Source organism: Megascapheus bottae, chromosome 18, assembly GCF_031878675.1.
Source record: "Megascapheus bottae isolate mThoBot1 chromosome 18, mThoBot2.hap1, whole genome shotgun sequence".
NCBI classification, from domain to species: Eukaryota; Metazoa; Chordata; class Mammalia; order Rodentia; family Geomyidae; genus Megascapheus; species Megascapheus bottae.
Genome location: NC_143526.1, coordinates 42,789,498 through 42,933,676, shown reverse-complemented (window position 1 = coordinate 42,933,676; position 144,179 = coordinate 42,789,498).

Below are 144,179 nucleotides of genomic sequence, written 5' to 3'. Positions count from 1 at the left end.
CCTCTCGGTATCTATTCTGCCCAGAATCTCATTTTACACAGTTAGATTAGAACATGGTGCGGACATCTGTTGCCACATTGCTTATGTCTGCTTTCATGCTGACAGTGGTGTTTCGTAGCAGAGACCATCTGGATCACAAGTTTGTGAGTATTTACACAGGTTGTGAAGCATTTCCCCAAGCTTTGTCCGAGCTCATCTCTTAGCTGGGGCCATCTGAGAATCCTTTCTTCTGAAATGTCCTTGCTCCTGGCTCCTTCTTTCTTGTTCTTCAGACATAGGTTTCATAGTTCAGTTTTCTTATATTAGGTATTACCTACCTCAACATGTTTGTCACAGTCTTATAGTATGTCACAATTTCCTATTTTTATATTTATGGCCTTTTTCCTTTTCTAGAATCATGTAGAGGTTAATCATATTTCCAGTCTCAGAAACATACTTAGGAGGTAAGCAGCTTGCCAAATGCACATTCGATCCAGGTAGACCGGCACAGTAAAAGTGCTCAGTGAAGAGCTGGGATGGAAGGCTTGACTCATAGTAGTCTGTCCTGGGTATATAATTGAGTGGATGGAGGAACAAAATTAAGGGGGGAAAAAGTGTCCAAAGATAAAACATAGCACCTGTTTTTTCTCTCACTATGCATTTTATCTCTACACAATGTGGCAGAAATATTTTCAGCCCCAAGTGACTCTTCTGGTTCAATTGTTGCTGTCCAACTTCAGAGCTTCTTCTGAAGTCCTTTCCGTTTTGGGATTCACATTGATGAAAACAGAAATAGGAAAAAGGAGATATAAGCCTTAACATTTGAAGATTCAATGAAGAACTCAAAATAATTTTACATGTTGACTGCGTTCTGTTTTTAATCCAAGGCAGGAAACGATTCTGTTTCTTGGCTAGCTTGTTCATTTGGCAATTGAACTTGATTCTTCTTCAAAATACCGTTAGCCCTTCCCGTCTCCAGATAAAAGTATTATAAGCTACATCGGATGTGTTCGATGGTCCCATCTCATAAGCATATCACCTTTCATGATGGTAATGAAGCAGACAGGCTAGTGAGACTCAATTCCAAGACCTCCCCAAAAGAACATTTCAAAAAACAACCAAAATGACAGTTTACCTCCTGCCAGCCTTGTGAGATACAGGATAATGAAACCTGTAGCTACTAGGGAGCCACCTTGTGGAGAGAGCTGTTCTCTGCAGGAGGCCAAAAGATGGAGAAGCCAAACCAAGGGAAGAGAGGCCCACCTTTCACCTCCTCGGGAGCCAGCCATTTACGAAGCACAGGCCACATTGTACCTTTGGGTCCTTCAGACTCATTAGTCATTAGGCTTTTTGCATACCCAGTGTGTATGAGTCCTCACCCGACATGTCTGAGTTTCACCCAGCGGCATGAACAATACTTAGTCATATGGTCTCTGCTGTCATGTAAGAACTTCTTTTCTAAATGATGCAACACCTCCCTGGGGCTTGTGGCTCTGCTCTCCTCCCACTCTCCTACTCCATCCTCACTCTCCTACACCATCCTGATGCTATAACATCTGGCCATTTGTAGAAAACTTCTGTCAGTAGAAGACTGGAGGTAACAATAGATGTTTACTCTTTCTAAGGATCGGATACCAGTCAACAGTAACCATTTCGTGCAAATCATTCAAAAGAATTGAGTCACTAGGAAAGAAAAAGAAAGACTCCTATCACTTTGTCACCAATCTCTTACAAAAACAGATGGCTCTGGCCCCATTAGGTTTAATCTGAGATAAAAAGTAGCCTGGGAAGTTTACCTTTCTAACTTTAAAAAAGACCCAGTGGGGAGGAACCAAATCATACTGTGATTATTGAGCATTTTAGGTACTGCAAACCACAGGCTTGCTGGGATTCGAATGTTCTGCACTGGAAACTTATCAGCACTTAACTAGTAGAGTTAGACATTGGCATTCAATTAAATTTAGGCTTCCTGGTCATGATATGAAAAGCAGAGACTCCCATGGGCCTTATTCTGTAGTTTCAATATTATATATGTACTTTTTCATGTTTCCTATGTTATTAAGCTTCACAATTTTCTGAAAGAAGCAGTAATAATCCCATTACGTAGGTTTGAAAATTGAGATGCATACATCACATATAGCTAGAAACTGGATTTTTCTTCTACGCATTGCAAATGGGGGGAAAGTACTATTAGCCACACACTCTGGGCAGAAGAGTAGTTCTCCATAGGTGTCTTCCTTCTCATTATGGGAATTGGTTAATATTATGCCTCTGTCTTTAGATTGAATTGGCTTGATGGCTTTAAAAGAGTGAGCCTATTGTGGAGTATCTGGGTATGTCCAATTTATGAGTCCCAATCAACAAAACTTACATGTGGAGACAGATTCCAAGCAGAAGAATTTTCATACCTTGTCAGGAGTTCACAAACATGGATGGCCTAGCATGGAGCTTCCAGACTTCCACGTGCCCCTAGATGACAATTGGGAAGAAACCGGGGACCTTTGTGCTCTAACCCCCCCTTCAAACACCAGATCCTGTAGACGTCCCTACAACTTCAAATCAGGATCAGCCTATGGCAAACCCCACCCAATATTACATTGCAGACCCTTGGCCCTGTGACATTACAGAATTGTGTGCTGTTTCAAGCCTAAGTTATTTGTGGTGAACTTGTTGGGGTCAGCAACCAGACAGTGGTGAACTAACTCATAGAGAGCTCTAACACACACACACATACACACACACACACACACACACACACACACACACACACACGCACCACTCTTCAGGTTTAGTGTCTAATAACTATGATGTCAGCACAGATGGCTTCTGGCTCATTCCAACTATGTGAAGACTTCCAGTAGGTTTTTCAATATCTGAAACTCTCCTGGCATTAAGATGTCATTAGCAGAAGGCTTGTGGGGTCCTGGATACTAAGATGAAATGCCTAATCAGTAGCCCAGCCTTCTGCTGCCTGGCTACTTCACAAAAACAAGTTGTTACAAGGCAAACACCTTCAACTTCTCATTAAAGGTTCCTGGTTACTGGTCATCCACCTTGAAATGCAAATGATGCTATTTTCTCACCAACCAACCAGAGATGAAAAGATCATAAAATACAGTTTGAAGAATTTAGATGAGTAGGCAACTTTATCTTTCTCTTTTCCAAAAAAAAAAAAAACAAACTCATTCTTCCAATAGGATTTGTTTATTTCCTTTCTCTATTCTGTCTCTATTCTGTCCAAGTCTGCTTCAGGCTCCAAAGAATCAGATGCAAAGATTGATAGATGAGAACTGAAAAGAGGAATTTTGGAAAGTCTAGAGAGAGAGTAATTTGATAATCAGGAGAAAAAGCAAACACGACTGAGTCACGGAAGGCGAGTCTGAGAGCCAAGGATACTTGCAAACTAGGTTCTCCTTGCCTTTCTTCACCCAGGTGCATTTCTTTCAAACGATGCTACGAGCAACACTTTCCTCTCAAGCAGATGGGTAATTATGTGGGAAAAAAATGGCAAGCAACAGCCATGTGTGGGAAAGAAAAGCTAAGCTGCTGGTGTGCTGTCTGTTCTGATCCAATATTTTGCCACCCTGATTAAATAAATTCCCCCACACTGTACTTTTCAGTGCAAGCAAACCTCTGGCAATGGTGACTGGGGAGCAATGGCGGCAGTCCCCGCCCCCCAACCCATCCCTGTCCACGTCCCTGCTGGGGAAATGTCTGCCCTGTTTAACAAACAACAAAGACTTCAGAGATGGACTCCTGTGGCTGGTGGAATTAAGTCTCCCTCCTCTTTAATTAACAAAGTACCATGGGGGCTGAAAGGGATACTGAGTCACAGTAACTGAGCCAGCAACCACCATGAAATCATAGTCCAGAACGCCTACCACAGAGCTTTCTTTCCCCATTGCTCTTACCTGGATTTCCTCCGTTTGGGTCCTGGACAAACATTTACCATGGCAACCATTATCTCCGGCAATTTGTATTCTTTGCTCATTTCTGTTCCACTTTGCAAAGCATTAGTTTTGGCAGGTTCAGCCTATTTATTTATTTATTTTTACCCATCAGTTCTCTTCTCATACATGTAGCCAGGCTTACTATTGATAGGATTTTTTTTAATGACATGGTTTTTGGCTTTTGTTAACTATGAATTAAAATCCACCTGCTCACATCTCTGCTTTTATCACCACAGTTTCCTCTGAAATGATTGAAGAAGATGAGCTGTCTTGAGGTCCCATCGGGCAATGCTTTGTACTGGAGAGCTGGTGAACAGGGGGCCAGCCTAATCTAGACACTTTTAAGGATAAAATTGAATGTAAAAAGGTTGCCTAACTAGATTCTAGTAGCCTCTTCTCTAATCAAAGCACCAGCCTTGTGGATCGTTGCTCTTTCTAGCCCAGTACCTGTCTATGGCTTTCATATATAAAAGCGTAACGTGCTGAGATTTGTCCCTTTAAAGCCCTTTAATATCAACTTTCCTGTGCTTTCATGAAAAATAATTATGCATCCGTCTACTCCTTTACATTACCAAAAGTTACTGTGAATTTTTTGGTGCTACGATTAAAGCGGATGGAAATGAATACCTAGCCCTTTTCCTGCTGGAAGAACTCTGGTTCTGCATGGCATTTCTCCACCGACATAGCTCCATGAAGTCAGGACTATCTGCCACCAAAGGCTATGGCACAGACACACAGTGGGGGGGATGGGGTCTCATGCTCCTGAATAGCAAACACCACTACCACATGCTCATTGCAATCGCTGAGCTTTCCCTGGTTTTACATGGGAGGAAAAATGATATCGAGGGGGAAAATAATGCCTCAGAGGCTAAGTGCTAGAATTGCTATGTGAATCTAAGTACCAGGGCACTGTTGTTGGAGTTTTCATTGCAGCTTGTTTCAGAATCATCTGATGGGCTTGTTAAACCTCAGCTGGCTGGCATGTCTATCTCCCCAACACACACATCTGGGTGTCTGGTCCATGAGGTCTGAGGCAGAGCCTGAAAATCAGCATTTTTAGTGATTGCCCAGGAGATACCAACATCCTGACAAGGTATGGTATGTTTAGAACTATATCCCCCTTCCTTTGCTTGGAAATCGCAAATTCAGTTTCACTGTAGCAAGAGTCATAGGTTTCCTTTTCTGAATATGAGGTTCAAATATATTGAATGAAAGAGTATAACAGAGAAAGTATAGCCCCTCTCAAATAAACATCATCACCAATGTAACCCGGCCTGGTCCCAGTGAGGAGAAAAGAGGGGCCATTGAGAGAATGGGATAGCAATTCTCAGATTTATCTCTGGCCCAGTCCTGTTCTTACAAGTGTCCTTCCTTCTTCCTGTTTGCCAGAGGACTTAGAACTTGGTCCACTGAGGACGTTGTTTGCTAACATTTTAAGGATTTAGCGCAATAGCTCCCTTTTACTGTACTCTCTCTCTCTCTCTCTCTCTCTCACACACACACACACACACACACACTCTTTTGAGGGTCACTCAAGGTTCATTAGCTTAATTGGCAGGTGTTACTGGATTGTCACCTCTGAAACGTTCATTATGTTCTCCTCCACACTTTACCTTTTGGAGGGCTCAGATCTTTCTACTCTTTGAAAAATTTATCAAAAAAGGCCCACAGCAGCGAGAGAAGGAATACCTTCCATTCCACGCGGCAGCTTCCATGCGCAGTGGAGAAGGGGATGCCCCTGACCTAGCCAGCAAGGGCGGGTTCATTTCCCGCTGGCCGCACCTGGACGCAGGGCTGGAAACTTCCTTATTGTCCTGGAATGCCAGACATGCCAGGCGGCTGCCCTCCGGTGCTGGGAGATAAAGCATCTCTGCCCCGAGTTGGGTTCAGTAGATCAGTGATTGTATAAACATTTTCCATCTCCCAGATAATCCCTAGCCTGGAATCTTGACTAGAAACGTGGTATTGGATGGGGTTTTGGTGTGTACGAACAGCCACTAACATTCTCAAGTTAGCAACTGTTTCATCTGTGAATCTGGTACATTCGAAGCAAAAGAAGAGCCCAGGAAATGTGCTTCCTGTTGTTTATTCTCCGGGTAGAAAGCTATTATCTTTTGCTAGTCTCCTTTATTCAGTCCATTTTTCAGGCTTTTTCTAATTTTTAATGTATTATATTTAAGAGTGGCCATTGTGCTTAGCAAGAAGAATAGGAAAAGGTGTGTTATGTGTTATTCCATCTTCCAGAGAGCAAAATTCCAAGGTAGGCTTTTAATATAACTATGATATAATACTTCATAATGATATTTATTTTACAGACGAAACAAGTTGAAGATGAATGCTAAAAAGTACTAGATAATATCTGGTAGAGAATGTAAGTTGGAAAAGGAAACTGTACTTAGATCCTTTACTTTGACTTATTTTTCAACACACACACACACACACACACACACACACACTGAAAATATGCTCTAATTAATTAGAGACATTTAAGTCATTCATACACACCATAATTCTAAGGTACAAAAATAAGGTTCTCATGCCTTGGGTTCTGATTTAAAAGTGCACACTTATCGGGAAAGAAAGAACATAAACAATGGTTGAAGAAAGTCTATAAACTATCCACAGCTATTGCAAAATAGTCTATATACTTGTGAAAAGATCTTTGTTTTTTTCTTCCTGTCCTTATACAATTCAGCAATGTGTTGATGGTAATTAATTGCATGCTGAGGTTTTGACCCACAAGAGTTGAAGATGCAATGACTCCCCCAGACAAATAAGTGGTTGCTGGAGTCTATCCAAAGTTATATTTACTCATTGACTTCTTTCTCTAGGTAATTCATATCTTACTACATTTTCACCTTGTACCTTCAGTATGAGTTGTGCTCACATAATAAGCAGGGAAGTTGCAGATAAGGAGTTGGAAGCTGTGTCGCTTCACACTCAGTGTTTCCTGAAGGCAGAAAATGTACCACTGGAACGGTGATGAGGACTCACCCTTGGGGCTGAGGGAGAAAGCACAACCTGGGACCAATTTGATCACACCCACTTCTCCATATGCTGTGTGCCAGAACACCAATACATCCAGAAATAAGTGCGTTTTCTATTATCAGTAACAGTAGGAAACTACTTAAATCGTACGTGTTCGCCCTGATAATTCAAGTTCAAATACAATTCACGTACAACTTACGTAAATATTAGTGAACTGCCAAAAAGTGCTAATTGTAATATGTTCTTATTATTGTATCAGCTCTTCCTCCTTCTTGGCTATTATGTTAATGTAGGCTAAAATTCAATAATGAGGTTCCAGGCAAGTTTCTAAGTCACTCTAATCATTGCAAGATGACCAAAGCCCAAAACAAATAATGGCTGTTCTTTAATTAGCTAATATATTTCCCTAATGATCATCGTTGGCTAAATTGAACTCAATGAAGTGATCCCCATAAAATATTAAAATTATTGGATTTAAAACACATCTTTAATAAGTCCTAGGACAGGATATTTTCTGATACAGAACATGTTAAAATTGGACTGCAGCAGTTACCTCTTCCACCTTTGAATAGCAGACTTATTATTCTTGTCATACAAGAAAATGCATAAATTTAATTAGTATAATTTGATAAATATGTGCACATAGTTAAAAATTCAGCCAGGCATGATGGTATATGCCTGTAATCCCAGTTACTTGAGTTAGTGACCAGATTAGGCAAATGATAGTGAGACTTAATCTATATTTATAACTAAATTTAATTTTCTAACTATATCTAATCTATCTTTACCTATCTGTCTTTCTGTATATAATAAGGATTTTCCTTGAGTTTGCAAGAAGATAAACAAGCCTCTAGATGAGAACTCAGCCTGGTAGATACTTTGATTGTAGCTGGTCATATCCTGAGTAACAAACACATCTCAAATGTACCCCACTGGGCTTGACCCAAAGATATTATGAGATAGTAAACATGGATAGTTTTAGGACACACAGTTGTATACAAATAATTATCATGCCATCTGACCTTGTCCATTTTGTGTTGTTGATTTTTTTTAAAGTATACTGAGTCTGGACAATTTCTAAAGAACAGTTATGGAATGTTGGAAGTCTGGATCAAATCATGAGCAGATTTTATTGTCTGGTTGAGGCTGTCATGTGCTTCCAAGATGGCATGGTATTGCTGCTTCTGCTCGAGAGGAGAATCCTTCTGCACTCTCATGGAAGAAGTCAGAGCCCCAGTTCTGTGAACAGTCTCCTTTGCATGTTGATCTCATTTATCCTCTTGGCCTGGTCACTTCTTAAAAGTCTCACCTGCTAATACCATCCCATTGTCGTATGCTGAACTTTGAAGCAGACGCACTGAAGTCATCACGCATTCCACTGGAGTTTAACATAAGTTAAGTCAATAGTCTCTGTTCATAAGTCTGTATGGTGCAGTAACCTCGGGACTAGCATGGAATGTGGCCCTCGGCTAGATCTCCAGCCAGAGTTGACCTCTGTTCTGACTGGTGGTTCTGCCATGGCTGGAGCTGGTTATTACCCCTTCAATGTTTTCAATCCAGATGTGTCTGGTTAATTTCTCTAGCTGGTGACTAAGGCTTACCTCTTTAGAACACTATCTAAAATGCTTGATGTTATTCTAATTGGTTATTCAAGTTATGAAAAGACTATCTAAAGTAAAATTTAACAAGAACTGAAAGGCAGAATAAATATTGGATTTTGAATCTGATACAATTTTTATCTGTCACTAACTATGCGAGGAGAAGTTAAGTAATCTAAATCTTAGTTCACAAATGCATAAAATTGGGGTGGGTACTTGCTTCAAGATTGCTCTAAGGACTAAAAAGGAATATAATTGTGGACAATACAAGATTGATTGATAGCTCGATTGTCGATAAAAATCAAATTGTTAGTTTTATTGACTTACTCCTTTCTTTTTTAGATGAAACAAATGAGATTTTTTAAAGTCAGTTCTTAGTAGGGAAAAATAAGTTTGTTGTTTGAAATATATCTACTGTTGTATTGATTTGTATTCACAAAGTTCATTAAATTCCAAAGAAAAAAACATTATCCTGAGCAAAAGAGAGAAAATCATTAGAGGTTTGGGAAATCTATCCTTTGCAAAGAGAGGCAAGAGCAATCATCAAATCAGCAGGATTCAGTTCACAGCAACTTCTATGGGGCTAAAGGCTGGAGCTCAAGGACAGAAATACGCTTAAAATGTTCTTAGACAAGCTTTGATCAAGGAGGCAGAAAAGGTATATGGAAATGGTTTTTAGATAATTGATACAAATTAAGCTAAGCTTTCAGTCAATACTGTAATTACCAGGGTAATGAACAGTGAAGGAAACAATATCATTTGGCATCCATGAATCCAAGTTAAGTTTCATAGTACAGCTCACAGCTACATCTCATCAGAGGCCAGGGAAAATGCAGATACAACACTTTTCTGGGTCAGCCCTATGTGTCTTAACTTGATACGCTGGAGATGCTAATTCTTTTTCATCTGTTTCATCCATTTCCATCATCACTGTGATGTATGTAAGAAAGAAAGGCCCTGCTGATTTTCTACTGGCCCTTTCATTATATTTACAATTATTAAATGAAAACAAAGGGATTTAGTTGCATTATCCTTATAATAATGATCCACTTAATAGGAAAAAAAACATAAAAACAAGCATTTTTCATTCTGCAATCTTTTCATTCACACTTTTTCTATGCAGCTTTCAGTTTCCCTTTAGGGAGGGATTTTTTTTTTCTTCTTAGTCTGTATTCTTTTTATGCGTTGGGGAAGATAGAACATTTTCTGTATTAAATACTTCTCCCGGTTCATGTCTACCACAATATGCATGAGAGGAAAAGAAATTTCAGGGAGGGGCTTTCTGTTGGTTGATGTTTTACTGGAAGCACATGAAAATTTCCTTGGCAGGTAGTTTTGCAGGATTTCAGGTTTAGTTTGATGGCAGGAGGTATGCCCACATGCACTATCTTTCATTTCTCATACTTTATCTTACACAGGTGATAAAGCCAGTTGACACTTTCTCAATATTCTGCTAGAAGTCTCATTAGAAGAGCCAACGGTTGATTCAATGTTATTTTTAAGCTCTCAAGTTATTACCAAATATTGGAGGAGGGAGTTTATTTATATCATGGAAATCCACTGATGCTAAGAAGATGTCTGATTGGTCTTATTTCTTGCCAGAATATGGATTGTTTTTTGTGTCTAAATCACCATTACATCACTGCATAAAAGCCACTATTACCAGTCACCCTAGGCTGGGAGAAGAAGGCTCAGGGAAAGAAAAGTTTGGACCTCCTTAGATGTTTACAGTCATTGGGTCCTAGTTTTTCTAGCTAGAGTTTTAGATACAGAACTTCTATCACTGCTTTTGCATACCAGCAGAAGCAGTTCTTTTAAAGATCCAAAGTAAATTCACTAAGGCAAAATTATTAGCTTCTGAAACTTAAAAGTCAAAGACATCGCTGGACCAATGCCTATAATCCTAGCTACTCAGAGGCTGAGCTCTGAGGACTGCATTTCAAAGCCAGCTTGGGTAGGAAAGCCCTTAAGATTCTTATGTCCAATTATCCAACAAAAGGCCAGAAGAAGAGTTGTGGCTCAAGTGGTAGAATGCTAGCTTTAAGCAGAAAAAGCTTGGGGGCAGCACCCAGGCCTCATTCTTTTTTGTTGTTTGTTGTTCATTGTTGGGTTTGAACTCTGAGCCTGGGCGCTGTCCCTAAGCTCTTCAGCTCGAGGCTATCGCTCTACCACTTGAGCCACTGCACCACTTCCAGTTTCCTGGAGGTTAGTTGGAGATAAGAGTCTCACCATCCTTGGTGCCTGGAGTAGTTTTGAACTTCGATGGTCAAATCTCAGCTTCCTGAGTAGCTAGGATTACAAGCGTGAGCCACAAGTGCCCAGTTCAAGCCCCATTCTTGGAACAAAAATAAACAGGGCTGGGAGTTTGGCCTAGTGGTAGTGCTTGCTTAACATGCATGAAGACTCAGGTTCAATTCCTCGGTACCACATACATAGAAAAAAGCCATGAGTGATGCTGTGACTCAAGCAGTAGAGCTCTAGCCTTAAGAAAGGACAGTGCTCAGGCCCTGAGTTCAAGCCCAGGACTGGCAAACAAGCAAACAAACCAACAAAAACCCTCAAAGGTATCACCTTTCAAATGCAATGATTGACTAACATGACAAAAGAATTTTGAAAATTGAGGAACTCTTCAAATCAACCAATTCCATAAGGTACCTAGATTATATCATACTTGCAATTTCTTCTATACTTCTGGCTTAGCAATAAACAATTAGGAAAAGTAATTAAAATAATTTCTGGAGGTAACAAACACACTATGTATATGATCTAAAACACAATGTAAATGCTGTTTCAGTAAGTAGAAAAATATAAAACTTGGCTAGAATTAACAAATGATCATCCAGTTGCAGCCTGATAAGACTCTTGTATATCATTTCACCAAACTATCAGATTTTACTGCAGATTAGACTTGAGCATTTTAACTGACTCACAAACTCCAAAATCTAAAGAGCCACAAAACATAACTTAAGAAATGGAACGATCACTGCCTATCATAAAATAATATTAAGCCAGATATTCTGATGATTTTCACAGTATTTTTTCCTTTTATCTTTCTCAGTCATGTGCTTGAACTCAGGGCCTGGGCATTGTCCCTGAGCTTCCTTTTTTCTTTTTGCCAGTCCTGGGTTTGAGCTCAGGGCCTGAGCACTGTCCTTGGACTTTCTCAAGGCTAGAGCTCTACCACTTGAGCCTCAGCACCACTTCCGGCTTTTTTCTATATGTGGTACCGAGGAATCGAACCGGGTCTTCATGCATGCTAGGCAAGCACTTTAACCACTAGGCCAAACTCCCTGCCCCTAAGCCAGATATTCTGATAGGGAATAGACAAGTGATGAACTCATTAGAGGAGCCTCTAGAAAGTCTCTCCTATCAGCCTCAACTTCCTGAGCCTCAACTCCCGTGGGAGAGAGAAGACATGGTGAGGCTACCAGTGACCCTGAACAGAAGTCCTGTGGCTTCTAGTCAAGTCTGTGAAGGGTTCACAATCATCCAAACCTGACTCTGATACTGACGGACCGAACAACAAGGACAAATGAAAAGAAGCAAAAGAAAACTTTTCAATCACCATTAAGAGAATAGCAAAGAAAGCATCTGCAATGTTCTTTCTATGCATATATGATTGGCAAAAGTAGCAGTGACTGAGAATGGTCAAAGTTGTGGAAATGTTCATTTGGATATATATGAGTTGCAGTCAACAGGAAAGTCTTTTTTGGAAAGCATTGGGGGCCATCTCTAACACAATTTCTATGCAAGTGCTTTCCTTATCACTATTACTTCTTGAAGTCTCTTCTACAGAGAGTGCAAAAATATATAATAGGGACAGCAGCGGTAGCATAGACATTTAAAAACTAATCAACAGCTTGAACACCAAGCATAGGTTTTATTGCATATGTTTGTCTTTGAAACAGGCCCCATAACTTCTTCATTTTGTAGATAAGAAAACTGAGGCTTAATGAGATGAGGCAAGTTGTGCCAAGGCAGTTGGTAATGTACTAACCCACAGCTATTCAGTTTTAAAGAGATTACATGAGCATGTATTAGTTGTGTGGCTTTGCATACATACCGAAACAGACCCTGATCAAACTAGCCTTTTCCTTCTCTCCCTCAGACCCCTAGATCTTCTTAAAATAATTTCAACAGGTTCCATTGTCTTATCTTCATACATATAAAGAACACTTTGATGCAAGAGAAGAGCTTAACTCGTATCCACTCCCATTCATCTGCTCTACTCAGCCTTCCGCCTTCTTCTGGCAACCCCCTCTCCCACTCTCCTAAAGTCTGTTTTGTTTTCCACGATTTTTTTTTGGCTGGCATTGCTTGTGTACAGGGTTTTCACCATGCTGGTTAACATGTGCATTTACTATAATTTACTCAGATAAACCTCAGTTGCTCTCTTTTCCTGTCGTGTCACCCTCTGTTGTTCCACAGCTTTCAGTGAATTTCCTGATGAGATTTTCATACACTGATACCATGTATTTGATATTATTTACCCTCCATCATCCTTTTGCCCTCTTTCCCTCTCCTTCATCTATGTGCTAGGTGGGTATGCATGAGTGTATGCATGCATGGCTATTGCTGATTCAATTCTTCTCTTCTGGGTAAGACATGAACAAGTACCAGGCGGTTCAGAAACATGAGTGTTGCTTACTTCTGGGTGGAAAGGTTGAGCACAAAGCTATGGAGAAGTGGATTTAGATATTAGATCACAATTACCGATGGCCACACACAGTGTGATTTGAACCTTTAATGCCAGTGTGCCTTTGTATGTTACTTCTGTGTTTTTAATTAAGAGGAAAGTAAAGAAAAAAATGCCCAAGGTTAATATTAGTATCTTTGACATATACCTTGTCCCCTAAGCTGCTATCTAGGCTTGCCAGGATTCTGAATCAATTGCAGTTTGGTGGAACCATTTCAATACTCTTTTTTTAATCTTCATTTTTTTCATTCTTTTATTATCAAGGTAATGTATAGAGGGATTACAGTTATATTCACCAGGTAGTAGGTGCATTACTTCTCATTCATTGATACCCTTTCTCATGTTTTTGTCCCCACTTCCCTTCTCCTACCCCCTCCCAATCATCTTGTTTCCCCCCTTCCCTTTCCTATTTCAAATAAACAAATAAACATATATACAATATACCAGGTAACAAAGTCAGATACAATAACAATATGAGATTAACCAACGGGCAACAAAGGAGAAGACAAATAACAGTACATTAAGAACAACAATCACACAAGCTAAAGCTCTTGTTTCCATATCCTAGAGACCCTTTCTATTTTGCATCTGAAATAATAATTTATTAGAATATGATATAAAAATCAATGTTAATACATTCAATACTCTTTTTAAAAACCTCTTGGTGTTTTTTTATCAACACAGATGGAAGTAAACTTTCTGGTTTTTTGTTTGTTTGTTTTTTGCACAAACAAGGTACAAGGAAAAGATGACAGACATAGACTATTGACAACCATGTCTTTTAATTAGCTCTGTGAATAACGGAAAAAAAAAAAACCAGCAGAGAGAGAGAACAATACAAGGATCTCCGTGCTCCTTTGCCACGTTCCCTGCTGTCTTTACATCGCCCAGCATGCTCCCTTCTACTCTTCAGAAGTAAAGCTCCACCCTCAGGGTTACTCTCATGTGCTTACTGTATCTGACTTTGGTACTTGGAGTACTGTATATACGTTTATTTGTTTATTTGAAATAGGAAAGGGAAGCCGGGGAAATAAGATGATTAGGAGGGGCTGGGGAAGGAAAAGGGGGACAAAAAGGTGAGAAGGGGTATCATGGTGAGAAGTAACGTACCCACCACCTCATGAATGTAACTGTAAGCCCTCTATACATTACCTGGACAATAAAATTTTCAAAAAGGAAGCTTCATGTTTTCCCAATGACAGAAAGTTATTTTCTCACAAGGTCTAGCCAAGTGGCTTCCTTTGTAAACACAGTTGTGAATATTATAAAAGTTTGCAATACAAAGACTCAAATTGTTTGTCTAAATTATCTCATCAGATCAGCATTTGTTAAGGTGGGACAAACGGTTGGTGGCTGGTAATTTGACAGAGTAGGTCTGAAGGGTAAGTCCCTAGGGTGACTAAAGTTTAAGAATTCTACTGCATGGAGGTGCTAATTGTGGCATGATTTTAATAGAAATCATCTATCTTATTTCAAAGAGAGCATTCATTCTCTCTCTCTCTCTCTCTCTCTCTCTCTCTCTCTCTCTCTCTCTCTCTCTCTCTCTCTCTATATATATATATATATATATGAGTTTACATACCTGAAAAATATCTGAAAAATAACCAAAATGTATTTTCAAAAACCAAGATATGTTTGTGGAGATTTATGTGGGAACAGTTTGAATAAATAAAGCAAAGTTTCTAGTAATGGATGAAATATTAGAAATATGAAAAGGAAAAACAATGATAGAGATAGAATACAACAATACCACCTAAAAATCTGAGCAATCTTTTTGCTTTATGGAGAGACATAGATAAAAGTAGAAACAGGCTGGAATGGTGACTCACGCCTGTAATCCTAGCTACTCAGGAGGCTGAGATCTGAGGATCAAGGTTCAAAGCCAGCCCCGGCACAAAAGGACCTGAGATGATTATCTCCAATTAACCTCTAAAAATCAGGAAGAGGGTCTTGGCTTAAGGATAGGGAGGTTGCCTTGAGCTGGAGAAGGGACAATACCCAGGTTCAGGGGTAGGGTGGTAGCCTTGAGCTGAAGATCTCAGGGCCAGCACCCAGGCTGAGTTCAAGTCCCATGACCCCACTCCAAAAAAAAGGACACAGAACTTTCTATGTCAGCAATTATTTCTTTAATTGATCTTTTATAATTTACTTTTATTTTATTCTTTTTATTTCATTTTAAACAACTTTAAATATCCAAGACTTTAAAACTTCAAAAACAAACACACTATCAATAATACAAGGGAGAACAAATGCTTTGAGCAAGTCTTATACAAAATGCTTTTATCTATATAACTATGTAAATAATACAATGTGAATAGTCATATATATTTACCACATAAATATTTGTATATTTCTACTATGTATGCATGCAGTATATGTATGTGCATATGTACATACATTAATGTATATATGTTTAGAAAAGTTTCCACCTTTCTCTGTATGTATACACACATACATGTACGTGTATATTATATACAGCTATATACTTGGAGGATATTTGCATATTTATGTATATATATTTGAAATATATGGAAAATGTTCACCATTTGATTTAATGATGTGATCAATTCATACTTAACTCAAAACGTTTCCCTAGGACAAACTTTTTTCCATATAAAACAAAAGGCAGTATCTAGATTTCTGTGGGAGGAAGTATTAGGATGAATACATTAAGGGTTAAAAGATCATAGAAATTAATTATTATTGCTCCTACTTTTTTTTTAATCTTGAAACTTGAGAACACACAACGTGCTAAATTTATGGTATATAGTCCTGTTTCAGGGAAATAAAGCATCCTTTCTAATTCACTGAAGTATAATGGATAATAAATTATTCAGCTTAATTAAAACTTCTTTATCAGATGGGCATTTAGCCATGGCATTGTTATGCACAGCCAATATTTCTATGGAAGATTTCCTTTCCATTTCTCTTCTCATTTCATTTGTGGATTCTTTTAATTGCATTTCAAATCACATCTATTTCCAAATAGTCACATGCAAACCATCAGACATTTATGTCTGTTCTTTTATCAAAGACATTTAGAAATCTGTCTCTTGCTTGCTTAAAAAAATTATCTTTTCCTCTTGGTTTTGAAAATGAATCCCAGGAAAACTAAAATGGGATATTTAAGAGTTTTATTTTTTAAAGTATATTTTGATCATCTTTAAGGAGTTAAACAACATGATTACCATTGAACATGTACCTTTATGAGAACAAGGCATCTGGACCTGGTCAGCCCTTTTACAATGCCCTCCCTGACTCTGCATCAGCCCACAAATGGATGGTTTTAGAATAATCTGATCTGTCTCGAATCCCAGCTCTACAGCTAAGAAAATTTTCTTCCCTGAGACTCCACTATCTTTTCTTATCTATAGGATGGAACTAATTATACTTCCACAATCCAGCAAGGTGATACATGTAAAATGGTACATTTTGGGGTTCTGGTTAGATATCCTTTTGATAAAATAATGATCATTTTAATAACATTTGACTTGATGCCTTGGAATGGTTTTTCACTTGAGACATGAACAGAGAGAGAGCTATTGTGATGATGCAAACACAAGTTTTAATACAAAAATTTCAAGCTGGGAGATAGTAGATGTTTCTAGAACGTGATTAAGATGTTGGCACCAAAGTAGAATTTCCTCTGAGTACAGGGATTTCTCAGTGTTCTCCTGAGTACCACTCCTACTCTGCAGTCCCACCCCGTCATGCTCATTATGCTCCCAATTTTAATATCTTAAATAGCTATAATTTAAGAATGCTGCCAAATTCCTCTATGGTTTATTGTAGTAGTATAGGAAATGAAAGTAATGGGATCAAAGTATAAAAAAACTGAAAGGTGCCAAAAATTAATGTTTTACTAAAGATTTTGTGGGAAGACAAAATGATTAAAGTAATAATGCTATTAGACAGAACAGATTTCAACTCAAAATTTAAAGAGTAAAAAAGAGATCACCTACTTCCCTCAAAGGTTTAACTTTGGCTAACAGACACAAATCTCTTATAGCAATGCCATCCATTTATTGAGGCTAATGTTCAAACCTCAGGGACACAAAATAACTTGTATTACCTCATGCAACCAGTATTCTCTCTTGGGTTTTTTTTTGGGGGGGGGCGGGGCATCTGAAATTAAAGCTCTTAACAAAACTTCTTATTTAGACTGACTCCTTCAAACATTTGTGTTAGCTACCTCTGCTTATTGCTGTGACAGAATGTTCTCACATAAACAACTCAAGGAAGAAAGGACATATCTAGAGTCATAGTTCAAGAGGTCGCAATCCATTATCTTTAGTTTTATTAATTCTGCATCCACTGAGAGAAAGGACATTAAAAAGGCAAGAAAACTGACCTGTTTCTCAACCCCCTAAGTTCTCACTATCTTCCCAAGTAGTACCTGCAACCTTGGTCTACCATTCAACATGTGAGCCTACAGAAGAGATTTTATATGCAATCATAATCAACAAAACATACAGAGAAATGATCACCAAAACCGATTCATGTTTGCTTTTATTTACGTTATTGTTCATAAAGCATACATTGTATGGAAGGCAGACATCAAGTTAGAGGTTGGAAATTAAACAAAAAAACTTAAATTTGTTTTTTCTTCTATTCTATACACCCTCCTGTTTCTGTGGCTGAATGTTGTGTTGTTTCATCTATTCTATACACCCTCCTTGTTTCTGTGGCTGAATGTTGTGTTGTTTTCTGTACTGAATTACATCTTTGCTTTGGTGGTAAGAAGAACAAGAGAGGATAAAAATCTAGACTTGAACTTTATGTGTTTTCTAAAATGTTATCCACCTGTTTTTCCAGATGCTATTCTTACCTTATGCATCTTGCAATTTTGAATGAAAAAGATTTTTCTGAAAATATTGAGGTATGATTTCTAAATTGTAGTGGCAGCAACATTGAAAAAAAACAAGACATTCTTGCTTTGCCTTAAATGATGAAGGAAAGTTAGATCCTTGCTGTGCTGAGGCTTGATCTCAGGACCTCTCACTCGGTGGGTTTGCTTACTCAGCTGGAGTTTGACCACTCGAGCCATACCTTCCACTGCTTCTTTGCTTACTGTTTTGAAAAAAGAGTCTAGCAACCTTTTCTGCCCAGACTGGCCTTGATTTGTGATCCTCCAAGTCTTAAGCCTTCTTGCAAGTATATGAGGCATAAGCCACCAGTGTCTAGCTTAGACCCAACTATTTACCCAATAGCTTCTTTTACAAGGAAATAACAGTGAGGGGAATATAGCAAAATATCTCTTATCTTTGTCATCACATGAAGTCGTATTTCTGAATTCTATCTTCATGGTAATCCTCTAAGGAAGGTATTACTATCTTCATTGTTTATACATTAAAGGAAAAAACACGAAGAGTAACAGATCAATTAAACATCTCATAGCCAAAAAAAAAAAAAAAAAGAGTAGAATTAAGCTTCATACTTGGTCTTCTAGTCTTTAGGTTTTTTTTTTTATTTTTTTTTGGGGGGGTGAGAGTTTTATCAAGGATTTGTTTGATCTTCACAAAAAGAAGTAGGGAGAAAACAGAAAAGGGAGGAATGTTTCCTGCTCTCCACATAGGATGTGGAAGTAAATTATGCATTCTGATCTGGGAAAATATACGTAGTCATATCTTCTAACTCTAACCCACCAGTGGGGAATTTCCTTAAAAACAGAAGTACAGAATTTATTTATTTAATAGGAAAGGGAAGGGAGGAAAACAAGATGAGGGGAAGGGGTGGAGGGGGAGAAAAATGGAACAAAAACATGAGAAGGGGTATCAATGAGTGAGAAATAATGTACCTTCTATCTGTGGAATATAACTGTAACCCCTCTATTAATTACAATAAAAATTTTGAAAAAAATTTAAAAAATTAAAGAACTGAAGTATAGGATCTTGTCTTTAGTTCTGGACAATGATTGATATTTTAAAATAATAAGCATTAGCCAGTGCTGTGGCTCATGCCTGTAATCCTAGCTAATCAGGAGGCTGAGATCTGAGGATCTCAGTTCAAAGCTCGCCCAGGCACTAAAGTCTACAAGACTCTAATCTCCAATTAACCACCAGTAAACCAGAAGTGGCGCTGTGGCTCAAGGGGTAGAGCACTGGTAGAAGTAGTGTGTGCTAAACTACCTTAGGATATGAACTTGAAAGCAGAAGGAGAGACAGAGAAAACAAGCAAGCACACAAGGATGAGATAGATATGGGAAGCTCAGGGAGGGATCCTTAGCTGCCCAGCAGGTAGTGTATTCTGAGAGAAGACAAACCCAGAGTTGAAACTCCCACAATGACATAGACCACAAAGGACATGATAGGATAGGAAAAATCAGAACAGAATTTCCTCAGTTGGTACACTGAGCATTTGACCAAAAAGAAAGAGATGAAGTTACACACAGAACTCCAGGATTAAGGTTGTACCCTGAAAACAGCCAGTGTTCTATGTTTGTTTTCCATTGTTATTTTCTGTTTTTAATGTTCCACTTAAGCAAAGCCTCCAATTTTCCATTAAGAAGAAATATAAAATCCTCTCTGGAAAAAAATATATCCTTGATTTAAGTGCATACTTTCCCAGTTTTTTTTTTTTAAGATCAAATATGTATGAGTTTAGAATCAAGGATACAGAAATATAGAAAAAAATAAATCACATGAGTAAATGTCACTTCAAGCAGTAAGTGCCAGAATTGGGCTGCAAGAGATTCTCCTAAGAGAATTATCTGATGTATCATTATGAAGAAGTGTTTACAGAAAGGAAAAAGAATTCAGGAAAAGAGAGATAAACCTAGCTTGACAAAACAGAAAGAAAAAAATAGTGCTTTAGTTTGTCATCAACAGTGTAATTAAAGGGAAGCAAAGAAGTGGCTGGTGGCACAGTGAATTAGAGATTAAAAAAAATGGGAAAATCAGAAATAATCCCACATCTATCCATGACATAGAAATTTTAAAGGAAAATAAGCAGACTCAAAGGACAGAGGCTAAACTTCTACTACCTGTTGATTCAATTTTCCACAATGACAGGCTAGAAAGACTCTAGATGAACTATTTCTTAACACATAATGACTACAGTGTGAAGTAATGAAAGACAGAGACAAATAGAGAGTTTTACATAGGCATCTTGGAGGGGACTGGGAGAAGACAGAAGGTCTGGGAAACTTGAACGGTAGGCACTGGGGAAAGGCATAGTCCCTGGTGAAGGAAAGAACTATTGCTACATCTTCCTCCTCTTCCAAGCAAGACATTTTTATTTTATTTATTTATTTTTTTGTTTCCATATCGTAGAGTTTATTTTCAAGGCAAAACTAAAGCAAGTCACTCCTTGTAGGGATAGCAAGTTGAATGATACAGTAATAAACTAGTTCTGAGGTGCACAGTAAATAAGATGGTGGTAGCATTGGACATGGAATGGTGAAGGGAAGTCTTACAGTAATGAGAATTCCTACCATGCTTCCAAGAGGCAAATTCTCCTGTTGTCCCAAATTAATCCTCAAGATCCAATGACTTGAGTTCTTTGCTCAGAAAGTTGACTGTCTTTTTCATGACCTATTTTTATTTTTATTTATTCCTTAGTTTTTTTTTAAATTTCATTGCATAGTGGGGTTACATCTTTTAGTATTTTCATCAAACATGGTTTTTAGTATGATTTTATTGCATAATTTGCATAAAGGTAAATTTTTTAACATCCTAAGTGTCTTCTTAGTTTTTGGCATGTTTACACCGTTGCTTAATCACAGCCACAGTAAAGAAATGGACCATCTATCATTCATCATGTTTCTTTAAAGTCAGCACTGTGTCCCCAATTAAGATATAGATCTTCATTAAACTACCCATCCTTGGCTTATATATTATTCATTCTGCTGCTTCATTTAATGCAGAGATGTGGTACATCAATTCATATTGTAAGTTTGACTTTTAGATCGTATAGTCTCTAGCAACCAAAAATTTATTCTTTTTTATTAACGACATTACCTTTTTCCAAAATGTCATATAATCATACATGTTGCTCTTTGATTCTGGCTTTTACTTACCATAGTATATTTGAAATTCACATTGTTAAGTGACTTAGTGGGCCATTATAATCAGAGTTCAGTTTATATGATTCTGATTTTCACAACTCTTACTGGTCTTATTTTTAGGTTTGAATGTGATCAGTATTGATGATTGGCCCACATATATAGAAATCCATACTAGCTGTTACCAAAACAAAGCTTATTAATTTGTTACTCAAATCCTATTTTTATGAATTTGTATTTATACAATCTATTGGTGTTTGATAGACTGGGTTATATAAATATAACCAGTCTAGTGTCTTCATGGAGCTTTCAATTTCTTGTTGAGAGCTGTATAGTTTTTGGTATATCCAGGCCTATTTTAAAATCCTTACAGATTATTACTTACTCAAATGCTACACTTTCCTCCATTAATGTTTATGTCTATACAGTCTACTGTTTTATTTTCTTGTTTTAGGTTTTAGTCTATTGGAAGGATGTATAAGAACTGACTCATTTAATTAAAACTGACCTGAGGGCAAGACATTTTTAAAAGAACTAAAAGGAAATAACTCTTCACTGAAAGGCTGTCTCCAGAGAAACTGTATCTTAAGAACAAGAGGGAAATGGAGCTGGTTTTATGCAAGCAAATCTAGGAATCTTTGCATAGAACAGACTTTCAGTGAAGGAATTCCTAAGTCAGGTGCCTTCCAAGTACTGTGCTTTCAACGATTCTTCAGAATGGTCTGAGGGCCAAAGAAGAGATGATGGAAACATTCTACTAGCAGAAAGAGATAAAACATTCATTATCGATATAAAAATAGTGCTGTTCTTTACCAGACTGGAAAGATGGCAACCTGATACAGAACATTGCTGGATTGGAAGCAGAATTCAAGTATTATCTGGGAGAGGCTATACAATCTGCAATTTATGATAGGAGTAAAATATGTAACTTTTAATGTGGGGGGAAAGAAGAAAGCTCTGTAAGAATGGGAGTTGGGTAAGGAACAAGGCAGCAGCGAGGAGAAAACTTTTATTGAAATTGAGACCACAGATTTAAAAAAAAATAAAAAATACCTACACGGTTCTAGAAGCTGGTGCAAATACATCAACATGTACAAGAATGAGCAAGAAACAATCTGTCAATGGTAAATCACAGAAGGAGTAGCATTCTATTATGAAAACGGAATTCTAACAAGGGTGCTTGACTCTAGGGGGAAATTCTTTTGTGCCATAGCACTAGGTGCAAATTGTAGTTCAAGTTTTGAACAAAGCAAAAAGGATGGTGATTGAACTTTTGCTAGAGAGTAGACATGGTACTTTTCTACTTAAACTTGAATCCTCACAACCTTTTGGCATCCCATATGATGGAAGAGACAACCAAGGCATTGGACCATGCAGGGATGTAAACATGCCTCTACCTGAAGGAGTGGAGAAGTCTGAGTTGAGCCTAAGCATAGTAGGATCTTGTCAGAAATTTCCTTCTTCATGTAATCCGAAAGCTCCACATAGAAAACAGACCCAGAAAATGATAATAGTGAATCCACTAAAACAGTGAAATAGACAGTGCATGTGCCCAGCAGAGAGCTATGTACAGGTGTGATAAAGAGCTTGCAGTGTTGGGCATCAACATTGACCAGTTAGGCTCTCCATTTAGAAAAGCTCTCTGGTATACAAATCTCTGTATCTTTGCTCCTCGAATACATATTCATCAGCTCACTCCTTGCTATGCATAAAGGACATAAAACATTTGGATAATCAAACTCCATCCTAGTGACCAACTCAGGGCAAAGACAAGCACAGTCAAGGAGACCTCGTCCTTAGAATTCCAGACCACACACAGCCTCTGTGACTCACCTGTGATCATTACAGGAGCTGGGTTGCAGCAGCAGCTCAGCTTAACTGAGTGCATTTTGAGAGCAGCACAGGTCTTGTTTTGATCTTGGGAAAGCCTGACAGGGTACTACGTGTGGGAAATTGTTTTTGAAGAGGAAGGTGAATTTATCGATATGTTCTCTAGGACAAGTATGCTCTCTTTGGAGGCGGGGGAGGGGGGGTGAGGCGAAAGGTTGAGGATTCAGAAAGTGAAGAGAAAAGGAATGAAGGAGAAACCAAGAACATAGTTTACAATCTTTTTATTCCCCTTGCATCTTCGCCTCAGATCTTCTGAATTGAGTGCTGTCCCCATGGAAGAGCTGGTATTTGGTGTCTTGCTTCCCCTCACATACACATAAAATTCAAAGCTGGGGGTTAATTACAGTGAACAGCTGAATACTTTTTTTTTCACTGTATTTTCTATAGTCAATTCTGAATTCTCAAGATCTAACCACTATGCTTATAGTCTGCAATCCAAGTCTGCTTTTCCCAGCCAGGTTTTTCTACTAAATTAGTCAAACTACTACTCTGTCGGAGACATTCTCCCCCTTCCTGAATTCTTAGCATAAGAATGTGCTTTCATAGTTTCTTGTCCCCAGGGCAACATTTTGTAAATTAGGTTACTAAGCAACGCATGCCTGCTTGTGTTGATATGCAAACATCCTACCACCTGACCTCCTACCCCGAGCAGTACCCCAACCCCCTCCTGCCTCTCCTCAAGAGGCATATAAACCCCTGTGTGAAAAATAAAATTCGCAGCTTGATCAGGACGCCTGTCTTGCTGCCTTCTTCGTGTCTCCTGTCCCTTTCATTCCTCGTTCTAGCTTCTTGGCCCTAGTTGACGTCCCGTCGGATGGGACACTACTCTGTCCAAAGGAGGTCTCAGTGACAAAGTATTTCTAGCCTGAGCACTTGAAGAAACTCTTACCATGAGTAAACGCTGCAAGTAAACTTTCAGTGTTCTTTTGCAAGGGATCATGTTTATCATCCTAATAGCTGATTCCTCAAGACATTATTTCAATATAAGCAGGAACTGTAATTTGTTGATTATTTACTAAATATGCCAGAAAGATGCTAGATTCATTTTATACTTTTCTTTTCCTAGAGTGGTGATTCAGTCTAGGGTCTTACACGTGCTGGGCAAGCACTCTGCCTCTTGAGCTCTGTCATTAGCCCACACTTTTTTTTTCCAGCCGTGGGCTTGAACACGGGACCCAAGCATTGTCCTTGGGCTTTCTCAAGGCTAGAGCTCTACCACTTAAGTCACACTTCTGGCCTTTTTCTATGTATGTGGTACCGAGGAATCGAACCTGGGTCTTCGTGCATGCTAGGCAAGCACTCTACCACTAGGCCAAACTCCCGGCCCTGTGGCTTTATTTTTTATTTCTGATCATGAATCTCTTTTAGTCTGTGACTGCGGTTGTTCCATGAGCCCATTATCAAGATAATATGACTGAGTATAAAACTAGACAAAAAGAAGTCCATGTAACAGAATGTGTTTCAGATGGTCCCAAAGAAGTAATCAAGAACTCCTGTACAGGACTTAGATGTTAACATGTGACCACTGAAAGTATTAGCCTTAAAAAGAAGAGTCAACCACGGCTCAAGGACAAAACTACCAGTCCCGTGCAGGGCTTATCCTTGTTTCTTTTAAGCACATGGAATTTCAAATGGTGGCATTTCTGAGCATTTTATGAGTCCTAGTACATATATAAAGGATTTGTACAAGTGATATGGATTCCTAAATGGTGAGATGAGCAAATTTGATCTGCCTGATGCCGACCCAAATGTATACGAAGGACATTCCTTTAACACACACTTTACTCTGGAGAAATGTCCAGATTTATTCAGAGAAACCATGAGCTGAAGAGCAGAGGTGTATACACTCCAAATTAAAAATATTGTGAAGAATATGCCTTAAAATAGGGTAGGTCCAGGAGAGAACTCAAACAGTGTAATTTCTTAGAAAGTCAAAATCATGATTCTACAAGATAAACACCAGGAAACAGGGTAGGGGAGTGGGGCTAAGGGGAAGGGAGTAAACAAATAAAGAGAAGGAGGAAATGAAGTCAAAAATTCAATGTATATGTTACAAAGCTTGAGGAAAATGAGGTGAGTTGGGTGGGATGGGTGAGAATGTTGAAAGGGATGACATTGGCAAATATGCATTGCTTTGTTAAATTTTAGGCAATTCCTCTGTACTACTACTTAGAGATAATACAATTATAAAATACACGGGATAAAAAAATAAAAACTATAAAAATATAAAAAAGAAATCCCTTAGCAAATGACAGAATGTTCTAGACAAAAGTATTCCATGAAGAATGCCTTAGCAAGTCACAGAACATTCTAGATTAAAAACATTCGGTGAAGGAATCACTTAGAAACATGGAACATTCCAAATTGGAAGGGGGAAAGGATGCATTCATGAATTCATTGTCTATACCACTAAATTAAGAAGGGATGGCTTGAAGGGGTGTGAGAATGTTGAACGGGTGACACTAATCAACACACATTGTATTCAGAAACCCCTTTTTAAAAGGGCAACTTCCTCCTACAACTACTGAAAGATAAAAAGAATTCTAAAAACCACTCATACACACACATAATAAATAAGTAAAATATTTGTCTAACAACAACACAAAAGAATTAGTGGGGAGTATCTTGGCAAATGGCAGAATTGCTAAGACGCAGACTGTGTGGTAGCCCTCCCTGTCACCCTGTTACTTTGATTTCTCTTTCCTGCCAATCTCCATTTTCTTTTTCCTTTCAGAATCAAAAGCTACAATAAGTCATATATTTGGGGAAAACTGGACAAAACTCATGTTCTGGGCATGTGCTACTCATAAGTATCCCTTGGTCAGCAACAGCGTATTTTGAAACTGAAGTTAGGTAGATTCTAGAACTACCCTCTTCTCTCTTTCTGAGTTAGGCCCAGAATAAATTGCAAATACACGTTTGAGAGTCACATCTGCTTCCAGTTGTAGCTCTGCAAGCTACTGTTACGAAGGACGAGAGGGTTACCTCGGGGCATCTATAAATTGTTCATAGAAGATTTGTAGCTAAACCTTTGTCGTTAGATGAAGAGCAAAGAATGGCAAGAATAAGCCATGCCAAAATTCTGCTGATTAAATTAGAGCCTTTGGCTTTCTAGGACCAACACTTGCTGTCATCAATTTTTTCAGATATAAATCATAGAGGTCTAAGTTGAACGAAATCAAGTAATATGACCACTGAATTGTTTTTAATAAAACATAATAAATGAGGTAGTTGAACTGCGTTTGGCATAGCTAGTTCCAGGATATGGGCTCTCATACCAACAGCCTTCCTGTCTCTCTTTTCTCACTTCCCCCTCTGTTTTCTGGTCTGCTTTCTTTGGGGCTGCATTTCCTTGAACACAGACTCCTCTTACACTGGATTTTGGCATTCCAGGCTCAACAGCCATTGTTCTCATTGAAGGAGTATGGCATTTTTCTGTTCATTCCAACAAATACTGGGAAGGCTGTGCTCACTGATGTTCATGGTCTGTTCCTAAACCAAATCCCAGACCCCAAATTAACACATGCTGGGTATCAACCTCGGCCATGCAACCATCCTGAGAGGAGCAGGAAATTCTGGAGGAAAGTGGGCCTCTAACAGCACAACAGAAAAGTGTTCTGGAAGGGAAAATAAAATCTCACCAAGATAAGCAGTACATACACAATCCACTATGTCACCTTCCAACTTTGAATTCTATTAAGCAATGGGGAAAAGTATTAGAGCAGAATCCTACATTTTGTTTAAAGCTCATTAAAGATGTAAATGTCTCATGATACCTTTCCTCACAAAGAAGGCGAAGACAAATGCCAGAATGAGAGAAAATAATTGGTAGAAATTTATCACAGATGGCAAATTCTATTCTAAGCATAGCTTGGCACCGCGTGTATTGCCAACATACAGAATGCCAAAAACTGGACAAATCACTTAAACTGATTCCTTCCACTCATCTGACTGGCAACAAAAACCAGACCAAAGTCTGTGATACACTGTGGGAAATGTTATATGAAAAAAAGTAATGCAAAATGGACGCTTAGAAACTTCATCTAGGAGACCAGAACGCAGCTATGTGAACATGTAAATAGGCATTCCATACATCCTCCAGTTCTAGAAATAGTCTCTGTAACCTGATGCCTCAGGATGTTTGGGCCTGACAGCATAACAAAGCTTTAGGTTTCCTTAAGGCGGCTCAGGGATGATTCATATTTTGAAACAAACCTCCACACAATGAAAATTGTCCATTGAGTTGTCTAATGTGGGCTCTGCATTTGTTGAGTGAGTATTCCTTAACTGGATAAGAAATCTAGTCTCTAAAGTGAACACTTAAAAGTCTGTTGGCAGGAAAGCAATGGTTATACACATGACATCTTCTTGGTCATGTGTATAATTTAACACCCATCTGCCAAAACAATTAGCACTGCAGATTAACAGATGGCTCTGTCCATGTACAGAAAGGAGAGGAATTCGGGTTGGAAATGGACAGTTTTGTAGAATAAAGATGCAGAGGCATTAATTTTAAAAGTCAACGTACTTTATCTTTTGCAGCTTTTTAAACTCTTGTTGACAAGTAGTCAACACTTAATTACTGAGAACCTGTGAGGTACCAGCCACTCAGAGCAAATAAGACAGATATATTGGTATGGTAGAGAACATGTCCAACACACTCAAGGACCTGGGTTCAATTTCTTTCACTGGGGAATGAGAGGAAGACAGACAATTTCTATGTTGAGTTTTCATGTCAATGAGGGAACAACAATCACCAGATAAATGTAATCATTTCGTAACACCCTCAAGACCAATAAGGCCCTGAACAAAAGACAAAGCATAAAGAATTGAGGAATTGGGACAGCCTCTAAGAGGCTGACTAGAATGAGAGAATGGAACACCCAGGGAATTTTAGGGGAATTCTCTTTCAGGATAGGAAAGAGACAGTGCTAAAGACTAGGAAACATTTTGAGGGAAATAAGTATTTTTTAACAATCTCTTGAGTTGACTCGAGAGTTGAGTTGAGTTGTCTGACTTGGAGCTCCAATTCTCAGTTCTCAGCCTCCTGAGTAGTGAGGATTGCAGGCATGAGCCACTGGCACCCAGCCCAAAGTCTCTCTCTTAGGGCAATTCTTACATAACACTTGAAAATGAGTTTTAGTTGCATATGAGAATCACTTTCCCAGTTTGGGACCCATTTCAGTTGAGCACTTTAAATGATCTCACCACGGAAGCCAGTCTATCTGGAAATGTATATCCATTTCACGCAGCCATTCCAGCACATACACATGTCAAAACATCATGTAACACACTATACATATATACAATGTATTTATTGAAGGAAAAAAGAAAGGAAAGAAGGGAGGAGGAGGATGAGAGGGAAGAAGGGAGGAAAGAAAGTTTGAGGGAAAGAAGGAAGGAAGAGTTGAGACAAAGGATCTTTTTTTATTATTGCCTACACTGTGACTGGATTTCCTTCATAGAAGCATTCCACACACAGCCTGCATTCAGATAGATTTTAAATATCAGAAGTTGCATAGTGGTCAAGAAATTGAAGCCTTATTTTGTAGAGCAGGTTCAAGAGTTTCTCATTGACAAGAAGAAAAACATTCAAGCTCTCAGCTTTTGTAACAGATTAAGGATTGAGATCCCATTCTGGGATTCCAAATACAGTGCCGAAGTTGGTTAGAGATGAATTAAAGGGCCAAATATAATGCTGAGGTTGGTTAGAAATGACCTCAAGGGCCCTACGTGTACCTGATGAAATCCTTTACAACATTGTCTCCCAGCCCTTGAGCACTGACCTCAAGCCACAGCTTTTGTTTCACAATCACATCTCATTAATTGGTATCCTGGAATGTGTCCATTAAGTAGATTTTTGTATGCCTTCTACATGTTGGACCTTCTACGTCTAGTCTTAGAATATAACAGTGAAGAAAAATACTTGAACTCCAGGTACACACACACACACACACACACACACACACACAATCTTTACCAGTTTGTACATAAACTCAAGAATGTATTTGGTCCCTGAATTAGATCTCAGCCCTATATCTGCATTATATTATACGCACACATAAGACCCACCTGAATAGAAGGGAGCATGGCTGAGCCATAGGGAATTGGAGAACATGCAGCCTATCCAGCCCAATCTATGCATGACTTTGCATTAGCTCTGGGTGTCCACCTCTGCCACCCTCAACATCTACCCCTTAAGCTGAGCTTCAGGGAAGTTATAATTATGCCTCTCCATCTCCTGCCTGGCTTACGTCACCCATCCTAAGAGCACACATTCACAATGGATGCAGTGAGGTCTTGCTAGTCTCTCTTTAGGTCTTTGGGACATGGGTGTATTTAAGAATGTCTCTGGGGGAACAAAATGAGTAGAGATGAGGACATTGAGGCAGGAATGGACGGGAGGCGTTGAGGGATGGAGAAGGTTGAGGAAAGCAGGTAAGGTGGCTCGGTCCTCTATCACACGATTTTGAAACTTTAGAGTTTCTGAAGGCTTCTCAGGAAAAAAGACCAGCAGAAGGCCAAATATCCTTGTTGGATTCAGAAACAGCCACCCTGGGCAACAGGCCCAATGCTGAATTCAGAAGGAAGTTCAGACATTTTCCTTATAATCTACTCACAGACCACCTGTACACACCACAGCCACAGCTCTGAGAAGTTCCTTGGATCTAGTCCGTATATCAGTCCTGGGAAAGAAGGAGACAAGCTCATTTTGATCATGGGAAGTCATAGCTGGATGTCTGTGTGGCATACTTTCATTAGTGTATCTTACCTGTAATCACTATGACTTTATCAATGAGTTTGTCCTTACCTAGCTTTTGATCTAGGATGGACGTCCCACTATTTTATGGAATAAAAAATCTCCCTGAGTTTATTACAGTCCAGTCTATCCATAACTCCTTTAATAACATTTCTCATCCACCCTTTATATACATTACAGTGTCATAGAGCAATGATTTTCCTTCTCTAAAAATAGATCATCTTACTGAGAATTATATTTTTAAGATGACAGTAATCCAGTAATCACTTCTAGGAACCGAGACTTGTAAGACAACATAATATAATAATTATTATACATTTAAGTATGGGGATGTTGAGAAGGAATGTGAGTTTCTTCAGTCCTGAAAGTTCAAATCTAATAAAAGTTGACATGAATTAAAGGGGAACCAAAAAAGGAAGCAATTTTGTCTTTTATCTCAGATCTAGCTTTCAGGTGATAGCTTCAGAGATTAGGAAAATTTTTTTAATATATATTGCATCAAAGTTCTTTTTCCCTTCCAAATTCACTTAAAATAATCCAGACAAATCATTTTCCTGTTTTTATAAAATATGAAATAACTTCAAAGAAAGCAATCATTCTCATTCCTTTTTCTCCTTTCCATTCAAATTTATGTAAGCGAATATTCACCACAAAGTGGTTTCCCTGACTCCCAGGAAGTAAAAGAAATAGATGTCTTTATTATTCTACTTGTGCCTATTTTGCTTTGTTTTGTTCACTCACCGCAGCATACAGCAGATGGAGGAAGTGTTAGCAATATCAAACACTCTTGATATGAAGTATCTGTGAAATAGCATCCCCACTCATCTAATTGAGAGTAAGGGAAGGAGAAGAAAGTAGGAGGAGGGGTGGGGAGGAGAGAGAGAGATTGTCAAAGCATAGATAATGCAATACTTCATTTGACAGTAAAATCATATTCTAGGCTGCTTCTCTGAGGACACATAGAAATAGTGCTGAAAAGTTAGTCAGTAGGAAAAATCCTTATCTTCATTTAAAAGATTAGCACCTTACTCCCTTTTGTTACCAAACTGGAAAGAAAGCCAGCTTTCTTGATTTGCATATGATATAAAGAAGATAAATGTGATTATTTTATGCCTCATATACTGCTGACACCAACCATGTTTCTGATGTGAAACCAATTCCCTCCACTGGCTTAAACAATGACTAAAATTGTTGGCATCATAGATCTTCTACTTGTGAAGTACCTATTGGACTTTGAACTGTTAGTGACAATGTTTGGATGTCTCTGGACTAGTTAGGGTATTACAAGGTTCTGATTTGTGAATTTGAATATCGAAACGCATTGAATAGTGGAGAGCAAAGAATTTCCATGGAGAGTAGTTGGCCAATACAATTTATTTTCATTCTTGCAACGTCTATGTTTATTCCTAGTACTAATTAATATAAACAGAAAAACTGGAAAAGGATGGTAAGGTTACAACCAAAATGAATAACTAAGAAAGCTAGACTTGGAAACAATAACTTTGAAACATTCAGTATCTAAGTATGTGTGGCCATACCAACTTCTTAAGACTGTTAGCTCAGCCTAAATAAAGCAGCATTTATGTGAAATAGGGAGATGAAAACAGTCTGGGATCTATTATAAAGTAGGTATTTGGGTGAATCGGTGTTTGCTAGGCTACTAAAAGTAGAAATCCAGTTTAAGCAGAGAGTCAGGTTACTGGAATGTGCAAGGCTGCCTTCAAAACAGGTGAATAAAGGAGTATACGTGTCATCTTATTCCCATTTTTGATGGCTTTCATTGTCTTCATGTGGTTCTAAGTTGTTCCTTGTCTGTTGCATGCTCACATCCTGGAAAATCGCAAGCAGTATTTAAGGGTAGCTAGAGAGCAGGAGGGGATCTTGCCTCTCCCTCTGATTCCAGCGTGTCTGGAGGGTGTTCCCTGGCAGAGAACAGCACACACATGGCTGCAGTATTCCCAGTAACACGGCTATGGGAATAACCAGATGCCTGACAACAGGAGCATCCACTGTGAGCAAGAATGACGGTGTGTTATTTGCAGGGAAATGGATGAACCTAGAGCAAGTCATGTTCAGTGAGGGAAGCCAAGCTGAGAGAGACAAATGGAGCAGGTTTTTTCTCGTATGTGGAAGCCAGATCACTCATGACTAGGCATGATAGCAGTGCACACAGGGCTTTGTGCATTTACACACAAACTGACTAAAGGGTTGTATGCACAGGAGAGGAATCCACAGGCCTAACTCCTCTGAACATCTGAAGTATCCAAACAGAGTCCAGGAAAAGGAAGCATGTTTTTGAGGGGGCTAAAATGGAGGAATGGAGGAAGAGTGAGCAAATACAAATATTGTGTTAATTATGCACTATGTAAAAATAAAGGATGTAGGACCTCCAGGATATAGAAACAAAAGCCATATAATGAGTGACTGTTGTCCTTGATGTCCTATGTTATCTCTCATCTCTTTTACTGTCCCTTGGTTATCTCATATTGTTACCATGTCTCACCTTGTTATCTGATATATTTTATATATGCTTAATTGGTTGTTTGAAATAGAAGAGGGAAGGGGGAAAATCAAGTTGTGAGGGGGGGAGGGAAATGGGAAACAGGACATGAGAAAGGGTATCCATATTTGTGAAGTAATGTACCTTGTACCTGATGAATATAATGTAACCCCTCTATTAATTTACAATAAAAATATATGAAAAATATGTACATTAACTAATATGAGAAATCACATTCTAAAGAGTTAGTCCTATGCAATACTTCTTTAGCAGAAGGGATAGAGGTGGCCATTCATTAAATAAAGAACCAGTATATTAAAAAAATAAAGGATGTAATTTGTGGGTAAGGTTGAGGAGCAGGAATGGTGAAAAGCAAAGGAAGGGGTGACATTACCCAAGAAACATAGTGTGCATAACCTGACTTACGGAATTGTAATCCTTTTGTACAACTCTTAATAATAACAAGAAAAAAAAGATGCATCACTCATTCATTCATACCAGTTTCCGTGACTTGCTTGACTCAGTGTGAATCTGATTGACCAAGCAGGCATCCTGGAGTATTCACAGAATTGGGTCAATTACTTCTAAACACAATGGCCACATGTGAAAAGAAAGAGACTTCAGTGGAAAATTGAGCCTCTCTGATTGGGAGAAAGGCTGAATAGCGAATGGGACCTTGCTGTAAATTGGTTGATGAAATCAAGGAGGAAGTTCTGAATGGATCAAGAAATGCATCTCAGTGATGAGACAAAATTAAAATATTTGAGGTAGGAAGATATTAACATTAAAGAATCAAAATTAAGCAGCACATTTACCAGAAGTAGGTATAATCATTTTTAATCTGTTTCAGAGAAAAACGTATGAAATGAGTTGTGGGATAAGGAGTCAACAGTGTCAGGAACTGAAAGTGAGGTCGGGCTGTGTGGACTGGCCATAACCAGAAGGAACCTCTGTATCTCTGCCATGCCTTCATACAGGACCAAAAGAGAAGTAGGGCTGACAGCTGGAAATGTGTCTGAGGGTTCTCAGCAGCGAGGAACATATGGCAAGTAAGCTTTTGTGGGGAGCTAATGAACACAATTTAAAAGGACTCGAGGAAGGAAAGTTAAAATCAGGGGAAGGATGGGGATAGTAGCTGGTTTACAGAAGTCTTGATGCGACAACCATAAGCAAATTGGCAGGGTGCTCTTTTACTCCATTTGGAAAAAGTGCAGAATGGCGTAATGGAACTTCGAGAGCATGGAGAGTTCTGAGTTCTAGAGGCTCACCAGGACGTCCAAACCGGAGCCTTGAGACCTTGAGAATTATACTTCCAAACTTCTGAAACCATACACATATCGCCCTCGGTGCTCCCTGGGGAGATTTCAGGGTCTGGTGTTCGAATACCAAGGCCCAGGAGCTGGACTCAAGCTCCCAGGTTTTGTGTGTTGGGGTCCTCAGCTCTTTAAGCCCCATCAGCTCTCTTTTAGTGACCAGAGTTTGCTCTCTGGCAGCCTCTTCTCCCACTGGGGGCTCTCCACAGCCTCCCGTGTGTGTGTGCCAGAAGACATTCCCTCTGTATTCACCGTCCTTCCTAGGCTGTGCTTCTGTCCATCCTCCCTCATTCCCTCCCTGGGACTCTGCAGCCCTGTCCCCGATGCTATCATTCAGGCCTCCAGATGCTGGTGCCTTTGCTCCTGGTGACTCTGAACACTTCACCTCCTCTCCAGATAGAGGGGCCCTCAGCTGCTACTACAGCCTCTGGAACTCTTCTGCCTTCTGTGCTGCGGTCACAGCTAGAAGCCCAGATTTTTATCTACAACCTGTGCAACTAGTTCAGCCTGCTCTCCCTCTGATAAGGAAAGACCCCAAGCAGGCAAGCATTTCTTCAGAAGAAGGATCGAATACTGTAACACTAGGGACACAAAGCGTAGTTCACAGCACAGAAACCTCCCGGATGAACTGAAAGACCAGGAGAGAAGGAGTATGGGCTTCTCACCTATCAATCACAGCCCTGCCTAGTTTCTTCTAGCTCCACTTGCCACATGCCCACCTTACCAGTAAAGAGCCGATCACGAGCCTCACAGGGAAGCTGCATCCTTTCTGTCCATCACAAGATCATTATTGACTAGCTGAAGACACGACCCCATTCCTGTCCTGAGTGAGACTAGCTGCAGGGTCAGAAGGGTCATCTAGAGAACACCAAATACGGAGTTACCCTCCAGTGCCAGTGCAGAGGATCGAGAATTGTCATGACAAGGGTAGTGGTGGAAGGCTAAGAAGGTCAGCAAGGCTGCAGCATGGGAAAAGATTTTACAAGCCACAAACAATAGGAGGAAATTGTCTTGTAATTCGACTAGTGAGGTGAGTGAGCAAAGAATTAAATCCAAAAGAAGGGAGAAGTGTCAAGACCAGGGACTGGCACAAAACTGCAGTAACTAACAGAAACAGTTGGTGCAGAGTGATCTATAGGAGGAAGAATGTGAGAGTAAAAGAATGGCACGGAGGGCTTCCATTTTTGAATGTGAATATTGAGTTTCTAAACTGGAGTAGAGAAGAGAATGACTGCAGTCATATACTAAAAAGCCAAACAAACTTCTTAGCCTTGGCTGTGCACGGTGAAGTCCTGGGCTCTTATCTCCAATTAACCACTAGAAAACCAGAAATGGCATTGTAGCTTAGGTGTGTGGGCCGTAGCCTTGAGCTGAAGAGCTCAGGAACAGTGCCCAGGCCCAGAGGTCAAGCCCCAACTACCGAAAAGAAAAGAAAAATGTCTTACCCTTACCAGGAAAGCATCATAGGATAAAAAGCTTTAGCCAGATGTCATTGTATTAAATAATCATTAAACTAAAGTCCAAGGTGAATCTTCTCCAACCATGTTCCACTGTTCATGTTCTTCTGGGACTATGGTTAGCTAAGCGGCTACAGAAATAGAATGACCAACAAATAGCAGGTGAAGCAAATATAGATTTCCTCTCTCTCTCTCTCTCTCTCTCTCTCTCTCTCTCTCTCTCTCTCTCTCTCTCTCTCTCTCTCTCTCTCATAACAAAGTTTAGAGATAAATGCCTGCTGGTATTGGCTCAGCTGCTAAGTAATACCAGTGGGATGCAGGCTTTTCCTCTCTAATTTGCAGCCATTCTCAGGATATTGGCTCTTATTCTCATTATATCAGCATTTGTGGCAAGAATAAAAAGAATGGGGACTCGCCAGTTTTTGGTAACTTTCCTTTAGGAAGATAAAGGATTTCCAGGAAACATCACCAGACTTCTATTACTGTCTCACTTACTATTCCCAGGGTACATAGCCAACTGTACTTGTAAGAAAGCCAGGAATCATGAGTATCTGAAAGCCAGTACTCTGAAAAGCTTCATGGTTTAGTAAGTGAAGAAGAACCAACGAATGTGTGTTTAAAATGTAGCTGTACCTATAGTAGACATTTGCAAGCCACCACATTGGAACTCTAGGTTAATTTTAAAAAGGAAAAGAAGAAGAAAGAATTAACATTCTCAGCAAGACAGCAATTATCTGAACTGAAAGTATAAATTGGCCCACCACAGAGAATATTGAAAATAAACGTAAAATATATTCTAGGTTTGGGAGTGATTTGCAAGGAAGTGCTTAAAGACAATTTTTGGCTAATGCCTCTACTTTGAGCAAAAAAATACATTTGCTTATGTAGTTACTTATATTTATTTGCTTTTAAGCCAGTATTAATCTTCCAGAATATATGTTGACCTAAAATAAAATGATGAACATTCTAGCAGCCAGTTACTGAGGAGGACTAATTTTTATTGCATTCTTTGTAAAAGATTATACTATTTCCCATCATGCCCTAATTTCTCGTAATACAAATAAAATACCTGTCTTCTTTCCAGTTGTCAGTTCTCCTTGAGGACACCAGCTATTTATATGAATGATGTTTTGCATACTGAATCATAGAAGAGTTCTAAACTAGACTAAATCAACAGTACAAATACGCAAGTATAATACAATTTTAAAACACTTCTCTCTCTTTCCTGAGTCACCGAAATGTTTGGAACCATCATGAACAACAGATTCTTACTCAAGTCATCCTCTCCTATGGTTTCATTAAAGCAAACGCCAAGAATCTCTTTATACCTCCATTGGGTCACTTTCTGTTTGCTCTTTGATGACCATGGCAATTATTCCATAGACAATGTGCTACCAAAATTGTTTGCAGTGACAAACGGTTTGATGGTAGGTAAGGCAAATTCAGTCAGACATACACCCTATGAGTTGAAGATGAGTTCTTCATGAAAGGCGATGGTTTCCCATCCGTGGTGCCTGCATTCTGAAGAGTTGCTCACACTGTCTTGGAGAAATGAGTCCAAGTATCTCCAGCCCGGCTCTACAGCTGCTATGATAATAATAAAGCAGGGATAGTACTAGCTGCTAACCTGTACTAATTATTCTGTGTACTAGGGTTTCTCATGGAGACACTGTGTACTTGCATTATTTTCTACTCATGCCAGCTGAAGAGTTCTCATAGAAACGATCCCTATCCTGCTGGATCCATTGGCTGGCAGAGATGAACATTCCTATATTGGCAGAAATAAAGCCATAGGAAGACAGGATTTGAAGGCAGTGAATCTGATTTAAGAACCTGATATATCAATTATAATTTTTCTCTATCCTACTCCTCAATCTGTAAGTAAAAGTTACCATCGTTTTCATCTTTCTAATCAATATATAATATGCATGCATCTATATATGTATTTATTATGTGTATGTATATGCATATATGTATGTATTAAGTACGTAGCACTCTCTTAGATTCAAACCAAACTTCCAATTGTTCACCCAGAGTGGTATTACAAACTTCCTGAATTACTCAGCTATCTACCCTGATAAAATCCTATCAGGGATTGTCAGATTCCTATTTCTCTGCAGTCTTACAAATAAATTCTTCTATGCAGTAGATATGAAGGAGAAAAAAAAATCAAACCACAGTTAGAATGCAAACCTTTACATATTTACAAATCTAACCTATATGGCATGACATTTCAGAGCTAAACTTTGTTCTAGGAAAGAGGTGATAATGTTAGCGACCCAAGACATCTGTCACTGCTTGACAATCATTCACTTTAATTTTGCAAGCACCTGTTTGTTTGCATTTCTGTGGATTTTATATACTATCTTATACTTTGAGGAGATACATAAAAATAATATCTCGCACATATTCATCAATGTAGTATGTGCCATTGATAAGTTGAGCCTCGCTTCATTATAGGAGACTGAATGGCCAAACACAAAGGCAAGCAGATCTTGAAATAATTCTCCACTCTGTAGGCATTATTTCCAAACTGAAGGCAAGCAGATCTTGAAATAATTCTCCACTCTGTAGGCATTATTTCCAAATTGAATATGTCATTTACATTTAGACTAGCTGCCCATTTTCATTCTAAATCAAGGGCTGGTAAGGGAACAGCCACATAGTACAGCAACTTGGATTTTTCCTGAGGATCAATCTTAGGTTGTTAGAGGGGAAAGTAGCCAAAACCTACTATTGTGCATTTAAACAATCATCCAAGACATCAGGATAAGCCTACACAAGTCAAAATTATTTTTTGTCCTGTTACATATCTTAATAATAGTGTAATAAAATAATGTCAATGTGAAATATCCAGGAAGTACAGCTTTAAAGAGAAATAATAACTGATTCCTGACCTCATGCACAAAATTCATAGTTCAATTGAGAAGCCAAATCAGTCAATAAAAATGCTTAAAATCAGGAAACATAGGACTTCTTCCTCAGGAACCAAATCCTCTATTTGCTAATTGCCAAACACCATGAGCCTGTCGGTGGACAGGAAATTGATTATGTGGATTTGTAAATGACACACTGAGTACCACACAATGAGACAACATCAAAGTAATTTAAATTGAGGTAAATCTTCAAGAGCCAAGAAAAACTTTTGTTTACCCAAAGTTTCTAACTTCTTGTGGGAAAAAAGTAGTTTAGTTTTGGAGCCCTAAATCAGCCACACAGACATCACACAAATGGACTTTGCATTTTCCTGCTTTTGCTCAGAACATAGTAAATGGAGGCATGATTTCAACTCACTATCCACAGCCAGACATGAATAGCTGCAGAGAGCAAGTTGCAAAGGGATGAGAGATGGCCCTCTACTCTCAGCTCTTTTCTACCCTTGACTGACCTTGAAGGCTCCAGAAGAGGGGACTTCGACATGGACCTTCCCACTTGATGCATTTCCTTCCGCATTAATTCATGCCTTATCTTCTTCCTCCTCACACCCTCTGACATGTTCTCTTCACCTTATTACATAGAGAGATATAGGTACACTGAGAGATAGATTTATAGATACATACCCCTATTATTATAGTATTTCTTTACTAAGAAGGAACATCTGTATCTGTGATAGCATTTGAATTTTTAGGATTGTCATTGTTTTTACTGTCGCTCTGATTATCTAGCTGCATATTTTGAGTGGTTTGCCTAAATTTATTTTCCCCATATGTCCCATTATCTTTGCCTAGTAATTCTGCAAGATTTTTCAGAGACATACATATTTCAATACAGCAATATATATATACACAGGTATATAAGCAATATGTATTGTATAGAGGCCATATGAAGGTGTGTGGGATATTTGTCTTTTTGGTCATTTGCAGGTGCTAGCATCTTTCATAAAGAAGTAATTTGCCCTATGAGCAGAGTAATCTATGGCATTTTTCTTTACCGTATGGACCTGTAGAGGTCTGTAGGTCTCATTTGATCAAGAACATAAGATTTTGGGTTTTATATTAATTTTATTGCTGGAGTCTAATAGTTATTATGTGTTGATGATGGCGAGTAAGGAGGTTTTACGTTTCTTCTTTCTATATATATCCTTCTAAGGTGCTATTCATATTGTCTACAGGAGAGATGCTTTATATGTCTGTTTATAGATGTACACTCACAAATATGCATGATGCAAAATAGCATATGCATATGCAAATAGGAATGCTGTAAATTTAAAATTATGCGGTCATTTAAGTGGAACTGGACTGTAAGCAGCAGTTGGAAGGAGCTCAAAAAATCATTTGGAATTGAACAGAACAGACTCATTGATTGCTTCCTTTACAATTTACACTGGTTGTTTTTGTGCTGCTAAAGGCACTCCCCATTGTCCCGCTAGGAGGCCATTTGTCACATTGGAGGAGTACTAGCACCTCCTACATGGCATCCTGGATTCATTAAAAAGTTACTACCTTCTCTCCGAGTCCCTAACTCACCCCCAGTGAGTATTAACTGACAGAGGACCTGAGTCAGCAAGTCATAAACTTCATATATACACAAATGAGGGGGGGAATCAGAGGTGTAGACCATTCCAAAGTTGTAAAAAGTATGCTATTGTCAAGACATACCATAAAAGAGTTTAAGGAACTTCCGTCATAGCCGTTGAATAAAAGTTGAAAATGCAAGACACCAGGATGATTGACGGGCTTTCCACGGATATCACTTACTCAACGAATGCATCCTTACTCCATGATCTGTTTGTTATGTATTCTTTGTTGGTCTCTCATTGAGGACCCCTTCTTTTCTAGCAGCTATTCCCACCTCCAATAGAACTCCAGTCCAGGCCTCTAATCGGGCCTCTGTAGGAATCAAGGTGATTCCACGTATGATTCCACTTTCCTCGCTTTTCTAGGTCCTAGATGGTAAAGGTTTTCCCTTCCTCACAGCCCAGTGGTAAGCACCTGTTACCAAGATGGTATTACAAAATGATCATTCTATAATACAAGTTGTCCTAACACTTGCTAGTAACTTGTTGCATTTTCATCATATTATATTTTTTTTACAATCATCTGGAAATACCTGAATGTTTGCATATTCTTGAGCTGTCTCTCCTCTCTAATGGTCTTTAAACTTGATGAGGTGACAGTACACCTTCCTGTCCTCTGTTTTGCCCTAGTGCTTAGTACTTGCTCTAGGCACAGGAGAGTTGCTCCGTGATCATTGATTTCCCCATCAAGCAACTCTGTTTTCCAGCAGACTGTCAAGGGAAGCTGCAGAGCCTTTGTGCAGACCTGGGTTTCCAAACAGCCTCTCCTGGCATTGCTCTTCAGGCTGCATGGAAGAAGCTGTGGGGCCAGGAGTCTTGGTTCCCACCCCCTCCACGCAGGACGATTCTCACGCGACTTCCTGGCAAAGGTTCATCTGAAGGAGTTACATCTAAGCAAAGCTTGTCAATGAATATTTAACTGGAAGAAAGGGAAAGTATTAAAATAATTGAGTGATTTGGTATTTCTGAAAAATATTCCAGGCAAGGGTGAGTAGTATTGATAGATTGTTGCTAATTAATTTGGGGGTACTTTTTCTAAATCTTAACTCCTCAAAAATATTATTTGTAGGGGGCCGGGAGTTTGGCCTAGTGGTTAAAGTGCTTGCCTAGCATGCATGAAGACCCGGGTTTGATTCCTCGGCACCACATACATAGAAAAAAGCCAGAAATGGTGCTGAGGCTCAAGTGGTAGAGCTCTAGCCTTGAGAAAGTCCAAAGACAGTGCTCAGGCCCTGAGCTCAAGCCCAGGACTGGCAAAAAAAAAATTATTTGTAGAAAATCCCTAATTAGGGCTGGGAGTTTGGCCTAGTGGTTAGAGTGCTTGCCTAGCATGCATGAAGACCAGGGTTCGATTCTTCTGTACTACATACATAGAAAAAAGCCGGAAGTGGTGCTGAGGCTCAAGTGGTAGAGCTCTAGCTTTAAGAAAGTCCAAGGACAGTGCTCAGGCCCTGAGCTCAAGCCCAGGACTGGCAAAAAAAAAAATTCCCTAATTATGCTGAACTAAGATTGAGTCTGGTTGTAATATTTCTTCCTGTGTTGTCCTTTGCCTCCTCTATGGATGTGTGTATGACACCCTGGTGAAACTTGGTACCCATAAAAGAAGAGTTAGAAATTCAGAAGTGTGTTGGTGTTTTTCTGGTGGAAGACAGGCTGCATGCCATCAGAAACCAGACTCCTTTTGTTCTAAGACCCAATCTTCAGCTCAGAGGTAAGGAGAACCTTAAAGATCTTGCACAGTGTCTTAATTTAAGATAAGAATGGACATCTAAACAAAGAGGTGAGAAACAGAGAATTAGTTACTTTCATGATCAGGGAAAGAAATAACGCACATTAAATGGGAGGAAATTTTGTTGACTCAAAAATGGCTATGGATACAGATACAGATAGGTAGGGAGAGAGAGAGAGAGAGAGAGAGAGAGAGAGAGAGAGAGAGAGAGAGAGAGAGAGAGAGAGAGAGAGAGAGAGAGAGACAGAGACAGAGAGAGAGAGAGAGAGAGAGAGAGAGACAGAGACAGAGAGAGAGACAGAGAGAGAGAGAGAGACAGAGAGAGAGAGAGACAGAGAGAGAGAGAGACAGAGAGAGAGGGAGGGAAGGAGGGAGAGAGAGACAGAGAGAGGGAGGGAGGGAGAGAGAGACAGAGAGAGAGGGAGGGAGGGAGGGAGAGAAGGAGAGGGAGGGGGAGAGGGAGAGGGAGAGGGAGAGGAAGAGAGAGACATTCTAGACAAATTCAAAAGCCTTCCTACATATATTTATATATACAGACAGTGAGAAACAGCGACAGAGAGAAAGAGGAGGTAAGAAGGAGGAAAGAGGGAAAAGGAGGAGGAGGAAGAGGAGAGGAGGAAGAAGAGGAGGAGAGGAGGAAGAGGAGGAGGAGAGGAGGAAGAGGAGAGGAGGAAGAGGAGGAGGAGAGGAGAAAGAGGAGGAGAAGGAGGAGGAGGAGGAGGAGGGGGAGGGGGAGGGGGAGGGGGAGGGGGAGGAAGAAGGAGACAGAGAAACTTTCTCCTCATCACTCAGTGAGCCAGACTGGGTGACAATCTGGAAGGCATCAGTAGATCTTGCCGCCAGGGTTTGTTGTTGTTTTTTTCTTTTCTAACTCCTGTTTTTCCACAAAAAAGAAACAAAGTATCCTGGCGTGCAGACTGTTCCCATGGTTGAGACAGGAGGGGAGCTAGAGGCACCTAGAACAACCTATACTGGAAAGTAAGCAAGAGCTTGAGAACAATGAATAAGACAAGGGAAAACAGTGTCTAGTTTGGAAGTGCTCTCATTGATCAAATCAGTGTGAACACCCAAATGGTAAATGGTAACAGCAAATTGTATCCATTGAATAAAACGTGAATGTATACATTCTTGACTTCATACTGGTATAAATAAAATGAAAACCTGGAAATATTCTAATGCTTGAATAATAGATGATAGATGTGAAGGGAATGATGTAATTAGGTAATTATCGCGTACTGACCATCACAGAAATAATTCAACCCGAGGATATAGCTGGATCTAGAACCAATGAATAAATGTTTGATGGGAAACTGGATGCTTATTCATCCTTGCCCATTCTATAGATAAATACATAATTTATAAAGGGAAATAATTAATCCTTGGAAAAACCTAATGGTGATAGTAAATAACTATGTTAAAAGTAATAGAGTATGTCTCTGATAAAGGAAGAGCTGTTCAATCCAACAGTTCACAGCCTTCCTCCTGTATCATTATTGCCTAAAATGTGTAGCTTGAATAAATTATGAAGACACATTAGATCAACTCCACTGGGGAGAATTTTTAAAACATACATCATCTGGAATTTTCTGAATTCTGAAAAGAATGCCTTGGAAGTCAGGGAAAAGATTGCAGAGATTAAAGGGTCTTGACAATCCGACGCAAGGTTAACCCTGAATTAGATCCTTTCCTGTAAGTGAATTATTAGAACAACCGGAGAGATTTGAATGGAGTGCATGGGAAAGATGACAGCAATATGTCAGTGTTAATGTCCCGAGTTTGATGGTTGTGTCACACTTATGGAGAGCGATGTCTTCATTTGTGGGAACATCTACTGAAATATGAGGGAGGGTTAGGTTGTGTCAGCCACATACTTTCACATGATTTGGGGAAAGTGCCCTTTGTACTAGACTTCTCTCTGCTTGGAATTATTTCTAAACAAGAAAGAAAATGTAATGTGAAGGCTTTGCATTTTCTGCAAAATGCAGCCTGTCAAACAGTTCACAAAAAAAGAAAAAGAAAACAAAGCAAATTAAAATAATGTGAGATTTTTTTTGATGGGAAGCATAAAAGGCTTTTTAATTGACTATTTCTCCTTTGGCCTTAAAAATATATTTCTCATTTAGCAATATTTATAGACCATGTCATGGGTACCGCTCATTCTTCCAAAGGCAGATCATAATAAAGGATATAAAATTCTTCTTTGCACAGGCTCTGCCTTTTTGCTGGAGAATTGAACACCGAGAGGATCTCTATTCCCGAGTGTAAGAATGCGTGATGTGTAAGAGTCAAGATGTGTTTGAGGTGTAGGTGTGTGCTCATGCATGTGTGTGCATGTGTGCATGCATGTGTTTGTTCTGGGTATTATGATAGTTTACTGAAGGCTTTTTATAAAATTTTCATTGAGGAAGGGGTGTGATTTCCCTCATCTTCTGACTACTCTTGTTCTTTTATTATATGATCTGGTTTCGTTTCAGTAATTCAATGACTGATTACAAAAGATAAAGGGAAAGGGGCTAATACATTCTTGATCATTTTTTTTGTCAGCCATGCAGCTTGGACTCTGGGCCTGGGCACTGTCCCTGAGCCCTTCAGGTCAAGGTTACCACTCTACCACTTGAGCCACAGCTCCACTATATTCTTGATTTTTTTTAATATGGATAAAACTTTAATCTTTTTAGGGATGTGTTGAGAGAAAATTGGTATTCCAGAAAACTGACTCTGATGCCATTTTCTAGATGTCTTGGGGTGGGGAGGAGTATAAAACAAAGAAATGAGTAATTAATTGTTTTTATTTTCTTGTAGGTAAGAATAAAACAGGGGGCCAGGAACTTGGCCTAGTGGTTAAAGTGCTTGCCTAGCAAGCACGAAGACCCGAGTTCGATTCCTTGGTACCACATATATAGAAAAAGCTGGAAGTGGTGCTGAGGCTCAAGTGGTAGAGTTCTAGCCTTGAGAAAGTCCAAGGACAGTGCTCAGGCCCTGAGCTCAAGCCCAGGACTGGCAAAAAAAAAAAAAAGAATAAAACAGGAAGCAAACAAAATGGACCAACTATCCACTTCCTTTTTGGTGGCTATAAAGTAATTGTGTGGTAAAAGTCGCATTACAGAACAGATGTCCTTAGGGAAGCACAATGATGAGCATGTAAGAACAGAAGTAATTCTGTTACAAAGAGGCGTACAGCCTTGTATTTTGTTGTGAATGAACATACACTGGGAAATACACCACAGAACAGTGTTTATATCATAGCATCCAGTTTCCATTGCTCCAGAATTTCTCTCTTGTTTGGCTTTAAAGCCAGAAAAGGCGACAGTAAGTCTTTATCCCTTGAGTATAAAAAATGAAGTTCAACATTCCCACACACAGGTAAGGAGCTAGACTTTCTTTTGTTAGATGAATTATTCTAATTCAATAAATGGAATAGCAGGTAAATTTGGAATTCTGTCTGATACCAAAATGTCTACTTACTACCAATTCTTTACTGACATAGAGTTCCAGAAGATTCTAAATCCCACAAGTACAGAATGATAGATGAATTGTAACTTTATGGTACATTCTGTATGAGGTAAGGATTATAAGAATTTTAAAAAGAAATCACCAAAAACACAATGACCCTCTCCATGGCATATATTTTTACGTACATAAAAGAGCATTTAAAGATTTACTAGGCGTGGATTGATATGTTCCGGTGGAAAACAATTTGATTTCATTGACCAGATCCATTTTAAAAATGAAATAAATGTTCAACTCCAAATGCATTTGAGTACATCAGAAGTCTCCTTTCTAGACTTCTTAAAAAGGTCTGAGTCTCATTGCTCAGAATTTAGAACCACAGTTCATTTTCATGTCCACTTGCTTTCCCTTTAGGCAGTTTCTAAACTTTACTGCACCAGTTCTCCCATGCTGACACTAAAACCAGTGTGGTTTTTTTTTTCTGCAGCTAGACACTTTAATATTTGATATCTTGGAGTTCCACTTACACTGACCTTCCATCCTTGCCATTTCTGCCACTCCCCAGTGTTATTGGGGGTAGGGGCAGCCACCACCTTTGTTATGTGTATTTCACATCTCTACAATGTGATACACCTCAGCTTAGCATTTGAACTCTTCTACATCTACCAATCACTTCATGGGAGTACAGAATTGGGGCTACAAACAGAAAAGACACGACATTCTAGAGGTGGATTCTGTGCTGCTCTAGTAGCAACTGGAGCTAAGCTGAAAGGGGCACAGAGCTGGGTCCGTGAGGCCTGAATCTTGGGTCTACCTTGTTATACCTGCCCAGAGATACTATGGGGGAAAAATCAGAATCCTGCGGAATATTTCTTTGTTTATGCCATTTTGAAGCTTATAAGCTATGAATAATAGTATTACATCTAACTGTCCCCATCCAGCTGTTTAGTAGAAAACTGGAACTCCATGGCGCACATCTCTAGGGCATTCATAAGTAAAAGAAGTGGCAGTAAGGTCAGGTATGCCACTGGGGACCCATGCTTTATACTGTTTCTCCAGGTGGAGAACATCGCATCCCAGTCTGTGATTCCTAATGTGTTGTTAAATATATGTCCTGGAAATAAAACAAATTCAGACTGAAACAAAGTTTTAAAAAATAAAGAAAGAAAAATGATTTAAAGTCGGCCTGTCTCTCCTTTTAATCGTATCAATAATTCTCAATTTCATTTATATATATATATATGGAAGAACTTAAAGCAATGGGTGACAAAGAAAGAAGTTCTCAGAGGCTTCTGGGACCATTGGCATGTCACAGATTGAACAGTGAAGCAGGATATTCAACTGTATGCACAATGACTCCAAATCAGTGCTGACTTGCAAGCCAAGGGCTTCCCTTAAGGTCATGCTACCCTTTCAATTCCCGTTTGAAGCTACTCATCCAATTCTAGAATGTTCTACATTTCCTTAGGATTTAACTTTGTAACTCCAAGAGTCCAGACCTACTCTCAGGACCTAGTATATCCTTTCTGCCTGGCAGGTTCTGTGAAGATGAGCTATATACTAACTTGGTGTGGAGAATGACAAAGAACTTGAAAAAATAAGGCTTGGAACCTGAGCTAAGACTTCCAATCACAATAGTTTTCCTACCTTGGCAAATGTGAGCAGCAGGCCTACTGTTATTCTGCAGTAACAGGACATAAAACTGAAGTGGTTGTCAGGTGGTGGATGGCTGGAGAGGTCATGACAGACTTTAATGAATCTTATTAGGATTTTTCTAACAAGGATAAAAGCAACATTACCAGTCAAGCTAGGGGAAGAGATGTAGATAGGCAAAAGTCTCAGGAGAACAGAAGTGAGTGGACTAAGATAAACAGGTAAGAAGATCCATCCTACAGGGCCCAGTTGAGGTTAGTGATCATGTGTGGAAGGCAAGATAAGCTAGTGCACTGAGCTTTGATCTGCAATATGCAAAAGTATGATGGGATTTCCCCCTAATAATTTGTAGAAACTTGAGCACATATATGAGGGCATACGTAAGTGCATGTTTTAACAATAGATTTAGAGATCTCAGTAGAGTAAGGAAAAAAGAGATGAGTTAATGAGCCACCAGTGGTGTCGGTCTTAATGGTTTGTAAGCTATGGAGAATTTCTGGAATGAGAATAGAAGGGGGAAAGATGAGTATGCAGAGGTGATAATTAAAGGACAATACTCGTGAAGCTGAGACTAAGGTGTTGTTTCCTTAATTGGTCATGACATGTCTAGAATGTGATCAAGAAAATAAGAAGTTAGAATTCGCTGCTGCAAAGATCATAACACTGAGAGTACAGGATGGTGGATGGCTTGCAAGAATACTGAAATTACCTAGACTCATAGAAGGTCTAGTCTAATTGCATGAGCAAAGAAAGATGTACAGCAATGGCTGTGGGGCCGGGAGTTTGGCCTAGTGGTAGAGTGCTTGCTTAGCATGCATGAAGACCTGGGTTCAATTCCTCGGTACCACATACATAGAAAAAAGCTGAAAGTGGTGCTGAGGCTCAAGTGGTAGAGCTCTAGCCTTGAGAAAACCTAAGGACAGTGCTCAGGCCCTGAGCTCAAGCCCCAAAAATGGCAAAAAAAATTTTAATTCCCTCATTTGAGATTTGTGAAATAGATTGTAAAAATGTGTGAAAATATAACAGTGAAATAATTTCCTGCTCCCCAACCCCCTGATAACTAGTGTAGGCTAATAAAACAAGCCCTCATCTGGTAAAACAAGACGGGCATCTCTGGAATCTGAATATTTGTGTTGCTTCTCCCATATAAATGAATTGTGCATAGAAACTTAATTTCCATTTTTGTAGTAATAAGAAGTTAGATCTTTCTTTGGGTGTAATTAGAACTTGAGGACAGAATCCTTAAGAAAGTTTCCCCTTAGAAAAACATGCTCAAGAAGTAAGGCTTAGCAGTTCACACCTGTAAACCCAACCAGTCAGAGGACAAGGCGAAGAAGGTGATGAGTTCAGAACTAGCCTAGATGCAGACAGTAAGGTTCTTTCTCAAAAGCAAATCAAAATGGCTGAGGATGTAGCTCAACAGTGGAGCATTTGCCTAGCATGCCAAGTTCTGGGTTCCATTCTGTATGCCTCCAATAAAGTATACATAGGTCCAAAGGACTTGATTGTCTCTTCTGCCAGATAAAGACACACAGATCTTTAACCAGGATTACTCATGTGTGGACTAAGTCTTGGAGGAGTTTCATAAAGGCATATTCAATATTCAACATTACTGTGACAGTGAGGGAACTGGAGCTGCAAGGGGAGGAAAGGACTTCTTTTTCAGAGAATAACCTTTTTTATGGACAGAATACGTTACAATACATTTTCACTATTACTTATTTGGAAAAGGAAAGAAAACAACTAGTTAATCAAACCTAATATCCCATTGATTACAGCTGGCTGTGTTCAGTCCAATCTGTTCCACTCAAGAACTACTCAGCCCTTTAAATGGAATCAAGTCTTGGGAATAAAACTCTCAGCATAATCAGGACAATTAAGATGTATTTAAACATCTCTGGGTTGGAGAAAAATGGATTTTTCTTGCTGCTGGCCTTGTGAACAATAAAAATCCTATTCTCTAACCAACTTGATTGAGACGTCAGTATGTTGATCAAAGACCAAATGATTGCAATTTATCCACCCAATAGCTTCTCGTTGATTTAATTAACATAATGCTCCCTTCACAAAATGTAACAACATTATTAAGCTGTATTGATGAATTGCAGGCCAAACCCTGCCAGAAAGGCCGCCAAAGGGACTTGACTTGGAGTTAATTTTTTGTGTAAGAACAGCTGAAATTGGTGCTCTAAAATGATTCTAACGGGTATGGGGGGGTGAGGGGACACCTCCAGAAAAATCAAAGGGTGCAGCTGAGCCCACAAGAAGAGATTAAAATGGCAGAAAAGCATATGAGAAAATGCTCATCATCCATGGTCATAAAAGAAATGCAAATAAAAACAACCCTAAGATACCACCTTACCCCAACAAGAATGGCCAAGATTTTGAACTCAGGCAATGACAGTTGCTGGCGGGGTTGTGGAGAAAAAAGGAACCCTACTACACTGCTGGTGGGAATGCAGACTAGATCAGCCACTCTGGAAAGCAGTGTGGAGGTTTCTTAAAGAACCTTCCCTATGATCCTGTCATACCACTTCTGGGCATCTATCCTGAACATCATAACCCAAGATATTATAAGGACACCTGCTCAGCTATGTTCATCTCTGCACTATTCACAATAGCCAGGAGATGGAAACAATCCAGATGCCCTACTGCAGATGAATGGATACAGAAAATGTGGTATATATACACAATGGAATTCTACATAGCCAATAGACAAGATAAAATAATGGCATTCGCAGGGAAGTGGATGAATCTAGAGCGAATCATGTTGAGTGAGACAAGTCAAGACCTAAGGATCAAAAGGCACATGGTATCCTTAATATGTGGCTAGTAAATCCAAAGAGTACAAGAGCGAGGACTCAATAACTGCATACCCAAAGCTATGGACATGGTAATGGAAATATAAACATAACTATATAGACATAAAAACCTATGACTCTATAGACACAATGTTTTATTTCATAAATTAATATGTTTATATGACATACAAACCCTTAGCCTAATTTTGATTAAGTTCTAAATACTAAGTCTCAGTGATTGTAAATAGAGATTCCCTTCTTGAACACTTGTACGTTAAACTTGTCATTTAAAATATGATGTAAAAATCAACATTAATAAATTCTTTAAAAGAAAACATTCTGCCAAACAAAATGACACACTCTAGATAGAAAATTCCTAGCCTTTAGTCTCAAAGTAAAAATTTCTTTTCTACCTTGTTATCTGAGATATTGAGTTATATATGTTTATTTGACATGGGATAGGGAAGGAGGGAAAACAAGATGGGGGGTGGGGAAGGGAAATGAGAACAAAAACATGAGAAGGGATAGGTAGCAATGATTGTTAAGTATTTCACCTTCTATCTGGCAAATATAATATAACCCTTCTATTAATTACAATAAAAAAGAAAAAAAGATCTTTCTTCAAATCTTAATCACTACAGCTATTCTCTTTCCTGGGGCTATATACTCTACTTAGTTGCCCTTACCATAATTAGATATAAGCTTGTTATATACACATCTCACTTAAAGCAGACGCTTTATTAAGGCAGGTGACATTTTCTGGTTTGTTTACTATCAAGTCCAAGATAGCAGGTACTCCATGAATAATGAATACGTGAGAACAAGAATACTGTATACGAGCACCCCCCCATGAATGACAAGAATTATCCCCTGATGTGGAAAGGAAAGTGAATTAGATAGACAGCCTTCTCATTTAGACTACATACAGCTGGGGTGGGGGGAGGGAATATGATGATATTTGTCTTAGACTACTCAGTTTAAAAGATGTTGAAAAGTCTAGTAGTTCCTTTCTATAAATCAATGCATGAAATTCATCCAGGACCCCGAGTATGATTTCAGACCTAGACAAAGGAGAGCATTACCTTTCTCATAGGTACTTTCCAAGATGAGATGACCAATACACGAGGAGTTTAGGGTCATCCCTTCCACTCCCTATGCCAGACATGATTCTTTGAGGTGGGAATTCACTTTGGGTTGAATTTCAATGGGATCCAGACAACCACATGATAGCGGCTGAACATAGCTGACCTAGAGATGGAATTCTTCTCATTGCAGTTTAAGACCTAAAATACAAATGGGAAAACATCACCGGCCTGAGTGAAGTTTTCTCATGTAGATTCAAGCAGGACATGCAGCCACGAACAGCAACCAGTCCCAAACAGGACCCATTCTCATCCATGTCCAGCATTCCTTTAAGGAGATTTTCTTCGCAGCCTTCTGAGTGTTTCTTAAGAATTCTGAGAGCGATGAACAAAATATTTCCAAAAGAATCATGGAAATGTATTTCTTGTATTTTAAGTAGACCCGCTTAAAGGAAAAGAAAAATCTTAAAAGGCTAGCTCATTCTTAATGTTCACTTCTAGGAGGACTACTACAGGTATAGATAATTCATTATTTTTCACTAGTTCCAATTACTTATTTATAACCTTAATTTCTCTCCCACACAATCATCCTTCATTAAAGGATTTGAGTCATTAATGTCTCGAATCCAACTTCATCTGTTTCTTCTGTTACTCTTAAATTATAAAGCAAGCCTCATCATAAGCCTGTGGGGTGTGTTTGTGGGGTATGTATGTGTGTGTGTGTGTGTGTGTGTGTGTGTATGTGTGTGTGTATGCATACATTCACTTCCTTCAGCAGAAAATTCAAAGCATAATTTAAGTAGATATGCAGCTCTTCATAATTTATCCAAACAAATAAAGAGCTAAATCAATATTTAATGGATTACTAAAAATCCTTCTTCCAGAGAAATTAAAATCTTTTCTCATTAAATATAAAATATAATAGTAAATTAAAGCTCTGAAATGAAAAAAAATTAAGGTTCAACAGTAGCTCCTAAATTCTAAGTAAATAAGGTAGAACTAAAAATGCAAAATATATTATTACTATTAATTATGCTGGTATTCATACTGATATTAGTATATCAATTATAATTATCAACAAATATTATTAGATGTTAGTTAATATCATATAATAAGAACATCAGTAACAATACATTTATAACCTTTATATGTGCTCTTTTACCATTATGCTAATCATTTATACATGATACTGTCTTTAGAATTATTTAGATGTTATTTCATTTTACCTATGAATCAACCAAAGTACAAAGAAGTTATGCAACTTACTCAACAGCACCCAGAAAACAACTCACTCCTCTTGATACCTGATGAAGTTCACAGGCCTGGAAGATCCTGGTTTGGGGCTCATGACTGGAGCCCTTCTCTGCATTTCCCTTGAAGGTAAGCAACAGATTTTCAAAAAAAAAACAATTGTCAAAGACTAACGGGAGCTTCTGCAAGCCCGAAAGGCTGTGCTTCATCGTCTTTCATTGTTCACATGGGAACGTTGGGTTCTAGGACACTGCCCACCTCTAGATTGCACACATGTATATTTGTGGCTGTCTTTTGGAATTTCTCCATCCACTGAGGATATGCTCTGTGATACCACAGGACATTTAGCACATGACCTGTACTGAAAGACCAGGAACAAAGTTTAACCTCATTTTCCTGCTTGAATAATATGAATCCTATCATTTTTTCCAGGCCAAGTCAACTAAGCTAAAAGAAGGGAATCCTACTTTTTAAACAACAAATATGAATTGTTAGGAAGAAACGTTACTCCCCAAAATGCCACTAGACAGCAGGCCAGGTACAGAAAAGTTAGGAAGTCCTATCTTCCAACAGCTCTTGGTACAGAATCTGTCCATGAGTTTGCAGGGAGGTAAGAGACGTACGCCATAGCAACTTAAACATATCTCAATTATGGTGAACTTTTTAAATGATCTTTTTCTTTTACTAGTTTCTGCACTCATTTTCTTGCCAAGAGCAAAAATGACATACATTTTAATAAAAAGAACATGGAGAAAATGTGGAATGAGATGGAAAAAATACAGAAATAGTGCTGAAGAGGGTGAGAGCAGATTGAAGATTAGAAATTAAAATAAATATGAGACCAAGCCTGAAATATTTAAATCAAGAAACGTGAAAAGGGTAAAAGTAACAGCAGAAAGAAAAATTAATTGTAAAAACAGAAAGTTTCATGTCTAGGATTAGGATTTGGAGATAAAGATAGAACAAATTAATTATTTAGGGTAATATTTTAAGAGATACAGAACTAGGGAGATGAAACAGTAGTAATAAAAAGATGTAGAAAAGATTCCTAACAAGTAATTGTTCAAGTGGTACAGTGCCAGCTACCCAAGCAAGCCAGTCAGGCAGGCAGTAGGCCCTGTATTTAAACCCTAATACCAATAATAATAGTAGTAGTAATAAACATACTAACAGCAGTAGTAATGTGCTATTATCATCCAGTAAAATTTCAGTCACTGATAGATGTGGATGAACTATAGCTACTTACAACAAGACAGATGAAGCTTTGCCAATGTGCTGAATGACAAGAAGTAAGTCAGACCACCTCATACAAACATAGGTACTTTCATTGAACACAATTACGGAAAGTTTATTTAAAGATACAGGCCAATGCAGTAGAAATGCACTTCGAAAAATGTAAGTGATAACTTCCCTAAACAGAAGAACAGAACAGGGACAGGCTTTGGTGAGTTGACCACTCACTGGGTGAGTGCTTTGATTAGACAGGAAATTCCATGTTGGCTGCATTGTTGCGGTACACAGCATGTATGGCTCTGGATGTATCTTCTGCCTTGAATCAATTTATTTTTTAAATATTGTATCTGGACCAGAGTACCTAGTCAAGTGCTATATTCAAGATGTTCTTGTGGAGACTGTTTTCATGTTCAGATAAAATTAGCATTTAAACCAATCGACCTTGAGTAATGCACATTCCTTTGCACATTCTGAATGGGCCTCGTCCAGGCAGTAGCTGGTCCTCAGGAAGTGACTGGAATCCCTTGGAGGTGAGAGGAGGGAAGGGTGCTGGTGGACAGCCTTCCAACACAAAATGGGTCAACACTTCCCTTGGCTGGCAGCCTGCAAGCCCAGACTCTGGATATTTACCTCTATGATGGTGGATGTGAGGATAGCCCCTGCGTGTGAGTGTGTTTGTGTATGTGTGCGTGTGTTTGTGTATGTGCATGTCTTTGTATATGTTGTTCCCAGACTGTTTTTGCCCATGTCTTTGATATATATATTTATTTATATGTGTGTGTGTATATATATAGTCTCTCTATATACACATATACATATATATGTATGTAGATAAAGAACGTAGCTGTAGGGAGAGTCTGACCCTGGAGTCTCAGAGTCCAGTCATATGTGTCCCTAAGAAGCTTCTGTGACGGGCACTTGTTTCCTGTCATCCAGGTGTACAGGGTTCACTGAGATGGATTCCTGCGGTTCTCACTTGCAAACATGGCTCTATAATCTTGAGAAAAAAAATAATTTGTTGACTTTTGCAACTAAATCTTCCCATAAGAAGTCTGGCTTTCATGTAGATGGATACCAAGGTTCAAATAAAGTCACCAGCCCTCAATTCTGCTCTTCCAATGACATGAGAGGTATGTCATACATGGGGCTCTTGTGAGATTGGTATTCTCCTTCCTGCAAGCTGCAGACAACATTCCAAAATCCAATATCTGATTTTTTTCTCTGTTTTGGAAGCATTGTTTTAAATTATCTGCAAAAAGTTATACAGACAGGTTTCCACATGTCAGTGAATGCATTGTGACTGATGTAGAGGCATCGCTAGCCAGGCGCCAGCAGCTTACAACTGTAAACCTAGCTGTTTAGGAAGCTGAGATCTGAGAATCACAGATGGAAGCCAGCCTGGGAAGGAAAAGTCCATGAAACTCTTTATCTCTAACTACCAGAAAACTGGAAGTGGCGTTGTGACTCAAAGTGCTAGCCTTGACCAAAAGAGCTCAGGGGACAGCTTCTAGGCTAATTTGAAGCCTCACGATGGACAAAAGAAAACAATATGCATTTGTACTCCACCATTACCACATCCTTTCTAAAGTGAAAGGTCATTGGGTCAAGGCCAGACAAAGGAAAAACCATGATAAACTAAGATTTGAATCCTAAACCTGATTTCAGTGACCTTCTTTGCCTACAAAATCACATAAATCAAGGGCAGGAAGAGGATGGCTCCTTACAAAAAATAAATTGAGATATTATTACTAAAGGTAGGGAATATTCTCCTGGGAGCGCAAATGTTGGCAGATATCAACCCTGGGGAGGAAGCGTTCTTCCTTTGGACCAGAACAAGCCAGCATGGCTAAGTTGACAGCCAAAGCCTATCAGGCTTCAAGAGATTGTCATCCAGGGGCCCGAATCATCCAGTCACAGATGCTTCAATTTAGATGAGCTTTCATACCACAGACCATAGAAGTGACATCCTAGAAATTATGATGCTACAGAGCATATATGATTTAAAAACAAAGTGGACTGGGTGTCACTGTCAGAAGTAAATAGGGAAACTGGAGCGTTATTGAGAAACCCTAATGCTTCCTTAATTTTCCAAGTGCAGAAGATTAAAAAAAAAAAGATGGATTCAATAGAGGTGCCCTACGGTTGGGGAGATGTAGAGACTTATGTGTTGGATGAATGCATTTGAAAACTGCTATTTTCAACCATTGAATGAATGTTGAGTACTCTCTAAAAGCTTGGATTTATAATTCTTCTAAAACTTGTTCACTTTAATGTATTTTTCAGTGTCCATTCAGTCAAGATTTATTCACAACAGAACTGTTTATTTTGTCAGCTTAGGTCACAACAAATCCAGCTTCATAGCATAAATGTCTACATTTCTATAACAGATCATTTAAATAATGTTCATGTGGGATTACCTTACATTCAGAAGGAGTAAAAGAAAAAAACTGACAGATCCAACCATCAACCACCTTCCCAGTGCAAAAGTCAAATTTTCATGTTTTCATATGCTAAATTTCAACTTGCATTTCAAAGCTACCTTTCTCTTAAGGTCCTTGGTGAGAGAATAAACCATACACCGATCTGATTTCTTTTCCTAGTTTTATAAATCTTATTTTCTTGTGATTAAAAAAAACACCTTCTATGAGGTCTACCATCTTAACAGATTTTTACATATTTGCTACATGATCATTAGCTGTTGCTATAATGCTGTATGCAGAGCTTAAGATCTTACTCATCAACTAAACTGAAACTTTATTCTTGATTGACAGCTCCTCGTTTCTAGGTACCAGGGCACAGACCCTGGGATCCGACATTCCAGTCTTTGATGCTATGCATTGACGTAGATAACTCCTGTATGTGCCATCATTCATGGATTGTCCTTTGGTGAATGTCTTATTTCATTTAGATACAAACATGTTATATATTGCAGAATTGCCCCTTAAAGCTGAATTATATTCTACTGAAAGTGATATGTACTTCATTTTTATTATGTATGTCAATTCACATGTTGTTTCCATATTTTGGTGATTAGTAGCAATGTATAGGGATCTGATTTTTGAAGTTATAACAATTGTCCTGGTGATTCCCTTCAGTTAATTCTTTACCTCTTTTTAAAACATTAAGCACCAGTGGTAATTTTTTAAAAAAAAAATCTCTCACAGCAATAAAATGAGAAGTGCTCGTGAACCACCAGGTTTACTATATTATTAAAGTCATGGTGGAACTTAAGGAATCTCTGCCCAATTCCATACACTGGATTTGCTGTAGCATTCAGGAGACCCATGGCATTCTCAAAGGATGTGCCTGGAGACCCTCTCTAGTCTCCTTTTATTCCACATATTGCGTTTGACTTTCTCCATAAGCACTGTAATTACAAACTGTACGGCTGTTTGGCGGGTAACACCTGGAAATCATATCATGCTGAAGTGACAGCACCGGGAAACTGGCTGTGCTCACGCCCCGATTCATAACAGACAACTCCACATCTGTGTCACAGGAGAGGGAATAGAAACTCATTTCCCAACAGTTTTTATTTTCACATAGTAGTTCGTAATAGAATATTTAAAAATTATGTACCCATTTATCCATGGTTCTGTTTCATATGCCTTAATGGTTTCTACTATTTGCCTCCACTTAAAGATATAGAATACTACAGATACATCTTCATCCCACACGTATGTGGATTGGAAGTGAGCATATCTTACAAGTAAAGGATCTGATCCGATCTGGCAACCCAGTGGTGTTCATCTCAACTTCCACCAGCTTTCTGTGTGAGCTCAGGGAAGTTATTTAGTGCCTGGACACTGTGGTTTGTACTCCCATTAAAGGGGGCTAATGACAATAATAGCAGCAGGTAGCATGGAGGCTTGTGTTGATGGTTACGCAAATCCACACACGTGAAGCCTGTGGATAGTGCTAGCACACAGGAAGTATGTTTCTAAACTTCCTATGAAGCCTGTATTGCACCTTCCCTTAGTGTTAAGGCAAAATAGAACCCTTTACCAACATGCTTTCCAAATACCCACCTGATGTCATCCATCTATATTTCAGTGCCTTCTCTCTGAATGTGGCATCAAAACATGATTCAAACAGAAGACATCAGTTAGCAAAATATTTCACAACCTAGCAAATCATAGATCACATCATGATGGATGCTGGTGTTTCATCCCTGGAATTCTAGATACTCAGAAGGCTGAGATCTGGACAATTAGGGTTCAAGTCCAACCGTAGAAAAGCCTGAGATACTCCATCTCTAGTTAGCCAACAAAAAGCTAGACTGGACATATACGTGGCTTAATGACGCATCAGTGTGAGTAAAACAGAAAATCTTGAGTTCGAACCCAGATAATGGCAAAGTAGAAAGACCATTTATCCCATCATAAACTCTGAGAGACAGTGACTAAATCCTTGGCAGTAAAAATTTTAACTCTGAAGGGTCTACAGATCTCCTCCTCCAGAACTCCGAAGGCCCGAATGAGAGGTATTACAGACATATTGGTTTCATTCTACGTGAAGTGAGTTCTCTGCAAACTGGATTTTGAACTCAAGCTTCACATTTGCCCAGCAATGCTCTAACACATGATCCTCTCCTCCAGCCCTTTGTTTAGGTTTCTATTTGGATGACTAGAACAAAGACCATAAGTAAATAAAAGTTAAAAAGAAAGCTTGCATGCCTTGCTAATACCTTCCAAAAATGTGCAAACATAACTTGTTATGTTCAGAGAGACAAATGCATTTACCATACTGACTGGTTCAGTTTCCCTACAGCTTCATTAATCAAATTACTATAACTGGGAAAGTGGAAATGTCTTACAGGAAATGGGAAAATGCTGTGTCTTACAGGGAAGACAGCATTTAAGCCAATTTGTAAAGTTGTAGGAAGAAGATTCTGTAGCTGCTCTTGGAGATTTTTGGATTGGTTTTCTATGTGCATGCTTTTGGACTTGCCGTTTGCATGAAGTTCGCTCACTTGTTTTCTTTCTATCTTTTTGTTATGGATTTACTAATTTAATCAGGCTGTTAACATTCACCAACAAATAAGTCACTACAATAAATTTGTAGGAGAAAGCAATATACAGAATCAAGCCATGAACTTTGTATGTCTTTGAAGCTAACTCCACTCTCTGTTCCTATTAAAGAAAATGTGCATAATGACAAGAGCCTGCATTAGAAAGAGTATGCTGTGTGTAAACCATTGAAGGCTGAAATCTAAAGCATTTCCTCCACAATGATCCTTCACTGTCTAAAGTGAGTGAGTGGGTAGGTAGTTGGCCACACTGCCATTTCACAAGAAGAGCCATGTTTTCCTGTAGGTGGAACCAGGATTCAGACATTGATAATTTCCCCACGTAGGCAAGGACAAATCAGATGTCCTCTATCACAGATATGAATTTCATGGTAAGGATCTAACATGAATCCAGGGGTAAGCTTAAGTGTGTTTTCCTCTTTCATTTATTTCTTATTTCTGGGGTGAAGTCTCACAGTGTGGCCTGGTCCGACATCAGATTTGGTGAACTTCCTGCCACAGCCTCTTGAGTGCCATGATTACAGAAGTACATCACCATGCCCATGCATGTATTTGTTTCCTTAAATGACCTGGAGTGTATTTGTGCCAGGCATGTTTGCAAATTCTGCACACCGACACGAATGATGTTTGATTACGACATCATTATGTTTAGCCAAGTCAAGTCTGTAGACATTGAGAACTACTAAGCACACTGTGAGCATGAGACAGCTAGTGCATGTCATCGTGAATAATGCACCATAGTGCACCTGTGGGATGGGCCGTCTGTAACTGAATGCTCCAGTTCTGTCTGTGACATGGACATTTAATTCTCTGTGATACCGTAACAGAACTATCTTGATAGCATTATCTAAATAGTTCATTTTCTTTAATACAAATCATTAAAACTATCCCTTTTCTTCCTTCAGTGATTGGGTCTTGAAGTTTTAGTTTTCACAGCAATGATGACAAAATGTAAGTGCCCAGTGTAGTAAAAGCAATGGGGGATATAAGAAATATCAGAGGGGGTGGAGAGAGAGAGAGGGAGAGAGAGAGAGAGAGAGAGAGAGAGAGAGAGAGAGAGAGAGAGAGAGAGAGAGAGAGAGAGAGAGGGTGGAGGGAGGGAGGGAAACGCATGCAGGGAATAGCTGGGTAAAAGAATCATTCTTTTTTTCCATATATTTTATTGTAAATAATAGAAGGGTTACATGATATTTGCCAGATAGATGGTGCATTAATTCCCATACATTGATACCCTTTCACATGTCTTGGTCCCCATTTTCCTCCCCCCACCTCCACCCCTCATCTTGCTTTCCCCTGTTCCCTATCCAATTTCAAATAACCAAATACAAATATATCCGATATATCAGGTAACAAAGTGAGAAAGAATCATTCTTTAAGCACATCAAATATAAAGGCAGAAAAAAGGAATTAGTAAACATACTTTTAAAATTAGTGAAATGTTGTAATTGCACAAAAACCCTTTCTTATGTGTCTTATGTCACCAGGAAAAACAAATTAGGAAGACACAAAATGTCAATACTAAGCATCAATACTGTTTTCCTCCTATTTTTGTGTTCTTTCTAGTGAAGTTTTACCTAATGGCATGATATTAACCCAGTACCCTCTGGTCCACTGCCCTGCTATGCCCTTGTGTCTAATTACATGCAGATCGTTCTGCCACAGAGAAGCTCACATCTCACTTGGTTCTTCTTCCTAAGGAATGGATGAAAATACACATGGAAGGAAGTGAGCACCAAATGATTTATGGTAATTAGGTAGGATCATTATGTAATTATGATCTCAAATTGCCCAGAAAAGCAAATATCTCCAGGACTTTGTGTAACAAGAAGCATGATGTTGTTGTTTTCTTCTTGAGGCTGTGTAGGTCACAGTTGGAAGATGTTTATTGTACTACAGTTGTACTTATAACCTCATCCCCCCCCCATTTGAGGAAGAGACTGAAGGAGAGAAAAGGTGATTGAAAGTTGTGCTCTGAGGCAGACCACCACATCCCCACCTCCAGGACAGTGAAGATGATGAGTACACACCAGGGAAGCCTTACAGTAGCTCTGGTGACAATGAGGTGTGCAGTGTTGGAGAGTTGCTATTATTAGACTTTGCAGCAATGATTCTCATCTTTGATGAGCTATTATTTTCTTCCCCTTTTCCTATGAAGAAGCATGTTTTTTTAAAAAAAAATAAATAAAAGAATTACAAAAGGCAGTGCCATTTTTTTCTAAAGTGAGAAACCATGCTAATTTTCAAAATATGAAAACTCCCAATTTGTTTATTTAATATTCCCCAGATTTTTTTCCTAGAGAAAGCATATTATAGACATGTTGGGATAGAGGAAAGAAAATAAAATGCTGTTATAGAGATGGCATCACACTTGTTGTGGCAACTGAATTATGTACATCAAATCACTATGCTGGAGAGAAGCTAAATAAAATATTTTATATTGCAAGTGCTTCTGAAAGAGGGGCCTTAACAGTCCTTTAAATAAGGGCAATCCTGTAAAAACATCTCAGCACTACTGTGCATACGTTTATTACTAAGGAAGTAAAAATATTCCAAATCTCACATTCACTGGAGTGCATGCACAATGTTTGTGAGTGGGTGTGCACATGTGTATGTGTGCATTTCAAACAAAATACACACTGAGCCTTACGCTTTCTGGTAAGAATCTACAGCTAAACTGATTCACTCATACATTGGAGCAAAATCCACAACAAAGTGAATAAAGTTTGTTAGTGTTGTATACTGGTTAAGAGTGTAGGCTAAGGATTTCGATAACTAGTATACAACACTAACAAACCTCACAAACATTATGCAGAGTCCTGTTCCATCATTTCAAAACACTGCATGGCATGTGGAAAAGTAATTATACTCTCTAATTTCCGGCTCTATATCATGAAACAGTTTGCTGACTCTTATATGTATTTCTTGAGTTAATACATGTAAAGAGCTGTGCTATGCGCTGGTATTTTCTTACGCTCTTTAAGTATAACTGCATAATAATTATTATATTATCATGACTTCAGTAGAAAATGGAGAAATAAAACATTTTACCAAATAAAAGCCTTAATCATAAGAATGATCATTATTTTTAAATCTTGACAGTCTTCACATTTTCACATTTAAAATTATATATTTTCTGTGCAACTGTTTTAATCAGACTTTTCTATGGTGATGTTGGAAGAAAAAGTTCCCACAATGTTGATGGCTTGACCAAATCTGTATTTCTCTCTTGTTCCAAGCTTGAGGTTAGTTTGGATTTGTTTTGATATTCTCCTTCCAGTCTTGAAGCTGAAAAGCCAGGCATGCTAATCTTCTTAGTGTACAAATTTCAGAGAAGTGGATATTGTCCTGTGTTCAAAAATAGATTTGTGATCTATGAATCTAGAATCTGGGTTCCTCTTCATAAGGCTGGAAAGATAGTGTTCAGAACTCAGTCAGGGGTCTGGGATTGAGAACTGGAAAGTGCAGAGAGGGTCCCAGAGCCAATATGGTAGAGCACACGCCTGAATGTTTGTTTCTGGTTATATTTCAGAGAAGAAAACTAAATGTCTCTTCTCTCTAAGCTTGTGTGTGTGTGTGTGTGTGTGTGTGTGTGTGTGTGTGTGTGTGTGTGTGTGTGTTTGGGATTTTCTACTTTGATCAGATGAATTAATTTCCATCTGTGTAGATGAGAATTAATTTTTAGGAGCACTTGAAGATAGTTTGGACTTGGGCTTGTAAATTAATAAATCCCTTTCTTGTATCCCCTGGAAACCCTGGGCACTGCACTTCACATGACACAGTCAATGCGATGATTGGAGTGTGACAGGAAGCCTCCACATGCCATCATGACTTCTAGAAGGAACAAGGAGACAGCCGCAGTACAATCGACTCCCTCCTTGTAGTTGACTTTTCTTGCTTTGTGTGGTTTCCTGATGCTATTTAGTATCACTCTTTGCTCCTTGTGTCCAGCTACTGCTCAGTTATGGAAATTACAGGTGCTAGTAAGCTAAGCTTATTTCTTCCATGAGTCTGTCCTTAACTTCTACTCCACTTTCTCTGCAACAAAATACATATCAAGATGTCAAACCCAATCGAAGAAGCTTTCCATGCCAGTGACAACAAGTAAAGGGAGGTCTGTCTCCAAAACTATGGAGAACCAAGTATCAGAATTTGCTTTTAGAGAAATGTTGCTATTTAGATTTATCACCCAGATTCTTTTGAAACTTCCTTTCATAATCTGCAGAAGCAACCTGAATGCCATATATATTTGTAAGGAAAGCATACATGGATACAACTTTTCTTATTCATTTCTTTTTTTGAAGAATACACATGTCAATGCATTGTAAGAGGGCATTTATTTCTTTTCTCACAGGAGACACTCTGGCTTTATCTGATATAATTCCACTTTTATCTCCACAATATTACTTACCAGTGTCTCCAATAATCCATTGGTATCTTAAGTCTTCATGGCTTCAGTGGAGGAGTTCTCAGTTTAGCTGTGGCTGGAGGAGGAAGTGTGTGTTTGAGGAGGAGGTGTGTGCGTGCGCACGTGTGTGTGTGTGTGTGTGTGTGTGTGTGTTTGTGTGTTTGTGTGTATGTGTGTGTGTGTGTGTAGACCATGACATACCATAGATGCTCACATGTTCTTCCCTCACCACTCCAGGTCCATATAAAAGTGGCTTTTTTCTTCTTTTTTTTTGCTTAAATTTTATTATCAGGGTGATGTATGGGGGGCTACAGTTACATTCATAAGGTAGTGAACATTGTTCAAGAAAATGTTTACCTTCTCCACGAGGCCTACCTCAGTATTTTCTTTAAAATCAAAACCCCATCTCCTAACCACCATTCTTGATTGTTCTCAACTCTTCTTTTTCTGAAATTTGTTTATTGTTATTGTGAAGGTGATGCACAAAGGGGCTGCAGTCACAAGAATCAGGTAAAGAGTGCACTTCTTTTTTATGGGCAAGGTCACCTCTCTCCCCCGACTCTCCCGAGTGTTTCCCTCCCAGCCCCATCACAAGTTAGTTCATTTTTAACATAGTATATAGTGAACCCACCTGCTGCATTTGTTTACCCTTTGTCCCTCCATCTCTGTGCCCCCATTAACCCTCCCAGAGACAGAAAAATGAACAAGTAATGCCAAAGGAAATGAAAACAAAAGCAGTAACAAAGAAAGAAAGGAAAAACTCATTTCTACTTCCTGGAGTTCATTTCAATAAATACTGTTGTGTATATTTTATATGTGCAGCTGAACATAGCTATTTGTTTTATGATGCATATGACCATCTGATAAAATAGAAATACATTTACTTATATATTGTTCTACCACTTACTTTCTTCTTCTGACACTAATATAAAATCAATAAGATCAAGGATTTAAAACAAAAATTAGACAGTCCTAAGAACAGAATTTGACACTCCGTAAGGGCTCAATACACATTTTCTGTGTGGGGAAAACACAAATGTATTTCATGATTGTGTTTCTCTTTGATTCATTATAGAAAAGATTGCTTCTAAGATCCAGAGTAACACATCTCACACACACTGAATTTAGTTTTTATTTTATTTTATTTTTTTTGTTGGTTGTGGGGCTTGAACTCTAGACCTGGGCGTTGTCCCCGAGCTCTTCAGCTCAAGGCCACCGCCCTACCCCTTGAGCCACAGTGCCACTTCGGGTTTTCTGGCGGTTAATTGGAGATAAGAGCCTCACGGATGTTAGTGTCACGGCTGGCTTTGAACCATGATCCTCAGATCTCAGCCTCCTGAATAGCTAGGATTACAGTCGTGAGCCTCCTCACCCGGCTTCACTCACTGGATTTAGAATCGGGTTATCTTTTGATTTATTCACTATGAAAAACTAAAAATGTACTTTTGAGATTTTGTACTTGAACCCTTAGTACTATGTAAGACTGACAGAAGTTTCTAAATAAAATTGGATAGAAAAGTTGTCCTAAATTATCAAGTGGTGCCAGAATAATCACATGAGCCATGCAAGGCCAAAAGTAAAGAAAGACACAGAAGGTGGATAAAAAGGGAAATGAGGCGCGAGGAACATAAAAGAAATCCAAACCGGAAGAATCCAACTGGCTTTGGCTTTGAAAATGGAAAAAGGGAGCCAGGTGCCAAGAAATGCAGGCTGTCTCTGGAAGCTGAGAACAGCCCTAGGCCATAACCAGCAAGAAACGGGGTCGGTGGGCCCCCAGTGGTTCATCTCAGGTCTGCCAATCACTTGAATGGGATGGGAATTGCATTCATTCTCAGAGCATCCTGACCAAAACCACATACCCGCCAACATCTCAATCTGGCCTTTGAGACTCCGTAAAAGAATGAGATGAGCCAGAATAAAGATAATGGTCTACTTTTCTTCTCAGCGAGAGCCTTCCGATTTATTTTGAACATGTAGGTTTTGAACTTGAAAATGCAAAAACACCTCAGTACCAGAACACCCGCTCCTTACACTGGCCAACTGCCAACGGTAATTTATCCAATACACTTTTTGGAAATAAAGTTAAAGATGTATTGAGATGTAGGTTTGTCTGATGTGCTTTTCTATTCTCCCTGAGCATTTTGACACATGGAGGGGAGCGTTGTTACTTTTCACATTCCTGAGGATGGTTTGATTGGAACAGACAGGCCCATCTACACCCTGCAAGATGCTCTCTGAGTAGCCTTACCCAGCAATAGATATCAGAAAGTAATTTACATGAGCCTGCTGACTCTTCCATCTCACTTTCAGAAGAAACAATGATAATAAGCAAAGATACACATAAAGAAATGTTTGATGCACTGTTCCTTATGACAGAAAAAAACTATCAAAAAATCATTAGTTAAAATAATTATGTCAAGTAATCATTAGTATTTATTAGAATTTTTGTCCATTACAGAAACAGAAATGCAAAGTAGCTCTATTGTGAAAAAATATAGCATAACATAGAACATAAATGCTTTTAAAATCAAGTTCTACATATGCATTTATGTTGTTTTTCCAAACATAAAAGCAATTCAGATTTTTGCCTTATAGGAAAACACAGTGGGCAAACAACACTTAAAGGTAATTTTTTAAAGTAATGTTTGATAATGCAACTTGTCTACTAAAGCCACTCAGATTCAGAAATATTATCTTTTCAAAACATCGTGCTGCTTGACAAGCAACACACAGCTTACATGTTCCTGCTTGGAGTTTTTGAATGGACCTAGTTCTGTGGCGAATGATGGCAGACCTCAGACCTTCCTTTAATTCATTTGCCAGTTGACTTTATTTCCTCAACAGACAATTCCATGGAGTCGCTTTAATGTTTAACTTAGCAAGAGTGAGGTTGAGGGTGACACTGGCAAGAAAACCAGTAAATACCCCAATGAAGTATGTCCTCTCCCTCTATTCAAGCAAAGCATGCGCTTTGTTTAAGGATCTAAAGGTATAAAGCCTGTTTAGGAACATGGTGCTAAGTCTCATGTAAACTTGTCATAATCAACCACATCCTGTAAGAAAATGACTTATGACAACTGGCTTATCTGCAAACCTGCAGTAAATGCCTTCATAAGCCACGTAAGGTTCATTTACTTTTCCTCATCAGATCTTCCCCAATTCCTCTTACATCTCCACATCTTCATCTCTGTTACCCTTTCTCCTTCTGTAACCAATCAGGTGAGTCCCTGCATTTAAAACACTGGTTTGAGAAAGAAATGTCTTCCTGCTGTCATGTACCAAAGACAGCTTGGCAGTTGCTTTCAGATCAACAGATGAATTTTCCACACAGCTGATACAAATTTCTTCTGTAATGTGCCTGGCTGGGAACCAGAGAAGCTGACAGTGCTCAGACCAGCCGCTCTTCCACAAAGACTCCTCTAATGTGCTTTGATTTAATGCCAGCCTCGGTATGTATATTGCATCCCACGTGTGTTTTCCTTAGCTCTAAAGCCTTCCACTTTGAGCTGCAGATGACATTTCCTTTGACACAGTGTGACAGGCTTTTATTGCTACACACATTTTTGCATCACTCAAGAGGGCCCCCAGAGAAGTGGAGGGAACTAACCCTGATCACAGACCTCCAATTTCCTCTACCCCTTATTACCTTTAACACTGAACGTTTAACAAGCCAGACCACCCCTGGCCCAGGATTGCTGTCTCTACTTTAATACATGGAGTGTTGGCACTCCTTGTATTAATGCTCTCAAGAGTGCAGGTCTTGGTTAACTGACAGGGAAGGTAAGGACTCACTTCACACGGACTAAGTTTATACTAAGAGAGAAGCTCTTACTTAACTTCACTTAGGCTGTAAATTGCATTCATGCTGTAGTTCATTTGTGGACAGGTAATGCTCACGCTTGGCCATTAATTGCTTGATCTGTACTAATGCTAACACTTCCTCTCTTCAGCTACTTTGTAAGGTTATAGAGCTCTGAAATGCTCCTGAGACTGCTGAGGCCAAGAAAATTAGACCTGGGTTCATGTTGTAGAAAATGCCATTGATCTATCACATGCAGAGTCTAGGGGCTACCTCAGCAAAAGAAAATAATATGCATATATATGTATATACATTAAAGGGTTTATGCCATATATATATATCTTTATGTATATTTGTTTATATATATACATATATGAGTGGCGTGGGGGTGTGGGGGTGGGGGGTGCGAGTGGGATGTGTTTGACACAAGAAGACCTCTATCAGTGTCTTGAGACACTTTCATCACCTCTGTTGGTGAGGGACGCTGCTGACATCCAGTGTGTAGAGGCCAGAGAATCTGTTCAGCATTCTGTACCACACAGGACAGTCCTTTGCAATGGAGAACCATCTCATCTCAGTGTCACTGGTGCCAAAACTGAGGCTCTGTAGCTAAGGTTAGGCCTCCCCCAAAATTTTGTCCTATATATCTTCTTGTATCTGCTAATAAATTAGTCTTTGGAATCCCCCTCTGGGGACTTTCCACGGCCTCTCATCCTGATAACTCATCCTGACATATTATTTGGTATTATGGTAGATTGGACTAAAATAGATTGAGTTGGATGATATGTTCCTTCAAAGGTAGAAAATGTCTCTAATCATTGATTATTTTCCTCACGCTTTTCTCATGAGTAAATAATTACTCAGGCTCCATCTGGGAGAATGTGTGGTGATCAAGCACCTATTTGTGTTCTCCAGCTCCATGACACTAGTGTAAATCAAAAATAAATAACTGATTCTCCAGCAAATATTCATCCATAATGCACGTTCAGTGCCTTGGAGGAAAGATCTTAGAAATGACTGGAGAAGGAGGATCTGTGATGGAAACGAAAGGGGCGATTTGTCTGGCAGTAAAGGGAAAAAACAAATGAATCCGCTCAGCCAAGGTGGCCCGGCATTACAGGCTTCACACCACTTGGATTTTATTTTGACTCCATGGTTTGGTTTGCAATAACCACGTATACCCAGGCCCTAGTCTAGAGTTACCAGTGGTATAGATTCTCAAGCATTTGATTAAAGAAGATCACAGACATTCATCTAACAAAGTGTATATATGTATGTGTTATATGTATATAGACATGTACATACATAATATATACTGAATTGCTCAGGAGAAGAAGAGATGGAGAGGAAAAGAACAATGCCAAATAAATAATTTCTAAATACAGTACAAGTACACAGAAGATGGCATGAAGAATTTTAATGAAATGTGTTTACCAACAGAGGACTGGGGGAGGGAAAAGTCAAAGCAATTCAGAGGGATTTTGTGATTAAAATATAATATGGCTCAAATATTGAACACTCTGGTAGAATTAATACATACTTAAAAATGAACATCTGGAAATAGGGTGACCTGTTTGCAATATGAGCATCAGCTGGAGGAGGAAGGCGTGTGGAGAGTGGGGATGAGGATGACAAGGATTCAAGCAACTCCTTTGTATATATAAGAGTAGAATAATGAAATTTGTAGAAGTTTGAATAAGAAGAAGAACAGAATCAAGGAGAGTGATGAAGAGAGTAAATTTAATGTAGATACTTTTTATTCATGTGTATATATATTATAATGAACTCAACCCCCCTTGATATACCATGACCAACAACAACAGAAGAGTAAGGAGACTAGACAGAAGAGTTGCCATGACAGGTCATATTCTTGGAAGCCAAAGAAAAATTAAAAACAAAGGTGCAGTTTCCCAGGGAGCTACAAAAATCAGCCTCTTCCTCATTTTCAGAAATCAAAAGCCTATTCATAATGAAAGTCTCAATTATAGAGAAAAGGGATGGTTTCAATTGTTAATTAAAAAACATGATTTTTAAATTAAATCTGTAGTCATAAATGCTCTAGAAATATAAACTTGGAAAATCTTAGATGAGAAAAGGAATAAACTATCTTTGACAGGCACGAAACCAGTACTTAAACCATTTTTAAAGTTTGTCCCTGGAGAGAAAGACAGCTATTACTTCAGGAACTGATGTTGCTCCTTCACCTAACCAGAAAAGTGAAAAGAAAATACTTTACAAGTCATCCATTTGGGAGCAGGAAAGGCAAGTTGAAGAACTATTATCTGAGAGTAAAAAGAGCAGAAAAGAAAAATTTAATTTCAAGTAGTGAGGACTGAAGGAAATTCACTGTAGAGTGCACATGTAAAGATCTTCTTTCTTGGGGCCTAGAGGGGAGAATTATTCATTTGGGGGACAAAGGATAAGAAAAATTATCCTTGAGATAATAATAAAAGAGAAAATGCATTTACTGTTGTGAAAGAGAAAAGACAAGACAAATCTTTCACACATAGAAAGAAAAACAGAATAAGAAAGGACCTACTTTCATTTTGGAGAAAAACACAGAAATGGCAATTTTTAGAAAAAATATGATGCAGGTAAAAAATTCAGTCCATCATTATTCTTTGATAGAGACTGAACAAAATTATATCTTGACATCTCTCTGGCTAATGAGAAGAGTCCCAGATAGCACTACCCATATCCTCTGGGATATAGTCACCTAAAAGGTAGATTTGATTTGGAAGTTTAATATTTAGTACAGAAATCTCTAAAGAAGTGAACAGAACTTAAACTATGAAAGAAACACATGCCATTTCATTAATGAGACATCTATATATAAAATGCATAACGCTAGGTTACGTAGGAAAATAAGTAAGTCAACTTCAGACTTAGTAAAAAAAAATCTTTCGAAGTTCCCTGTGAAATCTTCTAAGGACTTCATCCTAAGTCATTTAAAGGAGTAACTTTTTCTGGAGAAATCAGAAGTTAGTTGTAAGCACTAGTCATAAGGTCTCTGCAAGGAAATGGATTCAGAGCATTTTTCCAAATAAAATACAAGCTTTTCAGTAGTAGCATGACTCCCCCAAATAAGTAGGTGAGAAAAAAATACACACAAAAATGTGTTCTTGAAAACTCACTTCCTAAAAGACCAGTGGTCATTTTGTGAGAACATCTAGCTGAAGAAAAATCATTTAAGCTTAAACCTCAAATAATTTTAAAAAAAACATGTGTGTTCGGGGCCGGGAGTTTGGCCTATTGGTAGAGTGCCGATTCCTTGGTACCACATACATAGAAAAGGCCAGAAGTGGTGCCGTGGCTCAAGTGGTAGAGCTCTAGCCTTGAGGAAAGCCCAAGGACAGTGCTCAGGCGCTGAGCTCAAGCCCAGGACTGGCAAAAAAAAAAAAAAAAAAAAAAAAAAGTGTGTCCACAGATGGAAGTCAAATAAACTTTGGTCAACATCTCCCTTGACCCCTCCACCTTTCCTTCCCTCCATTCCTCCCTCCCCTCCATTCCTCCCTCCATTTCCTCCTCCCTTTCTTGTTTTTTCTCCCACCACAAAGAATCATGTCATCTAGAAGCTCAGTAATGCCAACGTTGATAAGCCCCACTTCAAAGTACTACTCATGATTGTAGCAGACAGTTTCACACAACGTATTAACCAAGTGTATTCCTTGTTATTTTCTGGTAGCTGTTCCAGCATGATGATCTTAACCAGAGGTGATACAAAAGTAGCTACTACATATTACACATTATTTGTGCCCCCCCCCCGTGACATTGTCTCCAGAGTGGTGCAATCCAATCATTTCATTGATTTGCTTTTATTTTTTCTGATTTTGAGGCACAGAGAATTATAGTCTATGTCATTGTCATTGGACAAATTGACATAACTTTCTTGTTTTCATCCCCATTAGATTACCGAACCTAGATTGTTCAATTAAAGGGGTCATTTTTTCAAGAAAGCAGCTTCATAAATAACAAAGAGAATACTAGACAAATTATGAAAAATAAAAATAACCATTCCACTAAGCTCGGTAATAAAGTCAGAATGGAAACTTCCTTGATTTAGACAAGGAGCAGGCAGGCGTATTAGCGGTTAGCTTCAATACAATGCTCCTCTGGAGCACGTTAGAATCTACTAATTTAATTTAGCATAATTTAGATATTTTTAATTAGTTCTATGAAGCACACGGAAAAATACGTGAATCAGGGCGTTTCATGTTCCAAACAAGTTGACACATAATATTAACTAGCATATGAGCCAGCCTTCAGTAGCCTGGATTGAAAGGTAGAGGTGAGAATTGCTCGGCAAGAAGATTGGCTGGAGTCAGCCCATCAGGCTGCAGAGAAATTGCTTAACAATGGAGACTTGTAGAGAAAGTCCATTTCTTCTCATCATTGGACAGTGAGAAGATTGGTCAAGGAGAAACTGGTGATGAAGAGACAGGCTGGCTGACCTTCAAGACCTCGAGGGAGCAGAGTGCTCAAAGTTTGTGCTATGCTTTCAAATTACCTCCTTGCATTAATCACCAAGCTGAATGAAGCACGTGCCTGACATGACTGTCTGTGATCACAAAGACTCAGGTAAATCCAAGGAAAATGTGTCTTCTGGGCACATGAGCCAGAGAAAGAATCAGAGACATTAGAGAAAAACAGGAACGTGATTATGAAAATTGGGATGGAGTGAGTGTTGAGGGACTCTGTGGAGACCCTGAGAGAGCACGTGACAGGTGATCATTTTCAAAGCAGTGAAATTCTACCACAGGAATGCAGAGTCTCAGCAACGGTTAGATGCTGATTAGATAAAGGATTAGACAAAACAGCCTGACCCTGGGATAGCATTTAGATGAGGCATTTTCAATTCAATAATTTGACTGTGTGTGTAAAGCTTGTTTTATATAATATTTATTTTAAGATGTTACAGAAATACTCACAAAATTTAGGAGAACTATAAAGCACACTTGAGCTAATGGTTGCAATGTGTGGTCATTTATCTAGGGAATCCCCCAAACTCTCTAAAATACTGGGGAAATCAGCAATGAGTGTGTGTGTGTGTGTGTGTGTGTGTGTGTGTGTGTGTGTGTGTAGTACAATTGGAAGCAACATAGCTGGAGTCCATAAATTTGCCAGTTGGTGCTGAGATTTAATTCTGGTATATAAGATTTCAATTACTTCTTGGAACTAGGCTATCTAAAGTAAGACAAATTCTCTTTAGAACTAACTCAAATATTTCTTTATCTTCTAATCTCTTTAAAAGCCTGTTCCTCCCTAATGCTTAACCCAACAAGTGATAGTAATTGAATTAAGAATTAGAATGCTTAGCAATGTCTTTGATGCAACATAAACCACATATGCACACCACACACACACACACACACACACACACACACACACACACATACACAGATATACATTTGTTCTTATGTGATTATGTGTGCACTCCCTTATAAAGTCATCTCTACAGTCTGCCTTTATGTGCTGTAAGAAAATAAGTAAAACCGTAATAGCGTCCTATTACCTTCATATTGTGCTATTTTTTGAAATATATTAACTTAGTAGACAATGCCACTTACATGGAACAAAATCCTATTTAATATCAATCTGAGGTATATGAATTTGACATTACAATATTAACAAACTTTAAGGCTATTTTTCCTTTTTTAATTATCTGAAAGTATTTGTACAAAGGAGTTGCCATCTAACAAAGCAGGTTATGAACACAATACATCTTGATCAATGTCATCACTTTCAATATTCTTACCCATCCCTCCTAACTCACCTCTTCTCTCACTTTTCTTAGTTTTCTGGACGTACATTTAATTATTGACTGCATTCTTCCCCACCTCTCCTCTTCATCATGTCCTCCTCCCCTTGGGCTCCACCTCACAGTTTGCAAATACTTGGTTGAGCTTTGACTTTGACTTTCTAAGGAATTGCACAATTTGTGTTGTCTCTTGAATCGACCATGCTTTGGCTAATAATATATGGGTAAACACTTGTAAGCATATAGGTTCATTCTAACTTGCACATATGAGGAAAAACATGAAACTTTTGTCTCTCTGAGCCTGACCCATGTACCTTAATATAATTTTTTCCAAGTCTCTCTGTTTCTTTACAAATGATACAAAATCATTCTCTCTAATGGATGAGTAAATTTCCATTGTGTATATGTACCTCATTTTCTTGATCCATTTGTCCATTGAGAGGCATCTGGGGTTATTTCATACCTTGGCTATGGTCAATAGTGCTGCAATGAACATGGTTGTACTAGTGGTTTGACTATAACCCTGGTTTGTAATCTTTTGGATAGACGTCCAGGAATGGAACTGATGGATCATAAGATACTTTTATGCTGAATGTTTTGAGGAACCTCTGTGCTGCTTTCCAGAGTGGCTGAACAAACAAATTTCCATTCCCATCAACATTGTAATAGAGTTTCCCTTTGGCCACATCCTTGTCAGCATCTGTTACTGTTTGTTTTCATGTTAATGGCCATCCGAACTGGAGAGAAGTAGAATCTCACTTTTGTTTCAATTTGCATTTCCTTCATAGCCATGTTGATCATTTCTTTAAGCCTAAAATTTTGGACAATAATGCCCCAAGTACTGATGAAAGTGCAAGACTGCAGAACTAGCCAAGTGAGTTGCAAGGATCTACTACTTACTTATGTCTCTTACAAGGCTATGTTTTCCTCCTCACAAACTGGTACCTAGAAATGACTGTTGAACTTGAAGTATTGTATGGAACTCAATGTTTTTGTTCCTGTTTTCTGAATCTGTGGCTCTTTTCCTGCGGTGTCTCCTGGGATGTGATCACTAAAGCCCATTTCAAATTCTTAACTATGTCCTCATGGGGCCACAAAGTAATATATGTGCTAGCAAAGAAATCACACCTGAATACCCATTATATTAGAAGAGATAAAATGCCACAAAGGCATTCAAACAGGAAAATGTATTGTGCAATTAATTAAGAGAATTATCATTACATAGCTCTTAGTAAACATGGTGCAGGAATTTAAGGTAGCCTTAAAGCAAACACATGTTCATCTGGTAATGTCCCACATTTGTATTGTCTAAGAATGTACCCCCTACAGTTAATTTTCACTAGCAACATAGCCTTGAGTTATGTGAGTTTGGAATCATAATAGGTCTTTCTCTTTAACATAAATGTCATGGCATCCTAACAGCTAAGGAAATGGGACTTATTTTCTGAAATTATGCATGTCATGTGAATAAGACACAAAGGTTTGGTCTCTATCATTTCTTTGTATCTTTTCTCTGTCATTTGCAAATATGTTTGGGTAAATGATAAGCTATAAAAGTTATATCAAAAAGTCAACTAATTGGGTTTCAGTAGTGAATTAGTTGATAGTTGATAGTTGATAAGTATTGGCACATCTCATCAATAGAAGAATATGGAATAACTTAAGAAACTGAGAGATGTATTGCTAAGAAAAGAATAATAGACAAAGAGAAAAGGAAAAGAAGAGAAAGCAAAGGAAGAAAAAGCAATCTAGGTTTTTTTTTATTTTGCATTATAAGCAAACATACTATGCATGCATTCGTGATTCCATACTGATATAGACTATTGCTTGAATGACTGAATGAATCAAGATATGGGTAAATAAACAGGAGAAATGTTGATAGGTTTTTCTTTTCAGAATGAATCCAAATAATTTATAACCTCTCTCCAAAAACTGCAGCATATTCTCTATTGCACATTTGCTAGTGTGCAGTAGAGAAATTTGTCAGTGAGTCTTGTCCATTGATCAATTATGCACAAGCAAGTCCATTGGCTCTGGGCTCAATGCCTTCTTCATGAACCCATCCCATACACTGCAGTCACCTCATTTGCTCCTCTGCACACATAACTGCCAATGATTTTTGTCTCCCTGTTTTCTATTCTGTATATTTATTCCCATATTTTCACACCTGTGAAATTGGAAGGCACTGAAAATTAGTTGATGGCACTGTAGAATTATGCCAGTTCTTTTGCTTTATCTCTTTTGCTTTTAAAATTTGATGTCAAAAGTAGTAAGAGTGGAAACACAATGATGCCTTCATGTTGGTGACATACATGGCATATATTCTCCACAGAAACACTAAGGAAAAACAATTTTAAAAAAAATTCACCTCAGATCTCATCAAATATTTTTTGTGTTTTTTCATTGTTCTGAGAAATAAATAAGTAAATATATAAGCACTTCACATGTTCTGTGGGGTCTGCTATTATTTAGTTTTTTTCCCAAATCCCTGTCTTCTTCCATAGACTCATTGATTCAGCCATATTGCTGTTCACTGTGTTTTTGTTTTTGTTTGTCAGTGATGGGGCTTGAACTCAGAGTCTGGCCATTGTCCCTTAGCCGTTTTTTTTTTGTGTGTGCTCAAGATCAGTGCCCTACCACTTGAGCTGCAGTGCCACTTCCAGTTTCTGGTTAATTGAAGTCAGAGTTTCATAGGGGCTTTTCTGCCTGAGCTGGCTTAAAACTTCAACCCCCAAGTGTCTCAGCCTCCTGACAGATAGGATTACAGACCTCAGCCTCTAGTGCCTGGACATTTTTCACTGGAATGTGTGCAGTATTCCAAGGCTATTCTAGCCACAGTAACTTCCATTCCTCTGATCTCATATCATTCTGTATCTGCCTTCTTCATTCTCACCATGTCTTCGTTCATGCATGGCTGCCTCAGCCATGTGCTTAATGGGGCCATTCCTCATCATTCATGTCTTAGTAAATGCTACTTTTTAGAGGCACTTTATAATACTCTTAGAAATTATTTGCCTTTTTTTTTACTTGTTTATTGGCATTCTTCTCCCAGAAGCTATAAGCTACAGGTTTGAAAGGAACTTTCCTGCCCAGTTCCCTGATTCTTACTGCCTGGAGCACTGCCTGGTCTGCAGATGGAACTAAATCACCCTGTTGACTTATTCAGTAACTGAAAGAAGCTTTTGTATTAATACTTGGAAGCAAGTCCTTTTTGGAATACTGTGTGTTAGGATGAGAGAAAGGAATGGCCTAGAAATGTGGCTTGAAATTTCCTCTCTGGCCCTCACAAGTTACAAGTTACATGTGGTGCACGAGGCATTTGGGCGTCTGTGTCTCCACTTCTTCCTACATAAACTGAAGTCTGATGTGATCTGATAGAGCTCCTCGCCAAAGCATGAGATGATATATAGACAAATTCATGGGTGTCATTCACAAAGCACATTTTGTGTTATTACACTGTAACTCCTGCTGCTAACTCATCACAACTGTAGTTTCATAGAATGCTGGACACCCTGTAAGTACTCAGCTGACATTTATAAAAGCCAGTGTGTACCCCGTGCCCAGATCTTAGCTTTTAATGCTATTCTCCAATAAAAAGAACTAAGGCTCCTTAGAGGAAAAGGCTGCATCTAGAGTTGGGCCAGGGAAAGTTCAAGATTGTCCAATAGCCTCTTGATGTGCTATAAATTAAGGAAGTTCTCTCACAGAAGTAAAAGGATAGAGAGAAATCAAAGGGCCTGGAGCCAACTAAGAGTTCCCAACAGCCAAAGCTGGAATAACACAATAAATAACTTTGCAATGATTATAAACAAATTCAGAAAATAAAAGCACATGACTTCATACAGTCACAAATAAACAATTTCATAAAAATAAATGAAAAAATAAGAAAAAAGTCATTTTGCTGAATAATTCTAGGTAGTATATGTAGCTAGCTCACCTATAAGAGGTGAGACTTAGCCCCCTCCCTATCACACACACATTTTGTGTATGGATTAACCTGACTAATGCACTCTTTAACAACTGTGTGTGGACAGGAAGGATATGTGTGCAGACAACTTCAGAAATCTGAAAAGACCATGTATACTGGATGAGCTCAGGGTGACCATCACAGGACAGCCAAATAGATGTCATTTAGCTGTGCTCCTTTGGATGAAATGAGAACAGCTTTGACAGCTGAGGCGCCCTTTCCAAAAATGCTAAGCCCATGATGCCCCAGAAAATACTAAATGCCAAAGGAAGTGACACTGGGCAAAATGCACTGTATTCATAGACTGCTTTGTTAAATGGCAACTGCTTTGCGCAACTTCTTAAAGATTATATATATATACATATATAAAACATATATTATGTGTAGCATATTCATATATGTGTGTATGTAAATATATACATAAACACACACACACACATAGAGTGAGAGAGAGAGAGATACAGAGAGAGGGAGAGTCCATAAAAATTCCAACTAAGAATCCTCAGAATAGCCAATAGCTTAATTAACAGAGAACAGCTCTCTAGATTTTTCACCTTCATACCTTGAGCACCTGATGTCATGCCTGGTACAAAACAGGTAAGCGATATATAAAAATATATGATAATTAAATAACTGAATGAATAAATGGGTATATTACTCCCCTAGTTAAAACTTTTCAATAATTTCTAGTATTGTCTGGATCAGTTAACATAATTTTTCCATGCATATTTGTTTTCATATAATTTAATTTTTCATATTATTGATAGATGGGATTGGTGAGTGGATTGTCAGATGGATGATGGGCAAATGGATGGGAAGATGGGTGGTAAGTAGAGGGATGCTTGATGGACAATGAGTGGATGGACTCTGGGTGAATGGATTGGTGTAACTGCTTTTGCTCCTTCAAAATAACTTCGTTGAAATCAGAGACTATCTTAACCTTGGTCATAGCTGGTTCCATTCCTCGCTCATGGCACACACTCTATAAAGCAGAAGCATTTTACAGAAAAGAAAAAAAAACACCACATCAAAAACACTGTCTCAAACACAGCAGGTAAATTATTTGAATATTAAAAATTTTGGCTCCATCTATTATAAATGGATATGCTCATGACAATTACTCATTTTTGGTCTCAAATTATGATGTTAAAAGAGTCATAATGACTGGAGAATAGCATGATGACACTGTGTTGCCAGACTAACGTTATGCTAACAGGATAGTTCGAATCCAGACGATTTACCAAACTGATCATGATGGTCACAGAAACCAAAGCCGAGATGAGATCCGTCCTTCGCTCAAGTTCACCTAACCAAGGCTTTGGATGGCAACACAGAGGAGGAGCTGTGTACCAGCCAGTCTAGTGCACCTGTATTTACGACAGTTCTCTGAGGCTCTGGTCACTGAGATGATGCGTGTGGAAAATGTCACTCTCTGAGCTGAAGCATATGCACTAACAAATCTTCCCTCCATTATGTTCTTGGTTGATAAAGAGACACATTCTCCCGCCTGTTGCATAATGAATGGGCCCTCCCACCCCACCACCCCATATGCGTAGGTATGGATTCTCTTCCTTTCTGCATTAATCTATGGTAATCAATACTATATTAGAAGCTGCTCTCTCTGCTCATCCCCACAGCAGAAAGGAAAAGGCTAGCAACTGTTTTTGGACATAAATGTTAAAATAGAGATGTATATAGAATGACAACTTGATTCTGAATTTAGATTCTTAGGATGAACCCACAGAATATGCTACCTTTGTCCAGCGCCTGAACTTACATTTTCTGATAAATAATCAGAATAATGCCATCTCTAAATGGAAAGGTATTGATACTTCAAGGCATGAGTACATATGAAGTGTTTCCCAGAGGGCCTGGCTTATGTAAGGACTCAGATGCCATGAACTTTACATTTTTGACAGATGACCTCACTGATAAAAGTTATACAGACTTCTCCTTTAGTTTTCTGTGAGATGATTTACATAAAGTGATATATTTGTCAACAGTATCCATTTGAAATCATCTTGGCTACAGATGAGAGAAGATGGAGTCAGACAATAACCTGTAAGAGAGTGAGCATATGCTGACAGATCCTGGGATTTATTGCTCATCGCAGACCGTGTGTGCCCTGACAACCATCTCCTCTGTGATGCTGTGCACCCAGAATTAAGGCAATGAACATGATAAACAGAAGCTCGGCTGGCTGGTATAATGACAAGAAGATCCAAATGAGCCTTTGTCGTGGATGAAAACCAGCAGATTTTGCCCCAGAGTATTAAAAGTTTTAATCCAACATTCTGCATGCCTGCAGGCAAGGCATGCTGTGAGGTAAAATAAATTTTTAAAAATATCACAAGTTGCGCTTCCAAAACTGTGATAAATCACGGTTTTAAACAAAAATGACAAATGTTTCTTTTCATAAAAGCATTGTGAAAGCCTAACTTGGTAATTGCCTCTAGATATCTTAATCCTCACACACGCATCCTAAGAAACTTCAGGATGATTTGTCTCCTTGCCTGGTAATTTCTAAAGGAGAGCTTGGTTTTCTTTTACAGAGTCTAGACTCATCTGTCCTGGGTGAATGTGACGATATGAGCTTAATGATTTCTTTCTACTGGAATACCACAGCGGAGGACACTGAACATGTTTACTCTTGAGCAGAACTGACAGGATACATCTTCAAATATTTATCTTTTCAATTCTTCCCTGGTACCTCAGAAGCTTCCAAATAACTGACCAGTTAATAAACCTAAAATACAGCATTGACAGAAGCTAACTGGCTTTTAAATGTCAAAGCAGTAACCCAAGTAATAGCCTTCCCTTTGAAATATGTCACAAATTCACCTTCCATGATGGGGATTTCTGAGGCCTGGGGATTGGTTTAAAACAACCACAATAATCACGAGCCACCTGCTAAGCTTCTGATAGAATACAATGGGGGCAAGCCCAGTATCTTCATTTTAAAATCCGCCTTCACCCTCCTCCCCTCTTCTTCCTTCTCCCAGGACAATTGAGTTGAACTCTACACAACAATGGGACACATCTGGCCTCAGGTAGAGCTGCAGACACATTGTGTAAGGGCTACCTCCAACCATGCTTTTAAGACATTCATATAAAGTGTGGGTATATAAAACACAGAAACAGAAACAATGTACTCTCTGTTTTACTAGCAGTATGTGTCATATCAATGCACATGCCTCTTCTGTCCCAGACCATAACATTGTATGGCCAAGAGTGTACTACGAAGCCTTGCAGACATTATGTCATCTGCCGTTATTTTCCTAGTTACAATCGCATGTGTGTGTTATTAACCTACAGGTAACATTTGGGGACTGAGCTAATAACAATGTTAGAGAAATTTTATTTTCTTTGAACTCTTTCCCCATAAATGTCATATATTTTTACATTCATTCTAAGCAACATGTAAAACATTCATCATAATAATATGAATAAAAAAGCAAACATCAATAAAACACAATTTAAGATGTTATTCCTCAAAGATAAGCACTGTTATTTATTTTATTGTCTCTCAGAGGACCACAGTCTCTATTCCTCTTTTGCTGCATTCTAGAGAGGCCTGTGGGAGAAGAGATGAATGGTGCAGCAGCAGCAAAGACAGTGGCTCTCTAAGAGACGTCCGTCACCCTTGCACTTTCCACACCCTTTGCAGCCTTATTCATAGGAGCCAAGGAACTAAGAGATGAATGGCTAATGGGATTGTGATATTACACACAGCTACTCAGCATCTGAAAAAGGAAACCCCATTACATGTGACAATGCGGACAAACTGAGAGAATGCTGTGACAAACAAAGCCAGACATGGAAAGAGAACTGCCCTGTCAAGTAACCTATGTGTGAGATCTAGATGAGCCGCACTCCCACAAGTGGAGAAAATTGTGGTTGCCTAGAGCTTGACTTGACAGATTGGAGACTGGTTGGTCAAGGGATATAGTATTTGCTAGAAAACAGAAGGTGTAGAGATCTGTTGTACAAGAGAGTTAACAAAGTTGGTTCTATATATTAGAAGGCACCAGTAGAGTTGTCCGATTAGATACCTAAAATAAAAATGTTACTTGAAACAAGACCCAGTCAGCCCTTAGCTCTATGCCTCTAATAACTCCTAGGCTTGCTCATCTATAAAAAAGAATGATATTGCAAGAAAGCATGCTCATAAAGGAAACAGAAAACAATAAACCAGCTATTTTTTATTTTGCCTTTATACATTTGACTCATACATAATTGTATGATCATTGTGAAAGATCTGTAGCTTTCAGGTTAAAAAAAAACTCACACAAAAGTGCTATGTTACAATTCTTGTTTTCTACGTGTAGCTATGTGTTGGCTATTATCTGGATATCATGTTAAAAATATAATCCCTGAAGTCACACTGAGGAAAGTTAGACAGGCACCTGGGGATTCATTATCATCAGCTGAGCTCCCTGTGATCCCATTAATGGCTTTATAATAAAAAGAAGAGACACGAGCTTCCATATTTGGCCATCTTCACCAGGCCTTGTTAGGATATAACAAGAGGGCTCTCCTGGCAAATGCCAGATCATTCTCTTAGACATCCTGATCTACAGATCCTTGCCTTACATGAACCTTTGTTCTTAATAAATACCCAGTTGGTGACATTTAGTCAAGGCAAAGAAGAGAAAACCACAAAAAGATGAATACATTGAGCAATGTTTCACACGTGGGAAGCTTTGTCTCGGTGCTAGCTCAACATGGCATGTGGGAAAAAAATGCTCAGCAAATATTTGCCAAATGTCCAAATAAACAAAACAATCTAGCAAGATGTTTAGGAAACAAACATTAGCCATTAATCGGCCACAAGGGTTACTCTGTGTCCCTTGAGGAATCTACGAAGGCAAACAAAGCAATATTAGAAGGGCAGTTAGAAGGGTCAGGTTGTTAACATGAAAATTTCCAGAAAACTCAGTAGAATGGCTCAAACTTTCCTAATTATAGTTTATAAACATTCTTGTCATGTTCTGCCTCTTCTCACAAAAGAATAATGGTCGAGAATTGATAGGAAACTGTAATAAGATTTATTAGTGACAAAATTGAAAATAAAAAAATCTCAGTAATAAATATTCCATAAAGCAGTCAAAACTCACATTGCCAAATTAAATATTTAATGCTGTCTGTTATCTAGAAGTAAACACCTTTTTGGACAATGAAATGAAGGAATAAGTGGGTTCAATTTCTGATCAGATAATTGGTAGGTGAACTGAGCCATTCAAAGTCACCTGTTGAATTTACTGTGGACCCACAGGCACACCACAGCTGATCCTCAGTTTTTATTTCTTGCTCTGGGTCATTCTCTAAAATACACAATCTAAAAGGTGTGAGAGATACTCAGAGCAGGTAAAGTAAGTCCTGAAGTGACAGAGGAGTGATTCACACATAACTCTGATAGGATTTCCTGCAAATCTCTGACTATCCAGAAAACTATCAGTTCCAAGGTAATCAATTGAGAGATTTAAGAAAACCTTCTGCCAGCATCTTCTCTGACACACATTCATAGACTCCTTGTAGGCCTAGCAATATCGACTGTGTTCAGGACATAAACACCCTTTTTTTGGAAGCACAACCAATAAGGGTAACCAATATCTGAGTTCATTCTGTCAACATGCATTGAATTTCTTTTTCATCTTCAGACCTAAGTGACAAGTGGGCAGAAGAGATACATAATATCTGCACTTTAATTAATTAAAGAAACATATGCCAGGAACCTGGTCTACTTTCAGTTTCCATATCAGATAGGACACGTCTTCTCAGCTATATAAAACATTGCCTTATGGGAGAAAAGTAAATGGACTGAGTGGCATTAAACTCTGAAACTAATTGGGGCTGGATTTGGGGGAACAGAAAAGACTATGTAGGAACCCTGAAGAAGGGACATTTGACCTAGACGCTAAAGGGCAATAAAGCCAGTACATGAATATGAACTATATTATACAAACCAGCAACAGAAGAAACACAACATTGTTGAGGTGAGGCAAGCTTGTAGTAAAGGGACCAGCAATCTATGTGAATGACCAAAGAGAAAATACTTTTGACTTTGCATGAATTAAAATCTATGTATTATCACATGCAAACATTATTATGTTAAGTTACATTGCTTCTAACTCTGGATTCTTTAGAGCTTCTTATTATAAATATTTCATTTCATCCAAAGTTTTTCTGTATCAATTGGGATGATCACGTAACTGCTGTCTTTGATTCTCTTGGTACTGTTTATGTGCTGTGGAACAATCATTGACTTGTGACTATTGAACCATCCTTGCATCTCAGAAATGCAACCGCCTTGATCATAGTGCGCCATCATTTCAGTGACTTACTGGATTCATTATACAAGTATTTAATGACAATTTCACATCTCTGTTCATTAAAAAAGAAAGGGAATTTCCAGTTTGTCTGTGTGATGTGTATTCAGTGCTCATAAGCTGTGCCCTTGGGGTGGTGGCAGAGGGGAATGGTAGTGACAGACTTAGCAGAAAGGATACAAAATGTCACCTCAGTCATGACCAGGCCATCATGGACTCTCCAAAGGCTGTCTCCAAACCTTTGGCATGATGGCATCAAAATAACAGGCATGAAGTCTCCGTCCTCCTACTCTCCTCCCAGGGAGAATGTAATTAACCTATGGCTAAAAGGTCTATCTAAGAGTAGGCTTAATTGAAATGTTTTATTAGTTATTATCTTTGTGTAATTATCTATCCAGAATTAGACAATGACTTTATTTACCTCTAGAATAAAACAACTGACTAGTTATTCCAGCCAATTTTCTCTTCTGAGCTTAATTTTCAATCTACATTTTGTGTGTGTGCCAGCACCCCAAAGAAATTATTGACTCACTGCTATAATCCTAGCTACTTAGGAGGCTGGGATCTGAGGATCTTGATTCGAGGCAGTCCAGGTAGAAAAGTGAGATTCTTCTCTCCAAGTAACCACTCAAAACCTGGAAGTGACACTGAGGCTCAAAGTGGTAGAGCGCTAGCCTTGAGCACAAAGAAGCTCTACAATGGTGCCCAGGCTCTGACTGCATAATGTCTGCATGAAACTGGCTGAAAGGAAATCTTTATCACAAAGCACAAAAGGTAGATGTTATTTGGCCGTTTGCCTAACGGAGATTTCACCTATTCTTAGTGAGAATATATTATTCAGATGTCTACTCTCAAAAAAGACATCAATTATTGTGTCCACTTTACTAAGAGTTTGTTGAATTCTGAAAGCCTACATTCATTTATTTAGTTTTTACTTTTTTGACACTACTAGAGTTTGAACTCCAGGCATGGTACTTGTTCAGCTTACTCGCTCAATTGACATTTTACCATTTCAGCTATGTCTTTATCCCTGCTTTATTTTCTGGCTAATTAAAGGTAAAAGTCTCTTCTGTCTTGGCAATTTTTAACCCATAGTCTTCAAGATCTTAACTTACTCAGTAATTAATATTACAGGCGTAAGCCTTCAGTGCCCAGCTTAAATCCTTACATTTACCAAAGTCCACTGATATATTAACTTTAACTGAGTCTTATTTTAATTTGTCTTTAATGTTTCTTCATTGACACTGCCATCAAAGGCTTTTCTACTATGTATTAATAATAAAAGATACTTTTATTTATATGCAAAACACCACCATCCATAGACAATTAATATTCCAATAACTTGCAGCTACTATATTATGTTATGCATTATGAAACAGTCATAAAATAATCTGCTGTAGTGTTACAGCTCAGAAAACAAAAAGAGCTTTATGACTACAGTTCTCTACATGCTAACCTGGATTCGTCAAGGCAATTCACAAGCAATTCATATTTTAATGCTTTTATACATCCATCTTTTCCCTTTCTTTGCATCTTCTAGTTAATGTTTCCTTTGGGAGATATGGATAGACAGAAGAGAAAAATAAAGTAGATTAGCAAAAGTGTAGGAGAGAGGGGGGGAGGGAGGGAGAGATATCAACAATATTCTAAGTACTAGTGGTTTATTTGAAAGAAAGAGTCTTCATTTATTCACTGAAATTGACTTGGGTTCACCAAACCATTGTCTTACTTTAACAAACTGCCATATTAACACTAGACAATGGAGAATTCTGTTTTATTCATCTTGGTATCTACCAGGGAACACAGGAGAGTAACTTGTACGCTCTTTAATAAATACTTACCTAAGCTAACTATTGGAAGTATGGAAACAATCAATTTGCAGGACAAGATTGGATAGATAGAGAGAGGAGACTCTGAACAAGTGAAGTTATCTGCTGAGCCCTGTACGGAAGGCACCCTCAAGAGGAGTCTGTGTGGTTACACAACTTCTGGGAATGATTCATCCTGGATCATTGAATCCTTTGACCAGGTGTGGATTCCTTAGTCTAAAATACAAAGCAAAGCCTTTTGCCACACAGACACTCAAAGGACTTCCTGTGAACTTCAAAGCTTCTGGATGACGATTATCATAGCCCCTAGTGGCTGACAAAACTCATTTATCTATGATAATTCATTTATTTTTAAAGCACCTTGTAAGGCAAATGCTTTTATGAGTAAGGTATCAGTATTGTCATCAGTAGTAGCAATAATAGGGCCGCTAACATTCTGACTGTTTTAAGCCCTGTGCAAGATCCCAGCTGTCTTTTGGTGAAAACAGGCCTTGAAATCAGGCTGAGGAATGTCGATCTGTTAAACTCTAATAAAGACAGAGCCCTCACTGAAAAGGGAAAACATAAATATATGGTCAATAGACTCTTCCATGTGCTCTTCTTGATTCTTTCAGCCTCTCTTTTTCCTTCTAAAAACTAAATCTGACATTTTCATCAAATTCACACTGCTCCTTCCTATAAAATAAAATATAACAATTTAAAGTTTATAAAGATAATATAGTTTTTGTTCACTACTTTACACAGAGTTTTTTTTTATTGTGGCTTAGGCTAGCCCAGTTTCCAGAAACAATATATAAAGCAAATGCAAACGTATTTGTGCTACAGATGCTCATGGATCCTTTTCCAGTAATCAGACCCTTTCGTCTGTCTTAGAGTAGCAACTAAAACTTTCATCAGGCATATGCAAACAAGCAGTATTAGTAATCATTAAAAATTGTAATTAACAAATAAATAAATAATGATTTCTGCAGCTTACTATGACCACATGAGCAAGTTATGAATAAATAAAATGTCAGGGAAAGCATCAGCAACATCTTCTGGAATTTTCCCTAAATGTCACCTTATGCTGAACTTTTGTCCTTTTTTTAGTTCTTCTCTTTCCTTTACTGCTGTGCAAAATGCAGGAGTAGCGTGGTTCTGTCACCACAGCTTTTAGCCTTGAAGTCAGACACCTCTGCCTGAGGATAACAAGGCCGACATAGACTCCAATCCCCGAGGTTTCAAGGCAGAATGTAGCAGCAACCTGTAATTGCCCAGATGGCTCTGTGAGAGGAGAAAAGTTCTACTTTGTTTAATACAGGGTAACTGTAAGAAAATCAACCTAATATGATCATTAAATAGATGTAGACCACCCACAGTATACATACTTCAAAATACCACATTGTATTTGCTAAATATATACAAGTTTGCTGTAGTATAGAATATACATAACCAAATATAAATAAATAAATCTCATGGTAGAAGAGGAAAAAAAAGAAAATCAACCTAAGTGATACACATACTTAGGTTTTTAGGCTTTTTTAAATGCCAACATGTGGGCAGACATTGTGAAAAAATGTTAAATAAAAATTGTGGCCTCACAATAAATTATTAAAGATATGTACATTGAATTGGGACTTGCAAAATTCATTGCTCCCTATCTTAAACCAGATACATTTATCATTATAATTGCAAAATTTCAAGACTATTCAAGAACACAAACCTACGGGGAAAGGAAAGACCTTCAAGCTATGGCATGAAGCTTGACAACCTTCCCAGAGTCAGCTTACTACCTGGTATGCAATCATCACTAGACTTCAAGCTAAAGCTGTCACAGCTTTGAGTTTAATGATAAAACTGAAAGAAGCTACCTATGAGTCGACCATTGGGTAGATCTTCAGGAAAACAAGGTGTCTTCAATGGCCTCTGGTTTCCTCTGTGAGACCCTGCTGGGTGCTGGTCTAGCAGGTAAGGGGCTCAGTTGACCACAGGTTCCTGGCTGAAGAAAGAGCCAGTCAGAAGTCAGAGGATGCTGGCAGCTCTCTGACACAGAAGTCGCCCTATCTCTTTCTTCTCCCAAGGCCCCTTCCCCTCTTCATGCCTCTCTGATGTCACTGCTTTGCTGCTGAAGCATTCTGGGATTTCCTGTGCTCCACGGCCTTTGAATGTATGCCTCCCAGTGCCTGAGAACAATGATACAGCTATTTCCCTCACAGGATGCCCTTTCGGGCTTCTAAATGAGTGCCACGTCTGCATTTTTATAACCTGCTGGGCACTTATCTGATTTTTGTTGTATGCACACCACACCTTCCAACTACATCTTTTCCTGATCCCCTCTATATTATGTATGGGTTTTGATTCCTCACTTTGGCCTCATTCGTCTGATTGTTGCAGTGTTGTGTTCTCTGGGTGTGGTACATCAATTACTACTTGCGGAATCCATAAAATAATTGGTAAACTAGTTTTCTTTCCTTCAGTGTTATGAATGCACATGTCCATTTTTATACTCTGGGGAAAAGCCGTATAATGTAGAAAACAATAGGATAATGGTCAGGAGCTCATAAATGGTGTCATCAAATAGAAATCCTGTTGTCACTTTCCCCAGAAATATCATTTGTACAAGCTATAAAGCAAAGGAAAACAAAGTACAGATCCCTTTCTTCACTCATGGATTCTGCAAAGGCATTCTTTTTTTCTTCTTTTATTTTTGCCAGTCCTGAGACTTGAACCCAGAGCCTGAGCACTGTCCTTTCTCAAGGCTAGAGCTCTACCACTTGAGCCAAAGCACCACTTTTGGCTTTTTTTCTATGTATGTGGTACTGAGGAATCAAACCCTGGTCTTCGTGCATGCTAGGCAACCACTCTACCACTAGGTCACACTCCTGGCCCTGCAAAGGCATTCTTTGGATAACACGTTGGTTGGTTGGTTGACTGGGTCCTTATAGACCACTTTGCTGATTATTTTGTGGAGTAGGGGTCCTAGGAACTTAGCAATATCTCGCATCTCATTCTCATTGCTTGCAACCAGGAAACCTTAAGCAATGTATCCAGCTGAAAAGGGGGTAACCAGTAACTGCAATCAGCACCTGAACTACTGTGTATTTTCAAAAGCCAAGCTTGACATCTGTACAGACACCATTTACAATGATGTATTTGCCAAGTGTGTATCAACATAATCCCTTCAAAGCAGAGAAGGAAAACTCTGGATTCTCCTATAAAAACAGAAATAGGGCGATATGAAGGCAGACAAACTACTCATTAATATTAAAATGGAGATTCTTCTTGTCTGGCTGTCTAATTTATTTGGTCTGAAAGCTTTTAACTTTTAAACTGAATCCAAGTATGAACACTTACAAATTAGTGCCTCTTTTAAAACTTCTGTTCAGAATGCATGAATATTCCTCCCATGGCCAGGATAATAAGAAAGTAAATTAATTACATTTTAACTTTTCCATCTCATTTTCACTTTGCAAGAACTTTGTGGGATAACTAAATATCAACCTTTCATTTCAAATGAAAGTTTTAAAGAATCACTATCAGGTCATTTCAAACTGCAACAAAAAGCAACTATGTATGAGAAATTCTTTCTTTCCAAAAGTATCACCAGAAATGTGTGTAGATCAACTTCAGTGTCAGCTTTTTTTCTCTGATTTTGCCCACAAATACTCAAACAAGGTTGGTCACAAAACTGGCAGTGATCAAGGTAGAGAAGTATCAAAAATAAAGCTTATTTGAAGCAACTTTACTCCTTTTTCCCTGATAATATTGAACAGAATTATGTCTGACTGACCTCAAAATCCACTCATCAAACAAAACATATAGGTTTCCTTGTGCTGTTAAAAGTTCTTGCTAATTTTGCATTCCATAAAGCTGAGTATATATTTTTTTTTCTTTTTTTGCCCCATATTTTAGAATCTACAGATTTCAACTTCACTGCTTTATATGCCAGGAAGATCAAATCCTGCCACTTCCCAGTTTAAAACCCTTCAAGCACAGCCCTTTTGCTTTGGGGATAAAGCTTATAATCTTCAACAGGACTGATCAAACAGCAGCTTCTTCTCAAGTTTTATGCACCTGCTCCAAGCTTTTCACAGCCTTCAATCCAGGCAGAGACAAGCCAGGACTATTCCGTGAGTTGTTATCTGGACACTGAGCTGTTCTGTTTGTCTTTGTTTTCACACGAACCCCTCCCACAATACCATGGCACTGACTTTCCGAGTTGACTCAAGCTCCAATATGTAGTTCAACACAGCACTATTTTTTATTGAAAATTTTGATCATTATAACCATCAACATTATATATGGTAATCATATAATTATGTGTCTTTATGTATATAGAGAGAATAATTATCAATATGGGTGCATACATAATTATAAATAACTACAAATACTAAATATATAATTATAAACAATATATGCATATAGAGATAATTACTCATTAAGGGTACGTGCATTAAGTTTTTAGTTTTAAATAACACTGTGTTTCTAGAGTATGTCTTGATCACAAATTTTTCTTTTCTTGCTTTTAATTTTTTGGTGTACTGTAAATTTTGATTGCAGGAAAGTTAGGTAGCATACACACATAGCACACTCCTCCTCTCTTCCCATACACAGCTTGGTGTATGAGATTGTTCACGCTTTCTCCAGGGGTGTTTGAGCATTTCAGAACCCTTTTGTCTAGCATAGACATTTCATATGAGGCAAATTCTAGATCTATAAATGTTCTTGGCTGTCAGTGAGCAAAGCACCTCTGTGAGATGGAATGACTGTGTACTTACAACAGGAAATCTTCATGCTCTGTGAACTTTGCTCTAGACGATACAGCATCCAGGAGTGAACTTGGAGAATCAGACATCAGTCCCTGCTGCTCTTGTTTGGGGGTCTCTTCATGATTCCTCTCACTTTTGTGGACAACTGAGTTTCTTTAAAAAAAGAAAGAAAGAAAGAAAGAAAAAGACTTTTTCTTTAAAAAGATAACATACAAAGATAGATTCAGATCATGGTAGGAAAGGAGTAGAAGGAATTCACCAAAGACTGGGGTGGATGAGGTCTCAGCAAATAGGTTTGGTTTAACAATTCCAGAATGCTTTCCAGAAAGCACTGGGGGAGACTCTCCTGGAGACAATCTGCATGCTGTTGTGAAGATTGTTGAGAGCAAGGAGCCTCTTGTCACCTGCTGGCTTCTTGTAGTGGTCCTCACTGCTGTTGGGTCAGGTGGGGAGATGTGACTACCCTAACAGTTATTCAGCCTCAGTCATCATTCCTGTTCTGCCAGCCTATTGCTACCTATGTCACAAAGCCCCAGCTCTGGCCAGTACTCAAAATATGACTTATCAAGGACATTCGTGATTAGCAGTGATGATAAACTCTGATCCCTGTATGAAAAGTAAGTAAAAATGCCTATGTTCCTATGCTGGAACAGTAGTTATTAATTCCTTATTTTATGCTGAGTCTGATAAAGTCTTTGGGGATTTTTATTCTGTTCCCAGAGCCTAATCCAGCTTTACACCTCTGTGGCCCTGCTACCTCACACCTACCACCACTTCTAGAAAATTTCCACCAGTATGAAATGGTGGCTCTGAGTGCACAGTCTCCCCCAGCTCTGTCTGTCCCCTGGTGAGTGGGAACTGCTCTGGAAACAGAAGTCACCCCAAATCAGGGGGCTGATACAGGAATTTTGTCAAAATTAATGAGCTTTGTTCTTATATGAGAAAATCATCCTTCGTGTAATCAAGTAGATGCCATGGCTGTATTCCAGTTTACTTCAAAATACAGAAAATAAGCTAGAGTTGAGGGCCACAGCTTGCTGGCCGTGGTCTACAGTAATCACTGGGAATGTCTCTTGTGTTTTGATTTTTGTTTTGTATGAGGCCCCAGGAATTCAATATTATTTGTTAAAGAAATATGGATGAGTTCCTTTTGTTTTTTTCCAGTAGTGGGACTTGAACTCAGAGCCTAGGCATTGTGCCTAAACATTTTTGCTCAAGGCCAGGACTTTACTACTTGGAGCCACAGCGCCATTTTGGGTTGTTTGTTTGTTTGGTTCATCATTAATTGTAGATAAGTCTTGCTGATTTTCCTGCCCAGGCTGGTTTAAAGTGGCACTCCTCAGATCTCAGTCTTCTGAGTGGTTGGGATTTCAGGCGTGAGAGCCATCGATGACCCAGCTAGATGAATTTCTTTGTGTGAAAACCAAGTTGTTATTTCCATCTGAATAAATGAAGATGCTGCAAATAATGTATTAAAAACCTATTTCAGTATCTCAGTCCCAAGTCCAGTACGTTGTGGGAATATATTACAAACACAAGCTCTGGAAACACATGACTCCATGTCCACTGATGTGCTTTTAAGAAAATAACTTCTCTGAATGCTGTTTGACTCATTCATAAAACAAAAAGGATGACAATCCACCTTTCAGCCTATATTACACAGGCAATTTCTATGAAATTCTTGGTGTGTGTGAGTGGCCCAATCGTTTCTATGGTCTTCAACAAAAGTTAACTGTGCCTCTCAAAAAAGAAAAAAAGACAGCAATGGCTGTCTTCTCATTACCATGGCTGAATTCACCTGAGTTTTCCAGCACTGACAGAGCAGTCCTGGGTGCAGGAATGCTTCCTGAGAAGAGCCAGTGTGTCTAAATCACCAAGGTAAACACTTCACTGTACAGAAGATCAACCTTCACTTTATATTTAAACTTAGAGGACGTTGCTTCCTGCTGGCTTAAAGACATTCATGTATTCCTTTACTAGCATCCTTAACAGCTGAGAAGATCACTGAGAGGACATGTGTAATAAGACATGTGCATGAAGAATTAAACTAAGAATAAGAAAAGCCACCACTGGAAATGTAGAGATGCTATGAAATGAAACTCAGTGTATATGTATGCCACATCCATGAGGGGTAGTGACACAGAATGGAAGCACACAATAAAAGAATGAAAAGGACAGCATTGTTTTATGCTTTATTTTTTTTTAACGTAAAATCTATCATTGGCCTCATTACCAGTCACTGGTTTACATGAATCTTTGCAACAAGGATCTGAAGCCAAACATTTCACATTTCAATTGCAAAACTTTAAGGTAAAAGGAAAAGAGATTTTTTTCCATATATTTTTATTATAATTAATAGAAGGGTTACATTATATTCACCAGATAGAAGGTGCATTACTTTGCAAACATTGATACCCTTTCTCATGTCTTTCCCTCCCCACCCCTGCCCCTCATCTTGTTTTCCCCCTTCCCTATCTTATTTCTAATAACCAAATACACATATACACAATCTATCAGGTACCAAGGTAAAATTCTGTAACAGTATGAGATAACCAAGGGACAGCAAAAGAGATGAGAGATAACAGAGTACATTAAGGATTATGTTCTATTGTAAATCTCTGCTAGGAGAGCCCAAGGTTTCTACTGATTATGACAAATGAGGGAAACCATTGAGCCTATGTTCCTTTGAGTCTGGTCTACTTCACTTATATGATTTTTTCTGTCTTTCCATTTCCTTACAAATGGGGCGATGTCGTTCTTTCTGACAGCAGCATAGAATTCCATTGTGTATAAATACCACATCTTGTTGATCCACTCATCAACTGAGGGGCATCTGGGTTGGTTCCATATCTTTGCTATGGTAAATAGTGCTGCAATGAACATTGTTGTGCTAGTGGATTTAGTTTGTCCTTGTTTCTGGACGATTGGGTAAATGCCAAGTAGTGGAATTGCTGGGTCTTAGGGGAGCTCTATGTTTAGTCTTTTGAGGAACTGCCATACTGCTAGGAAAAAAAGATTCTTTTAATTTCTGTTTTGTCTTGTTTTGTTTGGTGGAAATGGGGCTTAGTCTATGATGGCCTCAAACTCCTGATTCTCCTGTCTCAGCCTCTCTCTGTGGAGTGCTGTGATTATAGGCATAAACTTTCATACCCCATTCTATTTTCATTTTTATTATATTTTATCTTATTGGCATGCATTTGTAGTAAGCCTCGCTATGTAAACTAATATGCATTTTAGGAAATACTCAATAAAAATGGCTGAATTTTCATAGAGAGCAAAAATAAAACATTAAACCATACTCTAAAAGCTTATAATCTAAACAGAAAAAAATAGAAACTCATATAAAAAGTCAAGCTCTATTTTTATGGCTACACACTTGTAATCAAACTATTTTAAGTAACACGCTTTTTCCCTCTTTCTGTCTATAAATGTGTAGAGATGTTATTTAGGGAACTTGCCAAATACCACAAAAGTAAATGTTAGTGCTATGCTTTAGTGATTTTTTCATTTAGTTTCATTTTCCCTGTACTATATCCATCTATTAATCCTCCTTATTACTTGTCTTTTTTCGATTAAAACCACATATTTTAGGCATATGTGCAGAACTGAAGTAACTTAGACCAAGTCATGAGATATCACAAAAGACAGACACCAGGCATTAATATGGCAAAACTTAATATGGATATGCCTAGTCCTCAAAAAAGGAAAAGGAAGGAACACACAGCTCAAACCTACCAAGTAATCCATGATGTTGCACACAGAGAAATCAATATGATTTCCCAAGAGGCTATTACACAACATTTCTCTGTCTTTTCATCCTTGGGTCAACACCCCAGAAGCCTCTCAGGAAAGGAGAAGGGTTGATGGAATTTAGGAAAAACAATTATTTAACCTGGATATGATCTGATATATATCCCAAGTCTTTATGTAAAGGAATGGCAAGGAAATGCAGAGGTTAAAGTAAAAATGAGTTTTAAAAAGTCCTCTGCTGGGGGCCGGGAGTTTTGCCTAGTGGTAGAGTGCTTGCCTAGCACTAATACCTGGGTTCAATTCCTTGGTACCACATACATAGAAAAAAGCCGGAAGTGGTGCTGAGGCTCAAGTGGTAGAGCTCTAGCCTTGAGAAAGTCCAAGGACAGTGCTCAGGCCCTGAGCTCAAGCCCAGGAATGGGAAAAAAAAGTCCTCAGCTGTCAGTTTGATTTTCTGTAGGTCACAAAGACTGTGAAGAGCAATGGAATGGTTTTCCTATCAAAGGACAACCTTCTAACTAAACATCGTGTTCCTTCTCCCAAAGGCTCAAGACAAGGTCCAGGTTGAAATCAACTGGATATGACCTCATCTTGTTCAAGAATCTGCTTGAAGAGTAAATTCTCTTTTCTTTCAATTGCCTTATTTCTCAGTGGGGAATTTCACTACTATATTATATGTGAGTAGAGAGAATTGACATTACCTTTTACCCCTTCCTGACTTCAGAGGAAATTGTCCCAGTTTTTCCCGATTTAGTACGATGTTGGATATAGGTGTGTCATAGATAGCCTTTATTCTATGTAAATACATTTCTTCTATTCCTAGTTTCTTCAGAGATTTTACCCCCTACTATATTGAATTTTGTCCAAGTATTCTTCTGCATTGATTGAGATGATCATATGAATGTGATCCTTGATCTTATGTTCTACACTACAATTATTGATTCATGAAGGCAGAAACAATTTTGCATATCTTGGATAGAACCCTTTTGATCACAGTATATAGCCATTTTCATGTGTTGTTGAATTTCAGTGTGTAGGTGTTTCCTTGAGAATTTTTGCATCTGTGCTCATCAAAGAAACTAGTCTATGATATCATTGTTGTTCTTTCTGCTCACCTCTAGTTTTAGGATGAAAAATACTAGCTTCAAAGAAAGAGTTTGGTAGTTTTTCTACAATTTCTATGTCAAAGAAAAGTTCAGTAGTGATATAAATTCTTTAAAAGACTCATGCAATTCAGCAGAGAATGTAGCAGGTATTTGATTTTTGTTTGTTTGTTTTGGCTTGAGGACTCTTAATACTGCTTTACTTTCCCTGCTTGCTATATATGTGTTTGCTTTATGTACTCTTGATTTAGTTTTTCTAGGTCAAGTGCACTTAGAAATATGTTCTTTTCTCTGAAATTACCAGTTGATTAGAAAATAGGCTTTGAAAGAATTCCCTCATTATCTTCTGGAATTCCATTGTTATATTTGGCAATACCTTTATGTTTATCTCTATGTTTATTTATTTGGTCTTTGCCCAACTCCTTTGAGCCAGACATGCTAAAGGTTTATCTTACATATTTTTCAGATAGCCAGCTTTTTGTTTCATTGGTTCTTTGTATAGAATTTTAGCTTCTGCTTCATTTGTTTGTGCCTCATATTTATTACATCTTCCATTCTCTAATCAAGCTAAGCATTTATCTTCAGTATTTAAAATTGACATTCCATAGCCCCCTTGCTTTTAATGTTTTTGATGAGAAATGTGCTATGATTCTTATAAGCTTACCATTGAATGTGACTTTATAGCTTACTCTTTCATTTTTTGGCAAAGTTAATGTTCTAAGTATGATGTACCTTGAGGTTTTTCTTTTTTAGCTTGTTCTACATAGGACATCCTACAGTCCTCCTGTGCAGAAATAGCTGAGATTTTCATATATTGATTTATGGGCTATGTAATCTATCTCTTTGGCTTGTATCTCCTTTCTCTATGCCCATGCCTTTGACGTTTGGTCTCTTTATAATGTCCCAAAGAATTTAAATGTTGGACTCATCTTTCTTAATTTTGTTTCTGATTCTTCATCTGACTATTCTAATATATCCACATTGTCCCCCAGCCCCAATACTCCGTTTTCAGATCCACTATATTGGAGAGATTTCTCAGAGAGATGTGATTTGTTGACTTTTTTTAGTTCTGTAAGTTTGTCAATTTTTCTTTTACCTGCTGTACATCCTCTCTCATACCCTTACCTTGACCAGCTGTTACCTGCATTGTCTTTCCATTTCTTTAGCTCTTTATTGTCTCTTCACTGAGTGCAATTTTTCATTCCTGTCTGCTTTCACAAAGTTTTTATAATTATGTTATGGAGTTCTTTGGGCTCTTTCTTCGCTGTTCTTAGAGTCTACTACCGTGAAGTTGTCGATCTTTGAGCTGTCCTGGTGCTTTTTACTCTTCTGTGTTTCTTGTGCTCCTGCATTGAGATCTGTGCATTTGAGATCTATTGGTGCTGCTTCTACACTCGGAGCTTCCTGTGCGGGAGGCTGCCATAGGCATGGGCACATAAGAGTCTTGAGACTCTTCATCAAGCTCCCACCAATTTCAGGGGTTCCCATGTTTGTGCCCTCCAGGGCAGCAGAGGGCTGTCCAGAGGGTGTTCCCCTACTATACCTGATGGTTGAGAGAGCCTGAGATACGCAAGTCATAAATTATTGATATGAGCATGATGAGTTAATAATATCTGACACTTCATGAGTACTTTCCTCAATAAAACATTATCCTAAGATATTTCAATATTCAAATTAATGTATTCTTCATAAAAATCCTAGGTGATACCTATTTTCCTAGAATACAGACTCACCATTTTTGTTCTTCATAGGTGATGGAACAAAAGCTCAGATTTTATTTGATCTGATGAGAATCATATAAACCTAGGATAAATTGAGTTGGAGAACAGTATTCAGCTTTTAGTTTTAAGCCCAAACTACCACCCAAGACTGCCTCTAAAACAAACGTCCTGCTTGTTCCCATAGTGTTCTACTTTTTTTTTTTTGGTAAAACTGGGGGTGGGTTTCACATGTGCCATATCGCCAACCATTTTAGCTTCTTTCTCAGACAGAGTCTTGTATTTTTGTCTGGACCTGACCTTGGTTCCGAATCACACTTCCCTCACTTTGTGTTTAACTGGGATTATAGGTGGTGCATGCTGATGTCATCTATTCTTTTTCTTGGTTATAAAATAGTTGCTATGTTCCCATTATAATTGACCTGATTGATCCTCTGATCAATATGACACCCTTTGAAAACTTGGAAAACTCATGCCCACCATCAGCTCCGACCACATGAACAACTCTTGAATCTCTTGACAATATGTAATTGTTTCTTTATTGAAAGTTCCTCAAAGAGTAAGACCCAGGAGAATCAATCGTTTACCAGTGCAGCCCCTGACTTGCTCTACTTTTGCCAACTATTTTTCTAAGTCTTCTGGAAAAAGAAAAAATAAATGAAACTAGCATTTCATCAATTGAAGCATTCCGGCCATGATTCCCTATGAGGCCTGTTATTCAGAGATTATTTGTACCTTGAATGCATGTTTAACAGTTGGCAGTTTGAAAAGCAACTATTTTACATGCAAAGAATGAACCAAATGAATGCCAGTAAACTCCCCAATCACATAATTTATGAACAGTATTTGGAAGTGGAAACTTTCAGATCAGCAGGCATGCGCCACCTGACAAGAAAGGCTTTTACTTTAACCAAAACCCAAAGGGTATCTTATAGAAAAAATAATCCACTTTACCTTTCATCTTTTCTCAAACATTCTGTTCTGTTTGCTAATGGGAAAAGACTTCTATGAATCCTGCCTTTTGGAGTTCTGGATAATGTAGATAAATTGAATCTAGCCCATCTAAGGGACACAAATCAAGTCAGTATCTACCCACAAATGAAAAGACACATAAAGCGCAATCTAAAAAATATTTGTGGGTCGATAGCAGCCTACTGCCAGCAGATCAACACTATTTTCTCAAATTTGAAGGGATATCTCCATAAATTAATTTTTACTGTAACTCAAACTCCTTAATAAAGTTACCAATTTAATTAGGTTCCGGTTGACTCTACTCTTCCCAAGAAATTGGCCATATACATCAACTTGGAGAGAAAGACAAAAAAACTGAGTCATTCTCATACCTCACTTTGAATTGAAAAATAATTTAACAGTTTTTGTAATTAAAAATCTACTTGGCATTTACCCACTCATCCAGAAACAAGAACATACTAAATCCACTACCACAACAATGTTCATTGCAGCACTATTTACCATACCAAAGATATGGAACCAACCCAGATGTCCCTTAGTTGATGAGTGGATCAACAAGATGTGGTTGGTATGTATACACAATGGAATTCTATGCTGCTGTCAGAAAGAATGACATTGCCCCATTTGTAAAGAAATGGAAAGACTTAGAAAAAATCATATAAGTGAAGTAATCCAGACTCAAAGGAACATAGGCTCAATGGTTTCTCTCATTTGTCATAATCAGTAGAATCTTTGGGCTCTCGTAACAGGGATTTACAATAGAATAAAACCTAGATACATAAGGCCATACAGTATGATGCTAAAGGAAAGGACCTCTAGGATATAGAAACAAAAGCCATATAATGAGTGATTGTTGTCCTTAATGTACTCTGTTATCTCTCATCTCTTTTGCTGTCCCTTGGTTATCTCATATTGTTACAGTATTTTACCTTGTTATCTGATATATTGTATATATGTTTATTTGGTTATTAGAAATAGAATAGGGAAAGGCTAAAACAAGATGAGGGGTGGGGGTAGGAGGCAGGAAATGGGGACCAAGACATGAAAAAGGGTATCAGTGTTTGTGAAGTAATGTACCTTCTATCTGGTGAATATAATGCAACCCTTCTATTAATTACAATAAAAAATACATGAAAAAAATTTAAAATACAAAACAAACAAAAAACCCTGATCCATCCAATTTGTAGAATGCTCCTTTATTCCTTAAAAATATTTATGGGGAACTACTTTTAATGTGTAAAGTACAAATGTGGCTAATCTTTTTCCAAATAAATTATTTTATAAATTTCTTAAATGAGATTCTGTTTCACTTCTAGTTTTTTCAGATCATTACCTTATACTTTCCCAGGATAACTGTTTGTGCTCCAGCAGGCTGCCATGTATTAAAGAAAGGTTTGGGGCTTTTATACACACACACACACACACACACACACACACACATCACTTTCTTTTGTTCATTCTTGCAAATGTCTCTTTGGAGCCCCAGTAGACTTGAGATTCAGAATATTATTAATGTAATAATTTATTTTACTTTTTATTTCTCAACCTGCTGACATGGGAAATGTGATTAAATCCTTGAGCATATATAGAGAGAGATCTTGTCAGCTTTATGGTGTTTCACGTTAAGTTCATTTCATACTTATTAAGGAAAAAGTATTCTGCAATGACCCACACTAGTGCATTTTGATACACAGCATTGATTTCTACTTGTGGAAATCAGCAGGAAAGCCAAAGACTGTCTACGAATGCTGGGTTCTGTAAGAAGCACTTCTGAGCTAGAATCCAGGAAGACCTCTGACATGCAGTCAGAACAGTTCTTTTGCAGATCAATATCGACCACTATTCTCTATATCCCTGTCTCCTACATTACCTAGTGTGACATGTGGCAAATAACCCTAGAGAGAAGAGAAACCCTGAGGGTGCCTAATGTAAAATAATATTAACAGGTTGTCCAAATCACAACACATTATACACCTTGAGCAGCCGTACTCAGTATAAGTCAGGTAGGAAATAAATATGAAATATCCAAACACTAATTGGAACTCTATATTTGGGAATTATTTGCTCTTATCTTTTATTGTGGGGAAATGTTGATAATGTACATGCTTCCAATGGAAACCTCTTTTTTTGGTTGGTCATGGAGCTTGAACTCTGGGTCTGGGGACTGTCCCTGAGCTCTACAGCTCAAGGCTAGCATTCTACCACTTGAGACACATTGCCACTTCTTGGAACCCTTTTAGTTGCACAAATTCAGTTGCACCAAACAAATTCAGTGTTATGCAAGCATTAACCCAAACTTTTCACCATCCTGAAAAATAAACTCAGACCATTAACTAATAAAAACCTGTTATCTTTATCACCAACCTTGATAACCTAACCTCCATTGTATTCCTTTCTCTATAAATTTGCCTAGGCTAGGCATCTTGCATAAGTGGATTCATACAATACTTGTTCTACTTTGTCCATCTTATTTTCGCTTAGCATAATATTTTCAAGCTTCATCAAAATGTAGCTTGTATCAGATTTTCATTCTGTATTATACAAAATATATAGTAATATTCCATTGTAGGTAGATACCATATTTCACTCATGCCTCTATCCTCACACTTCGCTATTGTGAATAATACCAGGATTGGTGAAAAGAACTGAACTACAATATTTATAAGTGGTGGTAATATTTGATATCTGATCTTATCTGAAAAATTCATTCCTTATTTGGGAAACGCTAAGCTTAAATATTCTCTTATTTCCCACTACGAACTAAAACATTAAACTGATAATTCTATAACAACCCTATGGGACAAAAACTTCTGTTATTAGGACTTGATACCTGCCATGCACATTTTTTTAAGTTTCCCATTTAATACTCCTTATACTCTACCAAGATAAGTCATTGTTATAATCATTTTACAAATGGAAAAATAAGCAGAAAAATTCTTGGTATTTTGCTCCAGATAAATTTGCTAAATTAGGATTAAATTCAGTTTTTTGATTCCTGAGGCAGTACTCTTATATTTTCTATCAACTTCTAAGAAATCAAAATTGTTTAAAGGTTTATTTTCTACCTAAATGTGTTAAGACATCACAAAGGAGATAAGTGTAAAGGTTTTAAAAATATAACAAAATTTAAATGCACTAAAAATTAAAGAGAAATATTGAGAAATGTGCCCCTCGTTCAATAAATCTTTCTTTTCTTTTCTCTTGCTGGTTCTCTCTGTCTCTCTCTCTCTGTCTCCCCCCCCTTTCTATTATAGCCTTCCTCATATAATTATATTCAGGAAGATAATACTGCCAATTAATGTATAGCAAAACTGCATATTTTAAAATGTTTATTTTACAATTTGTTATCTAAAGAATAGTTTTCAACTGTGACAGAAGAATCATGTGTATATAAACATATACACACATAAGCACTGACATATAAATACATCCAGTCACATATTGACAAAAAGTAACACACAGAGACACACATAAAGATAAAAAGATACACACTCAAAACACACACAACTTTTTAGTCATATAAAAATTAATTCAATTAATGGAAGATAAACCAAAATAATAAATAGAAAGCTACAAATAGCTGGAAACAAAACTCCAAGAAAATCTATGAGATCTTGATTTTGAAGATAACACCAGAAATATTTCCTGTGAAACAAAATACAGTAAATTGGAGCTTACAAGTATTAAAAACTGTTAGACATTAAATATGCTATTAAACATATTACACAGAAAATTAAAAGTTGAGAGAGAGGCTTTTTGCAAGACACAAGTTTTATAAAGAACATATAACTAAATATACTAAAAATTCTGGATGCTCAACAATAAGAAAACAACAATCCAATTTAAAATGTACAAAAGATCTCAACAGATTACCCAAGATCATGAGGAAAGATTAGACAGATGAGAGAGACAGAGAGACAGAGAGAGAGAAGATGTAGAAATATTTGACTACATTTGTTATTTGTCACTAGGAAAATCCAAATTCAAATAATGCTTAGATATTGCCCCTTGGCCATTCAATTGTTTAAATCAAGAAATAAAAGCTTGGTATTTACAGGCAAGGATGTAGAGCAAAATAAACTTGCATTCATTGCTGGAAACAGCTATCCAAATAGCACATTCCTTCATTTTAGAAAATAGTTGGGGAGTTTACCTTTAAAGCTACACTTAGTCTTACCACATAACACATCAATCTTCGAATGATTTGAAAAGAAGTCTCCCTTCTTGCGGAGGCTTATAACAGCTCTATTCATAATAACTAAAACCTAGAAGCAGTCAAGAAATACAACAGTTAGCAAATGGATCAAATAAAACTGTGGTACATCCAGATAATGAGATACCATTGGGTTATACAGGAGCAAAAGCTATCAAATCATTCAAAACCACAGATTGAAAAGCTAGTCAGATAAGCCTGCATGCTATGTCATTACACTTCTATGACAATATCGTACTTACATGACACTGTATCTTTTGGAGGACTGAATTTACTAAATATGTGGAAGGTTCAAGACAGTGCTGTGATAACGCTCCAGACACATGAATACAACTTCTAATGTTATTGTATTAATACTTAGGTTCTCAGCTTGGGAATTAAGTTTCCTCTGGCTTTCTCAGGATTCATGCTCATTTTGTATTTCTACTCATTTTTATGTATAAATATTGAATACTCATTTTTATATAAGATTCAAACAAAAGAGTGCAGAGCCTGTGCATCAAAGGATTTTTCAATGAAGGGTCCTTCACAAAGAATATTTGGGAATTTGAGTCCTGAATAGGGGCTTTTTTTTTTTTATCATCGCTATTGCTTCAGAAACCGAAGTGGCTCATGAAATTTATGAAGATTTTAAATGCTAATTGAGGAAGGACTTAGTCACTGTCCATCAGTTCACAGCTGCCATTATGGAATTTTACTCTTAAAACTCGCCTGTGCAATTTCAAACCAACTGAGCTTAATTCCCCCCCTTTATCACCGCCACTGTGTCCCCTCAGTGTGGACTTGAGTCACTTAGAACAGACTATGCAGAGGAAAATCAGAAGCTTCATAGCAGAGAATCAGTCCCTGGAGACTGAGTCAACACCAGCAGCCTGACGTCAGGCGGACACCACGTGGTCTTCTCACAAAGGGCTGTGGGTCTCAGCTCAGCAGAATTTATCCCCGAATCTCACAGCCCTGTCTAATAACTGAGAAATGTCAAGTCCAAGATGAGAGCTCTCCTTCAAAACACTTGACTAAATCCTTCGAAAAGGTTAGCAAAAACAGAGTAACCTAAAGAGACGGCACAGACCAAACCTGACTAAAGAAATACGAGAATTAACTACAACATGGGATCCTGGGTTGAATCCTGGCATAGAATGAAGGGTATTGGCCCCAAACTGGAACAAATAAAAACGAAGCATGGAGTTCAGTAAATGGCAATGTACTCACATGTATATCATGGTGGTAACAAAATTATATAAGAGAGAGCATAAACTCTCTTCACTTTGTATGTGATTTTCCTCAAATCTAGATTTTGTTTCAAATATAAATGTTTATTTTTTTAAATATTTCAAATACAATTAAAAAATATATTGATCTTAGTAAAATTACGATGTCCAGACTGGGCTATGACTGTCATCCACTTAAATCCTACACTAAAACTGGTAAAACACTAATCGTTTACAAGGTGTCTCATTCATGCCTGAGGTCACTTTATGTGGACCCTATACATTAAATACATGGTTATTTTTAACTTTGTGCTAAATCCTATTGGCCAATTGTGATGTTTTAAAGTAATTGAAGACCTTTGATGATAAATAATTATTCTAATTGATCTTTTCAATGTGCTAGATCATTGTATCATAATTTCCCACAATCTTTATGTTCCTTCGATTTTATTATAGATTTGAAACCGAACTATAAGATGTGCATTAATAGGACTGTGAGCTATTTAAAAGCTAATGGAGGGCCGGGAGTTTGGCCTAGTGGTTAAAGTGCTTGCCTAGCATGCATGAAGACCTGGGTTCAATTCCTCGTACTACATATAGAAAAAAGCCGGAAGTGGTACTGAGACTCAAGTGGTAGAGCTCTAGCCTTGAGAAAGTCCAAGGACAGTGCTCAGGCCCTGAGCTCAAGCCCAGGACTGGCAAAAAAAAAAAGCTAATGGAACAAGTTGCCCCATGTCCAAAGGTGGTGACTATTAGCAGAAATAGCCTAGTTCTAAGAGGTGTAGAACATGTTTTGCAATCTTATAAATGTGTATTTGAATATTGTCTAGTCACAGTTTTATTTAAGAGCCATCTACACTGTAATACCTGAAGCACTTTTAAGAAAAATTATTAAAAGTTGGTAAAAATAAATTCAGAATATTGGTAGTGAAATTTTTCAGTGGGATTCAAAGTCTGCCTACCTACATTTGAGAGAGTCATGACCTACTAAAAAAGTAATAATTACCATTTTGCTTTTTCTCTATGACTCTCCTAATCAAGTGTATTTCAATGAAGCTTTAGAGTTTTGTTCCTCTTTATCTGCTGGCAGTTATATGTAGGGCATAAAAACAACATTACAACTGTAATGAAATCTTTTTTACAGTCAGCTTTGCTGGAACCGCTTAGAGTGCAATGGGGACCTGTGTTTTGAGTTGATTTATTTAAGAACTTCAGAAACCCTGTTCCTTTTTTTTTTTTTCTCAAAGTGTACTTTTTGCATTCCCTGGCAGCCAGTCTCTTTCTGAAACTTTCAGCTAAGTTTAGTAGATATGAATTCTACTCTGTTCCACGTGGAATTCAACCCCAGCCCAACCTCTCCCAATTGGACTGGTACATAATTCAATGCCAGAGTTACTGAGGCTCTCTCATCCTTCTCAGCCTTTCCTGGAGTGCCCTCTGTAACAAAGAACCTGTAGGATCAGTCAAGCTGGGACACAGTGTTATGTAAACAGTCCAGAATCAAATCTGGCTAAAGGCCTTTCTGTTTTCATTTATCGTGAACCCTACACTGGATGTCTGTTTGTGAACACCTCTGGGGTCTGTTGTTGCAAGCAGTATGGTTCCATGCAAGCTAAGCAGAAGGGACTTTGCCTAAATTAGAAAAATATCACCCAGGCAGCTTCTATGATGATCCCTGTAAGAACATGGGCAGAGGAAGGAGAACTGAGCAGCCTTGCGTCCAACAGGAGCTTGCTAAGAAGTCAGTGGTTACATTTTCTAAAATGTCACAAATGGGTTGTTTCAAAACTCACTTCAGATTTAAATAATGGAAACTTATAATTAAATCCAATGTGCTGTAAAATAATGGCAATAAACTGCTCATGTTTCCCTAACAATTTTTGCTACATCTTTGTAATTACTGACATAGAGTTGATCTGTGCTCCTTAATCTTCCTAAGGGAATCCTGTAGGACAGAGTATCTCTTCGTGTTCCACATTCAATCAATGCCATTGCCCTGACTTTGCACAAAGGAGGTGGGAAAGGTTTAGAAACCAACTCGTGATGTGTTGGCTTGTGTATCTAGACCAAAGAGAAGGATGGAGAAATGTAAACAACGTCACTTAGAGTTAAAATGTCTCATGCCATTAGTTATCTCATCATAACAAACACACAACACATGCACACTTAGACACATACCCCAGATATGGCGGAATCACGCCTCTAGTTTTCCTAACAGATTGTATGCCTGGTGACTGACACTCCATCATAAGAAAAGTTCAGTTGAAATTACTACTGGAACCATAGTTCTTGGTCAGTGATAATCATAAGGTGAGTCAGGCACAAGTTCAACAGAAACTAAAGTAAGCTTCCCGTGTGTGTGGTATTTTCCATTCATGGTTCCACGGTTTCTCCTCTTGTCTCCAACACTCTGGCCAATGCAGCATCACACAGAGGATTTACTTCCTGAAATAGCCTTTAGGATATTAGTAATTCCATTTTGGAATTACTTTGGGAAAATGACCCATTCTTCATGGATATCACACGTTCTGAAACTATATGCATATGATATTACCTGGTGTGTGTGTGTGTGTGTGTGAGAGAGAGAGAGAGAGAGAGAGAGAGAGAGAGAGAGAGAGAGAGAGAGAGAGAGAGAGAGAGAGAGAGAGAGAGAGAGAGAGAGAGAAAGAGAGAGAGGGAGAGATATTTTGGAAAGTGTAACAGGGTAGTTTCTGTGGTTTGAGTTGATGATTCATGCATGCAGAAACTTAAGCCCCAATATAACAGAATTAAAAAGTGTGATCCTAGAGAAATGAGTAAATTCTACAAGGTTTGCTTTTCCAACCAGCACATTTATAAAAGCATCAGTTGAAGACTATATTCTCATGTTCTTCTGCTATGTAACAGCACATAAGAAGATGACATCTCAAAAGCAGAGAACAGCTCTCACCAGACACTGGCCTTGGTCTTAGAGCTCAGGCTTGAGAACCGTAAGAAATGAATCTCTGCTCTTTACAAACCTTTCTTGTAGCACCACAGACCAAATAAGATGGTATTCCATTTCAACATGACAGATGAAACTGCCAATCAAAGTTGACAAGCCACTCCCTTCATAGGCAAGGCCCAAGTGTAATCACAGCAACCAAAGTTCTTTCAGGTGCTTGAAAACCCCTGAACCATGTCAATGAAACCAACATGGAGACCTCCCCAGTCCCGCAATCACCACACAGTGTGTGAACAACAGAACACAGTCAGAAAGTTTTTCTGCAACATGATTATTACCATTGCCAGCACTTAGATTGTGCATGGTATCACTGAATAAACTTATTGAAAATTTATATCAGTGTACTATTTTGGTATGATTGTAGGCAAGATCAGCACAAGTGACCCCCCTTTTTTTCCTAGGCATAGTTTATCTGTCTTGAAATTACAATTTTCAAGAGATATTGAAAATTTCAATTACAATAGATATTGATATGGACATTTCTAAAGGCAACTTTTCTGAAGGTAGAATGGTATGATGGTGCTCAAGCAATGTGTTTATTCTCTTTATTAGAAGAATACTGTGCAGCATTTTATCAGTGTCTACAATAAATCATCTGAAATCGGTGGCAACAGAAGTATAATATGAGATCTCCATTTCTAATAAGTGAATACAGATTTAAACATTTAGTCTATTTGAGTAAGCCAATTTAACTGCAAATACAGAAGCTTAAATAGAGGGAAGCTGGGCTATGGAAATTTGTGTGTGTGCTTATTTGTGTTTCCTGACACATAAGTGATCACATTTTCCTCCCATGATTCCAAGCTCATTAACTGATTTGCTCATTCATCTCAAACTGTTGTGTTTATTATAATGGCTTTAAACCCAGCTGAGATATTCTCCTTATGGGAAAACACTCCCTGATCTCTGTAACTGCCACGTGGCAAAGTATAAGATGCAGGATGCAAAATTCAATTTCTGAATCAGTGCCTCTCCTAAGATGTCTGAGCTGCATAAACAAAGCTGAATGGAACAACAGCAGTTTTGCACTCAAACTGTTTATTTAGACAGAATCAGATCAGATGCATTGTGTGTTAAGAATAGTTAGACAAGTTCCTTCTGCAAAGTCTCTATTTAGCAACAGAAGAATTATCAGACAGGGTACAGAATATTTCTCATCACCAAATCTTATCACTATGCATTAGCTGTACACCACAGCTGAGTAGTGCTGAGGTCCGTTCTCTGCCCCGGCTGAATTAATTTTTTTAATATTCAAATTTGATTTTTCATTACTGTGTCAGGCTTCACAATGGAGACCGCGATTTCTCTAACACACTCATATCAATTCCTTTCAAATAGCTTAGATGCCTGCAACTTCGGAGAGACTGTTTCAAGTTTAATATCCTTGGAAAATTGCCTGCATGAACAAGACCAAACAGTCATTTCTTCCTCAAAAGTGTTGAATTTTTTAACCAACCTTTAATTTATAGATATTTACACCCTCATTTCCTCAGACAGATAATAAATACAAGTTGATGACTAACTCCCTTGCTGGCCTTCATGTTATGTACCCTGAATACAGATGTCGGCACAGATAATGTGTTTGTCATGTAGGCTTTGAGAGGCAAAGGGAAAGAGCTTCAATCACAGAAGATCTGTGTATGATAAATGGATTGTTTGGATGATGGAGAAATCGCATCAAACCTCATCTGCATGACTTTCTTCTAGACTTCAGAGCAGGGATGTTATCTGCTGTGGATCATCAGATATTTATTGAACCCTTAATATGTCTGCTAAAAATAAAATAAAAATCCCACTAGGCTCTGAGGGAAAGCCAAGGTCAATAAAAACACATGGACTCCCCTCCTAGTGACTTGATGCATTGATGAAATAAATCAATAAAACTGCATGTATTCAGATAATCAGTATCAAAGTTCAATGGGTTATGTCTCATAAGGGTCCTGAAATATACAGATATCGAGGCAGCAAGACACGTAGACAATGGTGTCAATGATTTCATTGGGCAAGTGCAAGAAATAGGTACTTGTGGGATGCTGCTGTGGTCTGCACACTTCCTACCTGGGAGGTGTTGCTATGGTGTGCACAAGAGTCAGCTCCATAGGTGGATCGTATGTGGAAAGCTTGGTGCCAACTGCTGGATCAGGCCACCGAGAAAGGATTCGATCATGAAGACACTGGTCAAATATTGGGTTGCTCCACAGACAGATTCATAACTTTGTGGCATGAATGGGAGATGATAGAGATTTTCAATGGTGAGGCTTCCTCACCATTGAAAGCAGGTCAGTAAGGAAGTGTCCTTGAAGGTAAGAGTCTTCCTCTGTCTCTCTGTCACTCTGTTTATGGACTGTCATTTGTTGTCAGTCTACCTCTTCTTTTCTCTCTTTCCTCCTTCCTGATTATCATGAGGCTCCTGCCACCATCTTATTGCCTTGCCTTCAATTCCAAAGCTATGGCTCTAGACTATGTTGAACTGAAACTTCTGGAATCATGAGCCAAAAGGAATCCTTCCTTCTTTCTTTTCCTTCCTTCCTTCCTTCCTTCCTTCCTTCCTTCCTTCCTTCCTTCCTTCCTTCCTTCCTTTCTTCCTCCCTCCCTCCCTCCCTCCCTCCCTTCTTTCCTTCCTTCCTTCCTTCATTCCTCCCTTCCTTCCTCCCTCCCTCCCTTTTTTCCTTCCTTCCTTCCTTCCTTCCTTCCTTCCTTCCTTCCTTCCTTCCTTCCATTTTTTTGGCAGATAGTTTATGACAATAATACAGATGCCAAATGTGTTTTGTCTTTGCAGGTGACAGAGGGGTTTCCTGGAAGTTAAAATCAGCTAGCATTCCCATTTAGGGGCTAGAGCAGAAATATAAGGTGGGAAAGATAACCATACCCAGTGTATTCTCTCAAACAAGGGCATGATGAGAAAAGCACTGGTAGGATTTCTGGGAGTGAAGACAGCTGGACGCTGGAGCCCACAGGCAGCCATTTATGCACTGATACTTCACCCTGAAAGGGAAATCCGAAATCCGTGTACATGATGGGTATTTCACCACGTACAAGGCTTACAGATTGGAAAAAAGGGATGTAGGCCTGTGTCTTGTCTTGGAATTTTGCTTTGGGTAATGTAGTTTAGTGAATAACTGGGTTTATTCTCCTTAGAGGGGATTGGCAAATAGTGTTTTGTTTTGGGAGTCCTGGGTTGCTTCAAAAGAGTTTCTGGTCTTGACTTTGTGTCTGTCAGTCCTTCCCTGTATCCCCCTATATGCTTTCCTCTATTCTGCTTTGCCTTCTCATCTTGTTCTACCATCCTAGAGTTCGCCCTTTGTCTTCCTTTGTCCCTCTCTACCTCTTTGTCTTCTTCCTCTCTCCTTTCCTTCTCTCCTTCCTCTTTTCTCTCTTATTTATCTCTATACATTTTTCTGCTTTTGTCATGTCTACTTGATGTGTGTATGTATTCTTATGTATATGTGCCTAGTTTTCTCTTTTCCTCTGTTCTAAGAAATTTCATCTTCCTGTCATCATTAAACATGGGAGGAAGGAAGGTAGAGGGCTCTGAGGTTAAAGTCACCAGATTTAGTCCACCAATTCCTGACAGTCCCTGATGAAACCCTACTATGCTGTTTTTACTCAGTGGTTCTCCTCTCCAATGGCACAGAGAAGAATAAAGCACAGTTTAAATTTAAATTAACTTTGAATAGGAAATAGATGCTTATATAAATGTTTGCCACTTTCTAATTAAAAGGAATAATCCATTAGTGAAATCATAATAGGAAGGCATTGGGATTTGAACTAAGGACTTGACAATCTGCCTCTTCCAGCCTTCTTAGCCCTGGATATTTTTACATAGATTCTCACTCTTTTGCCCAGGCTTGCTGGGAACATGATCTATTTCTCACTATAGCTGGAAAGATATGTACATATTATGAAGTCCAGCTTTTATGATGGGGATGGGGTCATGTCATCTTTATACTGGGCTGGCTTGGAACTGCTGTCCTCCAAATCATAGACAACCAGGGCACAGATCTATTGGTTGAAACATGTCTCCAGAACCTTTTCCCAGGGCTCGCCTAGAGCCATTATCCTTCTGATCTCCATCTCCTTGCAGGGATTGTCAGAAAAATCTGGTGACCTTTTACCTGGATTTCCTGCTCCCTCCCCCATATTTAATGATGACAGGAAGGTGAAATTTCTGCGTTTACAGATGTCAGCCATCAATGCTAAAATGCAAATCTTAAACCAACTTCCATATCCACCCTGTGCTTTGACCCTGAGACTTTTTATTTGAACTCTAAGGAAGCAGAAAAAGTTTTACGACTCCTGTTTAAATTCTTCAAGCCAAATATCTTGAGCAAATATACATGTTTGCAATTCATTAAGAGGAAGCAATCTGCAAGGATAGGCTAGTTTTACATAATTCATTCAATTACGTAAGCAACCTTTATTTGTTTGTGCGATGATACAAATCTTTTCCCCTAAGAAACAAATTAAAAAAGAACCATCATTTGCATTCTATCTAATTTCTGATTTTATTCTATGATTAAGCCAAGAGTTAATATTTCCAATTCTTGTCTTCCATTCAAACAGAGTCAAAGCATCTTCAAAGATGAAGAAAAGTCTCAGCCAATATCAGATCAATTAGGAGAACAATAGTAGGCTTCGATGTCATTTAAATTGCATGATTATTCACCAAGGGAGTATTTGAAGCCAGCATTTGCAGTAGGATAGGAAATGAACTGGAATTGTGGGAGATGGATTGGCACTGCTTGAAAACAAGCCACTGTGGTCTCTGGAAGCCGGAGAAGTGTGATGCTTCACCTGCACATGCTCTGGAAATGAGGTCTCCAAGCCTCCTCCCAAGAGTGTCTCCAAGTGCCATTTAAGGCCATCCGAGCCTTTGGATTCTAAAGAAAATCTAGAATGTCAACATGACAACTAACCCTAAATGAAATACCGAGCATTTTTAGACCACGTATATAATATTTCACCAACCAGGGCACCAATGAACAGGACCTGATGACAAGTTCTACCTCTGAACACAAATGTTCCAATGTAGTTGTTTTGCCTGAAAGTCGCTTTGGAATTCAGTCACAATCTGAATTTGAGAGCAATTTCCCATGGGTATATATGGAAAGCCCTTATACTCTAACTCAATTACTTAGCCTCCATATTGTTTCCTTCTTTCTGGACTCTTTCTTTCCCAGTTTCTCTCTTTTCTTCCATGGTATGTTTCTTATACTCACAAACATGTGTTGAGCCTCCAGGAGGAGCTACGGACTGCGAGGTCCCCATCTCTGACACAAGGAGCAAGCCTACTTGATAATAAAATAGCTTAGAGCAAAGGAGAGTGTGGACATAATGCAGGGGAAATTAGAGAGAGGGGGAAGGAGAGTCAGGTAATAAGACCTTACATGAACCCTGAAATAGACCTGAGCCCAGAGTTTTCTCTAGAATTTACGTGTGCTTCTAAATCCTCTTCTAAGTTTAAGCCATTGTAAGTTGTGTTCGTATCATGGATGGTTGAGTCAAAAGGTGGTAAGCATTTTGCTTCTACCAGAGAATTCAGTATAAGCATTTCATTCGTTTATGAAAAACAAAACAAACCACATACCCACTGCTCCTTAATAATCTCTAGGCCCTATGTGGGAATGAGTGACAGCATTAAGATCTTACGGCCCCTGCTAGAGAGCAACAAATTGTTGGCTTTCCGTATATTAAGAGCTGGTAATTCTCTAGGTCCATGAGAAGAAGAACTATAGCACCAATACTCATTTCTATCTCCTACTTAGTAACTGAACATTAAGAGACTGAGTATCTACAAAAATGAGGGAAGAAAAGAGGTGGTGTGTGAAGTCACAATGGGGGTGAATAGGTACAAAAATGTAATGCTGAACCAACCAGTCCAAAAAGCCAAACAAAGTCCTTGTAGCACTTATCCCCAAATGGCCAATGCCTGATTAACAGCTGGAAACCTCCCAGTATTCACCTATAACTGATTTACAGCCGGAGAAAGCCAAATATGTACCCCTCATCACAGATTCAAGATGGCCAGAGCTGCCCATTATGCTTTCACTTCCCTCTTCTTTGTCCACCTCCTGGTTTCTGCCAAATTGTGAGAGATGGTGTCTCAGGCTCTGAGTAGTTGCTCTTGCTTATGCTCATTTGTTTTTGTCTCATTTATCCTCAGACAGTAAAGAGATAATAAAGAAATCTCAATAATTCCAACTTACTCAATGACCTTCAGAGCAAACTACAGTCCATCAACACCAGGGCAAAGTGGTTTCCTCAGGCTAATGTTTTATTTCCATTTGTTTGACAACAGAGCCATACAGTATATCTAGAACTGGAAATTCACTTCCTGTCACTAAGTATAAATACATCTCAGGGAGATTTTTACCTTTCTTTTCCTCATTCACTTCTTTAAATGGCTTCTGCTCTGTTAAACAAAATTCTCCAGAACAGGTACAAATCATGATTTTAATACAGATATGAAATTAGCTCAGGTTAAAGAGTTCATTTAATATCCATGGATTAAATGAGGGAAGCAGGCAAATGTTCTAGCCTGACATAGAATAGAAATCAAAGAATCCCAAATGCATGTGTGGAGTGAAATATTGAAATGAAACTGCACATGGGCAGCAAAACTTGCTTTTGTTTGAGAAAGGAGACAGACTTCATTTACATGTCTAGCTATAAGAGTCATTTGCATTTCTAACAGTTATCTACAATTTATAGAACTGCACAATAACTCCATAAAATTGAAGAAGGGAAGGGCTCTAAATAATGCACAATTTTCAGTGAAGCACATTTTTTTTCTACCAGACTTAGTAAATGTTTTCTATTCTTTTCTGTGATTGTCAGTCTGTGGAGGACACAAGAACAGACCAAGGAGAAGTCAGGAAAACCAGTTTTATTATATCCCCAAATTATCGGGACAGGATGCTCTCCACAGCCATGAGAAAGACATCAAGGCAAGAGAAGGAGGCAGCCTTCAGCCAGCGCCTCTACAGGGGTGCACAGCTCAGAAACATTCTGCCCCTGACTGGGTGGTCTGTATATAAAAGACGTGTTCCTGGCTGAGCTCTTGATATCTCTAAGCATTGACTAGATCAAGGAGGGGCAGTCTCTCCCAATACACAAAGGTTTTAAAGGAGTCAGATCATAACACACAAATGTGCATATATAATATCATAAACACGATAATCTATAAATATATAAAACCTACAAACATGTATTATAATGCACATGATACACATATGACACTACATAGTCATATATGAATATACAAATATAATATATAGTATAAATATATTATAATACATGATACATATGTAGATAGGTGGTAGATGATTAGATATATAGATAAATAGACAGATAGGGAGAATGGATGGCATTTTTACAGGTTTTCTTATAGTGGATTGCTTCATTTGCATATGCTATCTGAATTGCTTTATTTTCATATTCTAACTACAGGTTTCATTGAAAGTGTGCAACTTTGCTGCCACCCAAACATACACACCATGTTTTAATTAATTTCTTTAAATAATACAATACTGTCAGGCTCCAGTGGCTCACACCTGGAATCCTAGCTACTCAGAAGCTGAGATCTGAAGATCGTGGTTTGAAGACAGCTTAGAAAGAAAAGTTTTCATGAGATCCTTATCTCTAATTAACCCCTCAAAAACTGGGAGTGGAGCTATGGCTAAAGTGGTAGAACACTAGCCTTCAGCACAGGGAGACTCAGAGAAAACACGCAGGCCCCAAGTTCAAACTCCACGAATGACAAAATTAGGAAGTATAACATGCCTAGAATTTTGAGAGAAAGAACTTTTCTTACTGATTTAGACAGTAATTTCTGAACACAAAAAACTAGTGGTGTATTGATTCTTTCCTTGTCTTCCATTCCCTATCCAATGAGCACTACAGCTCTACACTGAGGTGTGAACACAATGCTAGTTAACAAATTCAACCTCCTAGCAAAAGAGCCACCTCTAGTCTACTTTTTGTCACAGTCAAATTCTAGAAGAACCAAAGAATCTCTGTTCTTTTCCTAGTTGGCTGCAGTGATGTCTGACTTACATTTGGCTTTGCCTTCAAGAAAACCTTGGAGAGTAAACATGCATTCTTTTCCTAAACTGCCACAAGAAGGTGGCTTATCAAATGAAAGAGTGGGTTTAACGAATTAAGCATTTGGCTTAAAGAGACTTAAATCTGACTTACTGATATTTGCAAGTCCCTAAAGCCACTAGTTCAAATCCCCACGAAAGCTTTCGCTCCTCATCAAAAATGCAGCAAATTTGCTTCTTATTTTTTTCTGTAGATTAAGAGTAGCTTCAGAGCTCAGCACGGTAGCACTTATCTATAATCTTAGTACTTTGGGAGGACGAGGCAGGAAAAGTATGAGTTCAAAGCCAGTGTGGGTTACAGAGAAAAACACTGTCTAAAAAAGAAAAAACAAGATAAATAAAAATTTTTAAGTAAGCCTTCAAGGTTAGTTGGCATGTCCCCTTGTCACTGGCTGAAGATGAACCTTCTAAGAACAAGACATCTCACCTAGGAAAACTGGGCTCTAGCTTCCTCCTAGGATGCCATCTCCCTAGACTCTAGAGTTCATTATTTTCCTCTTTATGCTTCTAACCCCTATGAATTTCACTCAGATGCCAGCTGCATGAAGAAGATTTCATGTAATGGAGATTACATCACCTCCATTTTCTGTATATTTCTTCATCGGGCTGTTCATCCATACTTTTATTGTGTCCTTTATTAATAAAACAAATGTATAATTCAGTATGGTCCCTGAGGTTTATGCACCATGCTAGAAAATGATTCAAACCTGAGAATACGTCCATGGGAAATCCCAAGCTAGCTCATTAGAAGTTCAGGTCAAAATTGGGGGGAGAGAGGCCAGGGTTTACATAATCAACCTTTAAAAACAGAGGTGGAATGGTTGTTAGAGACTGAACCCTCAGGCTATGGTATCTGACACGACCTCCATGTCAATGGAACCAGAATTTTCTTAGATGATAGGACGACCAATTCACATCCACAGGAGAATTGTGTGGCTCATGGAGGAACACCCATGCCGGAACTCTATGTCAAGCCAGGAATAAACAGCATCAGAATAACCATCCTTTAGATCCCAGGGTAAACTTAATCAAATGTGGAAAATCAGAAAGTAATAACTTAAGTCCAACTGAGAAGCAAGGAAGGTACAGGAGTTGACCCAGTTGTCTTATCCTAGAAAAATAAATAAATGAATGAATAAATGTGGAGTTCCAAATGAAAGGTGTCAGATGTCTCCCTCCATTTGATGTACTTACAACAAAACACCTGAGGCTGAGTAATTCAAAAAGGAAGAGGCCTGTCTGGTCCACAGCGTGGAGATGGGCGGTCCAAGACTGGGCAGCCCAGTCGGCTGGACCTCTACTGAGGGCCCTGCAGTGGCAGGAAAGCAGAAAAGGAAACTGCCGTGTGTGCAAGGGTCAAATGCATGGGGCCATCCCTCACCCTTCTCTGGGTTACAAATTTAGTATCAAGAAAGCCAGAATTTCTGCAAGAGGGCATCAATTCCTACTAGGGCAAGACCTTCATGGCCTCGTGACCTCCTTCCCACTCAGTGGACTCGACCACCTCATCATCCCCCATACTCAGACCCAGCGTCCATTACATGAAATACATGAAATTGTACAGGATATATGCAAATTCTATCCAAGTCATGGCATCCGACAGAGAAGTATGAGAGAGGAAAGAAGCTTTGAACTGAAAAAAAAACAACAGCCTTGTCAAAGAAAGGTCAGAGGGGAGAAACATATTGTATCTGCTGAGGAAAACACACACTGACACATGCACATGTACACACACACACACACGTTGCTTTGACTGGCATGAAGATAGATAGCATGAAGCATCTTGAAGAAGGAAATAAGTGCCAAAGGGCAATGAGAATTCTGAGCAAATGGCTTTAATTGCAACAGCTGACTTTTAACAGGTTAACACCACCATCCCACCCCTTGTTTCTGATTCCATTGCCTGTCATGAATTCCTTACCTGTTCTCATGGATAGCAGATGCTTTCTGCTGCCAGGAACACCCAGAACTGCCTGTGCTGTCCTCACAAGATGGGAACCCCTCCACGTAGCAGAAGGAAACTGTGAATTTGGATTCTGCGTCTACTGTGATCTTGGAAGTATAACCTTACATCGTTCTGAGCTTCCATTTCTTCCTAAGCAAAATAAGGATAAGTAATTTTTCCTCATTATGTTGCCATGGCGATTAAATTAGATAATTTCTCTAAAGAGCTGTGATAAAATCATGGATATGCTGGAGATCTTCAATAAATGACAATTATCAGGCCACCAACATTGCTTCTGGGGCCGTTACTACTTGTTTCATAGTCTAATATAAGCAAAATAACCACTAAGGTTGAAGGGTAGAGCAGAAAAGAAAAAAAAAAGAAATGAGGTCAACATTACTCCCGCAACAACAAAGGCAAATGTGTATGTGCACATGTGTATGTCTGTAAACACACACGTGATGTCAGTGACCTTGCTTGACCTAAATAAGACCACAAATGTAAGTAAACAGCACACATTAATACATGTTACTCAGTCGTTTTGTGGCATAATGAACAGGGGAAAAAAGTCTTCTCAAGAATTGCCTTATTTTCTCTCAATTATCTGCCATTGCTTGTAAAGAATGGCTTTGTCTGGAATAAGGGAACCAATTCTTGCTAATAGAATTGTGTAGAAAATGTGACAGGAAGGTGGGTCTAGACAATATGAAGCAATTTGATAGTACTTATCATATGTCAAAATAACCCAGACCCTTCCAATGATTGCTTTGTATGCTGCTAATTTATTTTTCCCCACATCTCTGCTTCAGTGTAGCTCCCCACTGCTTTGTTAACAACAATGTGCTGTGCTACTCCCCCAGAACATTCATTTAATGGGAGAATTTGTGGAGCAGAGCAGTGCCCTGGTGACTGAAAAGTTAGGTGCCTCCAAAATCTCTCTCTTCATTTGTTCTTTCATCCCACAAAATTATATGTGTAAAGTGTCTCAACATCTAGCATCACCCAGAGTAGACACTAAGACACAACAAAGAGGGTGAGTAAGGTTGAATTAGTTCAGAGGTAAGCGACTGGGATGCACTGAGAGAGGAGAGAGGAAGGAGCAAAAGGGAAATGAGATTACAAAGCCTTAAGGCAATGAGTGTGCTCCAGCTCCGAACACCTGGAGCAAAACTCCCCTCAGCTGCCTCAGAGAAAGCGTGGAGAACACACCTTAGAATCATTCCACAGGACCATGAGACCAGCACATTCCCCCTGTGGGTTGTGGGCTGCCCAAAAAACACAGCTTCTCTGTGATTCCTACTTATATTTGCTTCTGGCTCAGCAGTTCCTAAAGAAACCAGAGAGAGGTGGCAGGGAGGGGAGAGCCCAGTGCCAGAGACTGGGTTGACGACAGCTCTCAGTGAATGTAGATGGGCAGCTGTGGAGGAAACATCTGTCATGATGGAAGCCACTTCCTAAGTACATACAGATAATGCTTGAAATGCATGGCACCAAGTGCCCTATAATCTTAGTGCCTGTGATATTATTTAATGCGCTAGGTCCAGGTCTAGGTTCTTAGCACATAGGAAAGAATGCTGTCTTGTTCTTGCCCCATATAAGCACATGACTATCTTCAATTTCAATTACAGAGACTGCTTTTCAGAGAACAATGTCGACATCTTTTTGTAGCCACTGTAATTCTAGAATTCTTATCATTTAGGAGACTTTGGCTATCCAATTAATTTGATTTTTATTATATCCTGCTCACACAGTGGAATCACAGTTCAAACGAAGAATGAAAAGACTAGAGATTGCGAATTATTCCTTCTTGTGCATCAAGAGAGAAACAAACAAAGAAAAAAAACAGTAAGAACTTTCAGACCTTTTGGGTCTCCACTCGGAGAATTTCAGAATGCAAAAGTTTCTTCTTTGGGTCCTAGGCAGGAGTGAATCTGAAACCTTTAAAAATACCCTCTAACTTTCTCTTGGAGGGAACACATCTCTGTAATTCCATTGTGCATTATCTTTAGACTCATAACCCTGGAAATATGCCGGGGAAGAGAAAAGCAAAACAAACACACAAGACATCCGCTTTTCTCTGACACCTGCTGTGGATTCAGCAGCTTCATATCTGATCAGAATTAATGTGACAGATGAAGCCAAATGAACAGTGACTGCTACCTTCCTACCTAACCTTCCGGCATGTTATTCTAGTCATGCATCAGGAAGAAGAGAATGGAAAACACAGACACAGAGAATAGTCGTTCATGAAAAGTGGTAAGGAATTGAAGTATGTGACCTGTGTGACCTATGGCAGACCCAGTGTCCGCTAATTAACATGCTCTGAGTTCTGGTTAGAACATAACTACAAAGTGATTTGTAAAAGCCTCAATATAAATATTTGCATACATTAGATTTTAGTGGCTTTCAAAGCCAGTGTTTCCTAGAAATTGGAAGTCTGTGAGTCCTAATCAGTGCCTATCCAGTAAGAAAACGGCCTGTACACACTAATCTACACACTGCAGTCATTGCTCAGATATTGGCTCAAGCCCTGCAAATAACCTCAATTTTTCTATAAGTACAATTTTTTTGATTTTCAGGTATTTATGAAGAATATTCCTGGGCTGGGAATGTGGCTTAGTGGTAGAGTGTTTGCCTAGCATGCATGAAGACCAAAGTTCAATTCCTCAGTACCACATAAAAAGATAAAGCTGGAAGTGGTACTGTGGCTCAAGTGATAGAGTGCCAGCCTTGTACAAAAGAAGTTCAGAGACAATGCCCAGGCCCTGAGTCCCAAAACCCAGCAATGACTAAATCAAGAAAGAAAGAAAGAAAGAAAGAAAGAAAGAAAGAAAGAAAGAAAGAAAGAAAGAAAGAAAGAAAGAGAAAAAGAAAAAACAATATTCGTGGCTTTCCTTACTTTCTTGATCTCCAGGTATCTCATAAGTAGTCAAAGATTTTTCTAATGACAATCAAAGCACATTTTGAGTTATCTACTAATTACTCTCTAGTGGAAATGAGGGCTAACATACATTCTTTTTTTCAGAATAATTGGAAATCATGAAGTGGCCAATGTGTGCCAAAATGGAAGTTGGTAGGGCTGTGGTAATGAGCCAAATTGTTGCAGTGCTTTAGCCCAGAGCTGGCTGCTATGGAGGTTTTAAGTGACGTCTTGGAAGCAGAGATTAAAACCCCACATTGATGTTAACAATAATCTGAGTTAAAAATGAAAGAAAATGTACTTCATCAGTCTTTCCCCATCTGAAGGAAACAATAAGATCCTGTGGCTTATGATGAACCAATAGGAATGCTTTCTTTGGTATTGTTTTAGGTCGGTTGATGTCGGTTTTTAATTAGGAAAACAAAATAAAAACATGAACCAGTCAACTTTTCTCAGAGCATTGGCATTATTTGTTCTTCGTCTGTTTCAAGGGAGCATTCCTTAAGGATTTCCTTGCCCCATCTTTGTTCCTATTCCCATTCTTTCACAAATCTAATCCAACTGGAAGAAAAAAGACTTAATTGCTAGAACAATTGGGCCTTATTTATTGGACAATTACTTGTATTTTGCATTAACTTTCCTTATGAAAAAACTATCTGCATATAATCCTCATGTTTCTATTTAAATAATCAGAAGAGAATAGTCATCATCTTTTATTCTTTATAGATATGTAATGTAGTGCTGCAAATTATATAATTCCTATGTAGGTATAAAATGTAGACTTGAATGTAATAAGCACTTGCTGTTGCTTTCGTTTGGATCTTGAGTATCCTGCAGAGCCCTTGGTCTGGGCAGCTCAGTCCCCAGGGCAGCATGACGAAAACTGCTTTAACAATTCAAACCTACAGGGAAGGATTTAAGCCATGAAAGGCATGGACCGAAATGGCCTGGGCAGTCCTAGTCCCGTCTACCTTCCCCTGCTGGGCTCTTGGGCATGAATGGAGAGGTTCTCTTTGAGATGTCTCCCATGGTGATGTCCTGTTGCTCCTCAAGACCAAGGTCATAAAGACCATCAACCATGGCCTGGGACCGCCAAACCTTTGGGGTTTTATTGTTAATTCTTGGTTGTGAGGACAGAAAGCTAGCTCAGGTTGTGTCTGGTTCCGGTCTACATCTACCATGAAGATCTGGAGGGGATTTCTCACTCACAAAAACACATAGGTCCTAGTGGATGCTGGGTGGAGAATGACGTAATAAACTGGGTGAAAGGTGATTGGTCTTCCAGATACAGTTGACCTCTAGATCCTGACCACAGACAACTCATCTCTCTGTGAGTCTCATTTCTCTATAAGAAAGGTTATTTTAGTTCACACTGTTGGAGGTTCACTTCTAAAGTAAAAGTAATATGTGTACCTTCCTCACACTCATATTCTGAAGGAGTCATCAGATGTTAGATACTTATAAAAGTGAAAGGGTATCAATGTATGTGAATTAATGCACCTTCTATCTGGCAAATATCATGTAACCCTTTTACTAATTACAAAAAGTGCCTGGCATACACTAAGACTTCTGTCATTGGATGTTAATATTATTATGGTATTATTATTGCCACTTCTAGTAAGAGCATCACCTTCATTTTATCTGAGGAGAAATGTTACTGTCCTTAGGACCATCCAGATTTGGGGGCAGGAGGATAAGCCCTAGAGGAGGCAAGAGACTGAAGTCTTCAGTTCCATGCTTCATGACAACAGTCTCACCATTGTAAGTGAGGAATGTCTATCTTAATGGCCACCAAGAGTCCAAAAGCTGTGTGTCATCTCTTTCTCCCCAAAAGTGACTATTTAGGGAGTAACCTATGTCAGGTGACACTGACTTGCAGCATTTCGATATCAGACACCTCTCCCAGATCCCAAGAAATGGCAAAAGTTCCTATCAAAGCAAATCAACTTCTTAATGAATTCAGTGTTAATAACAAGAGAGCCAGACAAAAATGAAAAGGTCCTGAATGCCATGGCTTTATAGAGATGCTCTTTTGTCTGCTCCCAAGTGAGTTTTTTCACACAGGAAGGAAAAGCAGACACCTGTGAACTAGGACTGAAACCAACTGTCCGGGGGTGTCATTTTTAAGACTCCAACTTTAAACAGTCCCTTGTCTCAGGGGTTTCCAGAAGAGAAGAACAAGTAACAAACCTGAGTTCTCAGCTTGACACAATGGCTCCAAAACGAAGCATGGACCTCAGTTTCCTCACCTAGTTATGTGAGGGTTGGAAAAATGCAATTCTGAAGAGTCCCATAGGTCTTAAATCCTATGAGATCCTAAAGACATTGAAAGTATCCAGTCCCAAATTATGAAGAGGAAATCTTCATGATGAGAGCTATAAGAAGGAAACAAGTGCTATCATTTTACACGTTAACACTAAAAAACAAAATATGACAAGCAACCATGGCTTGGTAAACTAGAACTGTCAAAGAGTGACAGGTGATAACTTTTAAAGAGGAATTATTTAAAGATCTTCATAGACAAGTGCCTGTAAGAGAGCTTCAAAGGTGGAGACTGAAACTAAAATATTCTCTTAGGAGTTTTAAAAGTCTTTTCTTTCTTCTCACTTCTTAGAGTTGTATATTAACAAAAGACTCTGTTTACATAAAGACGGCTTTCTCTTCATGCTTCTGGTGTGTTTTTTTTTAAATCTCCTGTCAGGGTGTTTTCCTCCTCTGTTAAAGTTTGAGAGGCTCATAGGAAATAAAAAAGTGGGGAGTCCGTCTTTCAGTTAGAATATCTACCAGACCTTTGGTTAATCTTATATTGTTACAGTATCCCACTTTGTTACCTAGTATATTAGATAGATGTTACTTGTTAGTTTGAAATAGGAGGGGGAAAATGAGGAGGTGGGAAGAGGGAAATGGGGACAAAAACATAAGAAGGGATATCAATGTGTGAGAAGTGAGGCATCTTCTATCTGGCAAATATAACTGTAACCCCTCTATACATTGAAATTAAAAAAATAAAAAATTTTAAAAAAGAATATGTACCAGAAACTCTGGTCATATTTATTGTGGTAATGTTCCTTGACTCTGATACAAGCAAGAGGATGAGATGCAAGTTAATGACCCATGAGTGGGCTCCTGTTTATGTTCCCAATCCAGATCCAGCCTTTACTTCCTTCTTCCTGAGAGTCTCCACAATGCATAGGGGTGAAGAAGCTACTTATTCAGGAAGAAAAAAAATAAGGACTTGAAAATGTGATTTCCATAGGATATAAAACACAAGAAGGTCAATATTCATTAGCCTGATTTAACAGAAAGCTAGTTTGTATCAATTGCCCCAATAAATCCCCTTAAAAAACACCTAAGAAAAGTTTTAGGTGGAGTAGTAAACAGATATGCTCTAATAGATCGGGAGAGATAAGAAAAGCCCAAGTCAAACAAGATTTACACCTGTGCTTCTTCAGGAGACTCCCCAGAGATTACCAGGGAGATGAATAATCAGTCTACAGAAAATGGTTCACAGAATGCTTCTTCCCCTGTCCCTTCTCTAACTTATCACAGTCATCATACAAAAAGCTTTATTGTCTGGTTTTGTTGTATAACAACAACAACAAAAAAAAAGCCTTCAACATCTGGTCATTTATTTAAGACACCTGCTTTGTGCTTGATTTCTACCCTCAATGCATGTTAGTAAATGTGCATGTCTTTTCCTCCTAAAAATCAGCCTATGGAGACTCTATTGATAGTTCATAGGAATTTCAGAAAGCAGCATGGAGGCTTTCCTTCTACCCCCTGTACCAGTATGTGCAGACATTTAGTTGAGGAATGTTTGCCAAACTGAATAAATTAGACATAATTACAGCCAAATTTCAAGTGTCATCCACATATGTGGTCTGTTGATGGTTTGACCATTAGGGACATTTTCTATTTTCTTCATTTATTATCTTTAAGTAGTTGTACAAAGGAGTTGCCATTTAACAAAACAGTTTGTGAATACAGTCTATCTGATCCAGCAATTCCACTCCTGGCCATTCCAATCCAAAAGACTGCAAGCCAAGCTACAATAAAGCCACCAGAACAACCATGATCATTGCAGCACTATTTCACCATAGCTGAAATATGGAACTAGCCCAGATGCTTCCCAAAGAATGAAGGGATCAAGAAAATGTGATATAGATACACAATGGCAATTGACTTGTCCATTAGAATGAATAATATTGTATCATTTGTAAAGAAATGGAAAGACTTGGAAAAGAATGTATTAAATGAAGTCAGTCCCAGAGAGAAAAAGGTTGCCTGTGGAAGCTAGAATTTGCCTATCAGCTTATAAGTAAATGCATTGGGTAGGGATGTTTTCAACAGAGCACTGTACGATATTGATGGTAAGGAGACCTTTAGAAACATAAAGCCTAGGAAGAAGTAATAGAGGCTGTGGTTGGCAAAGTAACACAATAGGGAACTGGCATCATCAGAATTGAACTCAGCACACCAAAGCAAAGGTTGAACTGAACTCAGTGACTGTGTATCTTTGGGGATTGAACAAAGAGGACAGGAGAGGTCAGGGGCAAGAACAAAGATGATATTAACATCATGACTGTGGTGAAGAGAGGACTAAGTAATGGGTGATCAGTTATTAAGAGTCTGAATATTTGCATTATTTAATGATGTTAGTAATTCTATACCTATCCTTTTCAAAATTATTAGAAAAATATAGAGCAGATTAAATTCAGCCAGTAGCACCAGGACAAATGTTTGTCTGAAACCTCACTAAAGCTTTTGATTCTCCACAAAATTCAGATATATTCTAGTCCATCGTGTCCTGCAAGCTTAAAAATTGCTTAAAGCCATCCATACTTTACTATTAAAAATTATATTCTTTCTAGCTAGATGCCTGTAAGCCTATCAAATGAGAGGCTGAAGTGAACTAATAAAAATTCAGGACCTTCCTGGGATCCAGAGTGAGTTCAAGGTCAACATACACTAAGTAGCAAGACCCTATCTCAGAAAATTGCATTCTTCGTGAAATAGCAATAAAGTAATCCAAAACACTAGAACAGCAGGATTATCCAATATTATCCAATGAAATAAAGAAGTCGTTATTTGGACATTTTAGATTTTACTTGGTCTTTTAATTCTCTGTTCCTTAATTTTATGGCTTGAGACAATAAATGACTGAAAACTTTACTTGGAAATAGAAGTACGTTTAAGTTTCACTATAGCTTCTTAAGAGAAAGTAGCAGTTAAGTATTATTACCTGTCTATGATCAACTGTGAAAAGGTATGGTTTTAACACAGCCTAAAAACTGTGCTATAAAAACAGCAGTAGTTGTTGGGGATGGGAGTTTGGCCTAGTGGTAGAGTGCTTGCCTAGCATGCACAAAGATGTGGGTTTGATTCCTCGGTACCACATACATAGAAAAAAGCTGGAAGTGGTGCTGAGGCTCAAGTGGTAGAGCTCTAGCCTTGAGAAAGTCCAAGGACAGTGCTCAGGCCCTGAACTCAAGCTCAGGACTGGCAAAAAAAAGAAAAAAAACAACAGTAGTCTCACACGGCCTACAGAGGGTTCATTGAAAATGTCATGAATAATTTATAGAGTTACTCAGTGAAGTGATTCATAAGTTACTGGTTGGGAGTAGAATTATTAAGCCTCAGGGAAATCACCTATTGTCTACTCCATATGTAAAATTAAAAAGAAAATATTTGTTTTCAATATTATAAATAAGGCAATACATTAAGAGTTGGAGAGAGCAATGTGAGAAGCTGACCTGTCCATTCCATTAGTACATGGTACTAAACTGCCATCTTTTCTGCTCGCGGTGGAGGGAGATTCCTTGTCACCTGTTTCCTCAAAGTTTCTGAATGATGATATTGCCTGGCAAGGAAAACAGAACACCATGCTCCAGCAAGAAAAATTAACCAAGTTTTCGAAACCAGCATCAACCCTACTCTTTCTGACTCCAACTAGAATCAGGGCTCAGCAAAAACAAGAGAAGATACCCTAAGTAAGTAGTGGGTACCACTTGCTAAGGAACGTTCATCACTCTTGAAATCACTGAGAGAAAAAGTCACTTAGCCTCCTCTACTCCTGTGTGCATGGGATAGGGTTGTCAGAAGAGACTTCTGAGCAACTTCAGTGTGAGGAAGGTTAGAGGACCCACTGAGGCAAACTTGCCAAGGCTTCTTCCTGCACCTGGCTCTTGCTTTGGGTCTTGCTCAGGAATGGCAGCTACTTCATAACTTAGAACTCATGGCCCATCTTCTCAAGCTCCTGCAGGATACGTCATGTTTAGCTCCCAACTATAAGATGCTGGCATGAAAAGAGCAATATGTGCAGACACATGCATGAATGTAAAACTGCAGACAAGTGTATGTACACATGTGTACCTATATGTGTTCATGCACACAAACATTCATGCATATATTCAGTACAGTCACATTGCTTACACATGCATAAACACATGCAAAAAAATAATTATTCACATGTATATAAACAACATAGGAATGATTGTGTCTAGGTATGAACATATACCTGTGTTTAATTTTTCAATAAGCATGCATGCACAAGCAAGTAGTAGCTATGTAAATGCATGGTATATTCATATACATATACTGAGATTACAAAATATGCTCTAAATTATGTACGCCAAACTAAGCACACACATCTTTATCCATGCTTGTGTTTATGTGTGTTATTTACATAAGCAAATGATATAAATTTATTTATACACAATATATATGCATACACACACAGGATACAATGTTCCCAGCAATCCACACAAAGAAATATTCCTCTACTCTCAAAAGTAGAAAACTGCACACTTTTCTACCCAATGGACATTGTTCAGTGTAAAACACAAAATAGAATCAGGAAATAAACATTCAAAGTGGGAATCATGTATACATGTGTGGATCCCAGTTAGTTTTTTAAATTTATGGCCTAAAGAAACAATGAGTTCAGCAATGAGGCTGAATTGTTTAACCGGTAGCTTTCTGCAATCTAATGTAGATGTATACCTTTACACATGCTAAACACATTTAACCTAGAGGTTGTAAGTAAATCTTTTTAATTTCAATTCCCCTTTCTTACAGAATAGAAATTCACCAAAATTATGTTGCTCATATATAGACTCATCCATTAATATTTTTAAAGAATCTCAGAAGGTAAATTGTTTGAGATCTTTATGTATTTAAATATATCAAACATACTTTAAAATGTCACATAGGCTTGAAGTTTTTAAAGTATAGAACTAGAACCCTGCTAGAATTTCTAACTTAATTTTTTTAGCATTTCTTTTGAAGTTTCACTAGCAAAGTCAGAATTCATATGTTACATATGAGGAGATTATATAGGATCTGTATATAGGAAAGATATAAAAGTGTTAAATTACAGCTGTGAAACCCACATTTACACTTATCTATGTGGGCAAATCTTATATATTGAAAAGGGCACTAGGCAAATATTAATATTTGCAAACGCAATTCTTTTCTTTAGATCTCAAAAACACATCCCTTTACTTTTGAAATTTGGATCTGATTGTACTTCAAAGTCATTCTCTAGGAGACCTCTAACTTGAAAGAAAATCAAACTATTCAGGCACAGGAGAAAAAGATTCAGGGATGAGATTTAAAAAGAGCCACAAGGCAAAACACACAGTTTGGAGGTGAGAAATAACTGGAGGGCGCCTGCTTCGGACTTCACTGCTGAGACCATCTGTGATTGCCAATTTCAGAAGGTGCCAGCAACAATCTCTAAGCCCTTGGAGCAGCAATCGCCGTCTTGTCCAGTCTCGCAGTAAACCATATGAGCAAGAACAACAGGGTACACGGGAAGGCTTTTGACTCGGCTCTGAGAAGGGAAGCAGAAATACAGCAATGAGCTGTTTTCCTAGTAAGCAGGACAGGAATCTCACAGAGCCATCAACCCAGAGTGAACTCCAGAATTCATATACCAGCTGGATGTTTTCTGAATTATCCAACTTCCCATTTCCTCCATTCTTCCAGACAGGTATCTGGAAATCAATGCAATTACGAATTTATCTTTCCCTGACAATTATAAGAGCAATCTTAGGAGGCAATGATCTAAATCACACAAGAATCTTACTTTGTCAGAGTTCTGCTTCATCTAATGGTGCCTCAAAGTACTTGAATAGAAAATTAAGAATGCAAACCTTCACTTAAAGATGCATTAGAAACAAACAGTTTCCACAGCAAAACTTCCATTAAGAAAGCCATATACTCATACATTTTAAAAAGTACATCTATTTCTCCAGAATACTAGCAAAGAGATAAAATGAGCTGTCTGAATTTTCATATCTGAGGGACTAGCCTAAATTTAGACTTTTGAAAGAGACAGAATTTAGGAATTTAAAAATTATCTACCTTTCTGTTCTCATTTAAGACTCAATCGATTTGTCTCAAACATTATTTAAAGTTGTTTTTGAAGTCTCCATTGGTCATTATAACTGCCTTGGGAAATTGGCAAATAGAAGGTAAAGCAGAAAAACCCAAGAATCCAAGACTAGCACTACTTAAAATTGAATGAACCTATAAATTGTCAGGTGCTGGTAGCTGACTCTTATAATTCCAGTTACTCAAAGGGCTGAGATCTGAGGACTGTGGTTTGCAGCCAGTTTAGGCAGGGAAGACTGTGAGACTTTTACCTTCAATTAACCAGCAGGGCGAGGGGGGGGGAAGGGGGAGAAGAGGAGAAAAAGTAAAAGAAGCAGAGCAGTGGCTCAAGTACTAGAGTACCAGCCTTGAGCTAAAAGCTAAAGGAGAGTGCACAAACACAGAGTTGAAGCCCGAGTCCGTGTACTTAGAAATGAATGAATGAATGAATGAATGACCTGGGGTCATCATAAAAAGGACTCTGGTTGAATAAATTTGGGTTAGGGCCTGACCCAAATATTTTACCCTAGAACTACTGCACTTCTGCCCACCCTGTGAAGGCCATGCACCCCAGAGAGAAGAACCCAGCATCTTTTCTCCTGTTCTCTATCCCATCACACACAAAGAACGGTGCAGCACAGGAGAAATGCTTTTTCTTCCAGTCATAGGGCTTGGACTCTGGGCTTTGGTGCTGTCCCTGAGCTCCTTTTGCTCAAGACTAAAGCTCTATTATGTGAACAACAGCTCCATTTCTGGATTTTCCTGAATAGTTTATTGGAGGTAAGTGCCTCATGAACTTTTCTGCTTAGACTGGCTTTGAACCATGATCCTCAGATCTTAGCCTCCTGAGTAGCTAGGTTTACAGGAATGAGCCACCAGCGCCTGGCTGAGGAATGCTTTCTGAAGCATCGTGAGAGGCCAAAATGTAAAAGATTTTTTAAAAATGAAATCTCATTTACGAACTCAAAAAAGTACCTTAAACAACAAATCATTCTGTGATATAGATGTAAGTAGAATTCTGAGTTTTCAGCAATTGGTAAAGACCAAAGTACATCATTTGCAAATTCTCCTACCTTATCTATGAACACCAGACTTGTTGGTTTCCTGGCTACTGCTGTTCCTTAGAAAAACTAAAAGCCATTATTAAATATATAAAGGCTTACTACCATTCACCTCTGAGCTTCCGACATATGAAGCAGCTTGTTAACAAGGCAATGTTTGAACTTGAGAGCAAACACCCAGATGGCTATTAATTTGTTTCTCATAAAAAGATCAGTGATTTTTTTTCTTTTTCCTGGAGTCATTTGATAGGCATGACTTGTCTTTTGGGACCAGAAGACACTTGTTTCTTTTCTGCCTGTGTCTTGGTTTGAATTTATGGAGGATGTTGACTTTTGGAGGTCCATTCTAAAGGCAGACCCTACAGTAAATGACATTTATTTGTATCACTCAGGCCATTTCAGAAGTAAACCATCCTAAAAATCTCCCAAGATTGTACAAATGCTTCTAGCCATATATATGAAAGCAGACCTAGCATTTAACTTTACACGTACATTTATACTCTCTCTGTCTGTCTGTCTGTCTGTCTGTCTGTCTGTCTGTCTCTCTCTCTCTCTCTCTCTCTCTCTCTCTCTCTCTCTCTCTCTCTCACACACACACACACACACACACACACAGAGGCAGGATCTGATTGTGAAATAATTCCGGAGACACAATAAACAATGTTGCCCTAGAAAACATTTTACATTAAAACATACTGTCACCTTACTGATGTATATTTCAACTATAATTTATTGAATTAACTGTGATTTTTTCACTTAGATTTATCATTTCTTTATGCATAAGCCTGAATTTGAGGAAGTTAGACTCTGCTCCATCTTCTCTCCTAATGACCCAATTAATTTATTTCAGATACATTTTTGTATATCACCACACTGACATACCTTACCTGTGTTGGCATATGCTGATGGCGATGTGTCTCTTTTCATTTTAAAGCCATTATTTTATTACATTGCATTGACATTTATAATAAGACAACTGGGACAATGAGCATCCCACAAATCTTCCTTAGTCACACAGCAGAGACTAAAAACATGCACATGAAGATTGGCTGGTATGTGGAGCTCGGGAAGTCTCCCAGAGGGCACTGGACAGTCTGAAACCATCTTGAGAAGAATGAAAGAAGCACGAATCAAAGTGATCTCCAAAAGCAGTGATTGTTTTCAGTTTTGGGTTTTTTGGTTTTGTTTTGTTTTGTTTTGTTTTGTTTGCCAGTCGTGGTGCTTGAACTCAGGGCCTGAGCACTGTCCTTGGACTTTTCTGAAGGCTAGAGTTCCACCAACTGAGCCAGAGCACCACTTCCAGCTTTTCTTTTTCTGTGCATGTGGTACTGAGGAATCGAACCCTGGTCTTCGTGCATGCTCTGCAAGTACTCTACCACTAGGCCAAACTCCCAGCCCCAAAAGCAGCTATTGTTTTTTTTTAAAGAGAATGAGGCAATTCTGGATGCACAAGGCTAGAGAGACATTCAATCCTATTGAACGTTTTTTGTTGTTTTTCTGTGTCCACATAAGACAGACATGACTAATTCCTGGCCAGCTGGTCCCAAAGATGGCAGAGCCGAGTTCACCTTTACCTGACTCCAGAGCTGGATCACTGTCCCCGGCAGAAGTTGGCTCACCTCGCTACTCATTCACATAACCACAGAGCACAATGAAAACGGGCAGCGGCACTCAGTGTGGCCTCTCCTACATCTGCCATGTTCCTGAGTCACTTTTGAACATACAGCCTCCTCTAGAGCTTCTAGAAGGAACATCGGCATTTGACAGAGCCCTCCAATCCACCTTCTGCAAAATTACTACTCAAGTCAAAGTCAAAAATTACTTCAGTGGGGCGGGGGTGGGGACGGAAATATATTTATTTGCTATTTTAGCAGTATGGCTTCTTGTTCTTGGAGAATTTGTTTTTGTTTTTTTTTCTTTTTTCTTTTTCCTTTTATTTTGAAGGAAAAGCCCACTTCAACTTCTATGGAGAGAAGAATTTCTTTTTTCATCCCAGTTTTGCTTTGGTGCTTATCTTTACATACACTGTCATGGATTAAAAAGCAATATGGAAAGCAAAATAATGTCATTATCTTTTCCAATTGGAGGGCAGATAAGAAATGTGATCACAACATCGAGAAACAGATGTTTCAATTTTGTGAGCAAATTGACCTGTCCAGGTATCGTATTAAATTATATGGTCGGATTGGTTAAAATATCGTGCCTTCTAAATGTTGAGTAGCTGGATATTTCTTTTTTCTTCAACACTAAATGTCTGCAATGTCTTGAGGGTATGCAGAGAAGCTGATAAATGACTGTCCATATGGCCACATAAGCAGGCAGGTGGGCTGTGGAGGAGGAGAAGCATGACTGTGGGATCTTTCCCAGCTCCACTGGCCCTTGTCAAGGTGAAGAGCTGGCTCACAAGGTAAATTCTTCACAACACCAAACATCATCAGTATGATATTTGTCAGGGGAGAAATTGCCATTTAAGGATCAGCTTATCTTCGGTAAAGGAAAGGGATCTAAGAGTCTCTGGCATGGGCACAGGGTCATGGGTGGGTGGAGAAGCATAAAAAGCTCAGAAGATTTGCACATGGGGCTTCCAGATCGAATCGCCCTCCACATCAAAAGCAAGGAAGGAAGATCAAAGAATACTAATTCTCACTCTGCCTGAGAAATATTTTAGCAGTCATTTGAGATGTAATGAAAATGTTCAATAGTTTGTGAGCCAACAGATGTGCACCTGGCAATATTTTAAACCACAATTTGAATATTGACCTGGGTCTCATACAAAGGTGTTTATGAAGTGATACCTAGAAAGAATTGAGTCAGGAGTGAAGTAGCGGCCCCCTGCCTCTTTCGCTCCCTCACTCTCCACTAGTTAATAAAGCCCGAGTTCCATTGACTTTTACCAAATATGCAACTACCTGGGTTCAAATCCTCATTGCTCCCCAAACAGGATGAATGCAACTGCATTGTATGCATGCATCTATTCACTGACCTCTCCAGGCTGGCCACCCTGCCAGATCCGCCTGGCTTCTGTGAATTCCGGTCTCCATCCTTAAGTCATTTATCCAGGAGCCAGGTACTGCCCTCGGCCAGCAGGAGCTGTGACGACAGACATGGTTTCAGCACATTCGCCAGTCTCTCAGAGCATCAGAGCTCACCCGACTTCCTACTCACCCAAGTGTCTTTTCGAGGATGACTAGCTGGTGTCATCCCCTCTCGTGAAGTCCTTCAAAGTTTTGCTCTTAAAATAAAGTGATAGAATCCACGTTTCTTTGTCACGTAGATTATTAAGGATTTTTTTACATTGACCCACCCCACCATCTTGTATTCAGACATAAGTCATGTGACAGCCTTACAAACAGAAAAGCCATTGCTCCTGAGTCTGCCCACAATCCTTTCCACCCTCCCTGTACCCTCCACATTTTTCCACCAATGAACTTAGTGGATGAACATAGTCAATACGAAATTTGTTTTGTAGTCTATCTTTTCTGGCAGGGATCTTAGTGTCCAGGAAATATTTGACTAATAGTTGCCAAGTTGTATTAATTGGATGTCAAAAGTTAGACTTTTATTTCTCAGCCGATCTTCCTGCCATTGCCTCTGAAGTGCTGGGGTAGATAGAGCGGACTATGGAGACAGCAGAAGGGAATTGGAAGATTCATCCTCTGACACTTATATTAAAAATCTGTCAGTGAGAGGGAATCAGAAGCTTATTAGTTGCACTTTCCCCACCATGACTTTAAATAATATCCTTGTCAAGAAAAAGCAGGCAGAGAATTACCTAGGATAAAATTATAATAAAAATAATTCAACCATTAGCAAGAAGTTCTTTGTGGTTTCAAATACTTGGTTAGTTTTTGAGTTTGCTTTGATATGCTCCTCTCACTCTTTTTCTTACAGTAGAATTCAGAAGAAACCAGCAGGACAAGGAAACCACAAAGGAAGATTCTCTCTTGCAGCATACAGTGGAGCTGGTGTGCACATGGGCATGTGTGAACATGCATACATACACACATCACACGTGTGCACATGGAGTAAATGAAACAGCTCTGTCAATGTAAAATAGTTCTACAAATCATAGAATTTCTTCATTCCACACTCCAGAAATCACATCAACTGGAGTTACGTCAGTTACGTGATTGTGATCCCAGCCAACACCTGGACAAGCTACTCTGTGTCATGGATGCTGGGGACTTATGCTCCTCTGATCCACTGCCCCTGGTGTTTCCTCACACCCTTTGCTCCGGGAAGAAAAAGCTCCCTCCAGCCACCCCCAGACAAGTTTGGCTTCATATCTCCTCCCCCAGCCGTATCCTGTCTCAACACTTATTATTGTCTAAAATGTTTTTTAACCTTTCAAATGTCACTCTTAGAAGCTCTCAGCACAGGGGAAATTTCTTGCATCTCTTTACCAGGCCCCTTTCCTTCCTGTTTTTGTGGGATAGGTGAGGCTGCTCCTAATTTCCAGAGTGCTGCACTTCTGTGAGTGAAGCTTCAGTCTAAACCTCAGCAGTCTCCTTTCTTGAACCCCGTGGGAGAGAGAGGTGAGACTAAAGAGACTTCCCAAGGACAATTGATTTTAAGGGAACTGAAGGTTGGAAGACAGACAGGAAAAGAGGACCACAAGGCAAGGTGACTCTCGAGATCTGAGATAGGAGTTCTAGTCTTAAAAACATGGCAACCGGACTGTTCTTGGAAATAAATCTAGAAGCTGGAGCAAGACCTTGAAGGCTGACTTGTCAGGCTGCTGGCATGCAAAAGGGTTAAGGTTCTGGAACTTCACTGCATTGAGGCTGAACTGGTCCAGATCATGGATGAGGGGCAAATATGCCCAAATCAGCTAAGGGACCTTGCAGGGGAATGGCTTTCAGAAAGAATCTGGTTAATCTGCACAGTAGGGCAGAGCCTACACTTGGTAAGGGGACAGACAAGTGAAAGAGGGTGGCTCTGCAACCTTTTAGCCTTATGCTTTCAGATCTCATATTTGCCTTCTCTGTGTATCACCAAATTGGAGATAATAACGTTGGCGTAGAAAAGCTTTTGTAAGGATCACAGTTTATCTCCACGTACCCTTAGTTCACTGTCTGAAACAAAGTAGGGCCTCTGTAAATGCCAGCTTTCATGATCATCACCTCAAGGCAAGAGTTTTCCCAAAGTATTGTCTGCCTGATTATCTATTAAAAATAGCAGTTCTTGGTCCCTACAACCGACATCATGGACCCAAAAGTGGATCCTCAAGTTTCAGCAGAACACACTTCCCAAGTAATTTATAACAACAACAGTAGCAACAACTACCATTAAATATGAGCCTCTCCAAAATAAGGTAGAAACCAAGAAACTGAAACATAAAATCCAGGGATGATGGACAGGAAAGAAAGAACATGAAGCTTGTTATTACTTTGCACAGCAACAATAGTTATAGAGAAAATGAAGGAAATAAGACCAGCTATGACAACTATAAGGTGAACAATGAAAACAGTAGCAGCATCAATGACCAAGTAACTCTATTTGCCAATTTTTGTTAAGTATTGTGCATGTAAATTTATTTAAAGTGAACAGGTCCTGTTAAAATACATCCTAGCCAGGAACAGTGGCTCATGCCAGTAATCCTAGCTACTCAGGAGGCTGAGATCTGAGGATCAAGGTTGAAAGCCAGCCCCGGCACAAAAGAACCTGAGACTCTGATCTCCAATTATCCTCTAGAAAATGGGCTTGGCTCAAGGATAAGGCGGTAGCCTTGAGCTGAAGAGCTCAGGGACAGCACCCAGGCTGAGTTCAAGCCCCATGACCCACAAAAAAAAAACACATCCTATTATTATCTCCACATTAGAGAGAACAGAACTGGAGTTCATGGCTGAGATGGCGCAGCATTTGATAACCAGACTATGCCCCAACCCCAGGCTGGGACAGGACAAGCTCCGGGCAACACCACAAATGCTATCCCCAGTCCCTCACTGACTTCCAGATGTGAATCAGGAGCCATCCTTTGTCCGCATTCATGGTGACCCACACCAAAACAATCACCAGTAAGCCCCATAGGGTCAGAGCCCTCATACCACATGGAAGGAGCCATTCCATACAAAGAACTCCACCAATTGTGCTGAGTAATTGAGTCCCTCTCAGGATTGGCAACTTCTTCAAGTTCTTCACATTAGAAGAATAAGTTTTTTTAGTCCTGTTTTTTTTTGCCAGACCTAGGCACTGGTGGCTGAGCTTCTTTGGCTCGAGGCTAGCGCTTAGGCCACAGCACTATTTCCAGTTTTTTTCTGGGTCATTTATTGGAGATAAGGGGGGGGGTGTCTTACGGGCTTTCCTGCCCAGGCTGACTTTGAACCGCAATCTTCAGATCTCAGCCTCCTAAGAAGTTAGGATGGTAGGTGTGAGCCATGGGGGCCTCCATGGGGGCCCAGCAAGAGTAAGTTTTCATGACTTCATCACCTCCCATCGCCGTCATCACGAGCATCAGGCAATCAGCACAGAGGCAAACACTTAATCCACAGCACAGGCAAGCGTGGGGTGAACCTTGCAGGCCGCATCTAAGCGGAAGGACCTGGCCCACGGAAGGAAGGTGGCCCTCACCCACACTGAGTGAGGTAAGAGGCATGTGCCGTGATAGCCAGGTGATTCGCCATGAGGGAACTCACTACTCAACCAAGGACTTCCATTGAGTGCGGAAGACCCACGCGGTGAAGGCCTCGGAAGCCTGGGTCTGACTCCAGTTACAGCCTCGGAGACAAATCACCTGGGCGCCCACTCTACCCACAGTGTCCGTGCCGCGCGCGCATCGAGGTGAGCGCGTGGGGAAATGGCCAGGCTTCCTCTTCTTCCTCTGCAGAGGGACACTTCTGGAAGCCTGTCTGCACCCTGCCTAGGAAGCACTCAGGAGCCAGCTGTCGTTCCCGGTGTCAGTATCCAACCTGACACTCGATTTCCTTCCCCGGCTGGCTCCTTGTCATCCCGGTTCCTGCTTCTGCTTCTACTCCACCTCCAAAGTAAATGACCTAACGTCCATAATGGGAAGAGGTTGGGTTGTTTGTTACACTGGAGATTGCAAGTCTCTTTGCCTGGAGAAGCTGAATTCCTGAGGAGAGGACCTGGGGTGGATCTTTTCACTTGTAGATAGCCCAGTCATTTTTGAGGGGACAATACTAAGGATGGGTGAGTGTGGTGGGAGATGGTTCTGTGGAAGGCTGGGAACAGAGCGATGGGACCAAGTTTGGCCAAAATCATGCCAATGAAGAAACTCAAGCATCTTCCTTCCAAGGTCAGAGTTATTCAAAAGCAATGGGGAGCCACTAAAGGTTTCCGAGCATAGCATTCGAACAAATATACAAATGTAAGCAGTGAGTCAAATAGATTTCCTAAGATAAAAGTCTATGTGAGAAACAAAATCAGGAAAATGAAGGCCAGCGAAGAATGGGTGTCAATGTGTCAGGTAATACGGAGTAGAGATTCAAATGCAATAATGGATCCTTTCTCTCTACCCCTTCACACCCCTCCCCACAAAAAAAAAGTTCAGGAGGAATACATGTTTGTGAAATAAATCTGAAATTGGAATTAAATAGGCTTCCCTCAAAGTCTTCCTGTGCTGCCTGTAGACTGCATTTGTAGAGTCTGTGTGATTCTTTATCGCTCTTGGCGTGAAGTATTCATCTCTTATAATTAATTGCTATTATTTTACTTTCAAAGTTATAGAATTTTCTCCAGGGAAAGCTCTACCACACACTTAAGAAAATGATGGTTATTTATGTAGCTGGACCTTGTCACACTTCAGTTTCCCTTTGCACTGATTAAAGCCTCATGCAAATACAGTTTTTCACATAGGTTCCTTACATGCTCTTATGTGTATAATTGGGAGTCTGACACTTTCCTGTGTTACTTCAGTAGGGAGGCAGATTTTTTTTAATTAAGTCAATTCTGAAATTCATTACTAACTTAAAACATCATAACACAAAGAAGGAAGGAGACAGGTAATTGTATTTTACTCTCATATTCATTTGTATTTGGGGCAAAAGGATTAATTCCCAACCAAGAATCCACATTTTTAAGAGCAAAATATGATGTTATTATGAATCTTTTAAGAATAATTCAGATCTTTGCATTTCTTCTGTCTTCCTACCTCTGTCTTTTCCTTTCCCTGTCTTCTTCTCCCTCCACCCCTCTTTTTTTTCAGCGTTATAGGAATAGAATACAGGACCTTCCCACTGGCCTCAGATGCAATGAGGCCTCCATCTTAGTAGCCCCCATTCTGTGTACAAGGTAAGAATGTGGACTGTGCTATGATATTCTTAACAGGGGCTGTCAATAGCCCAATTGCTAAGTGCATGGAACCATAGACAATGAAGTATATCAACAGGAACTCCAAGAACTGGAAATCAGAGGTTCTTATTGTGTCCTGTATACAGTTATTTCTTTTTTCTTTCTGTTTTGGTTTTCTGTAGCCTTTGTCTTGTATATAAGTTTATCCACTCCTGGAAGGGTAAAGGAATCACAGAAACAGCAGGACAAAGGATGAACTCATACAACAGTGATACTGACTTGACACTGTGTTGGAAATGAGCTATACAACTTGTGGAGGATGGAAGTAGGGAGGCATAAGCAGAAGAAAATGAGGGAGAAGGTAAGAGTGTTTAAAGGGAAGTGTATTTATTACCTTGCTTACGTCACTGTAGCCCCCGTGCTCAACACCCTTACAATAAAGATATAAAAATGATCAAAATAAAACGAACGTGTGCTGCAGAGGACAGAGCTGACTCTAGGAGTCATCCTAGCAGTGACATCTGCATGTCGTGCACTCACAGAATGCTCACCTCCAACACCGTGTAGACACAGGTGTCTACAAGAGGAAAACAACCAACTCAGATGGAGCTTAGAGACAGAGGGCAGAGCCTGAGCATCCACACAGCAAGTGCTCTGCCTTTGCTACTGCCTCACGCCCATGCCACAAAGCAGTCTGCCACCCACCGGAGGCTATGTGGCCACCCAGGCAGTGTGGGCACAGGAGATCCAGGTGGTGTGACCTTGTACACTGGCTCCTTTCTGCCACCCTTATGAAATACGTTAAATTCCAGGTGGTTGTTTGGTATTTGGAGAAGTAAGACTGTATTAATTTACTATAGATGAAATGAATTTAGATCTTGTGTGCATCCTTAGACCTTTATTAACATGAGAATCCATTATGTCTCCTCTTTCCTTGGTTGATGCATAGTCTTCTGATTTCTTTATAACTGACTACCAACTGTATCTGTGGTTAGAAAGACCTGAAACATAACCCTTAGCTGACTCCTCCATTAAAAAAAATATTTTTGAGGAGAGAGGGCATCAAGATATTTTTCAATTTTACAGGGCATTTTTCTTATCTTTAAGTCTAGAAAAAGACTCTGGCTCTAAGTCAGGATTCCCTTTCTATGTGTCTCCTTTGATCATCCAACTTCAGTGGGTTTTACAAATGTACCACTAGTCAGTATTTGGTGAGAAACATGGATAAATAAAACCTAATGGTAACCAGAAGGTATTCCTAGAAGGAATGCTTGAATCAGGGGCTTGGAGGGAGAAGTTCAGGGAAATGATGACTGTCAAATGAAAAAGATCAGCCCAACTATTAGGGGAATAGCACACACACATCAAGCTGAGTTAATGACAAGAGAAAGCACAGAGCTGGCGAATTCTGGCAAACATATGTTTGGAAAGACATCCAGAAAACCATGGATACATCTCCAGGGTGTTTATGGTGTTGCTGTCATCGAAGCTGGATGAGCCAAGAACATGGATGGAATAACGACAAGTTATTCAAATAATGTCAGAAGGAGGGATTGGAAGCAAGACTAGAGAGGTCAGAACCTCTCCTTGCCTGGCAGAGAAATTAGAAAGGTATATGCAAATAAAATCCTCACCACCAACCAGAAAAGGCATTGTGTGATATAACCAGCCCCTGTGGGGGAGGGCCCACTGAACCCTGAAAATGCTCTTGATTAGTCAGTGCAGGCATCATGTGTGGATAGACCTGAGCTGAAGTAAAAGTAATAGAATAACCTTGAAAATGGAAGGACTGTACTCCCCATGTACCAAGCAGGTTCTAATCAGTATGCACAAAATTGACAGAAAGTCAATGCTCTTTGTTTCAAGTAGCAACATCTTGGGTGTGGGAAGTTTAGGTAGTACTGATAGTACCTAATAGGAGATTTTTTTCCCTTAGGTAACTAGAAATTCTGCCAGTCTTGTGCATTTAGTATCTTCTCTGATCCATTCTCTAACCCAGGAATGGGAACAACAATAGCTGTAGTTAGAAAGTTGTGGGCCATAGATTAATCTCCTCTCCCCACCCCAGCCTGCAAGTGTTTCACATTCTGTGAAACTCATTGCTTCTTGTCATCGGTAAGGAGAAGACTTGCTTTGAAAAAGTGAAACAAGACAGAAAGGAGGAGGCAGAAACATGGGGCTATGGCTAAGGGGAATTTCTTAATCACTTTGAGTTTAAAAGAATGCCATATGACCGTTCCTGTAGTCCTCGGTAGAACTGCAGTCCTGGTAGTTGTCTTGAAGCTATCACCTTCTGGAGACTTCAAAATCCTCTGTGTATCTTTTATTTTTACAAAGAAAGAAGGATCATAGGCCTCAGGGAGCAAAGATGAAGCAGAAATGAAGGCAAGATGAAGGTCAGCATCACCAGAAAAGAGCAAAGGGAAATTTATCTTAAATTGCATTGTCTTTGAACATGGAGTCCCTCATCAAGATAAACAAGATTTCTGTTCCAAATAAGAGCCATCATCTAGAGAAATCAAAGCTTGTGCCCCTCCTCTTTCAAAGTCATACCTCTATAGGTCTCTGCACCTCTTCATGAGCCATATGGTAATTCAAGGAGCAACTGGGCTCTGAGCACATAAAAACCTGAGTTGTTATTATAACCACATAAGCAAAAGAAAGGCTTACTTTTAGATGTGATGTATAAAGCAGGATATTGGTATCGATTCTGCTTTCCTTCAGAAATACAGGGAACGCAAATAAGAATGTGGCTGAAAGGATGGTGCCATTTGTGTGTTTCCTGAACGTCTCCATTTACTTACATTCCTTTTTCAAACCCCACATGAGTGAGCAAAACATGCAATAACAGAGAGTATTCTGTCTCACACCAGGAGTCACAATGAATTAGCCAACGGTTTGCAAGGATAAGAACAGTAAGCACATAAATTAGAGGTGACCTGTAATTATAGCAGAGACACATGAACAGTAACTGAGCATACAGAAGGAAATCTGAAGTAGGTGCATGAGAGGGAGCTATGCAAAGCCAGAGAGCAGAGCCCAGCCATCCATATTGTTTAGGGATGAAGTGGGTTTCAGTTTTAATATTGGTGCAAAAAGGCAATAAAACATGTTTATGCACTTCCAGGTCACATGTTGTATGGGTGGCATGGGATGGAAAGAAAAGAATGGGAAATACATTAAGAGCAAACCTATGGTCCCAGGCTAAAATATGGAAGGAAGTCCAAATGGGTCATATATAAAAACACAAAAGTAGATCAGACCACTTTATTTAAACAAAGACCTTTAAATTGTAATTTAAGAGTTTAGCTGAATTCTTAGGAACTATAATTGAAATGAGATGATAGAGAAGAAAACTTAAGGAAGAAATTCTTAAATGAAATGTAAGTCTTGGCAGCCATTCTAAGAACCACACAGTTGTGTGTATAATTTTTAATTTTATTTTATACTAATGTAAATCACACATGGTAGATAGCATGTTAGAACCATTTTACAGCTAAGGAAACAGAATCACAAAAAAAGGTAAATAATTTTCTTAAAGACCTTCTGCTCCCAGCTCACTGTGTAGATTTGCAATGTTCTTGCAGAGACTGGAGAGGGGAGGGCATTTGAAAAAAAATTCAAATAATTCCTCACGTACCACATACATAGAAAAACAGTCAGAAGTGGTGCTGTGGTTCAAGTGATAGAGCTCTAGCCTTGAGAACTGCAAAGACAGTGCTCAGGCCCTGAGCTCAAGCCCAGGAATGGCAAAAGAAAGAAAGAAAGAAAGAAAGAAAGAAAGAAAGAAAGAAAGAAAGAAAGAAAGAAAGAAAGAAAGAAAGAAAGAAGGAAGGAAGGAAGGAAAGAGAGAGAGAGAGAGAGACAGACAGACAGAGAGAAAGAAAGAAAGAAAATTCAAATAAGAAAGGAGTGTTTGTAATACAAACATCAACAGTACCATTCCTCTGTTTGATTGGAGGTGAAATATTTGAACAGGAAATTGTATACCATCTCATACCTCCCATAAAACCAAAATTTAAAAATTAAAGTAGAGAAAAATAGAAGGAAAAATAAATTACTGCAATAAAAATTGAAGAAAATTAAGACTCCTTATTTAAAAGACAATAATTTAATCAGCTGAATAAATAAAAACTATGCTAGTTTAAATTAATAGAAGGCCATGAATTTAAATGCCATGGATTTCTTCATAGCACTAATACTCTTGGAGAGAGTAACGACCTGGCAAAACTGGCTCATAAACACATGAAAGCATACACCAATGAAGGAATGCTTCTCAGTCTTTGATCAGTTTGAACTGATTAAATTTTCCACATAGAGAACATGTTTTATTATCTAAGCAAAAATAAAGGCTCAATTAAATCTAAAGGGTAGAAATTTACGGACTTTAATATATTAAATAACCTTGTCACTTCTTTTAAATTCAATGAAACACTTCCCTGAATGACGAACAAAAGTATACATATACAGATACATGCACACACACATAGATATATACATACACACATAGGTATATAGCAAAGAGGAGAAAGCCAGAAACTACATGTAAAAACTGTAAATCAAACAGACAACTTTACTTCTGATCGAGAACCCGAAATCGAGAACCCTCTTACTTATAATATAGAGATTACCGGGAAAAAATGTGAATCATTGAAAATAAAGAACTAATGACTAAATCATGCTATATTTGTGTACTAAATTATTTTAAATAGAATAATATCCTTACTATGATACTACCAAAATGGTAAAGAAAGCATGTATAATATAGCTTCTATGGCAGATAAAAGAGTATATATATGATGTATTGTATGTATATACATAAATAAAGTGAAAGACATAGATGACTTTTTTCAATAATACTTTAATATGTATGTGTTTTGTGCATATAAATATATTATTATGGAAAATGTGTTAAATATACTGTATTTATCAATCCTTTGGTATGTGTCACATATTTCTAATATAGTGAATGTAGTTTTTTGGTAAAGTCTTTGAAATTATTTCTCATATGAAAAAGTCAATATTGCCAAGTAATAAATATTGGTGTCTTCATCCTTTAAAAGAAAAAATTGCCCAACTCACTACATGGTGATTTCCTAGAGAAATGTAAAAATGCAAATTTAGCTATGTAAATAAATGGTGATTTTTCAAACTAGGATTTATTGAAATAAAATGGATAGCTATGCCTTGATAATTTCCACTAGAAGACCCATTGTTTTAAGAGACAAAGTGTGACAAATAAATCTATTTTCTACCTTAATATTTATTCCTGTAAGAGAACAAATTACAGTGTATTTTCTGCCAAGTTTCAAAGTTAATTGCTGTACTGTTATTGTGCAGTCTGCTCTCTTCTAAAGGAATCTCTCTCATCATCTTTAAATTTTAAATTACTCAGTAACAGTAGCAATACTTGTCATCATCTCCCAGGGTTAAAGTCCCAGATGGTAGGATATTTTCTTCAAGTTAACAATCAATAGCAATTTAGCACTCATTATATTTATAAAAATTATGCTGATTAGGTACAACATTTGCACAGATTTTTTGAAGATGCATTTATGCATAAAATTCTATTTTGTGCACTTTTAATTACACATCTCATTCTTTTTATCAGAATTATGAAGGTATATGCCTCCGTTTCATAAATTGGCACATGATCACCAAGAGGACAATTCAAAGAGTTGTTAAAAGGATACATGTGAGAATGTAAATGAGCCAAGATGATTAACAAGGTGCGGTACTTGTACACATTGGAATTCTATGCTGCCATCAGAAAGAATGACATTGCCCCATTTGTAAGGAAATGGAAAGATTTGGGAAAATCATATGAAGTGAAGTAAGCCAGACCAAAAGGAACATAGGCTCAATGATTTCCCTCATTGGTAATAATTAGTACACATCTAGGACTCTCCTAGCAGAGGATTACAATAGCGCAAAATCTAGGTACATAAGGGCATAAAGGATGACACTAAATGAAATGAACTCCAGGATATGGAAACAAGAGCTTTATCTTGTGTGATTGCTGTTCTTAATGAACTATGTTATTTCTCTTTTTTGCCCTTTGGTTACTGTATCTGACTTTGTTACCTGGTTTATTGTATATACTTTTATTTGTTTATTTGAAATAGAAAAAGGTAGGAGGAAAACAAGATGATGGGGAGGGGTTGGGGAAGGGAAATGGAGACAAAAACATGAGAAGGGCTATCAATGTGTGAGAAATGATGCACCTACTACCTGGTGAATATGACTGTAACCCCTCTACACATTATCCCGACAATAAAAAATAAAAAATAAATGATCCAAGATGTCTTCAGGGATTCCATGAAGATGGTCATGGTTACTGCACTAGCGAGGGGTCCAAGAATGGAGATGGACATGAAGACACATATAGGACATACAGTTCCTGGGGTGGGGAGCAGGGCACGAGAAATGTATTCTGACTATGGAAGGTCTACAGGTGTGAAATCTCTGATGTGAAAAAGGTTATTGAATAGACAAGTTTAACTAAAGGGTATAACTACGTTTACTTCAGTTGAGGGGAGGAGTGAGGTTGGGTGGGATGGGAAAGAAAGATGAAGGGGTGGCATTGATCAAGATGCATTGTGTTCATAAACCGCTCCGTCAATGCAACTCCTTTGTACAACTGATGAAGACGATGATGATGATGGTGATGATGGTGATGATGATAGTAGATCATCTTGAAGTTTTGTCTTCTAAAAAGAGAACAGGCCCAAGTTTAAATAAGGAGTATAAATTTATATAACTGATGAGAAGCATTTACTCAATTCTATAGGTAATATAATGCGTTATAATGGTTGTTTCAATTTGAGTAAAGGACTATTTATCTATATCTCCTGGAGAGAGAGAGAGAGAGAGAGAGAGAGAGAGAGAGAGAGAGAGAGAGAGAGAGAGAGAGAGAGAGAGAGATTGATTTATGTGATAATCTGCAATTGAAAGTCTAAATTCAAGGTCATCACTTGAGTAGCATAATTCCAGTGGTTATGCAATTATAGTATGTATATCAGAATCATCCAGAAAACTTACCAAAATACAGGCTGCTTGGACCCCATCCCCAGAATACTGGATTCAGAAAGTGTGGGATGAATTCATGATATTTTACATTTCTAACATGCCTAGACATAGTTGACCTTTAAATATATAAATAAAGAGTGAAAAGACATCAAGACAAATATAAATCATCAATGTTCCTGTGGGTCAGAAGGCAGAATACCTCTGGGCATCACTTTGGGATAGAATATTTACTTCTGCACCTCTCATGGGCTCTCAGAAGAGGGAGAACTGATGGCTAGACTTGGGTCTTTGGAGAATTTAGTGTTGCCTTTCTTGTCTTAAATTCATGTAATGAAATCGGATTTTAAAAACTGAAAACACTCTCAGCAGAACAAGGAGAAAGTGAATTCTCAAAATGTATGTCACTCGGGTTTACAAATTTGACCAGTTCCATGGGTTAAAGTACTTTTTGCACCCGGTGTGCTGGCTTATGCTTGTAATCCTAGCTACTCAGGAGGCTGAGATCTGAGGATCAAGGTTCAAAGCCAGCCTGGATACAAAAGGACCTGAGACTCTTATCTCCAATTAACCTCTAGAAGACAGAAAGTGGGGCTTGGCTCAAGGGTAGGGCAGTAGCCTTGAGCTGAAGAGCTCAGGGACAGTGCCCAGGCCAAGTTCAAGCCCCATGACTCACACACAAAAAAAGTATTCTTTGATCTGGAAACCTATATTACTGGATATCTATAAGACTCTGCTTTTCATTTTATAAAATGTTGACATTTAGGGCCGGGAGTTTGGCCTAGTGGTTAAAGTGCTTGCCTAACATGCATGAAGACCCGGGTTCGATTCCTCGTTACCACATACATAGAAAAAAGCCTGAAGTGGTGCTGAGGCTCAAGTGGTAGAGCTCTAGCCTTGAGAAAATCCAAGAACAGTGCTCAGGCCCTGAGCTCAAGCCCAAGACTGGCAAACAAACAAACAAACAAACTGTTGACATTTAGTGTTAGTTACATACTTGTCCTGCGAGAGGGAAAACTTTATGTAGGCAGGGACCCTAACTAAGTAACTTTAGATAAAAATCTACTTAGCAAGAAATCTAGCACGAATAACTGCATTAATAATTTGTAGCAGTGCAATAATATTGGTAGTGTTTTTACTGTGCATTCTCTCAGCACCATCACAACAAAACTAGAACTAATGGAAGAATTTTGTAAATATTTGAGAAATAAAGTGGAATTCCAGCTAGGGAAGGCTAAAGACTGTCTACCCCAGTTGATGCTATGTTTATCTTTTACACAATCAGTGTCAGGCAGGTGCAAGTATCTTTTGCCTGTAATCCTAGTTAATCTGAAGGCTGAGATTTGAGGATCACAGCTCCAAGTCAACTGGACAGAGAAACATTTATCTCCAACTGACCACCAAAAAGCCAGAAGTGGAGCTGTGACTCAATAGGTAGAGAGCTAGATGAGCAAAAAAGCTCAGGGACAGTACCCAGGTCATGAGTTCAAAACCCAGAACTGGCAAAATTTTAAAAAAGAAGAAAGGGAAGGGAAAAAGTAAGGGGGGGGGAAGGACTAGTGTCAGATGAAAATGAAACAACCAAACACTTTTATTTAACTTTTCTTGAAAACTAGGTGACATGGCTGGCTCAAAATTTTACTTTATTGTGAGGGAAAAAAATAGTTTATTTTAGGTGATCAGGTAGCCCATAAAGTCCTATTATGCCTTTTCTCCCCTTGCTGAGCAGGTATCTTCCCAAATCACCCACCTTCCTATTTAGACACAACAGCAGATAAAAGTCACATCTGGCCTGGAATATGCCCTGCCATTAACTCACTCTGAGCTGGCATCATCT